This window comes from Hypanus sabinus, chromosome 5 (assembly GCF_030144855.1).
Source record: "Hypanus sabinus isolate sHypSab1 chromosome 5, sHypSab1.hap1, whole genome shotgun sequence".
Classification (NCBI taxonomy): domain Eukaryota; kingdom Metazoa; phylum Chordata; class Chondrichthyes; order Myliobatiformes; family Dasyatidae; genus Hypanus; species Hypanus sabinus.
This window is the reverse complement of record NC_082710.1, coordinates 181,520,590-181,664,768: the sequence shown is the minus strand read 5'-3', so window position 1 is coordinate 181,664,768 and position 144,179 is coordinate 181,520,590. Positions and strand designations below refer to the sequence as shown.

At 45.6% G+C, this 144,179-nt stretch overlaps 1 protein-coding gene across 1 annotated transcript; it reads left to right on the top strand.

Annotated features, from left to right (window-relative positions):
* The first annotated feature begins 29,547 nt into the window (after positions 1–29,547).
* LOC132393846 (proline-rich transmembrane protein 1-like) lies at positions 29,548–117,475 on the top strand. Its single transcript, XM_059969237.1, has 4 exons — positions 29,548–29,685; positions 108,828–109,126; positions 110,875–111,054; positions 116,984–117,475. Exons 1-4 carry the CDS (start codon positions 29,667–29,669, stop codon positions 117,158–117,160), a joined length of 675 nt encoding a protein of 224 aa, XP_059825220.1. The 5' UTR covers positions 29,548–29,666; the 3' UTR covers positions 117,161–117,475.
* Positions 117,476–144,179: the final 26,704 nt, after the last annotated feature.

The window sequence follows — 144,179 nt, the reverse complement described above, 5'->3', positions numbered from 1 at the left end:
AAGCGCTGAAGGGGGATGTGATAAGTGCAGGACGACGGTAAGGGTGGGCATGACGGTTTTTCCAGGGTCCTTTGTATCACACTCGCATGTAAACGAGAAATGTTATGACTACAACAAAAAGGAGGAGTATGTGGAAAGTTTAATCTAACCAACTGCTGCTTAAAGATAGATGACAACGGAAAGGTGGTTCAAAAAAATATCAGATAAAATAAGGAAACTGGCCCACGTGCCGGTACAGACCTGGAAGCCGCTGGGGTATTGGGACTGGCTGGACGGATGGTTGAAAGGAGGCTGGTGGCGAACCGCTTTAGGGGTTATAGGAGGGGGATTGATGGTCCTCCTTCTGCTACCATGTCTGATCCCCTGCTTGCGGGAGCTAGTAGCTCGGGTGGCAAGACAAGTCATGCAACCAAGGGCCCCAGCTGATCCTGTTCAGGTACTCCTACAAAGGGAAATAGAGCTAGAGGAAGAAGCCTATGTAAACCCGTGGCAAAAGCCCAACTGATAGCACATTCTAAAAAGAAAAAGGGTGGATTGAGAGAAATGATTCTTAAGAATGCATTTAGAATGTGCTGACACAGAAAGAACGTGCAAAGCAACTTGCAGGGCAACGTATAAACCAATTTGCAAAATCAGGATGAAACAATAGCTTGCTGATTAAAGAAGCGATACAGGTAACGGGAAGACATGCTTAACGGTTGAACAATAACGGTGTTAATGCGCTGAGGCTGATAAGTGGGCCAAAGGGGTAATCACATTTGTAATTTTGTAATGAGATTAAAGAAGAATGTAGGGTATAAAAAACTGTGCAAAGTGTAATTCGGCACTCAATCTAGCAGGAGCTGGTTGGGTCCGACTCTGCAGACTCGAAAAATAAAGTTTACCGTTCTGCAAATTGCTGAGACTCAGTGTGTTTCTGACAGTGGGGGAGAGGAGGGATGAAGTAAAGAGTTGAAAAGTTGATGCTGAAAGAGATACTGGGTTGGACAAACAGGAGTCTGATAGAAGAGGAATGAAAGCTATGTAAGAGAGTAAAAGGGGGAGGAACTCCAGAGGGCGTGAAGGGCAGGCAAGGAGGTGAGAGGAGGAAAAGGGAATGGGAAAAGGTGAAGGGGGGCATAACTGGAAGTTTGAGAAATCAATGTACATGCCATCAGGTTGGAGGCTACCCAGATGGAAAAGATCATAAGACCTTGGAGCAGAATTAGGCTATCAGGCCCATGGAGTCTGCTCTGCCATTCAATCATGGCTGATCCTTATTTTTATCTCTCCTCAAGCCCAGTTCCGGGTCTTTTCCCAGTAACCTTTGATGCCATGTCCAATCAAGAACTTATCAATCTGCCTTAAATACACCCAACAAACTGGCCTCCACATGTGGCAACAAATTCCACAAATTCACCACCCTTTAACATCGCTTCTGGAAAGGGGGAGGGGGCACGTTTGACAGCCGTTCACATTCACCTGCGTAGCCTCAACCTGATGCCATGAATGTTGATTGCACCACCTTCCAGTAAGCTGCTCCATCTCTCCTTCTGATCCACCCAATTCTGCTGACACTCTCTCTTGCCCCCATCTCGTGCTTTCAACCCCTCCTCCATCTGCCCATCAGCCATGCAGTTCTCCCACTGGTTACTCTCCCTCTACTGGTCTATTCTGCCGTTCCCCTCCCTTGACTGCAACTTTCTCTTCTACCAGGTTCCATTTTCAGCCCTTTGTCAAACCCAGTGATCACCTCCCTGCTCCTCTCCCACAACTGTGGGGAATGTACAAACTCCTTACTGACAGCAGCAGGAACTGAACCCAGATCTTAGTGTTTGGCTAACCGCTCTACTACTGTGCTGCCCCACGGACATGCAGAAACCCATCGGTGCCTACCAGTACTGAACCCAAAGGGGAAAGGTTTGTTGAAAGAGGGATGAATTTTTTTCCCAAATATAACCTTTCAATTATGATTTTGAAAGACAATAGAATCTTTTTTTCACCTTATTTGTCTAGTTTTCCTTGTGGGACTTCCTTAGACCACTTTTCACTGCATCTTCATTGCACCTGGGAGGAATCACTCCCTGCAAAAATTATTGCTCAGATTTGCTTTGTTTGAATTAACATGTCATAATTCGTACCAAATAATACTCCCCATTTTAATTTGGCCTGTATGAAACATCAGAAATTTCTCAACATTTAGTGGATGGAAAACTTCCTTGTTGCTTTTACAATGCTGAGTTATTTTAAACCTGACAGCATAGCTCGAATTCCTCACCCACACAGATTGATTAATGGTAAACAAGCAAATATCTGAGAGGAAAACTTCAATCTTTAATTCAGCAAATGTCCTTTCCGATCATTAATTTGCTTTTTCAATCCTTCCTAACAACCAATTCCAGACCAAGCACATAATGAGTGCAGCAGTGGGCAGACAGAACGCAGACAGTGACTGTATTTAGGAGTCTGGAGGCTGAATTCTATGCCACTGGTAACCTGTTCACTGTACAAGATTGTCGGCCTCAGGAAGATGGGTATCAGGCAGGTAAGAGTCCTTCAGGAGCCTAATCTCTCTGTACACTTCTGACAAAGACTGATTCCTGCCAAGCCCATATCCAGTTCATTTACACTCAATAGGCTCCTTTGACAGGCATGATCTTTGGTGTGCCTTTATTATCTGCTTATTCATAAGATTGTTGTAAACAAAATGCTTAGCACCTTTAATAATTGTTGCTATCCAACACAAAGGAGATTGTCAAACATTGCAGAATGCTGTCTTCCACACCCTTTTTGTGCCACTTTTGGCATTAAATCTCATAACAAATAACCTCATCAACTGTTTTGCCCACAGAAATGCCCCTCTTTGGATGGTTTTATTTTATTTTTCACACCATTCTGTTGGTCTAGAGAGCATTTCTGAGATACTCAACCCTCCCCTTCTGGCACCATTAATCATTCCAAAGTCAAAGTTAGATTACATCTCTTCCTCATTCCGATGTTTTATCCAAATAGCAACTGAACTTCTCGACCATGTCTGCAGACATTTATACACCGAGCTGCTATCATATGATTGGCTGATTAGTAATTTGCATCAATCACCAAGTGTGCAGATGTACCTAATACTGGAAGTGCCTGATTCCAATGTTGGTGATTGTGTTCAGAGATAGGGCGATGGTTTGGAGCAGTTCAGATTTATCATGCTCGATAGTCAATAATGTTAAAAATGTGAAGTGATTATCACGGAATGTGGGTGGGTGTGTCTGCTCTTGACTAGGCTTCACTCTCTGTCCCTTCTGCTGGTGGCGACAGATGCAGTCAGAAGGAAAACATTTAATGCTGGATCAAATCCAGATCCAGGATGATACATACCTAGATTAGAACCGGTTCCCATTACCTGAACCACTGAGCTGGTGACCCCGCATTTGGAACCAGTCCTGCAACCCCATTCTTTTATGGGTCCCACAGTGGAACAGGAGCAGATTGTCAATCGCTTGATTTCATCCCAAGTGCAGAAGAAAGGGTCAAGTTTCCCTGTGATTTTATTCCCAGTGAAGGTGTAGGTATGGAGCTTGGCATCCACACTGTAAAACGAAACCATTCTGGTTTTGTAACTGAGCTAAATTCCCAGCCTCCTAGGGAAAGGAATAAAAGAGAGACAGGATGGAGGGCAGATGCTTACATAACACCTGCCACCCTGTCTGCTGATGGTCTAGTCTCTGGGACCATCACAACACTTTCCATTCTCTCAACAGTTTCTGTGGCGACTTCCAAACTGCAGCCTTTATTCTCCACCACTTCCACCTCCCAGTAATGTCTTCCTGTTGCATGTCCCTCTGATCCCAGCATGCAAGTCCAGCAGGTTAATATTTTCCCTGTGTCTGGGAGAAACTGCATGGTCCGAGTCAGTCTCACGCTCTTGAGGTCCTCAAGACACCTCGAGCTCCATCTCCAGGGTGACAGTCTGGAGTGGGTGGAGAAGCAGAGATTTAGTCCCTGTCGATAGAAGGGAGGTTCAGGCAGCACCACACAGAGGCTGAGAAGAATTGCTACCCCTCCAGCCTCATGTACTGTTGGGAATTCAAAATAATCCCTTTATATCTGAATATTTAGAAGGGATTATTTTTCATCAGATGTTTTTGGAGATGGAATAAAATTCCAACAACACTAGCCAATTATTAAAAAACTTATTTGCTCCTAAGTGGTAATTAAGCATCTCTACTATAGCACTAAGTTCAAGCTGTTCCAATCCAATGTGAAGTTGGTTCTTCTGTATGGGGGATAGACTTGGAGGACAACAAACACGATCATCAGGTTAGTCCAAACATTTATCGACAGCAATCCAGGTAAAACAAAATCCTCTGATCCTCTGGGCAGAAGTAACCAGCAACACCAATCTATAGCAACAAATACAACTGCTTCCAGTGGAAGAAGGATTTAGGAAAATAATATGATAGGATAGTAAGCCAAGTACCTACATCACCAGGCAAGTGCTAACGTGGGAGCCCCAGGAAAAGCAGGAGAGACCGACCAAAGAACACCCGGTGATGTGACCTTGAAGCTGAAACCAAGATGAAGAGTGACACCTGGGGACAACTTGAAAGACTGGCCTGGACCAAGGACTCTGGTGAGCTGTGGGTGTGTGTGGGTGGCACAGCCTCAGTAGTGGTGATGGGCTTAACTGATATAGAAGAGCAAAGGTAGTTGTATAAGTTTTACCTTGCTTAATTGCAGTAAACATTTCTCTCAATACAGCATAGAGCAAGGGTTGATTGTAGACTTCATCTGCAACTATGAATATCAGGAGATCGTCGCTAAGTCTGCAAATATTAAGCAGGTGGTTTAAGTTGAAGATCAACATATTTTATGAATTATTTTATTATGTCGTGAAAAGCTTTAGTCATAAATGTTTCCTACTTCTTTTACCAAGTTTCCTCTGGAAGTATATATATGATTACCCTGCCTACAAATTATTGAGAGTGACGACAAGTTCTGCTAGGTGATGGATTGGTCAGATGACCAGAATGAAACGGAGAGCATTGATGCCTTCCTGGTGGGGGATGGAGTTGTACAGGGACTGGACATCCATAGTGAAAATAAGATGATGGGGGCTAGGGAACCTGAAATCCTTGGAAAGATCAAGAGTGTGTTAGGTGTTGATGGGAACAAGTTCACATACAGTAGAAATATCAACACAAAACAGACATTAAATGGCATCCAATATCAATGACAAACATGCAGAAACTAACTCTGGAATATTATTAAATCAATCTAAAGTAAACCCGATATTTATAATTCCACTTCCTATTCCTGTTCCGATACGTCCATCCATGGCCTCCTCCAGTGTCATGATGAGACCACACTTAGGTTGAAGGAACAACACTTTATATTCTGCTTGGGTAGCCTCCAACCTGATGGCATGAAAATTGATTTCTCAAACTTCCGGTGATGCTCCCTAACCCCCCACCCCTCCATTTCCCATCCCCTTTTATCTCTCTCACCTTATCTCTTTCTGGTGCTCCTTTCCCTCTCATGACCTTCTAAGTGAAGAAGTTTCCCCTCACGTTCCCCTTAAACTTTTCACTTTGAACCCTTAACCCATGACCCATGTAGTCCCACTGAATGTTCATGGAAAAGGCCTGCTGCACTTACCCTATCCGTACTCCTCATAATTTTACATACCTATATCAAATCCCCTCAATGTTTTACATTCCACAGAATAAAGTCCTAACCTATTCAATCTTTCCTCATAACCCAGCTCTTCCAGTTCCGGCAACATTCTTGTTAATTCTCTCTGCTCTCTCTTACATCTTCCCTGTAGGTAGGCAACCAAAGTTGCACTCAAACGCTCCAAATTAGGCCTCAATAACATCACAAATAATTTCACCATGTCTTGTACATTTTTTTATGAAAAATAATCCCTTCTAAATATTCAGATACAAAGGGATTATTTTGAAGGCAAAAATTATTTGTACATTCTTTGATGTATGAAGGCCAATGTAGCAAGAGGTTTCTTTACAACCCTCTCTGCCTGTGAAGCCACTTTCAATGAATTATGGACCTGTATTCCCAGATCCCTAAGTTCTACAACACTCCTCAGTGTCCTGTCGTTCACTGTGTAAGAGCTACAGTTGTTGGTCCCACCGAAGTCCAACACCTCTCATTTGTCTGCATTAACTGCCATCTGTCATTTTCCCAGGTGGTCCAGATCCTGCCTCAAGTTCTGATAATCTTCCTTGCTGTCTACTACACCCCCGGTATCATCTGCAAATTTGCTAATCCAGTTAACCACATTATCATCCAGATCATTGATATTGATGGCAACTAACAACAGTTCCAGCACCAGTCCCCGCAGCACTCCACTATTCAACGTCTCCAGTCAAGGAGATTCAATTTATTACCTTGCCTTGAATGGCGAGTGACTGAACCTTGCAGTCCCACCTCCCATGTGGGACCTTGTCAGATGCCTTGATAAAGTCCATGTAGGCAACATCCACTGCCTTCCCTTCATCCTCCTTGAAAAACTTTATCAGTTTGGTTAGAGAGGACTTGCCATGCCCAAAGACATTTTGACTATCCCTAATCAGTCCATGATTATCCAAATACTCATATTATCTGGTCCTTTTTCAATACCTTCCGATTATTTTGCCAATACTGAAGTCAGCCTCACCAGCCTATAATTTCCTGGTTCCTCTTTAGAGCCTTTCTTAAACAGTGGGACAACATTGGTTATCCTCCAATCCTCTGGTACTTCATCTGTCACTAAAGATGATTTAAATATCGCAGTTAGGGCCCCTGAAATTTCTGCACTTATCTCCCACAGACTCTGAAGGAGCACCTTGTCAGGCCCTGGAGATTCATTTACTCTAATTTATCTCAAGTCACCAAACACTTCCTTCTCTGCACAGGGTCCGTGACCTTGCTGAGCTTTGCCTCATTTCCATAGACTCTGTGTCCGGTTCCTGAGTAAATACAGATGTATTTATGATCTCTCCTATTTCCTTTGGCTCCATACATGGATTACCATTCTGATCTTCCTAAGGGCCAATTTTGTCCCTTGAAATTCTTTTGCCCTGAACATATTTGCAGATGTCTTCAGACTTCTCCTTCCCCTTGTCTGCAAGAGCAACTTCATTCCTTCCTTCATCCTTCCTGATCTCTTTTTTAAGCGTTCTCTTGCAGTTCTTGTATTCTATAAGTACCTCGTTTGTTTCTACCTGCCTACACGTACTATATATCTCCTGTTTTAATTTTTCTTAATCAGGGCCTCAATATCTCTTGGTTCTCTAAACCTCTTATTTTTACGTTTTATTCTGACATGCACATACAAGGTGTGTACTCTCAAAACTTAACTTTGAAGGCCTCCCACTTATCAAGCACTCCTTTGCCAGAGAACAACCTGTCTCAATCCACACTTGCCAGATCCTCTCTGCTACCAACAAAATTGGCCTTTCTCCAATATAGGTTCTCAACCCACGGACCAGCTCTATCCTTTTTCCATGTTTACTTTGAAACTAATGGTATTATGATCACTATGTATTTTGATGTTAAGTTGATGTTGAACTTTGAACTTGTGTATCCTTGTAGTTATCCACTGATCTGAAGTCTGTACCTTGGGAAACACTACTTCAGTACAGAAGAGAATGTTTGTGTTGGGGGGAGGCGGGGATATTATACATGGTTAGGGGAGGAGTGAGGTTAATGTCGAGACTGTGAGGCACAAGAAACTGCTGATCATATTTTTAAAAATGTTGCCTTGATCCTTGAATTCTGAAAGTTGCGTTCAATCAGATGCATCCGTTCCTCAAAATGTCGTCTCGGCGACGTTACGAAAATCTCGGGAGCCAAACACAGGTATAAGAGGAGTAAGATGGGAAATTAATGCCAGGCAACTATCCAGCTTTAGGTTTTCATCAATTCTTCAAATAGAATATTGGTTCAGGAAACTATATTCATAGAGTCATAGAGCCATATAAAAAGCACAGCACAGAAACGGACCCTTCGGCCCATCTAGTCCACGCCGAGCCATTTAAACTGCCTACTGCCATCGACCTGCAAGGGGACTATAGCCCTCCACACACACCATGTACTGTACCTATCCAAACTTCTCTTAAATGTTGAAATCGAGCTCGCATGCGCCTTTTGTGCTGACAGCTCTTTCCACACTCTCACTACCCTCTGAGTGAAGAAGTTTCCCCTTAAATCCCACTTAAACTTTTCACCTTTCACCCTTAACCTATTGCAGTTGTAGTCGCGCCCAACCTCAGTGGAAAAAGCCTGTATACATTTACCCTATCTCTACCCCTCATAATTTTGCTGGTTGATGATGACTAGATGGGCCGTACCGTTCGAGAAACCTATGGCTCTTTGGCAGTGGGTAGGAGTTAAACGATGCAATACACTTACTTACTGCCTGTTACGCCGCTGGCCTCTAGGTGGCAATGAAGGCCTTCATCCCTCTCCGTCCTTGGCCTTTTGGTCTTGGCGGTGTTCAGGACTGGTTTCATCGTGTCAGTAGCTTCCTCTCGGTTTTCATTGCTGTCAGTCATGCGATTCCCGGGCGGAGACTCAGGAATGCAGTCGCACACAGATGAAGAAGGGTTATTCTTCGCTGTTTCTGTAACAGTTTGTTTGACCCACCCCGGTTGTTAGCCGGGAGCTGAGCCCCCGAACCCAGAGGACCGGTGGATCACTCTTAGTCTGTCCTCTACCCTTTGAGTGCTTTCTGAGCCTCTGACGATGATCTTTGCACCATCAATGGGGACGGGAGAGGTTCCGGAGGATTGGAGGGTTGCAAATGTTGTTCCATTTTTCAAGAAAGGGAGTAGAAATAGCCCGGGAAATTATAGACCAGTGATTCTTACTTCAGTGGTTGGTAAGTTGATGGAGAAGATCCTGAGAAGCAGGATTTATGAACTTTTGGAGAGGCATAATATGATTAGGAACAGTCAGCATGTCTTTGTCAAGGGCAGCTCGTGCCTTACGAACCTGATTGAATTTTTTGAGGGTGTGACTAAACACATTGATGAAGGAAGAGCAGTAGATGTAGTGTATATAGATTTCAGCAAGGCATTTAATAAGGTACCCCATACAAGCTTTATTGAACAAGTAAGGAGGCATGGGATCCAAGGGGACATTGCTTTGTGGATGGAGAACTGGCTTGCCCAGAGAAGGCAAAGAGTGGCTGTAGACGGGTCATATTCTGCATGGAGGTCGGTGACCAGTGGTGTGCCTCAGAGATCTGTTCTGGGTCCCTTACTCTTTGTAAATTTTATAAATGACCTGTATGAGGAAGTGGAGGGATGGGTTAGTAAGTTTAGTGATGACACAAAGGTTGGGGATGTTGTGGTTAGTGTGGAGGGCTGTCAGAGGTTAAAGTGGGACATTGATAGGATGCAAAACTGGGCTGAGAAGTGGCAGACGAAGTTCAACCCAGATAAGTGTGAAGTGGTTCATTTTGGTAGGTCAAATATGATGGCAGAATATAGTATTAATGGTAAGACTCTTGGCAGTGTGGAGGATCAGAAGGATCTTGGGGTCCTAGCCCATAGAACGCTCAAAGCAGTTGCGCAGGTTGACTCTGTGATTAAGAAGGAATATGGTGTATTGACCTTCATCAATCGTGGGATTGAGTTTAGGAGCCGAGAGGTAATGTTGCAGCTATATGGGACTTGGAGTACTGTGCTCAGTTCTGGTCGCCTCACTATAGGAAGGATATGGAAACCATAGAAAGGGTGCAGAGGAGATTTACAAGGATGTTGCCTGGATTGGGGAGCATGCCTTATGAGAATTGGTTGAGTGAACTCGGCCTTTTCTCCTTGGAATGACGGAGGATGAAAGGTGACCTGATAGAGGTGTATAAGATGATGAGAGGATTGATTATGTGGATAGTCAGAGGCTTTTTCCCAGGGCTGAAATGGTTGCCACAAGAGGACACCGGTTTAAGGTGCTGGGGAGCAGGTACAAAGGAGGTGTCAAGGGTAAGTTTTTTATGCAGAGAGTGGTGAATGCGTGGAATGGGCTGCTGGCAACGGTGGTGGAGGTGGAAACAATAGGGTCTTTTAAGAGACTTTTGGATAGGTACATGGAACTTAGAAAATAGAGGGCTATAGGTAAGCCTAGTAATTTCTAAGGTTGGGACATGTTTGGCACGACTTTTAGGGCCGAAGGGCCTGTATTGTGCTGTAGGTTTTCCATGTTTCTGTGTTTCTATAAACACACGAGATTCTGCAGATGCTGAAATGCAGAGCAACGCTCATAAAATGCTGGAGGAACTCAGCAGGCCAGGCAGCATCTTTGGAGAGGAATAAACAGTCGACATTTCACTTTCTACAGGAGCACCATCGGGAGCCTGTCTGGCTGCATCGCTGTGTGGTACAGAACTGCAGGGCGTCCGACCGCAGGCCCCTATCGAGAATAGTAAAATCCGCCGACGGGATCACTGGAGCCTTACTCTCTCCTATTGTAGACGATGGGCCCGAAGCATTGTTGAAGATCTCTCCCACCCATCCCATAATTTCTTTGACCCACTTCCGTCAGGAAGGGGGTACAGGACCATCATGACTTGGACTGACAGTCTGGGTAACAGCTTCTTCCCTCAGGTTGTGAGGCTAATGACTACCCTGCCCCCGCCGAGGTCCCGTTTACTGTACTGTTTATAATTTACATGTATTTTGAATAATATTTTATGAACTTATTTGTGATAATATTTTGTCTTAGGGTCCACCGTGGTGCTGAGGGAAGTTCTTTCCAGTGAATGTATGCGCTTACAGTCAGATGACAACAAAACTTGAACCTGAACGCCAATAGGCTGGATAGCCTGTGATGTAGAACAGTGTGTAATTATGCACCAAATATGTCCTTGAACAAAAAAACAACAGACAGGGCTAATTACGCCAAAGTTAACCACAACAGATGTTCACACTGATGTAAGTGCCATGCTGTGAATTTAATGTTAGGTCCCGTTCACTGACAGAGCGCTGTTAACAAGCCTTCCATCAGACACAACACTACCGGGATTGAAGTGTCAGTGTTAGGGGAAACAGTTAACTTGGGACACAAGGAAGCAGCCACACAGTCCAGTGCAGGGTCACGGAACTCATTCCCGAGGAGGCTTCATGCACATCAATGTCTCTGCCGTAGAAAGAGTGGAGAGCACAAAATTCCTCGGTGTGTATACGACGGATGATGCAACCTGGACCCACGCCACTTCCTCACTAATCAAGAAGGCACAGTAGTGTCTACACTTTCCTGACGAGATTGCGGTATGCAAGACCCCCCCCCCCCCCCGCTCCCCAGGAGCACCATCTGGAGTGCCCTGTCTGGCTGCATCATTGTTTCAGTATGCACACGGCAAACCATCGGAACACAGGACCTTACACAGGATAGCAAAAGCAACCGAGAGGATCACAGACGCCTCCTCCCGACCCTCCTATTTGTGACATTTACCGCGATGTTGTGGATGAAGGGCCCAAAGCATTGTTGAGGATCCCTACCACAATCTCTTTCACCCTCTACCGTCAGGAAAGAGGTATCGGACTAGGACTAGGACTGCCGGAGAGGGTAACAGCTTCTTCCCTCAGGCTGTGAGACTAATGAATACCCTACCACCACTGAGGTCAGGTCACTAGGAGAACCAGCGGTTCACTGTTTACCTGTGCTGCACCCTACATGCACTTTGAACTATATTTTATTAATGTATTTGTGATAATACTTTGTTTTGGGTGCTGTGTGTGATATGTGTCATGTACCATGGCCCACAGGAACCTTGTTTCATTTGGTTTTGTATATGTGCAATCGGATGACAACAAACTTGAACTTCATTTTGTAATTGTGTCCGTTCAGCAAGCTCCGCTGTGCCCTTTCAGGGTGCAGAAGAGGTTTCCCAGGATGCCGGCTGGATGAGAGGGCATGTGCTCTAACGAGAACATGTGCTGTTTTCTGAGGGGAGATCTGACAGAGTTTTATACGATTACCAGGGGCATAGAAAGAGTAGACAGGCAGTGTCCTTATTCCTTGGCTGGAACGTCTATTACCAGAGGCATGTCTCTAAGGTGAAAGTGGAGAAAGGAGGTGTGAGAGCAAGCCTTTCACAAAGAGAGTGGTGGGTGTTTGGAATGTGTGGCCTGGGGTGGTGGGGGAGGTAGATACATTTGAGACTTTTACGAGTTGTTTAGGCAGGCAGATGAATTTGAAGGAATTGGAAGGATATGGGCATTGTGTCGGCAGAAAGTTTACCTGGCCATTTAATTGGTTCGGTACAACATTATGGGCCGAGTGGCCCATTCCTGAGCAGTACTGTTTTCTGCTCTGCTAAACAGAAACTCTCCCCTTCAGAAACATCAAACTGTCTTGTTGATCTACCACTTCCAGTAAGTTTGACATTTCCTCCTGAATAGAATTTAAATTCTCTTGAATCTCTCGAAGATTTTTCTCCATTGGATTCAGAATCCTCCCCTCTTCTTCCCTGAGATCCCGGAGGGACCTACAACACTTCCTCACTAGTCAAGAAGGGACAGCACTCTGACGCTCTTTCTCGGCATCATCATCAAAATCAGGTCTAATGTCACCGGCACACGTACTGGTGCAGTTTGGCAAATAAGGGTGTGACCTGGGACTGAAGGCTGCCTGACGATCCCTCTCAGATGAAGGAAGCCCACTATAAACTGCTAGAAAGGAAACAGACTTTCACAGGATGGCGGCTCGACCTAATCCCCCAAATCGGCTTTATTTAAAGCTTCTCTATTCCCTCGATCTCTGCTTTATTTTTCACGAAAGATTCTACACAAGATGTCATCTAAGCCTGGTAGTGGGGTTTTAAGAAAAAAATAATGGGAGTTGATTAATAAAATTTCGATTGTGTTTGTCTTTGAGGCCTTCCGTTGGTCGGAGTCAATCATAGATGTTACGTCTCTACAAGGTCTAGGTGTTCTTGTAAATCAGTCAATGAAAGCAAGCATGCAGGTACAACAGGCAGTGGAGAAAGCTAATGGCATGCTGGCTTTTATAACAAGAGGAATTGAGTATAGGAGTAAAGAGGTCCTTCTGCAGCTGTACAGGGCCCTAGTGAGACCCCACCTGGAGTATTGTGTGCAGTTTTGCTCTCCAAATTTGAGGAAGGACATTCTTGCTATTGAGGGAGTGCAGCGTAGGTTCACAAGGTTAATTCCCGGAACGGCGGGACTGTCATATGTCGAAAGATTGGAGCGACTGGGCTTGTATACACTGGAATTTAGAAGGATGAGAGGGGATCTGATTGAAACATATAAGATTATTAAGGGATTGGACACGCTGGAGGCAGGAAGCATGTTCCCGCTGATGGGAAAGTCCAGAACTAGAGGCCACAGTTTAAGAATAAGGGGTAGGCCATTTAGAACGGAGATGCGGAAAAACTTTTTCACCCAGAGAGTGGTGGATATGTGGAATGCTCTGCCCCAGAAGGCAATGGAGGCCAAGTCTCTAGATGCATTCAAGAGAGAGTTAGATAGAGGTCTTATAGATAGCGGGGTCAAGGGATATGGGGAGAGAGCAGGAACGGGGTATTGATTGTGTGTGATCAGCCATGATGCTGGCTAGAAGGGCCGAATGGCCTACTCCTGCACCTGTTGTCTACGTGATACACGTTTACTTCCCTTTGCTGTCCGGCCCAGCTTTAATCTTCGAGCTGTCTCGGAGTTTTGTTGGGACCAGACTAATCCTGAGGGTGGGGTTTGTAAATTCCTCTCTACCTTCCGGACCAGCTGTCTCCCCCCCCCCCCACTTCATTTCCCAAGAGTGTGCGATACTGAACCGGCAGGGGCGCGACCACAGTCCAATCGGTGAACAAATCCAGGCAGATGGGCAAATTAGTCCTTCAGTTAAACTCCCAGTTTTTTGCTGCTATATTTTCTTTCCTGTCACTTCCTGATACAAAATATACTCACTCTCGGCGAGCTGCAGTTCCGAGTCTTGCCGTGAAATTCGACAGCGGCCGCAGACGCACCACTGCTCCTTGGTATTAAAACCTGCTGGATAACCTGGTTGGAAGGGAAACATTTTAACAACCAAATGCAACCTTCTATCGGAATAAGTTCCTCGGATTCCTTGTCTTCATCACCAGATCACCCAAGACATGCTCCCATTAAGAGGATGTACAGGGGTCTGAAGGCACACACGCCCTCTGCCATTTGAACACTGAGTCCATAATCACTACCTTTGATGAAATGGGCTTGTCGGGTCCATTCTGGGGCAGCTCAAGCACCTTTGGGACCCACCGGACATTCACCTCTCAGCTGCGGCTTCAAGTTCCATTTGCTTGCAATAGCGGCCACACCCCGGCACACCGCTTCGACAGGCGGCCTGAACCAGCTGAGAGTAGCCGGCGGACCTCATAGTCCGGTCATGTCTGTCCTACCACGTGAGGTCAGCTCCAGCAGACTGGGCGGATGAGATAGCGGTGAGAGCCATCAAGGGCCGGTTGGTTCTGCAACCCCTGGTGGGGAGCGAAGGGACGGAGACATTACGCTCGTTCATTGCAACGAGCGAAGACCCCAGTTTTTGACAAATGCTCGCACTACTGGATTCCAAGATCGGGAGAGTGAAAGGACCTCGGTGTAGCGAGGTTTCCGCGTTAAAAACTTTCCAGCACAGATCTCCTGTGGATATGGATAGAGACGGTCAACCAACATAAAATTGAGTGATGTAAATGTGATCTACTTGAAGCCTCATCAGTGTCGGCAATTTACCGTGATTGTGCGAACACAATTACCTTGTGATTTAAGGATAAAAGAGCAACGCTGTTTGATTTGGCTGTATTCACTCATAGTTGATAATTAAACTAGAACTCGGTTTGCTCCTTAACCAGTTAAAACACTGATTGCCATTTAAGGTATTGATATATGGCCCCTGGAAGAGCTGTTCTGTTATTTCATGCCAGCATGTGCTACTACCACAATAAAATACGCTTCTGCAAATCAACTCGATGAATTAAAAATAATAGTTCATGTCCAAAAACAGAGAGCGACGCTCAGCTCATTGCACCTTCCACGACGTCCGCATGGGGGAGCGCTTGATCAGCGATTGAACGAGTCAGGACTGAAAGAGAAGGCTTACCGAAGAGAAGAACGGACTTCTCATTCTGCAAATTACCTCTAATCAGAATCAGGTTTAATACCTCCCGTATACATTGTTGTCTTTGCGGCAGCAGAGCAATGCAATGCATAATAATGAAAAAAAAAGGAGTTCTGAATAATAAAATAAAACGTCAAACTACCGGTCGAGCAGCGCCCATAGAGGGATATGAACTGACTTGGTTTTGCGCAGCGACCGATTGAAGGAGTAAGATTTGATACACTTTATTTGTCACATTGAAACGTACAGTGAGTGAAATGAATGGTTTGCCTCAAGACGATGTGCCACGAAGAGGCGCCAACATGCCCAAAACTCGCTAACCCTAAATTGTACGTATTTGTCATGTGGGAGGGAATCCGCACGGTCACGGGGAGAACGTTCAAAACACCTTACGGACGGCGGGGTGACTTAACCCGGTCATCCCTAATGCGCTGTAATAGCATTCCGTCCTGACGAAGGGTCTCGCCCGAAACGTCGACAGCGCTTCTCCCTATAGATGCTGCCTGGCCTGCTGTGTTCCACCAGCATTTTGTGTGAGTTGTTGATAGCATTCTGTTAACCGTTACACTACCTTTGCTAATTCGATATTAAGCGCTCCGCTACCGCGCTGTACCCTGTTAACCCTATGTTAACCGCTACGCTACCGTGCTGTACCTTGTTAACCCCATGTTAACCGCTACGCTACCGTGCTGTACCTTGTTAACCCTATCACGTACACGCTGCAAATGAACACACCTGGAGTCTGGTTTTGCTGTTAACAAAACACTATTTTATTAGTAACTACGTCAAATAGTAACTTAAACCAGGTAAATCACGAGTTAACGCTGTGTGTGTATATATAGGTGTAAAAATAAATCCCCAAACTTCTTCATGCTGGGGTGGTAAGTGATACAGTCTTACGATGCTGTGAAAGAAAAGGTCAGTTCAAATGCACAGGTTAATTAATGCGAGATGTTTTTAATCCAAAGGCGAATATTGTGAGAAGACAATTACATCGATATTCCACAGATTCCACGACAGCATTACAAAATAACAATAGCAGTAGGTTTTATCTCTGAAGTTGTTCCACTCCACACACGAAGTATCACCGACAGTGATCTTCAAGGAATATCCTTTCCACATCAGTGGTACCACACCCAAATCCAGCTACGGGACATCTCAAAGTGGTAGCCACAGGATAGTCAAACAGAATCCACGTATGGATTATCACCAACAGTCGCTCATCACAAAGGGAACCATCTTCAAGGGGACCACCACCCAGGCAAGGGTCGACACACCGGTAGATTCCACACGGTTACCCCAATCACACAACGTGATAGCAGCTTATCCAGTTCCACGACATACGAAATAACTCCAACAGTGATTTGCCACAGGGGTGCCTTTCTTCAGTGAACTACCACACCCAGACAAGGGTAAACATACATGTGGTATTCACAAAGGTTTTCCCCTCACCAGAGAACACACTCCTGTGGATTAACTAAGTGACAATCACACTTTCGTAGCCAAATGGCAACAAACTCACCCTCACAGGCTACTTAGAGAGAGAGAGTCCTTTATCAATACTGAGGATCGATCTTAACTCACCCCTTCTGGGCTACTGAAAGTTTAAACCAGCGACCGACTCACTGGTGTCTTCCATTGACTGAATCCATCTTGACTCTGACTGTGTGTCTGTGACTGTCCTTGTATATTCAAAACAAGCTGCAGAGAAACCATAACATCGATTGTCCATCAAATAACTCCACCTCTCTCTCTCGCTCTGGAGCAGCCAAAAGTCAGCCTCACTCTCTCAGCGTTTTAAAGTGACAGTCCACAGAAAAAAACTGAACCCTGGGGGTACATAACAACCCTATGTTAACTGCCACACTACTGTGCTGTACCTTGTTAACTCTATGTTAGCTGTTACACTACCATGGCATATCTTGTTAACTCTATGTTGACTGTTACACTACCATACTGTATCTTGTTAACTCTGTGTTGACCGTTACACTACCATGGCATATCTTGTTAACTCTATGTTGACCGTTACACTACCACGCTGTACCTTGTTAACTCTATGTTAACCGTTACACTACCGTGGTGAACCTTATTAATGCGATGTTGACCGCTACACTACCGTGGTTAAAATGAGACAAACACAAAATTGCAGCCCAACACGAATTCCCCATCTTAGTGATTTAAACTGGCAAAGATATCAGTCAGATATAACATAGAACACTACAACATTGAACAGACTCTCCAAACCAAGCTGTTAAAACCGACCTTTTAACTAACTCTAAGATCGGTCTAATTCTTCCCTCTCACACAGCCCTCCATTTTGTTCTATCATCAACGTGCCTATCTAAGAGCTTACAAACTGCCCTAATGATCTGCCTTTAGCACCGTCCCCGGTGGGGCGTTTCACGCATGCACCACTGTTTGTGTAAAAACAATACCTTCTCTGACATCCTCCCTATATTTCCCTCCAGTCACCTTAAAATGACATTTCTGCCCTGGGAGAAAGTTTCTGCTTCTCCACTCGATCTGTGCCTCTTATCACCTTGTACAACTTCATCACATCACCTTTCATCCTCCTTCGCTTCAAAAAGTCCTAGCTCACCCAACCTATCCTCATAAGACATGCTCTCCAATCCAGGCAGCACCTGGGTACATCCTTCACAAAGCTTCCTGTACCAAGGCAGGCAGAACTAAACACATACTACAGATACATAATACTGCGCTGACAGCAACAGCCCATCTCCTGAACCTCCCAAAGCATATCCGCTACAAGACACTGATCAAAAACGTGATGGAATGGTTTCCAACTGGATGAATAGCTTCAGGTCCAACAACGCTCAAGATCCCTGAAGCCATCCGGAACAGGGCAGGCTCCCTGAAAGGGATCCTAAACATTTACTGTAAACATTTACTTCCTTCACAACTGTCCCACTGTGTACAACCTCCAAAATATATTACATTTGCAAGCCCAGACTAGGCTGATGGTGCATCCCAGCTATGCAACCAGGAAGGACAAAAATAGTGAATGCGTTCCAAATGCAAGCCGAAGCCTGAACACATGGGAACACAAGATGTAGGAGCAGTATTAGGACATTCAACCCATCAAACCTCCTCTCCCATCCCATTATGGCTAATTTATTATCCTTCTCAACCTCATTCTCCTGCCTTCTGTCTGTAATGTTTGACATCCTTACTAATCATTCCTTGCTTCCCAGTGACTTGGCCTCCACAGCAATGAATTATGTGACCATGAATTCACCAAATTCACCACCTTCTGGTTAAAGAAGTTCCTTCTCATCTCTGCTGTAAAGATACATCCTATTCTGAGGCTGTGCCCTCTGGCCATAGACTTCCCAGCTATAGGACACACATTCACCACATCTATATAGGCATTTCAATTTTTATCAGGTTTCCACGAGTTTCCACTAAACTCCAGTGAGTACCAACACAGAGCAGTCACACACTCCTCATATGAAGTCCTTCTGAATTTCAGACCCATGATAGGCAAATTCTCAGCTTTAGGCCTAAAGGTCAAATCCATGGTCAGTGAGTCCTGAGGTCTAGGCCCAAAGGTCAAATCCATGGTCAGTGAGTCCCGAGGTCTAGGCCCAAAGGTCAAATCCATGGTCAGTGAGTCCCGAGATCTAGGCCCAAAGGTCAAATCCATGGTCAGTGAGTTCCGAGGTCTAGGCCCAAAGGTCAAATCCATGGTCAGTGAGTCCCGAGGTCCAGGCCCAAAGGTCAAATCCATGGTCAGTGAGTCCCGAGGCCTAGGCTCAAAGGTGATTGGCACATCCTGGGGTGATGTCCGAAGTTGGAGGCCTAACGTCTCTGAGTTTGAGATGCAGGGCACAAGGACTGGAGGCCCAATTACAGGCCTGTAGGTGTGTGAGGGCTGGAAATGGGCTTGTTTTGCTGTTGTTATCTTGTTGTTGCTGCTGTTTCTCTTGTTCTGATGAACATGGTGGCTGTGCTACGTGGGACCAGAATGTGTGGCAACAGTTGTGGGCTGTCCCCAGCACAACCATGGGTGTGCTGGTTGTTTACACAAATGACTCACTTCAATATGTGTTTTGGTGCACATATGATGAATAATTCTGTGTAGGAATCCTATCAACTACAGGATTATTTTCCAAGTCATTTTCCACCCTGGGTTGGAATTAATTGGCTTTGCGCTCATTGCTGGATTGAAATCCTACAGATTCCCAACAACAACTTGTTTCCTGAGGATGGATCTGCTTTCTTTAGAGTAAATGGGACTGAGGAGTTAGGGACCATCCCAGATGTTCCCTGATGTTTGGAAAGGGTAATGAACAATTTGGCTAGTTTAATAATTGATTTCTGATTAAAAGTTCCCAGAAAAGTTAAGATGATAATTGGTCTTTAAGTACCAGTAACCTATCTCTGCCCCTTCTCCTGTCAATAGAAATGGTTCCCCCAGGCTTAGTAGCTAAGCCACACATGAAGGCCAAGAGCTGGACCTGGTTGTCATAGAAACAGAAACATAGAAAACTGTGCCAGAACAATGCTGTGCCCAACATGTACTTACTTTAGAAATTACTTCGGATTACCCATAGCACTCTATTTTTCTAAGCTCCATGTACCTATCCAGGAGTCTTTTGAAAAACCCTATTATATCTGCCTCCACCACAGTCACTGGAAGCCCATTCCACACACTTACCACTCTCTGCGTAAAAAGCTTACCCCTGACTCCCCTCTGTACCTACTTCCAAGCACCTTAAAACTATACCCTCTTGTGCTTGCCATTTCAGCCTCTGACTATCCACACGATCAATGGCTCCCATCATCTTATACACCTCTATCAGGTCACCTCTCATCCTCCGTCGCTCCAAGGAGAGAAGGCCAAGTTCACTCAACTGTCAGAGGCATAAAATAAATTACATATATATATTTATATGAATATTTTTCATTATTTGTAAATTTATTAGTGATTATATTACTTTATGTGTTGAGTGTGTGAGTTATATGTACTGAGCTGTGTACCTTGGTCTGGTGGAACGGTATTTCATTTGGTGGTATACATGAACACAGTTGAATGAAAACAAAATGGAACTGGAACTTGAATTCAACCAAATTGGCTGAAGTTGAATCGAATGATAGACTAGATTAGGAAAAGCTGTAGGGAAACAGTGTCAGACATTTAAGAACATTCTGCAGTGAATGCCCAGTACAATTCTAAAGAAGGAATTAACCAGAGAAGTGAAGGGAGTGTTAAATTGAAAGGGGAAAATACCCAAAGACTGAGACAAATTAAAAATCTAACAAAGAGGACAATAGTTCAAAAACAAGGTACAATAATTATTTGAGGGTAGACGACCAATAAGTACAAGAATCGACAATATGACTTTATTTGGATATATAAAGAGGAGGAGAGAGTTGTAACTGTGCACTGGCCTCTGTGGTAATGGGGCTGAGGCAATGGTTATTAAGAATAAGAAAATGACATTGAATCAGTCTTTACTAGAATTGTTGAAAAATCCCATTGATACTGAATAATTATGGTCAGGGGTTAAGAACAATCACCATCTCTGGAGAATTTTTGTATAGTAAATTAGTGAGATGATCATCAGGGTCTCTCTTCCCGCCATCACGGACATTTACACTACACGCTGCATCTGCAAAGCAATCAGCATTGTGAAGGACCCCACGCACCCCCCATACAATCTCTTCTCCCTCCTGCCATCTGGAAAAAGGCATCAAAGCATTCGAGCTCTCACGACCAGACTATGTAACAGTTTCTTCCCCCAAGCTATCAGACCTCAATACCCAGAGCCTGGACTGACACCTTGCCCTACTGTCCTGTTTATTATTTATTGTAATGCCTGCACTGTTTTGTGCACTGTATGCGGTCCTGTGTAGGTCTGTAGTCTAGTGTAGTTATTGTGGTTTTTTTCCCTCTGTGTTGTTTTTTACATAGTTCAGTGTAGTTCATGTAACACCATGGTCCTGAAAAATGTTGTCTCATTTTTACTGTGTACTGTACCAGCAGTTATGGTCGAAATGACAATAAAAGTGATTAAAGATTCCTACATTAAACAAGCCTCATTAATGCTAATGTACAAGAAAATGGCATGGGTTAGACAGGGAATTGGCTACACGTAGGAAGCAGACAACGGAAAGCAAAGAGTGGGAATACAGGGATCCTATTCTGGTTGGTTGCCGGTTACTAGTGGTGTTCCGCAGGGGTTAGTGTTGGGGCCGCTTCGTTTTACACTGTATATCAACGATTTAGATTATGGATTAAATGGTTTTGAGGCTAAGTTTGCAGATGACACCAAGATAGGTGGAGGAGAAGGAAGTGTTGAGGAAACGGAAAGGTTGCGGAGAGACTTGGTCAGTTTAGGAGAGTGGGCAAAGAAATGGCAGATGAGATACAATGTTGAGAAATGTACGGTTGTACATTTTGGAAGAAGAAACAATCAGTCAGATTATTATTTAGATAGGGAGAAAATTCAAAAATCTGAAGTGCAAAGGGACTTGGGGGTCCTAGTGTAGGATACCCTAAAGGTTAACCACCAGGTTGGATCGGCAGTAAGGAAAGCGAATGCTATGTTGGCATTCATTTCAAGAGGAATAGTGTACAAGAGTAAGGAGGTGTTGATGAGGATCTATGGGGCATTGGTGAGACCTCATTTGGAATACTGTGTGCAGTTTTGGGCCCCCTATGTTAGAAAGGCTGTGCTGATGTTGGAGAGAATTCAGAGAAGATTCACTAGAACGCAGGGACTAACATATGAGGAGCGTTTGTCGGCTCTTGGATTGTATTCATTAGAGTATAGAAGAATGAGAGGGGATCTCATAGAAACATTTCGAATGTTGTAAGGGTTGGACAGAGTAGATGTGCAAAGGCTGTTTCCCTTGGTGGGTGAGTCCAGGACAAGAGGTCACAATCTTAGAATTAGAGGGTACCCATTTAAAACAGAGATGAGGAGAAATTTTTTTAGCCAGAGGGTCATGGATTTATGGAATTCATTGCTACATACAGCTGTGGAGGCCCAATCATTGAGGGTGTTTAAGAAAGAGATTGATAGGTATCTAATTAGTCAGGGTATCAAGCGATATGGGGAAAAAGCCAGAAATTGGAACTAGATGGGAGAATAGTTTAGCTCATGGTGGAGTGGCAGAGCAGACTCGATGGGCCGAATGGCCTACTTCTGCTCCTTTGTCTTGTGACCTTGTGAAAGCCGAGGCCCATGAACACAGCTACTTACAGCTAATGACATGGAAGCAGAAAATGGGAAACAAAGACCGGTGAACACGGATCAGTGCTGGACCACCACCTGTACAGTATATGACATGGAAGAGTGAAGCAAGTGTGCGGCAGGCAGATATGTGGCCGATGGAGATTTGTGCAGAAGATACAAGCAGTCTGTGGAGAGGATGTAGGATAGTCTAAGACCACAGGACACAGCCTCAGAATAGAAGGCCATTTCTTTAGAACAGAGTTGAGGTGGAATTTCTTTAGCCAGAGGGTGGCGAATCTGTGGAATTCATTGTCACAGACAGCTGTGGAGGCCAAGTCATTAGGTATATTTAAAGTTCAAAGTTAAAAAAAAAATTTAGTATCAGAGTCCATACATGTCACCACGTACAGCCCTGAGATTGTTTCTCTGTGGGCATACTTGGCAAATTTATAGAACAGTAACTGTAAAAAGGATCAATGAATAACAAACATAATATACAAACAATACATAAGAAACATGAAATAACTAGGTAAAGAGTCCTTAAAGTGAGAACACCAGAAATAGAATGAGTGTAGTTATCTCCTTTTGTTCAAAAGCCTGATGGCTTAGGGGTAGTAACTGTCCTTGACCCTGGTGGTATGAGCCCTACCTGGTAGCTGCTGCAGGGAAAGACCATGGCCTGGGTGGCAAGGATCTTTGATGGTGGATGCTGCTTTTCCATGGAAACATTTCATGTAGATATGCTCCATGGTTGGGAGGGTTTTACCTGTGATCTACTGGGCTGAATCTATTATCTTTTGTAGGACTTTCCACTCTAAGGCATGCTGTTTCCATATCAGGCTGTAACGTAGCCAGTCTGCACATTTTTTACCACGCATCTGTTGAAGTTTGCCAAGGTCAAGCCGAGGTTGACAGGTTTTTGATTAGGAAGGGCTTATGGGGAGAAGGCAGATTGGAGTTGAGAGGATAATAAATCAGCGATGATAGAATGTCGGAGGAGACTCAATGGACCGAATGGCTTAATTTTGCTCCGATGTCTAATGGTCTTATGGTCTAGTTTAAATGAGGATATTTATGATATCAGTCGGGAGTATAACATCGGCGTATCAAGTATAACGTGGGAAAATATTTATTTATTCATTTTGGAAGAGTGAAATGAGAGAGCTATGATTAATTGTACAGAAATTACTAAAGGATGTTTCAATGCACTTTTATGTGTAACACCAGAAAATGGCAGCTGGGGCAGCAGGTTCCAGGGAAGATACTGGGATATTGGCACTTCTTTCAAGGGGCCGAGGATATAAGCGTGAGGAATTTTGACGTAAAAGGTAGGTGAGGGAGAGGTATGTGTGTGAGGAAGGGGGGGAGCCTGCTTTCAGTTAAAAAAAAGTCAACATCGAATAATGTGAACAATTTTGGCTCCCTCCTAATTAAGGAAGCATATTATTTTCATGGAAGTGACTCATGGAAAGCTCATTAGAATCATTCTAGCAATCGAAGGATTGTCTTATAAAGAAAGCTTAAACAGCCTGGGTCTCTATTTACTGATATTCCAAAGAATGGGAAGCTCTATTTTAAAATACACTCATTGGCCACTTTATTAGGTGCACCTGTGTATGGGCTTGTTAATGCAAATGTCTAAATAGCCAATCCAATCAGCAGCAACCCACTCAATTACGACTGCAACATAAGGGCATGTTGATGGGGTCATGTGGTTCAATTGTTGTTGAGACCAAACCTCAGAATGGGGAAGAAATGTGAGAGAAACACAGAAAACCTACAGCACAATACAGGCCCTTTGGCCTACAATGCTGTGCCAAACATGTCCCTACCTTCAAAATTATTAGGCTTACCCATAGCCCTCTGTTTTTCTAACCTCCATGTACCTATCCAAAAGTCTCTTAAAAGACCCTATTGTATCTGCCTCCACCACCGTTGCCGGCAGCCCATTCCACACATTCACCACTCTCTGCATAAAAGACCTACCCCTGACATCTCCTCTGTACCTACTCCCCAGCACCTTAAACGTGTGTCCTATTGTGGCCACCATTTCAGCCCTGGGAAAAAGCCTCTGACTATCCACACGATCAATGCCTCTCATCATCTTAAACACCTCTATCAGGCCACCCATCATCCTCTGTTGCTCCAAGGAGAAAAGGCCAAGCTCACTCAACGTATTCTCATAAGGCATGCTCCCCAATCTAGGCAATGTCCTTGTAAATCTCCTCTGCGCCCTTTCTATGGCTTCCACATCCTTGCTGTAGTGAGGCGACCAGAACTGAGCACAGTCCTCCAAGTGATCTAAGTGACTTTGACCATTGAATGATTGCTGGTGCCAGATGGGGTGGTTTGAGTATCTCAGAAACAGCTGATCTCCAGGGATTTTCACACACAGCTGTCTCTAGAGTTTACAGAGAATGGTGTGAAAAACCATTTACTCCACTCAGGCCTCTCATGCTTCAAATAAAACACCAGACGTAAGTAACAGGTTCAGAAGGTTGTTATCAATCCTCGGAACCCCCTTCTAAAATCAAAAAGATTATGTTGATCCAATACTCGTCAAGTCCAGATCCATGCCCTTTTCCCATATCCTTTGATTTCTTGTGGCTATGCTATGTTGTTAGCAGAAGTGTGGCAGCTCTGCCATTTCCCGCACATCTACTCTCACCCCATCCACCCGCCACCCCACTAGGGATAGGGTTCCCCTTGTCCTCTCCTACCACCCCACCAGCCTCCAGGTCCAACACATAGTTCTCTGTAACTTCTGCCACCTCCAACAGGATCCCACCACCAAGCACATCTTTCCCTCCCCCGCCTTTCTGCTTTCCACAGGGATTGCTCCCTATGCAACTTCCTTGTCCATTCGTCCACCCCATCCCTTCCCACTTACCTTGCTGCTGGCACTTATCCTTGTAAACGGAACAAGTGATACACCTGCCCTTACACTTCCTCCCTCACCACCATTCAGGGCCCCAGACAGTCCCTCCAGGTGAGGCGACACTTCACCTGTGAGTCGGCTGGTGTGGTATACTGCGTCCGGTGCTCCCGGTGTGGCCTTTTATATATTGCTGAGACCTGACGAAGACTGGGAGACCATTTCACTCAACACCTACGCTCTGTCCACCAGAGAAAGCAAGATCTCCCAGTGACCACACATTTTAATTCCACATCCCATTCCCATTCTGATATGTCTGTCCATGGCCTCCTCTACTGTCAAGATGAAGCCACACTCAGGTTGGAGGAACAACACCTTATATTCCGTCTGGGTAGCCTCCAACCTGATGGCATGAACATTGATTTCTCTAACTTCCATTAATGCCCCCCTTCCCTTCTTACCCCATCCTTTATATAGTTTTACCCCCGCTTTTTTCTCTCTCTTTCTGCCCATCACTCTGCCTGTTCTACATCTCCTGCTGGTGCTCCCCTCCCCCTTTCTTTCTCCCTCGGCCTCCCATCCCATGATCCTTCCCTTCTCCAGCTCTGTATCCCTTTTGCCAATCATCTTTCCAGCTCTCAGCTTCGCCCCTCCCCCTCCTGTCTTCTCCTATCATTTCACCTTTCCCCTCCCCCTCCTACTTTCAAATCTCTTACTATCTTTCCTTTTGGTTAGTCCAGACAAAGGGTCTCGGCCCGAAACGTCGACAGTGCTTCTCCCTATAGATGCTGCCTGGCCTGATGCAATCCACCAGCATTTTGTGTGTGTTGCTAATTTTTATCTCTTTCTTTAAATAAAAGGCCTTTTTTCCTTGGAGCGATGAGGATGAGAGGTGACCTGATAGAGGTGTACAAGATAATGAGAGGCATTGATCGTGGAGGAGATGTCAGGGGTAAATTTTTTACGCAGAGGGTGGTGATTGCATGGAATGGGCTGCCGGCAGCGGTGGTGGAGGTGGATATGATAGGGTCTTTTAAGAGACTCCTGGATAGGTACATGGAGCTTAGAAAAATAGAGGGCTATGGGTAAGCCTAGGTAGTTTTAAGGTAAGGACATGTTCGGCACAGTTTTGTGGGCTGAAAGGCCTGTATTGTTCTGTAAGTTTTCTATGTTTCTATTAAAAAACACTAATTTCCTTGCTGGTTAGAAATTTTTTATGTCTTACCCTTAAATATTCCCAAGGACTCTGCCACCACAGCTCTATGTGGCAAGAAATTGCAAAGCAATAACATATGAAAACTGAAAATATTCCTCTTTTAAGTCTTCGGCTGTCACTTCCTCATTCTGAGACCATTCTGAAAACACATCCAGTTCTGTGGGTGAAAGCACTCTGTTAATGAAGGAGGTCAGAGGGGAATGGCCAGACTGGTTCAAGATAATAGGAGGGCAACAGTAACTCAAATAAATATGTGTTGCAACAGTGGTGTTCAGAAGAACATCTCTGAATGTACAACCCAATGAACCTTGAAGAGACTCTTGGAAGTCTTGATGAAGGGTCTTGGTCTGAAATATTTACTGTTTACTCTTTTCCATAGATGCTGCCTGGCCTGCTGAGTTCCTCCAGCATTTTGTGTTTATTATTTTATGCTCCAGCATCTCCAGATTGTCTCTTGTTTGTGAACCTTGAAGAGAATGGGCTACAGCAGTGGAGACAATACACTCAGTGGCCACTTTATTACGTACAAGCAATAAGCAGTTAGACATGCGGTAAGAGGGTATGTCATAGAACACAGAATAGTACAGCACATCACAGGTCCTTCGGCCCACAATGTTGTGCCGACCCTCAAACCCTGCCTCCCAAATAACCCCCCACCTTAAATTCCTCCATATACCTGTCTAGTAGTCTCTTAAACTTCACCAGTGAATCTGCCTCCACCACTGACTCAGGCAGTGCATTCCACACACCAAAAACTCCCTGAGTGAAAAACCTTCCTCTAATATCCCCCTTGAACTTCCCTTCTCTTACCTTAAAGCCATGTCCTCTTGTACTGAGCAGTGGTGCTCTGGGGGAGAGGCACTGGCTGTCCACTCTATCTATTATTGTTAATATCTTGTACACCTCTAACATGTCTCCTCTCATCCTCCTTCTCTCCAAAGAGTAAAGCCCTAGCTCCCTTAATCTCTGATCATAATCCATACTCTCTAAACCAGGCAGCATCCTGGTAAATCTCCTCGGTACCTTTTCCAATGCTTCCACATCCTTCCTATAGTGAGGCAACCAGCAATGGACACAGTACTCCAAGTGTGGCCTAACCAGAGTTTTATAGAGCTGCATCATTACATCGCGTCTCTTAAAATCTATCCCTCAACTTATGAAAACTAACACCCCGTAAGCTTTCTTAACTACCCTATCCTATCCTTTCTACCCTACCCTATCTACCTGTGAGGCAACTTTCAGGGATCTGTGGACATGTACCCCCAGATCCCTCTGCTCCTCCACACTACCAAGTATCATGCCATTTACTTTGTTCTCTGCCTTGGAGTCATCACTTGGCAAAGCCCAGAAACACAGGGCATGGTCTCAGAATGAGAAAGTGCTGACTGAAGACTTAATAAAGGAATATTTTTGGTTTTCATAGCATTGTCAGTCTTTGCAATTTCTTGCCACATAGAGCTGTGGTGGCAGAGTCCTTGGGGATATTTAAGGGTGAGGCATATAAAATTCTAACCAGTAAGGAAATCAGATATATTTTCATAAAAAGAGATAAATATTAACTTTATTTGTCAGACATACATTGAAACATAAAGTAAAATCTGTCTTCTGTATCAAATCAAATCAGCGAGGGAAGTGTATGGTAGCCTACAAGAGCAGCAACATAACATAGCCACAAGAAATCAAAAGATATGGGAAAAGGGCATGGATCTGGACTTGATGAATGTTGGATCAACATAATCATTTTGATTTTAGAAGGGGACTCCGAGGGTTAACAACTGTTTCTGGACCTTTTACTTATGTCTGGTGTTTTATTTGAGTTATGAGAGGCCTGGTGGAGTAAATGGCACAGAGATCAGTAGGCAAAACCAGGACCTGAAGTTAATCAGGTTTAGAAGAGAGTAGAAATAGAATTATTTAGCATGCCCTGATGAAGGGTCAGCTGTTAATTCCTCTCCTTAGATGCTCCCTGACCTGCCTGTTGAGTTCCTCCAGCATTTTGTGCTTGTTGCTCAGGATTTCCACTATCTGTAGAATTTATTGTGTTTATTCAATAAATTATGGGGCCTGAAACTCACTGCCCTAAAGAGTAGGGAAGATAAAGACACTCCCCAGATCCTGAATGAGTTTAGAACCTACAAGGTTAGGGCTCAGGTGTGGAGATTACTGTGAATACAAGCAACACACACAAAATGCTGGAGAAACTCAGCAGGCTGGGCAGCCTCCATGGAGAGGAATAAACAGTGGACGTTTCTGGACAAGACATTTCAGCAGATCTGGAAGTTCATATCGGCTTGTCTTGTACTGATGGGCTGTGAATTTCCTTCTGCACTGTGAATTTCTATGACTCTCAACTCAATGGCGATTGATTCCGGGAAAAAAAATCCAGCGTATTTCAAAAGAGACTCCTGAAGGAAACCCGAAGTCTGGTCGAAGTACAGTATTGCCGAGGATGCCTTCCGCCCGCCCCATAACCTGTTTGACCCACTACCGTCAGGAACATCCGGACTAGGAATGACAGACGAGGTAACAGTCTGTCCATCAGGCTGTGAGACTAATGAATACCCTATCACTACCGAGATCTCATCACTAGGACAGTGAGCTGTTTCCCTGTGCTGCGCACCACTTGTATTTTCAAATATATCTATTAACGTATTACGTTAATATTTTGTTTTATGTGAGGGAGGATCTCATAGAAGCATTACAAATGTTAAAAGGCCTGAACAGTCATTGGGTGTATTAAGGCAGGGATAGATAGGCCAGGATAGATTAGCCAGGGCAACAAAGGGTACGGGGTGAAGACAGGGGAGTGGGGATGACTGGAAGAATTGGATCAGTCCACGATTGAATGGTGGAGCAGACTTGATGGGCCAAATGGCCTACTTCTGTTCCTATATCTTATGCTCGTATCTTATGTTCTGTTTGTAGGAGACAGTGGTTCGCAAAAACATTCTTCCGTTTGGGTGAACTTGAACTTGAAGGGGTTAATCCCGACATGTCAAACTGCGCCCTCTGTCGCTTGATTGATTGTAGGTAATCGTTATCCATGGAGGCAAATGGATAAAACTCCCTATCAAGCGGCCACGTCTCGCAGTGATTCCGCTCTTTAGCTCTTCAAAGCGCCCTCTCACCCAACCCAGGTTAAGACCCACCCTCCCACTCCTTCCCCGAACACCATTTTATTCCTCTCTCGCCGCGGAATTGTTTTTTTTAAAGAAGGTCCCACAGTTTATTTTCCAAGGGACAACATCTGGATCACCTCTTGCGGCATCGCTCTCCATTCTCCCGCAAGATGTCGACAGAAAAACAAGGTATGTGATTTGGCATCTCTCCTCCGTGTGCGAACACATCTCAGGGTTAGTTATCAGTCAGTGTTCTGCTTTCTGTGATCTAGTGGAGATATCGCGGCTGTTTACTCCACTGCAGCAGACTGTCACCGTGCTGCCTTTTAACGGGCTGCGTGGTGCCGGTCAAGTGCACCGGGATGAACAGCGCTAAATCAAAGCGTATTTCCGCAGACTGCAATATTCTCTCCAACAGTCTGTGCCGAGCTTCAGCGAGGGGGTTGGGGCGGTTGCGGGGAATATCTTTTGGCGCCCCGATTTCAAAGATGGCATATGGATTCTGTAATTGCAACATTCGTCTGGCATGGAGGAATTGACAGTGCACGGGATTTCTTCGTGATGCTATCCCGATGACCATTTTACCGTTTGTTGTTCGTGACTGTTGTGGTGCGGGGTTGAAGCTCGAAACTGACAGAGGGTGGGAGCCGCACACTCGTTTTAGGGTCTTAGTTTCTGATTATAGCAATGTTAGGAATTCTAATCGCCTCGGCGTGACTAAATGTGCATCCTAGCGTGTAAGGGATTATCGTGGAGTGAAATTACATTGAAAGCAAAAGTCCATATTATTCGTCAGCAATATTTCATCTCCCGGAGTTCCTGCAATCCTCAGTTTGCTCGTTGTGAGCATTGCCTTTATGTCCCCTGATTTCTGAAGCCGAGCTTTCCTTCTCCCCTACCCCTCTCTTTCGCTCCCTTTCCCTCGTCTCTCTCTCTATCCACTATTCGTTATTTATGTGTGTATGAATCAATTAATCTATCTATTTATTTGTCTATCTTTCAGCCTATCTACCCTTCGAAGTCTTTTCTCTCTATCTATCTGTCTGGCTGTCTTTCAATCTATTCATCTGTCTGTCTGTCTCGATTCATCCTTTTGCCCTCTTAGTCTCTATCTGTCCCTATTCATCTGCTCTATCTGTCTATCTATCTCGCTATCTATCTGTATATCTATCTATCTATCTATCTATCTATCTATCTATCTATCTATCTATCTATCTATCTATCTATCTATCTATCTATCTATCTATCTATCTGAGAATTACTGGTGATGGGACTTGTACAGATAACGGGGGAGGGGCAGGGGTCTAATGTGGAATTACTGGTGACGGGAGTTGTACAGATAACGGGGGGGGTGGGGGGTAAAATGTGGATTTGCTGGTGACGGGAGTTGTACGGACAATGGGGGGGGGTAAAATGTGGATTTGCTGGTGACGGGAGTTGTACGGACAATGGGGGGGGGGTAAAATGTGGATTTACTGGTGACGGGAGTTGTACAAACAACGGGGGGGGTGGGGATAAAATGTGGATTTGCTGGTGACGGGAGTTGTACGGACAATGGGGGGGGGGGTAAAATGTGGATTTGCTGGTGACGGGAGTTGTACAAACAACGGGGGACGGACTAATGTGATCGGAAACTGCTGGAGGGAAAATAGTGAAGATCACAGAGGCCGCCCTACATTTACAGTATCGTCGAAGAGAACCGCACCTACACTGCCTAATTTTGACTCTGTGATAACAATCGAGTTTTATGCTCATAGTCTGTAAGGCCCAGGGGAGTCATTTGTCACAGGGCAGCCAACCTTTGAACTTCTCTTGGGTATCACAGTAGTCTATGCTGGCTTGGTCAATGCTTGCCCCCTCCAATGGTGGTAGAGTTAGTTTGTGGTGAGGTAAATGCTCAGAGATGGTCTTGTTGGAGATTGATTCAAATTCATTTATTCATCACATTTTCGTGGAAACATGGAGTGAAATGTGTCATTTGCCTTAACAACCAACACAACCCAAGGATGTGCTAGGGGCTGTCTACAAGTGCCACCATATACTCCAGTGCCAGCCCAACGTGGCAACAGAACCACACATGCAGCAACAACACCAACAAAACTGCAGTAAAACAAATCCCCTTCCCACCTTGCCACCCACCCACTCACTCACTCACTCACTCACTCACTCACTCACTCACTCACATACACACAGACAGGCCTCTGACCCCAGAGCGAACTGCCTCTGGGCCTCTGGCCCCAGGACCAACTACCTCTGGGCTTTCAACCCAGGACAATCTGCCTTTGGGCCTCAACCTCCAGGATAATTTGCCTCTGGGCCCCCAAGCCCAGGATGATCATTGTATGGCAGGTTTTTAGCATAAACAATTGTCTCAGGTCATCCCCTAGCTGACTGGTATCTAGATCATTCCATCTGCAGACATAAGTAACCTATTGCATATTGAAATGTCTCGATAGAGTGGACAAGGAGACAATGTCCATGGGGGAGTCCAGGACTAGAAGGCAAAGCCTCAGAATAGAAGGAAGTCAACTTTAGAACAGAGATGAGGAGGAATTTCTTTAGCCAGAATGTGGTGAATCTGTGGAATTCATTGCCATGGACAGCCATGGAGGCCGTCATTGTGTATATTCAAACTGGAAGTTGGTAGATTCTTGATTAGTCAGGGCATGAACGGTTACGGGGAGAAGGTTCAGAGGGGTAATAAATCAACCATGATGGAATGGCAGAGTACACTTGATGGGCCGAACAGCCTAATTCTGCTCCTATGTCTTATGGACGTGGGCTACTCTGATCACAAATGCAACTGAGCATTGTGCAATCATCCTCCATTCATTTTGGAAGCAGCCATGTTCATCAGAAATTCTGATGAGTCAGAAACTTTATGAATGGATAAATGGTGAACTACCATTGCTGTGTTGGCTGCAGAATCAGAAAACACTGAGGGGTGGGGGGGGGGGTTAGAGGGGAGATTTTCAGCACCGGCGACATTTTGCTTCTCCAGTCAGATTCTCAATCATGGTGGAGCCTCTGTTCAGAAGTGGCTGTGTTCACAGGCCATGGCTCTTCCACACTGGGTTTGCAATGCACAGCACAACAAAGCCGTCTCAAAGTCAGGTTTACTGTCATGTGTGCAAGTGCAGTAATGCACAGGCGCAATGAAAAGCTTACTTGAAGCAGCATCAGATAAGTGGCATTCACACAAAACACAACATAAATTATAGATAAGTTTTACAAGAAAGAACTCAAGTAGAATCAGAACAAAAAATCCATTTTGGTGCAAAGTCAAAATGGTGATAGTGTTGTCAAAACATGGTGATTAGAGTTCAAGAACCAAATGGTTGAAGGGAAGTCACTGTTCCTGAACCTGGCAGACTGGGTTTCAGGCTTCAGTACCTCCTGGCCGATGATAACTGCAAGAAGATGGCATGGCCCATGGATGGTTGGGATCTGTGATGATGGCTGCCCTTAACATGATTCAACGTTCAAAGTTCTTTGATTATGAAGTTCCCATTTGCTGCCTGCGCTGGATTCTGGAGTTTGAGTTAGTGTGGTGAGGAAGATAGTTACAACAGGCTATCAATCGAGCTCAAGACTGTAGAATGGAGAAATTTATCTGTTGTTCTGAGGCACCCTCACCGACACCAGCAGTTTTCTCCCTTTGCCAGTTACTAATCAATTGCAGAATCAATAATTGTTTTGTTGCAGATTCTGCAGTTACTGTGACCTGGATTGTGAAGATATACAGTCATGTGATATGGATTCTGGAAATCCACTCTTAGGAGAGATTAGACACTAGAGTTCCACAAGGTGAGACGGGGGTTCAAGGCCTAGTTCTCAGCGACTGGAGAGTCCAGAGATCATAGCTGAGGATCGGGGCCAAAGGGTCAGATCGATCCTCGGGTCCATTGGCTGGAGCCTCCAGATCTGTGAACCTCGGCAAGTCACTAGGGCAGTCAAAGGCACGTCCACATCCAAATGCAGGTCCGCTGGAGGTCAGAGAATATGGACTGTCTTGGATTAGAGGACTGTGTATGGCCGGCCGGCAGATTGCTTTTCTTTAAGTGGGGGCTTTGTTTTGCTTTTGTTTTATTGCTTGTTGTGTTCTGTATTGCTCTGTCGGGCAATGTGGGCATGCTGTGTTGGCACTAGATTGTGTGCCGACACTTGAGGTCTGCCCCCAGCACAACCGTGGGTGAGTTGTTAATGCAAATGACACATTTCACTGTGTGTTTCGATGTGGATGTGAGAACTAAACTTGAATCTCTCCATTGAGACCTGGATTAGATTTTTCCCGGTTCTGGAGCATTAACTGGAGCTTGCCAAATTTTGGAAACCTGAATGTTACGGGCCATGTTCAACAGTGCTGCAGGCTCAGTGAATATCCTGCCAAGTTCCAGCATGTGATACTGTGATTCCCATTCTGGAACACCACAGTATCAGTGTGCAGAAGGCTGAGCAAATTGCATTTGATTTCAGACCTGTTGTCAGAGTGTGGTAGGTTTGAGACACCGAAGCCTCTTCCTTAATGGTTTACTAGTCACTTAAAATCATTCAGAATGTATCTAAAATGTGGTATGCTTGTGGTTTATTTATGAGCAATATTACTGCAGGTCTTGTTGACAGATGTTAACTGGATGTAAACCAAAATATTCATAAGTGCAGTGATAATTGTGCTAGGTTCTTCTGCATATTCCTCCCCCCATTAGAAGTTAATTGGCTGCTGAGATTCATCAGGTTGGCACTGAGGAATTATTTAGTTCTAATTGGCCAGGAAGCAAGGCTATCAAAGTGCAGCGGGATCTGGGCCAGCAGACAAAAAAGGGCTGAAAAATGGCAAATGGAACTTGATGCAGACAAGCCTGAGGTGCTGCATTTTGAGAGGACAAACCGGGGCAGAACTTACACAATGAATGGTAGGGCACTGAGGAGTGTGGCAGAATAGAGGGATTTGGGATTACAGTTCCAGAATTCCTCAGAAGTGGCATCACAGGTAGGCAGGAACAAGATGAGAGCTTTTGGCCCATTGGCTTTATAGATCATACAACACTCACCCATATACTTATCCAGACTTCTCCAAATTGTTGTAACACAATCCACATTGCCAATTCTACTGGCAACCCATTCCACACTCACACCACCATCCTGTCCGGTTCCCCTTAAACATTTCACTTTTCAACCTTATCATATGACCGCTAGTTCTAGCCTTGCCCAACCTCAGTGGCAAAAACCTGCATTTACCCTAACTCTACTCCTCATAATTTTGTATACCTCCATCAAATCTTCCCTCATTCTCCTACTCTCCAGGGAATAAAGTAATGACCTATACAACTTTTCCCTATAACACGGGTTCTCAAGTCCCAGCAGCAGTATTGCAAATAGGAACAAAGCCATATTTCAAGGCTCACAATTGTATTTAAATCTGTAACCTTCTGACTCAGAGGTAGAAGACCAAGGTTCATAGAACATTACAGCTAAGAAAAGGGTCCATGTCTAGGCCTATCCTTCTGATCATGTAACCAGTGCCGTTTGCCTGTCTATTTTCAAGTGCCAGTTTAAACGACTCTTACATGTAGGTGATTGTATTTGATTCCACCACCTCCTCTGGCGATGCTCCAGATATCAAGCAGCCTCTGTTATGAAGGGTCTTGGCCCAAAATGTCAACTGTCTATTTCCCTAATATTGAGTACATTTACACAGAGCATTGCACAGGAAAGCAGCATCCATCATCAGAAAACCCCCTCCGGGGATTCCCCTTGTAAACTGAAGAAGAGAAGTCGTGCTCTCTTCTCACTGCTGTGTCAAGAAGATGGTATAAGAGCCTCAGGATTCATACCAACAGGTTCAGAAACAGTTATTACCCCTCAGCGATCAGGCTCCTGAACCAGAGGGGATAACTTCGCTCAACTTCACTCGTCCATCGCTGAACCGTTCCCACACTTTCAAGAACACGTCATTTCATGTTCTCGTATTTATTGCTTATTTATTTTTTATTCCTTTTTCTCCTTTTTGTATTTGCACAATTTATTGTCTTTTGCACCTAGGTTATCCACCCTGTTGGTGCTATTGATTCCATTATGATTATTGGATTTATTTAGTATGCCTGCAAGAAAATGAATCTCAGGATTGTATACAGTGATATATATGTACTTTGATAACAAATTTACTTTGAACTTTGAGCATAGACGCTGCTTTCACCTGTTAAGTCCCTCCAGCAGTTTGTTCAAGATTTGCGACATCTGCGGAATCTCTTGTGTTCACTCCTGTGTAAAAATTATTTTCACTCAAACCTTCTGCTTCTCACCTTAAACCGATGCCTTCCTGATCAACTTATTCAACTGATCTACTCAATTAAATTTCTTCCACCCAGATAACACCGTGATGAGTCTCCTCTGTACTTGGAAGTGCAAACATCCTCTTCCTGCAGTGTACAGCCCACACAAAATTCCTCAGTGAGGCGGCATCGTTTATTTATTTAGAGATACAGCGCAGAGTAGGCCATTCTGGCCCTTCAAGCTGCACTGCCCTGCAACCCTCGACAAACCTGACTTAACCGGAACCTAATCAGGTCAATTTACAATGACCAATGAACCTAACTGGTACATCTTTGGAGTGTAGAAGGAAACTGGAGCACTGGTGGAACTCAGCAGGTCAGGCAGCATCTATGGAGGGGAATAAATAATTCTTCAGGCTGCAACCTTTCATCAGGACTGGAAAGAAAGAGGCCAGAAGCAAGAATAAGAAGGTGGGCAGAGGAAAAGGCATACGAGTCGGCAGGTGATCAAACAATTGTAAAACTTGCTCTTCCACCTCCCACCTCCCGTCCTGATAAACGGACTCGGCCAAAAACTTCGGCTGTTTATTCCGCTCCGTAGATGCAGCCTGCTCAAGATTTCCAGCAGAATCTAAGGGATTTATGACTTTCTGCACTGTGGCAACCATAGCTGCACACAATACTTCAAGTGCAGTCAAACTAGGTCTTTGAAAAGTTGCAACATAACATCCTGACTCTAATATTCTGTGCTTGACCGATGAAAGCAAGTATGCCATATGCCTTCAGCACTACTATCTGTGTTGCCACATTCAGGGAACCATGGACTTAAGCACTATGGTACCTATATTCATCAACATTCTTGAGTGCCCTACGATTTACTGTGCATCACCATGCGCTTGTTGGGACTAAATTCCATTGGCTACTTATTGGTCCACTTGGACTGGGAATAATATTAGAATATAGAACATAGAACATTACAGCGTAGTACAGCCCTTCTGCCCATAATGCTGTGCCAACACTTTAATCTACCCTAAGATCAATCTAACATTTCTCTCCCATATAGCCCTCCATTCTTCTATCATCCTTGTGCCTACCTAAGAGTCTCTTAAATATCCCTATTGTATCTTCCTCTCCCACCACCCTGCCACACCCTTCCTTTAATGAGGTAACCAGAACCGACCCAGTAACCCAAGTGTGGTCTAACATGGGTTTTATAGAGATGCAACATTAATTCAATCCAACAGCTAATTCAATCCTACAGCCATAAGTCAACTCAATCGCCCGTCACCACGCTTTTCACAGAAGCATCAGTACGGTAATGATGGGGCAGTTTGGCAGAAAAAGCCTGGTCTAGCACTGGGTACCTTCCACCCAAAGGCACCCAAACAGTCCTTCTTGGCCAAGACACCACATACCTTCTTAATCACCCTATCAACTTGTGTGGCAAATCTGAGTGATCTATGGGTATGAACCTCAAGATCCCTTTCTTCCTCCATATGGCTAAAAATGCTGCCATTAACTTTGTATCCTGTTGTCAAATTCACAGTGATTCCACAGTGAACCACCTTATACTTCTCTGGATTGGACTCTATGTTGTACTCTGACCCATTCTCACCTTTACAGATCAAGAGGGGGCTTTTGGGGCCTGAGGGTTTTGTTTTTCCTTTATCAAGCTGGGGTTAGAGGGGGAGTTGATGTCTACTCCTATGGTCTTAGTTACAGCTATATAAGACCTTGGCCAGATCCCAGTTGGAGTACTGGTTGTGGATTGGAGGGCGTACCTTATGGGAATCGGTTGAGTGAACTTAGCCTTTTCTTCTTGGAGCAACAGAAGATGAGAGGTGACCTGATAGGGGTTTATAAGATTTTGAGGGGCATTGATTGTGTTGATAGTCAGAGGCATTTTCCCAGGGCTAAAATGGCTAACACAAGGAGTCATAGTTTTAAGATGCTTGGAAGTAGGTACCAAGGGGTAAATTTTTCACACAGGGAAAGGTGGGTGTGTGGAATGCACTGCTGGCAGTGGTGGATACAACAGGGTCTTTTAAGAGCCTTTTAGATACGTACATGGAGCTTAGAAAAATAGAGGACTATGCAGTAGGGAAATTCTAGGCAGCTTCTAGACTGCATTAAAAGGTCAGCACAACATTGTGGGCTGAAGGGCCTGTAATGCACTGCAGATTTCTATGTTCTGTATTTAACGGCTCTCTGGAAAAGACAGATATCAGAGTTGTATTGTACATGCATACTTTGACAATAAAATGATGCTCTGAACAAGGAGCTGTGTTATGTGCCTTGACCAAATCCATAAGTCAACTCAATCGCCCGTCGCCGTGCTTTTCACAGAAGCATCCGTACGGTAATGATGGGGCAGTTTGGCAGAAGCCTGGTCTATCTCTGGGTACCTTCCGCCCAAAGACACCCAAACAGTCCTTCTTGGCGAGGAGGTACTTTAGGTGCGAGTCCATTGGGGGTCACCTCTCCTACTGGTGCTCCTGGTGCGGTTTCCTCTACATTTGTGTGGCCTGTGCAGATTGGGAGGGGCTGCTTCATCGAGCACCTTCGCTCCGTCTGCCACAAAAGGTGGGATCTCCCGGTGGTCACCCATTTCAATTCAACTTCCAGTTCCTATTCTGACTTGTTGTTAGGTGGCCTGCTCTACTGCCAGAATAAGGCCAAACTCAGGATGTGGAAGCAACACCTCATATTCCGTTTGGGTAGCTGCCAACCTGATGACATGAACAGTGACTTGTCCAGCTTCTGGTGTTTCCTCACTCCTCGCCCTTCTCTCTTTTTCAATTCCCCACTGTGGTTCCTCTCTCATCTCCTTTTCTACTCTTCACCTGCCGATCTCCTTCTCTGGTGCCCCTCCTTCTTCTCTTTCTTCCATGGTCCACTCTCCTCACCTATTTGATTCCTCCTTCTGCTAATCCCCTCTGAGCTCCTTACTTCATACCCCCTTCCCGACCCACACACCTCCCCTCTCAATTGGTCTTGAATAGTCAGCTTGTACGCCTTACCCTCTCCCCATCTTCTTATTCTAGCTTCTGCCCCCTTACTTCCCAGCCCTGATGAAGGGTCTCATCCTAGAACATCAACTGTTTATTCCTCTCTGTAGATGCTGCCCAGCCTGCTGAGTTCCTCCAGCATTTTGTGTGTGTATGTGTGTGTTGCTCCAAGTGACTATTTCTGAATATAAGTAAATGTATCTTGCCTGTGGTTTAAAATAATAATTTAAGATGTAGTCAGAGTGCAGTTCAAAGCAAATAGAAAGTATACAGAAGGGGTTTATTCGAATATGGGATCACCTCCCAGCACTTTAGCAATGGAAATGGAGTCTTATGCTGATACAAACTGTGTGTCGCACACCTCACACTTTACCAGTCATGTGTGAATCTGCTTTTCTGGGAATAGATCCAGGGATGTGTATTCCTCGACAATATGCTTCATTTGTGCCTCTGTTGCTCGTGATCAAACTCCACAGATCACGTTTGTTTGTCCTGTGAGCCACGTTCCCCGGTCTATACTTTTCACAGACTGAGTTTCTCAGAGTGGAAGCTGTGGTCAAACCCACAGAGTATGGCAGGCAGCATCTGTGGGGCGGGCTGGGCTCCAAGGGTAGTCATAGCCGAAGGGTGGTGGTGGGCACTGCTAGACAAATGCTCTTCATGGCGTGTGTTTCAAACAGCCTCTGACAGCCAGGTCCAACTCCTGGCCTTCACGTGTGGCATAGTTCTCATGCCCGGTGGAGCTGTTCTCACTGACAGGAGGAGGGGCAAATGTGGGCCACTGGCGCCTTAAAACCAGTTGCTCTGGGCAGATGGGGCTCGTTAACCATGGAGGGTAGCTCATCTAGGAGAGGGAAACTCCGATTTCAAACCTCTGCTGCCTTGCGGCCATACCCGCTCACGGGAAAGGCGTTGGGAGTAAACCTCGAGGAAAAATCCGGAGTCGGAGTCCCGAAGGTGGCTGACTGCTGTACCCAGCACCGGCACGGAAACCCCTGCGAAGCTGCTGGCTCCAAACCGTATCGAGTTCCATCGTTCCTTTGGACCGGTCATCAGCTTGGAGAGTGGGTCTCACCATGCAGTGGGAAACATTGACTCTTTATTCCTCTGAATGGACCTTCTGGGTTCCTTCAGCAACTGGTCTGTGTTGCTTTGGATTTTCAGCATCTGCAAAACCTCATGCAAATGGACTTTTATCCTGCCACATCCATATATTCTCTTTGATAGTCTGCACCACATTATGGCCATGTCTTTCTAAGCATTACGTGTATAAGTTTAGGTTGTGAGGAGGTGCTTGTGCAGTATGAACACTGATGCTGAGCTGAACTGGTGAGCAGCCTTTCTCTGTACACGTTGCTAAAGAGTTCCAGCATCTGTAGAACATCTTGCGTTTGTGCCGTGGAATACACTCCCACTTTCTGTGCAGAGAGATGTCAGATGCATTTGCACTGAGACATTCAAAGTTCAAAGTAAGTTCCTTATCAATGAGCGTATATGTTGTCATATCCTGCCCTGGGATTCATTTTCTTGCAGGCATTTACAGGAAAAAAATAAAGAAATAGAATAAAAATCCATACATAAATAAGAGATGCTGGATGCAGATGCTGGAAATCCGAGCAACACACACAAAATTGCTGGAGTGACGCAGCAGACCAGGCAGCATCTATGGAAAAGAGTATTGTAAAGAAAGACTATGTCTTGAACCGAAGGGGGTAACAACCAATGGAGTCAATGATTCTTCATCTCATTCAACATTCATGTACATTTATTATCAAAGAATGTACAAATTATACAAACTTGAAATTTGTTTGCTCACAGGTAGCCACAAAGAAAGAAATCTGAAAGAACCCAATTAAAGAAAGAAAATAAAAATAAAAGTAAAAGATCAACAGTCAATGCACAAAAGAAAAAAAACACAAATTATGCAAACAACTGAAGTGAGCAACAGCATTCTGAACTGAAATAGAGTCCCCAGATCAGAACCCCCGAGAAGGCCCAAAGCCTTGCTTATCAGTTCTCAATATTCATTACTTATACATTTATTAGTATTATTATTACTTCTTTAATTTTGTACTTGGACAGTTTGTTGTCTTATTCACACTGGTTGAATGCTCAAGTTGGTGCAGTCCTTCATTGATTCAGTTATCATTATTATCCTATAGATTTATTGAGTATGGCCACCAGAAAATGTATCTCAGGGTTGTATATGGTGACGTGTAAGTACTTTGATAATAAATTTATTTTGAACTTTGAACATTGACTGACCAAGAGCAAACAACAACAACTAATGTGCAAAAGAAGACAAATTGTGCAAATAATGAAAAAGAAACAAAAATAAAGTTGTAAAAGAGATCGGAGTTGTGGTCAGTGAAAAGCGGTTCAGGAACCTGATGGTTCTATAGTATTAACTCTCCTCAAGTCTTATCTTATCTTCTTAAGATCTAGTGTTTTATAGATTGGGGATATCCCTGCTGGCAGAATGGGCTATAGGCTAGAGATGGAGTGATGGGGAAAGGGGAAGTTTGCAGTCTGAGGTCTGGAGACATGGAGTTTAGGAGACAGAGGGTGAGAAATCAGAGGTGTAAGTTGGAGGGATGAAAATTGGCAGATTTTGACGGGAAAGTACACTCATTGGAGGATTGGGAATGGAAGACTGGAGTAGGAGGGAAAGGATATGGAATGATGGAGACACAGCAGATGGAGGGATGCATTTGTAGGGAGATTGGAAATAGCACAGAAGCACTGCAGGTGAAGAGATGGAAACATTGCAGGGCACAAGAGAGAGGATAAGGGATAATGGGAAATTGTGGATGGAAGAATTGAAGTAGACAAATGGAAAGAAGCTGATGGAGAGATGAAGATTTTGGGGGACTGTAGAAGGGAGAAAAATGAGTGGGGGAGAGGGGGACTTGTTGAAACTACCAAACATTAAAAGGCCTAGCTAGAATAGACACAGAGAGGGTTTTTCCAAAAAATGGGAGAGTCTAGGATCAGAGGACACAACCTGAGAATATAATGATGTCCATTTAGAACAGATACGAAGAGGAGTATCTTAACCCAGGGGTGGTGAGTTTGTGGATTTAATTTCCACAGACAGCTGCAGAAACCAAGTTATTGGGTATTTAAAATGAAGGTGATTGCTTCTTGATTAGCAAGGATGTCAGAAGTTACAGTAGAAGGCAGGAGAATGGGGTTGAGAAGGAAAATAAATTAGCCATAATGGAATGGGGGATCAGAAGGGCTAAATGGTCTAATTCTGCTCCTATGTCTTATGGACTGATGGTTTTCATGTTTGGAGATGCTGGAGATGGGGATCTATATACAAGGAATGGAGTAATGAGGACAATGGCAAACAGAGATGGGAACGGAGTCATGTTAACATTGTAGATGAAGGGATGGTGATGCCAGAGAGAGGATGAGAGGAACGCAGGAGCAGGATGGTTGAAGGCACTGGGGGATTAAATTGTGGGGCAGAGATCCTAAAGGTGGAGGAAGAAGGATTGAGAGGGGGAATAGATGCAACTGAAATGGGGAGGGGTGAGCAATGAATAGGTGTGAAGAAGAATATGAGAAGGAAGTAAGTTGGTTGTAATTCGATGATAAGAGTGGTCATTGTGGTTGGGGATATTATCAACACATCTAATTGGCTATTGCTAATTCTCTTTACATTTGTCCTTTGCTCTTGAAATCTTTCATAGCCCCAAGCAATTGTCCACCTCAGCATGGAGAAGAGATCTAAACTACAAAGGTTTAGATATATCAACGTCACCTCAGGATAGGATCAGCATAATGCGTGACCTTCTGTTTTCCATTATATTTTGCAGGCAATATTTATATAATCTAGTTAGGAAGCTTGGATATCTCAACGTCTGAGCCATAATAAGTTTAGGCTTCATAAGTATAAACCAGCTTCAACTCCAATTACAACTTTAATGAACCTGATCGTTCTATATTCTATTTAAAATTAAATTACTGTAATTAGTGATATTTATATTTTTATCATTTTAATTTTTTCTGAAATAGGTTGTGCTTGCTTAGTGAAATGACTCTGTTGATATTCCCTGGTGTCCTGTGATCCTTGACCTATTGGGCTTCCAAAGAATGACCAGCGAGCCTTAAAAATCAGAAACAGAATCAGACTCAGGTTTAATATCACTGGCATATGTCATGAAATATGTTGTTCTTGTGGCAGCAGTACATTGCAACACTTAATAATAAAAACCTGTAAATTATGCATATATAAATCAAATTAAATTGGGGCCTTCCATTTCTCAGGGTTGGCCATGGATGTTACATCCCAGTTCTCTATGTGATATGCAAGCTAGAGCAGGATGATGTGGAGAACGAATTCTTGCCCGTCTAGCAGGCCCTCCCTCTTCATGAAGTTCATGAATCCAAAGGAATGGCAGAGACTGATACAGTTTGGCACCAACGGTGTCACAGGAGCTGACAGTAGCACTGAACTCAATGTCAGACTGTCTTAGAGACTCCAGCTTCAGGTTTTTCCTTGGGGTTTACTCCCGAAGCCCTCCCCATGAGTGGGTATAGCTGCAAGGCAGCAGAGGTTTGAAATCAAAGTTTTCCTTCTCCTCAGTGAGCTGCTAACCACCTCTGATGAGCCTCATTGGCTGAAGCAACAGGTTTAAGGCTACCAGTAATCCACTTTTGCCCCTTCTGTTAGTAGAAGTGGTTCCACAAGACCTAGTGGTTGAGCAACACATGAAGGCCTTGAGCTAGACTTGGTTGCCCGAGGGGATTTGTTACTCATGCCATCGGGAGCATTTAATAGGTAGTGGGAGCTTATCTCCACTATTTCTCCAGCTTCAACAACCTTTCATTGAATGGATTTAGTAAGTCCTACAAAAAGAGAGCAAAAGTAAATAATGAAGCAGTGTGTACATGGGTTCATTGTCCATTCAGAAATCTGAAGGTGGAGGGGAAGGAGTTGTTCCAAACACTGTGTGTGTGTGTGTGTGTGTGTGTGTCTTTACACTCCCAGACCTCCTTCTTGACAGTAACAATTGAGAAGAAGGCATGTCCTGGGTGATGGGAGACCTGAATAGCAGATGCCACCTTTACCTTTTGAAGGTGTCCAGGATGCTGGGGAGGCCAGTGCCCATGATGGAGCTGGTTGAGTTTGTAAGTTTCTGCAACCTTTTCTGATCCTGTGCAGTGGCCCTTCCATTCCAGATGTTGATGCAACCAGTTGGAACGCTATCCACTGTACATCTGAAGACATTTGTGAGAGTCTTTCCTAGTCTCCTCAAACTCCTAATGAAATCTTATGTATGTTGAGCACTGGATAGATCTGTAGAGATTTTGAGACCCAGGAACTTGAAACTGCTCATCCTTTCTATTGCCAATCCCTTGATGAGGACTGGTGTGCGTTTCCTCAACCTCCTCTTCCTGAAGTTCACAGTCTGAAGTGGAGTGCAAGGATGTTGTTGCTAGACCACTCAACCAGATGATCTACCCCACTCCTGTTTGCCTCTTCATCACCAACAATGGTTGTGTCATTGGCAAATTTACAGGTAGCTTTTGAGCTGTGCAGTTTTGCGTCTCGAGAGAGTGGAGCATTGGGCTGAGCACACATCCTTGTGGTGTGCCAGTGTTGATAGTCAGAGAGGAGGAGATATTACTTAAGATCTGCACTGACTGTTGCCTCCCGATGAGGAAGTCAAGGATCCAGTTGCAGAGGGAGGTACAGAGGCCAAGGCTTTGGAGATTGTAGATTTGAACTGAGGGTATGAAACACAAAGGACTTCGATATTTCATGGCCTTGAGATCCTAAAAGGTTTTATGGTAACATGAAGTATTTATAACAATGGTAAATCAAACAAAGGAAGTTCTCAAAAACTATCAAAATACTTATGATCAGAGGGATTGTTTGATTATGTGGATTGAAAGGGGAATGATAAGGGATAATAAGGAATCTGTTTCCCTCCACTCTTTCACAAGGGTGGGGAGGTGAGCGACCTTGATCTAGCTGGCTGAATTATATTAGTACGTGTGACAATTATAACCATTACTAATTAGCATTCTGCAAATTATGCTCTAAAATACCAGAATCTCTGATCCCAGAGCTGTGTAATATTTCACCACATAGCTAGCATGCTTCATTTTTTAAATATATATTCCCTGCCAAAATGGATGATTTTGCATTTTCACACTATATTCTATTTGTCAGATCTTTGCCCAATATTTAGTTTTCCTCTATTCCTCTGTAGCCTCCTTATGTCCTTTTCACCACTCACTTTCTGAACTGTTTCTGTGTCACCAGCAAATTTAGCAACTACTGACGCTTTCATCCAGGTCATTTATATAAACCGTCTCAAGCTGAGGCCCCAACACCAGTCCCCACGACACACCACTTCTTCCATCTCGCCAACTAAAAAAAAGACCCACTTACGCCTACTCTCTGCTTCCTGTTATCGGGCAATCTGCTGTCTGTGCCAAATGTTCCTTTCAACATCATGAGCTTTTACTTAGCATAATCAAAAAAACTTCAAATTTTAAAGTAAATTTATTATCAAAGTATCTATTTATCACCATATACTACCCTGAGGTTCGTTCTCTTGCAGGCATTCACAGTAGAACACAGAAATCCAATCGAATCAATGAGAAAACTACATACAGCCTGACAAGCATAATAACCTTTAACATGGCATATTTAAAATGCAAGCAGCTTATTCCGCAGAGCGCAGGGGAGATAAGAATTAGAGGTCATAGGCTACGGGTGATAGGTGAAATGTTTAAGGGGATCCTGAGGGAGGTGAGAATGAGGAACGAGCAGCTGGTGGACGTGAATTCATTCGAAGCACTTCAGAGAACACATGGATAAGCTCATGAATGGGACGGGTATGGCAGGCTCTGCTCCAGGTGCTTGCCAATGGGTCTTTGTAGAAAAACAGTTTGATAGGGTTTAGATGGGTGAAGGACCATTTCTGTGCGGTGTTCAATGGCACTCTGGGTCAAAGCCATCTGCAATACCAAATACTTTTTCCATTTTATCAATTTTAGTTTAACGAAGTCCAAAAAGTTCATCACCATTATTATGTGCCATGTCGTTTGACATCGGTGACCATGGGCTTTCCGTGACCACATTGTTCTGTGCAAATATTTCTACAAAAGTAGTTTGTCATTGCCTTCTACTGGGCACTGTCTTTACAAGACGGGTGACCCCAGGCATTATCAGTACTCTTCAGAGATTGTCTGCCTGGCGTCAGTGGTCACATAACCAGATCTTGTGATATGTAACATATGATGTGCTCCCATGGCTTCATGTTTCCACGATCGGGTGCTACACCTTACTCAAGGGTGACTTGCAGACTGGTGAAGTGAAGTGGCACCTTACACCTCCTTTGGTAGAGCACTCCAATAAGTTAATCAAATCTGATTTTCCTTTTTTCAAAAACATGATGCTTGATTACTTTGAGTTTATTCTAAGTGCTAATCTAATCTTCAGTCTTTCATCTGTTGCAATGCTTTTAATAATAGCTTTTAACTATTTCCCCATCATTGATATTAAGCTAACTGGGCTATAGTTTCCCTTCTAAAAGGGAATGGGAAGTACACGAACACTCCGTACCCCAGGCTCGGGCTGCAAACCAACCTACTTTTCTGACCCTTGGTGTTCTGAGACCAAACCCCAGAATCAGGCACACAGGTGATGCACAGTTCAGGCTGCCTGCTGCGTCTGTCTCCCCCCTCGCGCCCCCATATATATACAACACACACACACACACACACACACACACACACACACACACACACACACACACACACACACACACACACACACACACACACACACACACACACACACACACACACACACACACACTACTGTGGGCTTCCGGATCACGCTCTGAGGGAATAAGTGAGGCAGCTTCTGAGGACTTGGGCACCGGATAATCAGAATCCGGTTTATTATCACTGACAGATGTCAGGAAAAGTGTTGTTTTGCAGCAGCAGTATATTGCAATAAATAAAGAACCTACAAGTTACACCGAGAAATGTAGAAAATAAGTAAGTGGTACCAAAAAAAGAGCAAAAATAATGAGAAGAAGGTATGTTTTGGATGGTGAGGGCTCTTCCTGATGGATTATCAGCATTTTACTGTGCGCTTTTGGTAGCCTGTTCCAGCATGAACCTAATGTTTGACTGAAGTCTGCAGGGAATCTGGTGATTCACCCATCGCCTTCATGCTTGTTGGATGCTCATAAGAACTCCATGGGATGTGGAGTGGTAAGGTAACATAGCAGTTAGCACAAGCACTTTACAGTGCGAGTAATCACTGATCAGGGTTCCAATCGCCACTGCCTGTGAAGAGTTAGTACGTTCCTTCTTGACCTCGTGGGTATTCAGCTCTCAATGTTTCAATCTATATTTGCCACATATAAAGCTAATCTAAAGTTCTAAGTAAACTTATAATCGCTGTCACCATAGAACAGTCTGAGATTTATTTTCTTGCAGGCATTCTCAGTAAATCCAAGAAACAATGAAGGACCGCACATTAAGAAACAGCAAAGAGGAATCCATGGCCAACACTAGGGGGCGTAGTTTTAAGATGCTTGGAGGAATGCATTGGAGGATGTTGGACTTTGATTCTTTCACACACAGAATGGTGGGTGCGTGGAATGCGCTGCCCGGTAGAGGCAGATACATTAGGGGCATTTAAGGGACCTTTAGATAGGCAGATGGATGATAAAATGGAGGGCTATGTGGAGGAAAGGGTTAGATTGATCTTAGAGTTAATACAGCATTGTGGGCCGAAGAGCTTGTACTATGCTGTGTTCTATGTTCTCACTAGAGGACATAGATTCAGGATGAATGAGCAGAAATTTACTAGGAACCCGAGGGGCACTATTTTCACCCTGACTGTGGTCAGTGAGTGGAACATTTGAGGCAGGTACATTAATGGCATTTAAAGGGTGCTTGGACACGTATGTGCATAAGACAGGTTTAGAGAGACATGGTCAAGCGTAGGCAAATGGGACTAGCTTGGTCAGTATAACGAGGAGCCACAGTCATATAACAAAGGGTTGTGATATCTGAGTTAAGTAATTTACGCGGAGAGAGGTGGGTATGTGGAACGCCCTGCCAGTGATGGTGGTGGTACAGGCAGATATATTAGGGGCATTTAAGAGACTCTTAGAGAGACACATGGATGATAGAAGAATGAAGGGTTATGAAGGAGAAAAGGGTTAGATTGATCTTAGAGTGGTTTAAAAGGCTGGCACAACATCGAGGGCCGAATGGCCTGTACTGCGTTGTTTGTACGAATTCGGGTAGCAAGCTTCTGCTCAATCGTAATCACCAGGTCAGTGCTGTGACCACGTTGATCATTCATGCTGCAGAAGATTTGGCTCTACTCTGTTCTATTTATTCTCCTTGTATAATTTTGTGTATGTGCGTTTATTTCATATTTTTCTTGTGAATGTGCTCATGTGAGGCTGTGTGCCTGTGATGTTGCTGCAATACGTTGTTCTTCAGTGCATATTATTCATGTTTGCATTTGTCATGTCCCTGAGCGCATGATAATAAACTCGGCTTTTAACTTCCGATTTTCAATTTTTGAGAGAGAGAGAAAAGGAGAGAAGGGACGAGAGAAAGATAGGGAGAGTGAGTTAAAAAGCACATCAGCTGTAATCCTCTTTTTTCTGGTTGCTTCACTTCTGTAACAAAACTGCATCTCGATTCTTCAAAATGTTTAACTGGGTAGCACAGAGGGTGGGAATTAATTACACCCTTCAACTCGAGGATGTAAATTATATTGCCAACGCACGAGACAGCAGCAGGCAGCTAGCAGAGGTCGCTCTCTGACGAAGCAGCTGCCGATTGTCACAATATGTGACAAATTTGTGCCAGTTTCCCTGTGGCAGACGTGTACTGAGCTGTAATGGCCACAGCTGTACCGAGACGCTGAGGGGGAGAGGAAAAGGCGGGGGCACAGCGAACTTGGCCACAGCAGCAGCAGCTTTGTCGTTTCTACTGAGGGAAGACGGACCAACTGACCCAACAGATCATCTTTGAGAGAATAGCACATCTCCCCTTGCACGGTGCTGTATGGAGATGCACTGTGGCCATTTTACTAGATACCTCCTGTACCTTGTACAGGAGTACTAGATACACTGAGTGAACCTTGTACACTGAGTGGTCTCTGAGTGCGTACTCCTTATCTTCATCTGCTGTAGCCCGTCCACTTCAATGTTTTGTGTATTCAGAGATGCTCTGCTGCACACCACTGTTGTAAAGTGTGGCTATTTGAGTTCCTGTCCTCTTCCTGTCAGCTTGCACCAGTCTGGCCATTCTCCTCTGACCTCTCTCATAAACATTTTCATCCACACAGAACTACCATTCTTTCAACTTTGTTTGTGTGTTTCACACCATTTATGTAAACTTTAAGAATTGTTGTGCATGAAAATCTTGGGAGTTCAGAAGTTTCTGAGATACCCTGTCTGGCACCAACACTGTCAGTCACTTAGATCACATTTCTTCCCCATTCTGATGCTTGGTCTGAACACCAACTGAACCTCTGCATGCTTTTATGCACTGAGTTGCTGTCCCCTGATTGGCTGACTTGATCTTTGTACCCAATAAGATGGCCACTGTGTGTCTGTGACGTCAGAACGGAGTGGCTGCTGTTGGTTTCACAGTGGGCCGAAGGTTGAAAGAGGCGATAGAGGTGCTCCAAGATCGGGATTGGTTTATGGAACATAGATGGAGAGAGGTTGTCCTCATTAGTGGAAATGTCCATTAGGGGACATCACACAGATATGACGTGATGGGCAAACAGTACAGGGAAAAAGATGTGATTTTGGCCTTTGGTGTACAGAGTTGTGCCAACCTTTTAACTTACTCTGTTAAAATCTAACCCCTGATGTTGTATTGACCATTTAATCCATCGTAAAGTCTGACCCTTCCCTCCTGCGTAGGCCTCCATTTTTCTATTATCCGTGTGCCAATTTTAGAGTTCCTTAAGTGCCCCTAATGTATCTGCCCCTGGCAGCACATTCCACACATCCTCTGTCTCAATAACTACCTCTGACATTCCTCCAATTACCTTAAACTCATAGCCCCTCATATTAGCCATTTCTGTCCCAGGAAAAAGTCTTTGGCTATGCACTCTGATCTATGCCTCTTATCATCCTGTACACTTCACATCCTCCTTCACTCCAAAGAGAAAAACTCTAACTTTTCCCCATAAGACATTCTCTCTGCTCCAGGCAGCATTCTGATAAATCTCCTCTGCACCCTCTTTAAAACTACTACATCCTTCCTGTAATGAGGCTACTGGAACTGAACACAATATTGTGGTCTAACCAGGGTTTCAGAGAGCTGCATCATTATCTCACAGCTCTTAAGCTCAATCTAACGAAGGCCAACACAACATCTGCCTTCTTAACCACCTAATGAACTTGCACAGCAAGTCTGAGTGATCCTGCACCATCCTCCCCTTGCACTCGTTCCCCTTCATTGCCACTCACCCTACCCCTCACTCATTACACTCAGGTTAGCATCGACATCTACTCCGTGTTGATCTGCTATGGGTAGCCTCACAGCATAAAATTAGCCCTGTCCCAGGCCTGCACTCAGTCTGTAGGGGTGACTGTGATCTTTTTATTGCTTACCGCTTCGATACTCAGTCCCACCTCTATTCTGACCGGTCTGTCTGCACCACCAATATGAGGCCTTACATTCTACCCAGGCACTTCGCAACCTTCTGGAAGGAACATTGAATTTTCTAGCTTCAGGTAAACTCTGGTCAAAGTCAAATTCAAATTTATTGCCATGTGCTCCAGTGTAGTAGTGTACTGATAAACTACTTACAGCAGCATCACAGACGTGCAGCATCAGATGAACAGTAAGATCACAGGAAAATCAGCTGCCCCTCTATGGAGTCTATCTACCCTTCTCGTTGCTTCAATAAATCAGCCAGCGTCATCAAAGACCCCCCCCCCTCCCCACGCATCCTCTATTCTCCACTCTCTTCATCGGACAGAAGATACAAAAATCTGAAAGCACGTACCACGAGGCTGAAGGATAGTTTCTACCCCACCTGATGTCAGACTCTTGAAAGGGTCTCTTATAAGATAAGATGGACTCTTAACCTCATAATCTCCATGGTTACGATGTTACACTTTATCATTTACCTGCACTGCATCCTAACCATCTATCTGTCTATTGGACATTTTGTGCCTATGCTATTTAAATAAAGTACTTGAATAAACGTGACCCACTCTCCTCCCCTACCAGATGCCTTCTTCTTCAGCTCTTTACTTCTTCCACCTATCACCTCCCAGCTTCTTACATCATCTCAACTATCCACCCACTTCCTCTTTACCTGGTCTCACCTATCACCTGCCAGCCTGTACTCATTCCCATCCCCCACCTCCTTATCCTGGCTTCTACCCCCTTCCTTTCTGGTCCCGATGAAGGGTCACGGCCCAATAGATACAAAGGGGATGTCAGCAGTAAGTTTTTTACGCAGAGTGGTGAGTGTGTGGAATGGGCTGCCGGTGACTATGGTGGAGATGGATACGATAGGGTCTTTTAAGAGACTCCTGGACAGGTACATGGAGCTTGAAGAATGGAGGGCTGTGAGTAACCCTAGGTAATTTCTAAGGTAAAGACATGTTCGGCACAGCATTGTGGGCCGAACGGCCTGTAATGCTGTAGGTTTTCTATGTTTCTAATATTTCAACTGTTTATTCCTATCCATAGACGCCCTCTGACCTGCTGAATTCCTCCAGCATAACCCTCGTGTGTGTTGCTCACAATTTCCAGCATCTGCAGAATCTCTTGTGTTTAGGAATTTGCATCTCTGCTTTGCCTTTGGCGATGTTTCAGAGCGCGTTAAAGTTAATGAAACACAGCCACTGTTTTGATGAGATGGCCCATTTGCACACGCTGAGCTCCCATGCTGTCTTAATGGCCTGTTTTAATGATGCCCGTTGAGGACACCAGGGGAAATATCTCCCAACTCATCTACAGGCCGTGCCAGCGAGGCTAAGTCTCAGATCAGAAGTTTCTCCTCATTTCCATCTTTGATTGGTAGCCCCCTAAATTGAATCTGTGCACCTGTGTTCCAGATTTCCTCAGCAGCTGGAACGGTCTCTCACCATTTATTCTCCCATCTTCCTCACAATCACAGGCACAAGAGATTCTGCAGATGCTGGAAATCCAGAGCAACACACGCAAAATGCTGGGGGAGCTCAGCAGGCTGTAACTATAGTGGGGGATAAACGGTTGATGTTTTAGGCCAAGACCAAGGACTGTGAAGAAAGAAGACAGAGGCAAGAACAAAGGGGAAGGAGGAAGAGTTATGAGTGAGTTCAGATGGGGGGGTAAGATAAGTGGGTGGGGAGAGTTGTATGAAAGTGAATAATGTGAAAAGCCAGGAATTGATAGGTAAGACCAGGTGTGGGGAAGGTGGGTGGGAGAGGGAGGGGGTATGAAGTAAGGAGCTGTGACGTGATAGGTGGACGAGGCAAAGACTGAAGAAAAAGGAGTCTGATAGGAGGGGATAGTGGACCATGGAATAAAAGGAAGGAGGAGGCAAAACCAGAGGGAGGTAATGAGCAGGTCATGAGGGTAGAGGAATGCAAGAGAAAGTGGTTGCAGCACAACCTAATATTGAAACGCCAGTGTGATTGAATAGAAAATCATACAAAAATTAATGGATATGGCACTCCATCAAAGGTAAAGCCCATCCCACCACTGATCGCACCTACAAATAATACTGTCGCACGAAAGCAGCATACATTATCAGGGGCCCCTCCACCCAGGTCATGCACTCTTCTCGTTGTCACCATCAGGAAGAAGGTACAGGAGCCTCAGAACCCACATCACCAGGTTCAGGAACAGTGATCACCCCTCTTGAACCACAGGGTTAACTTCAGTCAACTTCACTTGCCCCCACCACTGACCTGTTCCCAAAACCTATGGACTCAGTTTCAAGGACTCTTCATCTCATGTTATCAATACTTATTGCTTATTCATTTATTTACTTATCCCTCTATTTATTTATTTATCTATCTATCTGTCCATCCCTCTATCTATCCTTTTATTATTTCTTTTTATGTTGCTATGGTTTGTTGTCTTTTCCACTCTGGTTGAACAGCCAAGTTGGTGTGGTCTTTCACTGAGTCTATTTTGTTAAATTGTATTTACTATGAATGCCTGCAAACAAGTGAATATCAGGTTGTATATGGCGACAACTATGCACTTTAATGAGAAATTTACATTGAACTTTGAACTTGAATTTGAGAAGTGTTGTGGGTGCTACAGGAATGATGGACAACAAAGTGGGTGGACTGTCCTGGGGCTGGAGGCCTGTCTATGTGTGTGGATGAGTGGGTGAGTGGGAGCGAGAAATGGGGCTCGATTTGCTGCTGTTGTTTTTCTTACATTTGTTTGGGGAGAAAAGTAGCATGGTTGGTGCCAGAATGTGCAGAGACGTTTGTGGGCTGCCCTCAGCACATCCATAGGCTGTACTGGATGATAATGTAAATGTACACTCAGTGGCCACTGTATTAGGTACACCTGTACGTTGATACAAATATCTAATCAGCCAGTCATGTAGCACCAACTCAGTGCATAGGGTCACGCTGACATGGTGTTGTTATTCAGACTAAACATCAGAATGGGGAAGAAATGTGATCTAAGTGACCTTGACCATGGAATGATTGTCTGTGCCAGATGGGTGTAGTTTGAGTACCTCAGGAACTGCTGATCTCCTGCAATTTTCACACACGACAGCCAAAGAGTTTACAGAGAATGGTGCAGGAAGCAAAATAAAATATATCCAGCGAGTGGCAGCTCTGTGGCAAAAACACCTTGTTAATGAGAGAGGTCACAGAAGAATGGCCAGACGGGTTGTAGCTGATGAGAAGGCAACTGTAACTGAAATAACCAGGCCTGTCGGTCTGAGCTCGGTGCGTGGAAAGATGATGGAGTTGATTGTTAAGCATGTGCTTTCAGGGGTCATACAATAAAATAGGTCGAATTGATGACCTACTTGAAACCTATTGAATGTAGAAAGGCTTCGACAGAGTGGATGCAAGGAGAATGTTTCCTATGATGGGCGTGTCTAGGACCAAAGGACAGCCTCAGAGTAGAGGGGTGTCCTTTTAGAACAGAGATGAGGAGGAATTTCTTTAGCCAGAGAGTGGTGAATCTGTGGAATTTGTTACCACAGATGAATGTGGAGGCCAAGTCATTGTGTATGTTTAAGGCAGAGGCTAATAGATTCTTGGTTGGTCAGGGCATGAAGGGATATGGGGAGAAGGCAGGAGAATGGGGCTGAGAGGAAAATTGGATCAACCATGATGAAATAGTGGAGCAGACTCGATGGGCTGAATGGCTAATTCTGCTCCTATATCTGATGGTCTAACGGCCTAACCACAAGTTAAAAGAGTGGTATGGAGAAGACAACACATCAAACTTTGAAGTGGATGGGCTACAGCAGCAGAAAACCATGAACATGCACTCAGTGGCCAATTTATTAGTACAGGAGGTAGTGAAAGAAATGGCCTTTGAGTGTATGTTTTGATGTACATGTGATAAATAAATAAATCTGAATGTGAAATGAAAGCAGAGGATGGTGATTAGCAGAAGTTAGTGAAGCTGCTGTGTATACAGGGATTTACATCTTCAAACTGACAGAGTATTTGCCTTGCCTGAGAGCTTGGCCCATAACAAACACATCCATGTGTCACTTGCCCCTGGTTTAGAGATTGTGTGATTATCATTAATCCACGGTCTCCACACTCAACAGAGTATTCCCTTTCTTGCCATCAGTGCAGAGTGACAGAGAGATTAAACTGGCTTGAAAGCACATCTTCGCAAGTAGCAGGAAATATAATTGGAGCATTTTCTATCTCATCAGTGTCAGGGTGGAGACTGACACATGAGTCAGCTGTAGGCACAGGTCAGAAGGAAGGTATTTACTTACTATTTCCAGCACTTGTCAGTTTTTTCATCCTCGATCTAGCCTTGCAGGCAAATGCACCATTATACCATTTTTATCGACGAACCATAGAAAACATCCTTGGCACAAGAGATTCTGCAGATGCTGGAAGCCTTGAGCTACACACAGAAAGTGCTGGAGGAACCCAGCAGGTCAGGGCTCAGACCCCATCAGGACTGGAAAGGAAGGAGGCAGAAAGCAGAATAAGAAGGTGTCGGGGGTTGGCGGTGGTATGGGGAGGAATACAAGCTGGCAGATGTTAGATGGAAGAGCTAAATTATCCCCCAAACACGAGGAAATCTGCAGATGCTGGAAATTGAAGCAACGCACACAAAATGCTGGTGGAACACAGCAGGCCAGGCAGCATCTATAGGGAGAAGCGCTGTCGACGTTTCGGGCCGAGACCCTTCGTCAGGACTAACCGAAAGGAAAGTTAGTAAGAGATTTGAAAGTGGGAGGGGGAGGGGGAAATCTGAAATGATAGGAGAAGACAGGAGGGGGAGAGATGAAGCTCTGGAAAGGTAATTGGCAAAAGGGATACAGAGCTGGAGAAGGGAAAGGATCATGGGACAGGAGGCCTCAGGAGAAAGAAAGTGTGAGGGAAGCCCCAGAGTGAGAGGGAGAGCAGGCAAGGAGAGAAAAAAGAGGGGCAGAGAGAGAAAAAAGAGAAAAGAAAAAAAGGGGAGGCACGCGCAGGGGAAAATAAATAAATAAATAAATATGGATGGGGTAAGAAGGGGAGGAGGGGCATTAATGGAAGTTAGAGAAATCAATGTTCATGCCATCAGGTTGGAGGCTACCCAGCCGGTATATAAGGTGTTGTTCATCCAACCTGAGTGTGGCTTCATCTTGACAGTAGAGGAGGCCATGGATAGAATATGCCATCAGGTTGGAGGCATTCTGATATGATTCCACATCCCATTCCCATTCTGATATGATTCCACATCCCACTCCCATTCTGATATGATTCCACGTCCCACTCCCATTCTGATATGATTCCACGTCCCACTCCCATTCTGATATGATTCCATGTCCCACTCCCATTCTGATATGATTCCACGTCCCACTCCCATTCTGATATGATTCCACGTCCCACTCCCATTCTGATATGATTCCACGTCCCACTCCCATTCTGATATGTCTATCCATGTCTGATATGTTCTCCCCTCCTGTCCAACAGCTCCCTCTGGTTCCCCTCCTCCTTTCCTTTCTTCCGTGGACCACTGTGATTTCCTTTCCGATTCCTTCCTCTTGAGTTCTTTGCCTCCTTCACTTCCCAGCTCCTTACTTCATTGCCCTCCCCCACCCATCTCACCTGGTCTCACCTGCTCCCTTGTACTCTGTCTCCCCCCTCCTACTATGGAGAGGAAGAAGCAGTCATGTTTGGGGCCTCGATCAGGACTGGATAGGGAGGGTGAAGAAGCAAACGTAAGAAAGTGGGAAGAGGGGAAGGAGCTGGCAGGTGATGGTGAAGTCAGGGATTTTGAGTGGGTGGGGGAAGGTGGATGAATTAAGAAGCTGGAAGGTGATAGGTGGAAAAGGTAAAGGGTTGAACAAGGTCTGATAGGACAGGACAATGGACCATGAGAAAAAGGGAAGCAATGTGAGAACCGATGGGAGGTTATGAGCAAGGGAGGAGAGGGGGAGAAGCAAAATGGGGAATGGAAAAAGAGAGAAAGGGGAAGGAGGAGACATTGCTGGAAGTTAGAGAAATCAATACCACAAGAAATTCTGCAGATGCTGGAAATCTAAAGAAACACACAGAAAATGCTGGAGGAGCTCAGCAGGTCAGGCAGCATCTATGGAAATGAATAAACAGTCAATGTTTTGGGTCAAACCCCTTCATCAGGACTGGAAAGGAAGGGGGAAGATGACAGAATAAAATGATTGGGGGAGGAGAAGGAGGATAGCTAGAAGGTGATAGGTGGGTGGGGAAGGAGATGAGGGAATCTGACAGAGGAGGAGAGTGGAACATAGGAGAAAGGGAAGGAAGAGGGTCACAGGGCGGGGGGGGGGGGTGTGGGGGCCGATAGGTAGGTGAGAAGAGGTGAAAGGCCAAAGTGGGGAATGCTCTGACTCATAGAACTCTGTCATCTTCTTGCTATAAAGACTAGCTTTATTTGTCACAGGTGCATCGAAACATAGTGCGTTGCTGTGTCACAGTCTGAGGTTTGTGCTGCGGGATGCCTGCAAGTGTTGCTACACTTCGGGAGCCAACGTCACTTGACCGTAACTCACTGACCTGTAAGCCAGAGGAAAGCAGATACCCAAAGGAAGCCCCGGTAAAGGGGAGAACGTATAAACTCCTTACAGACGGGTGGTGGGAACTGACCTCCAACTGCTTGCACTGTAAAGCGTTACACTAACATGATCCACCAATCACCTACCAGCCCCTATGCTCCCCCTCACCTCATGGCCACAGGCAATCTTTTCCATTCACTCTCTGTCTTGATAGAGGGCACTGACCACAAATTCGACTTGCTCACTCCACAGATGCTGCCTGACCCTGCGTTCTTCCAGCACCGTGGTTGTTGTTCTAGCAGCTCACTGTGATGACGTCTGACTCCGTTGGGCCAGTTTATCTCACACACATCCACTTACGGAAAACAATCCTCCCCCACATTTCCCTTCTGTTGAAAACCTGCTTGCATCTCTCCTTTGCCGGTGCTGATGAAGGTTCTCAGCCCAAAGCATTGACTAGTTATTCCTCTCCGTAGCTGCTGCCCGGCCTGCTGAGTTCTTCAGGCATTTGGAATGCTAGTGGAGGCTTGAACTAGGTAGCAAAAACATTAATCATATCCATACATTCAGCAAGAGGGTACTAGGCCCCCCTCTGCTCACTCTCGTTGTGTGTGTCTGCACGTACAGATGTGTGCATATGTAATTCCACACCTGTGTGCATGCACAGCATGTGTATGTCTGTGTGTGTATATGCCTGTACACGTGTATCTGTGTGTTTGTACCTGTGCAAATGCGTGTGCACACGTGGACGTGTATTTCTGGCCCTGGCTGCCTGTATGCCTTAGTGTGAGTGTGGAAGGCAGTGAGTGCAAGCACCACTGTGAGTGAGTGTGTAACAAGCTGCGTGAGTGCAAGGAAGATGTTTGCACGCCTCCAGTGGACTGGGTGAGTCATGGAGAAAGGGCAGCAGACCAGAGTCTGCACCGAGCATTTTCACATTAATAATGCAGTCAATCTATCAGGCTGCCTTGCAATTAATAGAAACTCCTCGGGTTCTTACTCATAGGCTGGTCTTCCAGTTCTCATAAATGGATTGTGCTGAAGCTTGAGGCTCAGTAATTCACTCCTCAATTGCAATGTGCATAATTGGGGTGTGTCCTGCAGACAAGACACTGTTTCTAAGTTAGATTTAGACCACAAGACCATAAAACATAGGAGCAGAATTAGGCCATTCAGCCCATCAACTCTGATCCACCATTTCATCATTTTACTTTTTCTCTCAACCCCATTGTCCTGCCCTCTCCCTGTAACCTTTAATGCCCTAACTAACTACAAACCTATCAGGCACTGCTTTAAATATACCCAGTAACGTGGTCTCCACAGCTGTCTGTGGCAACGAATTCCACAGATTCACCACCTTCTGTCTAAAGAAGTTCTTCGTCATCACTTTTCAAAAGGGATATCCTTGTATTCCGTTGTCCAAGAGATCCTGACTGAGGAAATATGCTCTCCACATCCACTCTATCTAAACCTTTCAATATTTGATAGGTTTCAATTAGATCTCCACTCATTCTTCTGAACTCCAGTGAGTATAGGCCCAGAGCCATTAACTGTTCCTCAAACCTTAACCCTTTCATTCCCAGGATCATTCTCATGAATCTCCTCTGAACCTTCTCCAACGTCAGCACATTCTCTCTTAGATAAGGGCCCAAAGCTGCTCGCACTGCTCCAAGTGCAGACTTTGCATTCACCTTCCCTGCCTTTGACTCGACCTGCAAGTGAACCTTTGGGGAATCCTGCACGAGGATTTCTTTGTCCATTTGCACCTCTGATTACTGAATTTGCTCCCTATTTAGAAAATGAATTTCTTTCACTTACACAGCCCCGACACAGGCCGTCGACCTGAAATGTCAGCAGCTGCTCTCTTCCCACAGCCGCTGTTCGAGCTGCTGCAAATTCCAGCATTCGCAGTGCCCTGTGTCGACTGAGCGGCTGGGTGACATAGTGGTTAGTGTTACAGTGCCAGTGTTTGGAAGATTGGGGCTCAGTTCCGGCCGCTGTCTGTAAAGAGTTTCTACATTCTCCCTGTGACTGCTCCGGTTTCCTCCCGCATTTTACACGTTATAACTACCGAAAAGGTAAAAGATCATCTTGGAGGCAGACAATTTAGATTTAGAAGACAAGAACGATTATAATAGAAGTAATGATTGAATCTACAGGTCACCACGCCATCTTGTTTGGAGTTCTTTGAAGGTGTTGATTTAAAGATAAAGAATAGAGATTAACTTTATTTGTCAGATGTGTATCGAAACATAGAGTGAGATGTGCTATTTGTGTCAACGACCAGCACAGTCCTAGGGTCACGCTGGGGCAGCCCACAAGTGTTGTTGCTTTCCATGTGCCAATATAGCATGCTGACAACTTACTAACCCTAACCTGTACTGCATCTCTGGACTGCTTGAGGAAACTGGAGAATCCAGCAGGTCACAGGCAGAATGTAGAAACTCCTTACATGTGGGCAGTGGGCATTGAACCCTGACCTTACAGCTTCTGTTGTCGAGTGATTGCACTAACAGCTACACAAAAATGCTGACCCTATTTGGTACATTTGGCCCGAAAGTGTCAGAGTACAAAGTAGAGAATGGCGATGCTGGTCGTGTTTGTGCCGACTTGCTCTCTCCATCTCCCCCATCTTGGTGATAATTGGTGATAATTGCCGTCCAAAAGCACGGGGGCCTGTGTATCGAATTCTCTGCAGTGTGTGTGAATGAAAGAACGTGTGCAAAGAGAATTCCTGATCTAGCAGTAAGACACTCAACAGGCAGATGCATTGTAATTGAGGAGTGAGCTATTGAGCCTCTGAAGGATTAAAGAGATTGACTTTCTTTGTCACACATACACCGAAACATACAGCGAGATGTGCCACGTGCGTCAACGACCAACACAGCCTGCACAATGCTGTGTCACAATGCTTCTGGCACTAACACCGCATGTCCACAACTCACTAACCCTGGAATGTGGGAGGTGACCAAGGGAAGCCCACACAGTCATGGGCAGAATGTACAAATTCCTTACAGACAGCAGCGGCAATTGAACCTAGGTCGCTAGCTCGGTAAAGCATTACTCTAAATGCTACACTATTATGCCGCAATGCTTTAGACAATACCCTTATCACAGAGCCTTTGTTTGATGTGAGGACTTGCAGATCAGGCTGTGAGTAAGAGCCACAGGAGTTTTTTTTAATTATAAGGCAGTTTGACAGATTGAACAGAGTGTGATTAGTTATTCTTAAGAGAAATTATTAATTAAGTGTCATTCAATTAAAAACCAGCTTTCAGGGAGTTTTTTTCTGTTTACATGGTTTGTGCAGGCAATTATTTGTATATCCTGAAGCAATCCTGAAGGATAATTTTATAAACATATGAAGGACTGATTGGCTTTGAGACTGCTGGATGAATAAGACCATAAGATATAGGAGCAGGATCACTCACGGCAGCTTCCCCCTACATTGTATTCCATGTGACACTTCCTTCTCCATGCACAGAACCCTGGGGTATAGTCCACCTGGTCCAGGTGACTTATCTACCTTCAGACCTCTCGGCTTCCCCAGCACCTTCGTGATTACCCTCACTTGTGTCCATTGAATTTCTGGCATGAGGCTTCCTAGCAAAGGGTTAGTATGAGAACTGCGTATGAGAAATGGAATTTGAATTGGAAAAAGTTTTCCCTCTCTTAGATGGACTGTCTTCCCAGGCTGACGAGCTCCATCCACCCGAAGCTCTGGTTTTAGGGCACCAGGATCCACCTTCACCCCTTCTGTCAGCAGAAACAGTTCTGCTGGGCTTAGGGGCTAAGCCACACGAGAAGGCCAGGAGTTGGACTTGGTTGTCAGAGGCTATTTGAGGCCAGGTACAGGAACAATTGTTACCCACCAACCATCAGGCATCACATCTGACTGGATGTGAATACAGTAACTTCAATCACCACTATCCTAAACTGGTACTATGACCCTACGAACTCTTTACAACTCGTTGTCAGTATTATTTTTTAATTTCACGTTTGAACCTTGGTTGTTGTCATTCTTTGTCTGCTAATGTATAGTTGTCTATAAATTTCTTTTATTTGTTCCTGTAAGTATCTGGAAAAGAAATGAATCTCAAGGTGGCAACATGTATGTAAGATCCTCTGTTGGTTCAGGTGAACCATGGAGGTTGTGCCTTAGCAAAGTCGACATGCGAGCCATGGCAGTGCGATGTAGAGAGTAAGCTGTTACCCATGGAGCAGGCTCCAGCACTCCATGCAACCGATGAATCCAAAGGAATGACAAAGTTCCTACATTTTGGCACCAGCGACATCACAGGACTTGTCAGTGAACGTTGAACTCAATGCAGGACTGCATTAGAGGTACCAGCTCCAGATTGTTCCTCGAGGTTTACCCCCAAAGATTTCCCCATGAGTGGCTATAGACACAAGGCAGCGGAGGTTTCAGATTAGAGTTTTCTTTTTCCTGAGGAGCTGATGAGCCTCGTCTGCCTGGAGCCACTGGTTTTAAGGTGTCAGTAACCCACCCTTGCCCCATCATAATAATCAGTAGAAACAGTTCCTCCAGGCTTAGTCACTAAGCCACATGTGAAGGCCAGGAGCAGAACTTGGTTGTCAGCGGCTATTTGAGGTGTACACCATTGGGAGCATTTAATAGGTAGCGGGAGCTTGTCTCCACTACCTCTCCCCTGCTAAAACAGCCTTATGGAACCAACTTATATGTACTGTGATAGTAAAACTTTGGACTTTGAAAATTCTGTAAACCTGTCAGGTAGAGCAGTGAAAGAGGAATAGATGCTTACAACTTGAGACATTCAATCTGTTTCACTTTTCACAGATACTGCCTGAGTGTTTTATTTCAGATTTGCCACGTCTGCATAACTAGATGATTGATTTCAGAGGAAGAATTAGCCTGTTTCAAAGTTAACTGTTTAATAACAACACGATGATGTAAGGTTACCATAACAACATTCTAGAAATATTACGACTCCATCTCATCAGATTAAAACCAGGAACGGAACAGAGGGAGGGCAGTATTGTTGGTGATGCTGTTTGAGGAGGGTATGTTAATAAGCCTTACTTGCATAAACAGGTGGGCTTGAAAGATCCCACCAATTAAAAATTAGAAATTAGAAATTAGGTGGAAGGATGTGGAGAATTTAGAGAAGGTGCAGAGGAAATTTACCAGGATGCTACCCAAATAAGAAAGCATGTCTTATGAGGAAAGGTTGAGTGAGCTAGGGTTTTTGTCTTTGGAAGGAAGGAGAATGGGAGGGGTCTTGATAGAGGTATACAAGATGTTAAGAGGCATAGTTAGAGTGGCCTGCCAGAGCCTTTTTCCTAGGGTGAAATGGCCAATACGAAGGGACATAACTTTAAGGTGATTAGAGGAAAGTATAGGTAGGATATTATGGGTATGCCCTGTAGGAACCGGGGTGTGGCCACTGTTGCATGCAATCAGCCACTTGGAATCAACTTGGTGAGAACTGAGTGTCCGGTAGGAACCAAAGGAGCTGCCCCAGAATGGACATAACAAGCCCCTTCACCAGACATTGTCACCCTCCCTGGACACCCCATACACGGCAGCATACACTGGATGATTTCCTCTGTCAATAATTATTAGGAACCCCTACACAGTTTATAGTACTGTAGTAGTATTGGTAGCATTCTAATTTGTTCTGTATTTCATTTAAATACACGTAATTGGTTAAACAGTAGTTTGTGTTTTTGTATACCTTAAACTATATCCACAAAATGTTGGCTAATTGACACTTTCGCTTAATTGGTCATAAAGTACTGATCCAAATGTGTCCCGATTAATCAGAATCCACTGTACATTCGAACAGAGATGTGGAGGGATTTCTTTAGCCAGAGGACGGTGAATCTGTGGAATTCATTGTTTCAGATGACTGTGGAGGGAAGTCATTAGGTACATCTAATGCAAACATTAGTCAGATCTTGATTTGTCAGGGCATCAGAGGTTAGGGGGAGAAGTCAGGAGAATGGAGTTGAGAGGGATAATAAATCAGCCATGATAGTTTGGCAGAGTGAACTCGAAGGCTCAAATGATCTAAATCTGCTCCTACATCTTATGGTCTTTTGAATGGTCTTTTCTTGTTTTCCATGTTGAAAGGAAGTGTGGGCTAATTGATCTGAAACATTCAGATGTAATTTAGCTTCCCATTGAAAACCTACACTCTCTCCTTGTTATGGCAAATTCCCATGTCCTGATTTCAATTGGCAAGAGCTTATGTAAATCTTTTGTGCTTAATACACCCTCTCACTAGTGAAACTGGTTTGCACAGTCATCGCCCATTATAAATAGGACTTTATTATGGGGGAACATTGACAGGAAGTACGTGTAGGTGTAAGACTTTTAATGTACTAAATTACTATAATATGCAGGAGGAGAGTAGACCAGTTTAGTGATCACATTTACTCAGTGCTCTGGGTCTGCGGGGAGTCAACTCAGACCTACAATTCCTTCTGATGCTGCTTTCCACAATCTTTTCAAAGATTAAAACAATTATTTTATAAAGTAAGAGGTCATACTATTTATTTATTTATTGAGATACAGCACGGGATGGGCTCTTCCAGTCCTTCAAGCTGTACTGCCCAGCAATCCACTGATTTAACCCCAGCCCAGTCACAGTACAATTTACAATGACCAAATAACTACCAATCGGTACGTCTTCGGACTGTGAGAGGAAACCTGAGCTCCCAGAGGAAAATCATGTGGTCATGGGAGGAATGGACAAACTCCTTACAGGTGTCAGCAGGATTTGAACCCGGATCACTGAGCTGCCATTGGGACAACATACTGGAAAAGGGCTAAAGGAGAGAGTATCACAGGCATAGTCACAGCCAGAGTCATAGAGACATAGCGCATTTACGGCACAGAAACAGGCCCTTTGGCCCATTTAGTCCATGGCCAACGATTACCAGTCCCATCCACCTGCAAATGCTCCCAGACCATAGCCCTCCATACCCCTCCCATCCCTGCACCTATATCTGTTGCTGTCAAACCCATAGCAACCACTTCCACTGGCAGCTCATTCCACACTCACACCATCCTTTCAGTAAAGTAGTTCCTCTTAAACATTTCAACTTTTCACCCTTATCCCATGACCTCTTGTCACCTTACCCAACCTCAGTGGAAAATCCAGCTTACACTTACTTTATCTATACCACTCATAATTTTGAATACTTCCATCAAATCTTCCCTCATTCTCCTACACTCTAGGAATAAAGTCCTAACCTATTTCACCTTTCTCTATAACTCAGATCAAGTTCCAGCAACATTCTTCTAAGTTGCTTTTCAGATCGGAAGATCAGCATTTGTGAGGTCTTAATTCATAACCCACAATAATAGAACAGAAAGGCAACACAAGTGAATCTGCAGATGCTGGAAATAAATAAAAACACAAAATGCTGGCAGAACTCAGCAGGCCAGACAGCATCTATGGGAGAGGGTAGTGACGACATCTCCGGCCGAAACCCTTCATCAGGAGTGAAGTAACATGGGATGGTCGAGGGGGGATAAGAAGTGGGGGGAGAGATGGAGTAGAGAGCTGGGAAGTGATAGGCTGAAGGGAAATGGGCTAGGGGGAAGGTGGAGACTTATGGGAAATAAAAAAGAAAGAAAGGTAGGGCTGGGGGGAAATTATAGTGAGGGGGGAAAGAGAGAGAAAGAGCACCAGACTAAAATTATAGATAGGGATGGGGTGGGGGGGAACAGGAGATCTGTGAGTTGGATGTTCATGCCGGCAGGTAAGAGGCTACCTAGGCGGGAGATAAGGTATTGCTCCATCAACCTGTGTGTGGCCTCATCTTGACGGTAGAGGAGGCCATGGACAGACACATCGGAATGGGAGTGGTTTGTGGAATTGAAGTGTGTGGCCACAGGGAGATCCCGTCACTGCTGGAGGACTGAGCGCCGGTGTTCGGCGAAACGGTCTCCAGTCTGCGGCGGGTCTCCCCAATATATAAATGGTCACATCGGGAGCACCGGATACAGTATATCACCACAGTTGACTCGCAGGTGAAGTGGTGCCTCACCTGAAAGGACTGTCTGGGGCCTGGGATGGTGGTGAGGGAAGAAGTGTGGGGGCAGGTATAGCACCTTCCGTTTGCAGGGATAAGTGCCTGGAGGGAGGTCGGTGGGGAGGGATGGGGGGGATGAATGGACAAGGGAGTCGCGTAGGGAGCGATCCCTGCGGAAAGCCAAGAGTGGGGGGGAGTGGAAGATGTGGCTGGTGGTGGGATCAAGTAGGAGGTGGCGGAAGTTGCGGAGGATTATACGTTGGATCTGTAGGCTGGTAGGGTGATAGCTGAGGACCTGGGGATTGTATCCCTGGTGGGCTGGCAGGGGGGATGGGGTGAGGGCAGAGGTGCGTGAAATACAGGAGACGCAATGGAGGGCAGAGTTGATAGTGGACGAAGGGAAGCCCCTTTCTTTAAAAAAGGAAGACACCTCCTTTGTCCTAGAATGAAAGGCCTCATCCTGAGAGCAGATGCGGCGGAGGCGGAGGAATTGAGAGAAAGGGATAGCATTTTTGCAGGAGACAGGGTGGGAGGAGGAATAGTCTAGGAGCTGTGAGAGTCTGTAGGTTTGTAGTAGACATCAGTGGATAGGCTGGCTCCAGAGATAGAAACAGAAAGATCTAGAAAGGGGAGGGAGGTGTCGGAAATAGACCAGGTGAATTTGAGGGCGGGGTGAAAGTTCAGATTCAGATTCAGTTTATTGTCATTTAGAAACCACAAATGCAATGCAGTTAAAAAATGAGACAACGTTCCCCCAGAATGATATCACAAAAGCATATGACAAAACAGACTACACCAGAAAATCCACATAACGTTTGGCAATCTCCAATCCAGAGTCCGGAAAGTCTACTGCGTATTAATATCGCACTACCGTCTAGCACGTTCCCTGGAAAGGAGCTCCAAATCCACCAGACAAACAAGACCAAAAACTAAAGCTACAAGACCTGCACAAAACCACATAGTTACAACAGTGCAAACAATAGCATATTTGATTAAAAAAACAGACTATGGGCACAGTAAAAAAATAGTCCATGATATTAAAGGACTGTAAGTTCAAAAGCTTTCACCACAGTTTCCACAAAGTTGGAGGCGAAGTTAATGAGGTCGTCGAGCTAAGCATTTGTGCAGGAAGCAGTGTCGATGCAGACGTCGATATAACACAAGAAAAGAGGAGGTATAGGCTTGGAACATAGATTGCTCCACATGGCCTACAAAAAGGCAGGCATAGCTAGGACCCATGCGGGTGCCCATGGCTACACCTTTAGTTTGGAGGAAGTGGGAGGAGCCAAAGGAGAAATTGTTAAGGGTGAGGACTAACTCCGCAAGGTGGAGAAGAGTGGTGGTAGAAGGTGACGGGCTGGGTCCGGAATCCAGGAAGAAACGGAGAGCTTGGCGACCTTCCTGGTGGGGGATAGAGGTATATAGGGACTGGACGTCCATGGTGAAAATAAGGCAGTGGGGGCCAGGGAACTTGAAATCTTTGAAGAGATGTGAAGCATGGGAAGTATCACGGACATAGGTGGGAATGGATTGAACAAGGGGAGATAAAACAGAGTCGAGATAGGCAGAAATGAGTTCAGTGGGGCAGGAGCAAGCAGAAAATGGGTCTGCCTGGACAGGCAGGTTTGTGAATCTTAGGTAGGAGGTAGAAACGGGAAGTGCAGGGTGTGGGAACTATAAGTTTGGTGGCCATGGATGGGAGATCTCCTGAGCTGATGAGATAGGAAATGGTTTGGGAGACAATGGACTGGTGCTCCCTAGTGGGGTCATGGTCCGGGGTAGATAAGAGGAGGTGTCAGCGAGTTGTCATCGTGCCTCCACTATGTACAGGTCGGTGCGCCAGATGACAACAGCACCCCCCTTGTCAGCGGGTTTGATGGTAAGGTTGGGAATGTTGTTGAGAGTGGGAGACCGTTTCCCATAATTCTCCACCTTCCCCCTAGCCCATTTCCCTCCAGCCTATCACTTCCCAGCTCTCTACTTCATCCTTCCCCCCACTTCTTATCCCCCCTCGACCATCCCATGTTACTTCATTCCTGATGAAGGGTTTCAGGCCGAAACATCGTCACTACCTCCTCCCATAGATGCTGTCTGGCCTGCTGAGTTCTGCCAGCATTTTGTGTTTTTATAATAGAACAGAACATTGAATAGCACAGCACAATGCAGGTCCTTCGGCCCACAATCTTCTGATGGCCTTTCATTGACCTTCATTAGTCAAGCAGATTTGAGTTCAAGAGCCACAAGGTAATGTAGCTGGACTGTGTACTGTGGTCAGCTCTGGTTGCCTTATTATAGGAAGGATGTAGAGAGGGTGTGGAGAAGATTTACCAGGATAGATTAGAGAGCAGGTTCTTATGAAGATAGGTTGAGTGAGCTAGGGCTTTTCTCTTTGGAGTGAAGGAGGATGAGAGGTGACTTGATAGAGGTGTACAAGATCAAAATCAGAATCAGGCTTAATATCACTGGCATATGTTGTGAAATTTTTTAACCTTGTGTCACCAGTACAATGCAATACATGATAATATGGAAATTCCTGTGAATTGCTGTAATCATCCTTTCCATGATCTCCAGAATCGTTGAGTATGTACCTTCAGGCTTCTGAGGCTCCTTCTTGAGGGTAACTAGTGAGACCAGAACAAGCAAGATTATACAGTTTAATATGTGACTAAGTGTTGGCGCGTGGCCCAGTGGGCAAGGCATCAGACTAGTAATCTGAAGGTCACCGGTTCGAGCCTCAGCTGAGGCAGCGTGTTTGTGACCTTGAGCAAGGCACTTAACAACACATTGCTCTGCAACGTCACCGGTGCCAAGCTGCATGGGTCCTAGTGCCCTTCCCTTGGACAACATCGGTGGCGTGGAGAGGGGAAGGCGTGCAGCTTGGACAACTGCCGGTCTCCCATACAACCCTGCCCAGGCCTGCGCCCTGGAAGCTCCAGGAGCAGATTTATGGTCTCTCGAGACCGACAGATGCCACCAATTATGTGACTAAGGAGTTGGTGTAGGAGAGAGGGCATAATATTTTGGATCACTGGGCTCCTTCCAGAGGAGACGCAACCTGCACAGAAGGCACAGTGTGCACCTGAACTGCAGCGGACTAATGTCGTAGCAGGAATGTTTGTTAATGCTGCACGGGGGGAGGAGGGGTTAAACTAGAGTTGCCAGGAGGGTGGGAACCAGAGTGTTAAATCAGTTAGTGGAGAGGTTGTGGAGGCAGATATTGGTATGACCTCAGACAAAGTTAGGAATTAAAATATCGAGCATGGTCCTGAGCTGCAAGAATTTCAATGCAAGAATATTGTACGAAAGGTGGATAATGGTGCTGAAGATGAGCTAGCTGGTTTACAAACAGAGTCAATGTGTAGTGAGGACAGGCTGTTGATAGGGCAAAATTGCTGTCAACCGAATGAGTTGCAACGTAAAAAGCAGACAAAATTGAGAACAGTGAATACAGGACTAGGATGTTACCTGGGTTTCAGCACTTAAGTTACAGAGAAAGGTTGAACAAGTTAGGTCTCTATTCATTGGAGCGTAGAAGGTTCAGGGGGGATTTGATCGAGGTATTTAAAATTTTGAGAGGGATAGATAGAGTTGACGTGAATAGGCTGTTTCCATTGAGAGTAGGGGAGATTCAAACGAGAGGACATGATTTGAGAGTTAGGGGGCAGAAGTTTAAGGGAAACACGAGGGGGTATTTCTTTACTCAGAGAGTGATAGCTGTGTGGAATGAGCTTCCTGTAGAAGTAGTAGAGGCCAGTTCAGTTGTGTCACTTAAGGTAAAATTGGATAGGTATATAGACAGGAAAGGAGTGGAGGGTTATGGGCTGAGTGCAGGTAGGTGGGACTAGATGAGATTAAGAGTTTGGCACGGACTAGAAGGGCCGAGATGGCCTGTTTCTGTGCTGTGATTGTTACATGGTTATATGGACTGAAGCTGTTATATTGGAATGTGTGCAGAATATGGAATAAGGTAGATGAACTTGCAGCACAGTTAGATTGGCATGTATGATGCATGTAGGCATCATTGAATCATGACTGAAAGAGGACTATAGCTGGGAGCTTAAAGTCCAAGAATACACATTGTATCTAAAGGACAGGCATGAAGGCAGAGGGCTTAGTTTTGCTCTTTTGGTAAAAAATTAAATCAAATCATTAGAAAGAGGTGACATAGGGTTGGAAAGTGCTGAAACATTGTGGTTAGAGCTAAGAATCTGCAAGGGTAAAACGACTCCGATGGGAGTTGTATACAGACTCCAAAAGGATGTAGCTTACAAATTACAATGGAGATAGAAAAAGCATGCCAAAGGGGCGATGTTACAATAGTCATGGGGGACTTCAATATGCAGGTAGATTGGGAAAATCAGGTTGGTGCTGGATTCCAGGAGGGTGAATTTCTAGAGTTCCGACGAGATGGCATTTTAGAGCAGCTCGTAGTTGAGCCTATTAGGGCATCAGCTATTCTGGTGCAATGAACCAGAACTGATTAGAGAGCTTAAGGTTAAAGAGTCCTTAGGAGCAAGTGATCATAAGATGATCAAATTCACCCTGTAATTTGAGAAGGAGAAGCTAAAGTCAGGTGGATCAGGATTACAGTGGGATTACAAATGCACGAGAGGGGAGTTGGCAGGAATTGATTGGAAGAGAACACTGGCAGGGATGATGGTAGAGAAGCAATATCTGGAATTTCTGGAAGCAATTCAGAAGGCACAGGATATATATATACATCCCAAACAGGAAGTGTTCTATAGGAAAGTTGACACAACCACAGCTAACAAGAGAGGTCAAATCCAACACAAAAGCCAAAATGAGGGCATATAATGGAGGAAACATTAGTGGTTAAATTGGGAAGATTTTAAAAAGCAACAGAAGGCAACTAAAAAAGTAATTAAGAAGTTAAAGATGGAATATGAAAGTAAGATAGCTAATAATTTTAAGTAGGTTGCCAAAAGTTTCTTCAGATACATAAAGAGTTAAAGAGAAGCGAGAGTGGATATTGGGCCACTGGAAAAAAGTGCTGAAGAGGTAGTAATGGGGGACAAGGAAAACGGAATAAGTAATTTGCATCAGTCTTCACTGTTGAAGACACTGGTAGTATGGTGGAAGTTCCAGGTGTCTGGGGTCATGAAGTGTGTGAAGTTACCTTTATTAGAGAGAAGGTTCTTGGGAAACTGAGAGGTCTGAAGGCAGATAAATGTACATCCCAGGTTTCTGAAAGAGCTAGCCAAAGAGGTCGTGGAGGCAGTAATAATGATCTTCCAAAAGTCACTAGATTCTGGGATGGTTCTGGAAGAACCATCTGACATTTGAAAACTGCAAATGTCACTCCACTCTTCAAGAAGGGAGAGAGACAGAAGAAAGGAAACAGTTAATTTAACCTCAGTGGTTGGGAAGATGTTGGAGTCAATTATTAAGGAGGAGGTCTCAAGGAACTTGGAGGCACATGATAAATGAGGTCGTAGTCAGCATGGTTTCCTCAGGGGAAAATCTTGCCTGACACATATGTTGGAATTCTTTGAAGTTATAAGAAGCAAGATAGCCAAAGGAGAATCAATTGATGTTGTGTACTTGGATTTTCAGGAGGCTTTTGACAAGGTGCCACACATGAGGCAGCTTAACACGCTACAAGCCCGTGGTATTACAGGAAAGATTCTAGCATGGAAAAAACAGTGGCTGATTGGCAGGAGGCAAACAGTGGGAATAAAGGGAGCCTTTCCAGTTGGCTGCTGGTGACTAGTGTTGGGGACTGCGTTGGGATCAATTCTTTTTACGTTACATGTCAATGATTTGGAAAATAGAATTGATGGCTTTGCTGTAAAGTTTGAAGATGATCTTATGATAGCTGGAGGGGCAGGATGTTTTGTGAAAGTAGAGAGGCTACATACGGACTTAGATTAGGAGAATGTCTAAAGAAATGGCAGATGGAATACAGCATCTGGAAATTTATGGTCATGCCTGTAGTAAAAGAAATGAAAGAGTTAATTATTTTCTAAATGGGGAGAAAATATTTTTAAAAACAGGTGCAAAGGGACTTGGGAGTCATACAGAATTCTCTAAAGGTTAATTTGCAAATTAAGTCAGTAGTGACGAAGGTAAATGTGATTTTAGGATTCATTTCAAGAGGACTAGAATATAAAAGCAAGGATGTAATGTTGAGACTTTATTAAGCACTGGTGAAGCCTCACTTGGAGTATTGTGAGCAGTTTTGGGCCCCATATCTTAGAAAGGATGTCCTGAAACTGGAGAGGATTCAAAGGAGATTCATGAAAATGATTCCAGGATTGAATGGCTTGTCACATGAAGAGCATTTAATGGCTCTGTGTCCATATTCACCGGAATTCAGAAGAATGAGGGGTGACCTCATTGAAACATATCAAATGGTGAAAGCTTTGATAGAGTGAATATGAAAATGATGTGTCCTTTGGTGGGAGTGTCTGAGACCAGAGGACACAGCCTCAGAATAGAAGGGTGTCCTTTTAGAACGGAGATGAGGAGGAATTTCTTCAGCCAGAAAGTGATGAACCTGTGGAATTCTTTGCCACAGGTAGCCGTGGAGGCCAAGTCTTTATGTATATTTATGGCAGAGTTTGATTGATTCTTGATTGGTCAAGGAATCAGTGGATGTGGGGGGGAAGACAGGAGATTGGGACTGAGAGGAAAATTGGATCAGCCATGATGAAATTGTGGAGTAGACTTGATGGGGTAAATGGGATAATTCTGCTCCTAGTTTTTTATGGTCTTATGGTAACAATGAGAAGAGGGCATGACCTGGGTGGTGGGGGCCTTAATGATGGATACCACCTTTGTGAGGCACCACTCCTTAAGGATGTTCGGATACCACACAGGCAAGCGCCCATGGTGGAGTTCACATATTTTACAGCTCTCTGCAGCTTACTTCGGTACTGTGCAATAATGCACCACCACCCCCATACCAGATGGCGATGCAGCCTGTCAGAATGCTCTCCATGGTACATCTGCAGGAATTTGTGAGTGTTTTAGGTGACAGACGAAATCTCCTCAAACTCCCGATGAAATATAACCACCATCTTGTTTCCTTTATAGCTGCATCGATATGTTGGGACCAGGTACGTTGCTCATTCTCTCCACTTCTGATCTCACTGTAAGGACTGGTCTGTGTTCCCTTGTCTTACCCTTTCTGAGGTCCACAATCAGCTCTATGCTTTACACCTGTGACTGTGTGGCTAAGCACAGCTCCAACACTGTACACAATTTTGCTGATGACACCACTGTTGTGGGCCGTATCAAAGGTGGTGATTAATCAGCATACAAGAGGGAGATTGAAAATTTGGCTGAGTGGTGTAATAACAATGATCTCTCACTCAACGTCAATAAGACCAAGGAACTGATTATAAATTCAGGAGAGGGAAACGAGAGGTCCATGAGCCATTAGTCATTGGAAGATCAGACATGGAGAGGATCAGAAACTAAATTCCTGGGTGTCACTATCTCAGAGGACCTGTCCTGAACACACCATATAAATGTAACAGCAAAGAAAGCATGACAACTCCTCAACTTCCTCGAGAGTCTGCGGAGATTCGGCATGTCACCATAAACCTTGACAAACTTCTATAGTTGTGTGGTGAAAAGTGTACTGACTGGCTGCATTACGGCCCAGTGTGAGAACAACAATGCCTTTGAGTGGAAAATCAATGGTGGTGGATTCGGCCCCATGCGTCAAGGGTAAAGCCCTCCCAATCACTGAGCACATCTATATGAAATATTGCTGTCGAAAAGCAGCATTCATCATCAAAGATCCTCACCACCCAGGCCATGGTCTTTCCTCGCTGCTGCCATCAGGTAGAAGGTACAAGTGCCTCAGGACTCAGGCCCTTGAACAAAAGGGGGTAACTACACTCATTCTATTTCTGGTGTTCCCACAAACGATGACCTCGCTTTAAGGACTCTTTATCTTGTTATTTCATGTTCTCATTGTTGATTACTATTTATTAATATTTCCATTTGCACAGTTTGTTGTTCATTGATCTTGTTTACAGTTACTGTTCTATAGATTTGCTAGGTATTCCCACAGGAAAGAGAATCTCAGGGTTGTATGTGGTAACACATGTGTACTCTGACAATAAACTTTACTTTGAACTTTGAATCTTGGTCGTACTGATGTCAAGTGCAAGCTTATTGCTGCGACACCTCTCAAATAGCTGGCATATCTCAGTCCTTTATGACCTCCGTCACCATCTGAAATTCAGCCAACAGTGATTGAACCTTCAGCAAATTTATAGATGGCACTGGAGCTGTGCCTAGCTACACAGTTGGCATTCCTGAGGTGTGCCAGTGTTGATTGTCAGTGAGGAGGAGATGTTATTTCCAATCTACACAGATTGAGGTCTTCCAGTTAGGAGGAGAAAATGGCGGCGTGACGCAGCATGCGCGTCCTCTCTGGTGAATGATATCTGTTGCTTGTTAAGTAGGGATCCGTGCACAATCCTGAATTTATGGAGGCAGATGTGAGAGCGCGGAGGAACTTCTGGAGAAACTTCTGAAATGCCCGCTTCGCTGCCACTGTTACTGTGCGGTCCGGAATCTCCGGAGGAGAAGGCCTCCGAGACCTCGGCTTTGCTTGTTTCGGCGGCCGGGACGAGATCGAAGACGCTCGGGAGGCTGTATCGGAGGGGCTGGACGGAGGCTCGAAGTTTTCGGACGGACTCAGAGTCTTCTGTGGTCGGGTGCTTCCAAGGCATCAGTTGTCGGTGCCTGGAAGTTTATGACAGGGAGAGTTTCTCCCTTTTTGCCGCCTGATATCGGGACGATTGGAGTCAATCGAGACTTTTTTTTACTGTGCCCATGGTCTGCTTTTATCAAATTACAGTATTGTTTTGCACTGCTGTAACTATATGTTATAATTACATGGTTTTGTCAGTGTGAGTCTTTGGTTTGTCCTTTTTTTTATTTTGTGATATCACTCAGGAGGAACATTGTACCATTTCTTAATGCACGCATGCATTTCTAAATGACAATAAACGAGAACTGAGTATCCTCATTATCCAATCTAATGAGGTACAGATCAAGTGGGTAATCAGAGACTTTTCCCAGGGTAGAAGTGGCTAATGCAAGGAGGCATAGATTTAAAGCGATTGGAGGAAAGTACAGGAGGCATATCAGAGGTAAAGTTTTGACACAGAGAGTAATGGATGCGTGCAATGTTCTGCCGAGCTGGTGGTAGAGGCAGATTTTTTTTTAAAAATCCTGAAATGATTGAAAAATGGAGGGCTATGTGGGAGGGAAGGAGTGGTTTAAGTAGCTAGCACAGCATCATGGGCCAAAGGGCCTGTAGTGTGCTGCAGATTTCAATGTTCAATTGTCAGACTCTTGAATGAACCAATACAATGGACTCTTGGCCTTACAGTCTATCTCGTTATGATGGTGCATGTGCTTGTTTTACTGCATGCACTATTTTGCTAGCTGTTACTCTTTATTCTGTATTCAGTTACTGTTTTGCCTTATTCCAGCTTGATGCACTGTGTAATTATTTATGTGAACATAAATTATTATGTGAACAGTATGCAAGACGACGGTAGTGTAGTGGTGAGGACAATGCTATTACTCCTTGGAATGATCTGGAGTTTGCAGTTAAAATCTAGGTCTTCCACATGGAAAGCTGGACGTCTCCCAGGTTCTCTGCGTCCCTCGCCCAGTCCAAGGACTGTGGGCTAATTGGTCACTGAGTGTTGTCCTGTGATTCGGTTTGGGTTAATTGGGGTTGTGGGCTTGGTGGCTCATCGGACTGGAACGGCCTTCTCGGGTTTGTATCACTAAATGAATAAACAAACAAACAAACAAGGCTGCACTGCGGTTTGGCACATATTACAATAATAATCCATAAAAAGAAAACTTTGATGATCATCTCAATAGTGGCCATGGAAACCGAGAGGCAACAGATTCCCAGTTTAGCGTCTTCTCCGGAAGATTTATTTACTTGGGTCTTTATTGAGATCCAGTGCAGAACAGGCCGTCCTGGCTCCTCAAGCTTTGCCACCAGTCCTAGCCTAATTATGGGGCAATTTCCAATGAACAATTAACCTAGTGACCGGTCCATTTTTGACTGTGGGAGGAACCCGGAGCAGCTGGAGGGAATACAGGAGCGTGTACAGACTCCTTATAGGCAGCAGCGGAAATGACACCTCTGACAACATAACCTCTGCACGGCTCCAAATTGATCCCTGTCCTCACTAATTTGAGTATGCACAGTGTGATTGCATACAAATTGGAAGCAATAAAGATGAATAAAACTCCTGGAGCCTGCTTAATTGTTCAATTATATCCTCGATTAGCTGCCCTCCATTTTTTGAGCATTTCCCATAATTGAATATATTTCTCATCTTCCTGTCAGTTCAATTTGTACAATTCCATCTGTTTTATATCCCATCACCAACTCACTGAGGCTGAAGGAGAGCTGGGAAGCACTCACTTCCATTCCTTTCTTCCACTTGCTATGTGTGAATTGCTCTATTTAGTACTATAAAAAAGTAAATTATCTCTTAATTTGTCTTTAGGAGCAGAAATGTCAACAAATTACTTTTATTTAGCACCTTTGACAAGGTAAAATATTCCAAGAGGCTTTGCAGAGGCTGTTTGAGGATAGCGAGCGTTGTGGTTATTGCAGCGCTAACAGCCCCCGTTCAACCCCCACCACCGTTTGTACATTCCCCCATTGACCGTGTCAATTTCCCCCCCCCCCACCACCCCGGGTGCACTGGTTTCCTCCCACAATCCAAAGGTGTACAGTTTAGTAGGTTAGTTAGTCATGTGGGTGGAGTAGATGCAGACTCGGTGAAGTGGAAGGCCCTGTTAGTGCACTGCACCTCAAAAGAAATTTTAAAAAATTTTAAAGTGAGCAGAGAGATTGGCAGAGGAATTCTAATGTTTAAAAACTCGACAGTTTTAAGATTAGCTCTATTTGTCACATGTATGTCGAAACAGGTAGTGCAATGTGCTGCAATATCATTGACCAACACTGCCTGAGGTTGTCCTGTCACCACGTTTCCAGCCCTAATGTAGCAGCCCACTTCCCAGCACCCTGTCAGGGGGTGTGCAAGGAAAATGGCGCATCAGAAAACACAAACTCGGTCACGTGAAAACATACAATAGACAATGGGTGCAGAAGTAGGCCATTCGGCCCTTCTAGCCAGAACCGCCATTCACTGTGATCATGGCTGATCATACACAATCAGTACCCCGTTCCTGCCCTCTCCCCATAACCCTTGACCCCGCTATCTATAAGAGCTCTATCTAACTCTCTCTTGAATGCATCCAGAGACTTGGGCTCCACTGCCTTCTGGGGCAGAACATTCCACATATCCACCACTCTCTGGGTGAAAAAGTTTTTCCGCATCTCAGTTCTAAATGGCCTACCCCTTATTCTTAAACTGTGGCCTCTAGTTCTGGACTCACCCATCAGCGGGAACATGCTTCCTGCCTCGCCAGCATGCCAGTAGCTTTCTTCACTGCCTGCTGTACCTGCATGCTTGCTTTCATTGACTGATGTACAAGAACACCTAGATCTCGTTGTGCTTCCCATTTCCTAACTTGACTCTATTTAGATAGTAATCTGCCTTCCTGTTCTTGCCACCAAAGTGGATAACCTCACATTTATCCACATTTATCTGCCATACATTTGCCCACTCACCCAACCTGTCCAAGTCACCCTGCATTCTCATAACATCCTCCTGACATTTCACACTGCCATCCAGCTTTGTGTCATCAGCAAATTTGCTAATGTTACTTTTAATCCCTTCATCTAAATCATTAATGTATATTGTAAACAGCTGCGCTCCCAGTACCTAACCTTGCGGTACCCCACTGGTCACAGCCTGCCATTCTGAAAGGGACCCATTAATCACTACTCTTTGTTTCCTGTCAGCCAGCCAATTTTCAATCCATGTCAGTACTCTACCCCCAATACCATGTGCCCTAATTTTGCCCACTAATCTCCTATGTGGGACTTTATCAAAAGCTTTCTGGAAGTCCAGGTCCAGCCTATGCTCTTCTGCCATCATCCCTGTGAGTGTATCCTTCCAGTCCGCTTTGGCCAGCTCTTTTCTCATGCCTCTGTAAATCCCTTTACTCCACTCTAATACAGATACATCTGATTTTAGCTTCTCCCTCTCAAACTTCAGGGTGCATTCTATCAGATTATTATCACTGTCTCCGAAGGGTTCCTTTACCTTAAGCTCCCGAATCAAATCAAGTTCAAGTTTTAAGTGCTTCAAGTTGAAGTTTAATTTATCATTCAACCATATATGAATATGGCCAAATGAAAGAGCGTTTCTCTGGGGCCAAGATGTAAACCACTTTTCCAACAGCATACAGCACAATGCAAATAGCTCGTTTGGTTATGATTTCAGAAAAACATACAGTCCCAAAGAAAAACAATAATATAGCCCAAGCCCCTGAGTGGCATGACTGTTGATCAGTGATTGTCAATGGGGGTAAGTGGCACTCAATCTTAAGGCACGAGACTTCGCTGACCATTAGTAGAGCAGGCACTTCCGAAAGAAAGGATGCGGCACTGGAACACGGGAAGATCCATCGCTCTGCAGGCGGTGAGCACGCGTCATCACAACAAGTTTAAAAGGCAGCAGTCTCATCCGAGCTTACCAACCAAACAGACATTATTGGGATAATAGACAATAGACAGTAGGTGCAGGAGTAGGCTGTTCGGCCCTTCTAGCCAGCACTGCCATTCACTGTGATCATGGCTGATCATACACAATCAGTACCCCGTTCCTGCCCTCTCCCCATATCCCTTGACCCCGCTATCTATAAGAACTCTATCTAACTCTCTCTTGAATGCATCCAGAGACTTGGCCTCCACTGCCTTCTGGGGCAGAGCATTCCACATAACCACCAATCTCTCGGTGAAAAAGTTTTACCGCATCTCTGTTCTAACTGGCCTACCCCTTATTCTAAAACTGTGGCCTCTAGTTCTGGACTCATCCATCAGCCGGAACATGCTTCCTGCCTCCAGTGTGTCTAATCCCTTAATAATCTTATATGTTTCAATCAGATCTCCTCTCATCCTTCTAAATTCTAGTGTATACAAGCCCAGTCGATCCAATCTTTCAACATATTTCAGTCCCGCCATTCCAGGAATTAACCTTGTTAACCTACGCTGCACTCCCTCAATAGCAAGAATGTCCTTCCTCAAATTTGGAGAGCAAAACTACACACAATACGCCAGGTGGAGTCTCACCAGGGCCTTGTAAAGCTGCAGAAGGACCTCTTTACTCCTATACTCAATTCCTCTTGTTATAAAAGCCAGCATGCCATTAGCTTTCTTCACTGCCTGCTGTACCTGCATGCTTGCTTTCATTGACTGATGTACAAGAACACCTAGATCTCATTGTACTTCCCTTTTTCCTAACTTGACTCCATTTAGATAGTAATCTGCCTTCCTGCTACTTATAACATTATAACCATATAACAATCGCAGCACGGAAACAGGCCATCTCGGCCCTCCTAGTCTGTGCCGAACTCTTAATCTCACCTAGTCCCACCTACCTGCACTCAGCCCGTAACCCTCCACTCCTTTCCTGTCCATATACCTATCCAATTTTACCTTAGATGACACAACTGAACTGGCCTCTACTACTTCTACCGGAAGCTCATTCCACACAGCTATCACTCTCTGAGGAAATGTCTTCCTGACATTTCACACTGCCACCCAGCTTTGTGTCATCAGCAAATTTGCTAATGTTACTTTTAATCCCTTCATCTAAATCATTAATGTATATTGTCAACAGCTGTGGTCCCAGCACCGAACCTTACGGTACCCCGCTGGTCACAGCCTGCCATTCCGAAAGGGACCTGTTAATCACTACTCTTTGGTTCCTGTCAGCCAGCCAATTTTCAATCCATGTCAGTACTCTGCCCCCAATACCAAGTGCCCTAATTTTGCCCACTAATCTCCTATGTGGGACTTCATTGAAAGCTTTCTGGAAGTCCAGGTACACTACATTCATTGGCTCTCCCTTGTCCATTTTCATAGTTACATCCTCAAAAAACTCCAGAAGATTAGTCAAGTATAATTTTCCCTTCATAAATCCATGCTGACTCGGACTGATCCTTCTACTGCTATCCAAATCTGTCATAATTTCCTCTTTTATAATTGACTCCAGCATCTTTCCCACCACTGACGTCAGGCTAACCGGTCTGTAATTCCCTGTTTTCTCTCTCCCTCCTTTCTTGAAAAGTGGGACAACATTAGCCACCCTCCAATCAGCAGGAACTGTTCCTGAATCTATAGAACATTGGAAAATGATTACCAATGCATCCACAATTTCTAGAGCCACTGCTTTAAGAACCCTGGGATGCAGACCATCAGGTCCCGGGGACTTATCAGCCTTCAGATTCAACAGTCTATCCAACACCGTATCTTGCCTAATATAAATTTCCTTCAGTTCATCCTTTACCCTAGTTCCTTTGGCCACTATTACATCTGGGAGATTGTTTGTGTCTTCCCTAGTGAAGACAGATCCAAAGTACCTGTTCAACTCATCTGCCATTTCCTTGTTCCCCATAATAAATTCACCTGTTTCTGTCTTCAATGGTCCAATTTTGGTATTAACTATTTTTTTGCTATTCAAATACCTAAAGAAGCTTTTACTATCCTCCTTTATATTCTTGGCTAGTTTACCTTCGTACCTCATTTTTTCTTGGCGTATTAACTTTTTTGTTATCTTCTGTTGCTCTTTAAAAGCTTCCCAGTCCTCTGGTTTCCCGCTCATCTTTGCTATATTATATTTCTTCTCTTTTATTTTTGTACTGCCCTTTACTTCCCTTGTCAGCCATGGCCACCCTTTACTCCCCTATTTCTTCCTCTTTGGAATGAACTGATCCTGCACCTTTTGCATTATTCCCAGAAATACCTGCCATTGTTGCTCCACTGTCTTCCCTGCTAGGGTATTGTTCCATTGAACTTTGGCCGGCTCCTCCCTCATAGCTCCATAGTTCCCTTTGTTCAACTGTAATTCTGACACATCCGATTTTCCCTTCTCCTCATATTGTAGGTTAAAACATATATTATGGTCACTACCTCCTAATGGTTCCTTTACCTCGAGGTCCCTGATCAAATCTGGTTCATTGCACAACACTAAATCTAGAATTGCCTTCTCCCTGGTAGGCTCCAGTACAAGCTGTTCTAAGAATCCATCTCGGAGGCACTCCACAAACTCCCTTTCTTGGGGTCCAGTACCATTCTGATTCTCCCAGTCTTCCTGCATGTTGAAATCCCCCGTGACAACTGTATCATTACCTTGGCAACATGCCAATTTTAACTCTTCATTCAGCTTACACCCTACATCCAGACTGCTGTTTGGGGGCCTGTAGATAACTCCCATTAGAGTCTTTCTACCTTTAGAATTTCTCAGTTCTATCCATACTGACTCTACATCCCCAGATTCTATGTCCCTCCTTGCAAGGGACTGAATATCATTCCTCACCAACAGAGCCACCCCACCCCCTCTGCCAGTCAGTCTGTCCTTTCGATAAGATATATATCCTTGAATATTCATTTCCCAGACCCTGTCCGCTTGAAGCCATGTCTCTGTTATTCCCAGAACATTGTACTTGCCAATTTCCAACTGAGCCTCAAGCTCATCTACTTCATTACTTATACTTCGTGCATTCATATATAATACTTTTAATTCGGTACTCCCCTCTCACTTCATATTAACTTCTATTTCACTTGGCCATACTGTATGATCTCTTCTTGAGCTTTCTACTCCATTGATTCTGTTGTCCTTTTTAACTTTTCTTATTTTCACTTTCCCTTTAACTCCATCCTTATATTTCCAGTTCATCCCCTCCCCCCACTACTTAGTTTAAACACATCTGTGTTGCAGTGGCAAACCTGTCTGCCAGAATGCTGGTCCCCCCGCCTATTAAGGTGCAACCCGTCCCTTTTGTAAAATTCATCCCTACCCCAAAACAGATCTCAGTGGTCCAAGAATGTAAATCCTTGCTTCCTGCACTAGTTCCTCAGCCACACATTCAGATCCATTATCTCCCTGTTCCTGCCCTCTCCAGCACAAGGAACTGGAAGCAAGCCAGAGAAAACCACCCTGGAAGTCCTGCTTTTCAGCCTTCTTCCGAGTTCTCTGAAGTCCCGCTGCAGTATGTCCTTCCTCTTCTTCCCGATGTTATTTGTGCCGACATGCACTACCACTTCCGGCTGTTCACCTTCACCCTTGAGGATTCCCTGCAATCGGTCCATGATGTCCTGGATCCTAGCACCAGGGAGGCAACTTACCACCCTTAAATCTTGCCTGTTGCCACAGAAACCCCTTTCCGTACCTCTCACTATGGAGTCCCCTACTACCACGGCTCTTCCTGATGTCTGACTCCTCGGCTCTGCTTCTGCACCAATTTTTGGCTCGCAAACCTGTCTACCTCTCAGACTGGCAGTATCGTCTGTCCTGACATCTTTGGTCAGGGCTGCTTACAAACTGCTTACAGATGGAAACGGGAAAGGAACAGCGGTGGTCATGCCTACTATAAAGCATTACACTGTCTGCAATGCTACACTGAACACTCTCTTATACTGAACAACTGTGTCACCCCAACACTGAACACTCTCTAATACTGAACATCCATGTCACCCTAACACAGAACACTCTCTATTACTGAACATCCGTGTCACCCCAACACTGAACAATGAGCCCTAATACTGAACAACCGTCACCCCAACACTTAACACTGACCCCTAATACTGAACAACTGTGTCACCCCAACACTGAACACTCACTAATACTGAACAACCGTGTCACCCCGACACTCAACACTCTCTATTACTGAACAACTGTGTCACCCCAACACTGAACACTCTCTAATACTGAACAACCGTGTCACCCCAACACTGAACACTCTCTAATACTGAACAACCGTGTCACCCCAACACTGAACACTCTCTAATACTGAACAACCGTGTCACCCCAACACTGAACACTAAGCCCTAATAATGAACAGCTGTCTCACCCCGACACTGAGCACTCTCTAATACTGAACATCCGAGTCACCCCGACACTGAGCACTCTCTAATACTGAACAACAGTGTCACCCCAACACAGAACACTCTCTAATACTGAACATCCGAGTCACCCAAACACTGAACACTCTCTAATACTGAACATCCGTGTCACCCCGACACTGAGCACTCTCTAATACTGAACAACTGTGTCACCCCAACACAGAACACTCTCTAATACTGAACAACCATGTCACCCCAACACTGAACACCCTTTAATACTGAACTAGAGTACTGTTGCGAAATACTGCAGTACCATGTCGCCCCTATTGCTGAGTTTTGTGATCCAATACTCTGGCAGCATGCTACCGCTAACTCTGAATACTGTGATATACTGCAGCATCATGCTGCCCCTAACACTGAATACTGTGATATAATACCATGACAGCATGCCACCCCTAACTCTGAATACTGTGATATACTGCAGCATCGTGCCACCCCTAACACTGAATACTGTGATATAATACTACGGTACCATGCTGCCTATTGTACTAAGAATGCTGCAGGTATGTGTGTTACTGTTGGAGTGATGAAATCAGGAATCCTGAATCAAGAATCATAGTGATAAATAGCATTTAATCCGGGGAGTTTCTAAACTCTTGGAATGAACATCAATTTCTCCAACTTGCAGTAATTATATCTCCTCCTCCTTTCTACATCTTCAATTCCCTATTCTGGCCCTGCTCTTACCTCTTCACCTCTCCTCACCTGTCCATTATCTGTCCCTGGTGGCCCCCTTCCCTTCTCCCGTGGTCCACTTTCCTCTACTATTAGGTTCCTTCTTCTCCAGCCCTCTACCTTTTCCACCTATCAGCTCATCCCCAAACACCTGGCTTCACCTGTCACCTGCCAGATTGTACTCCCTCCCTCACCCTGCCCCCACCTTTTTGTTCTGGTTTCTTCCCCCTTCATTTCCAGTCCTGATGAAGGTTCTCGATCTGAAATGCTGACTGTTTATTCCGATGCTGCCTGACCTGCTGAGTTCCTCCAGCACTTTGTGCGTGTTGTTTTCGATTTCCGACAAACGCAGACTCTCTGGTGTCGATGAAGTTAGAAGATTGGGGTGGTGCTGCTTGTTAGACAGGGAGGAGAGTCTGTCAAGGGATTGGAAAACAAAGATGAACTTTAAAATGTTGCTGCACCTTAACTCATAGTCTCTGAACAGCACGAGAGTGAGAGAGTTTGGGTCAGGCAGAGTTATGATTTGGTTCTCTAGTCTTTTAATGAGATGAAGATTACAAAGCCTATTGCAATGTGAACATTTCTGAACTAATTTTAGCCTGGGTCTCCTGGTGAGAATGGAAAGGAACAAGGTGACAATGCAAGTCCACAGGTAATGATTAAAATAAGACACATTGGGGTCAAGACACTGGAGATTAAATGCAGCGCATTTTCTTGAAATGATATCTCCAATTAAGTGGTGCACAATTATGTGAATACTGCACAGACACAGGGGAAAGAGAAAGTACTGAAGCTATAAACTCACGCATTGCAAGTACTGGGATTCAGAAATAAACCGGAAAGTGCTGAAGATACACAACAGATCACGCAGCATCTGTGGAGAGGGGAACAGATTTATGCTCAGCACAAACCTGAACCTTTCCCCTTCTCCCCTCTCCCGTTGGGCAGAAAATAACAAGAAGCATGTTACCACCAGGCTGGAGGCCGGCTTCTCTTCACCGCTCTAAGTCTCTTGTACAATAAGATGGAATTTTTGGCCTCAAAGTCTACTTCGTTATGATCTTGCATTTGATTGTTCATCTGCAATTCATTTTTTCAGTGGTTTCTGCAACTCATCATCAAGGACCACCACTTTGCAGGCCATGGTCTCTCTGATAGGAGGCATGCCCCAGAACACCAGGTTCAGGAACAGTTATTACCCTACAAACACCAGGCTCCTGAACCAGCATGGATAACTTTGTTCACCTTAACCCTTAACTGATTCCACAACCTACAGTCTCACTTTCAAGTTCTCATGCTCTCAGTATCATTCATTTTTTTGCATAATTTGTATTCTTTTGCACAGTGGTGGTGGGTCAGTCTTTGTTTATGTATAAACAAGAGAAAATCTGCAGATTCCCGAGCAACACACACACAAAATGCTGTTGGAACTCAGCAGGCCAGGCAGTATCTATGGAAAAGTGTACAGTCGACATTTGGTCCGGGACCCCTCATCAGGACATACATAAACTGCACATGTTTTTAATGCACTTTTTCATAAATTCTTTTGTATTTCTTCATAAATATATCCTGTGATGGATGAATTTCAAGGTAGTACATGGTGACACAGAGGTACTTCGATATTCAGAGGATATCCTCCATTGGCCGGGGTCGACCATGGATGTTGTGTCCCACAAACCAGTATGCCAGCCAGGGCAGTACAATATGGAGAGCAAGACAATGTATCAGGCTCCCCACCCCCACAGATCTGATGAATCTACAGGAACAGCAGCGATCGATACAGTTAGGTGCCAGCAGCATCACCAGAGTTGCCAGTCAGCATTGAACTCAATGCAAGTCCGCCTCAGGGAGCCCAGCGCTGGAATATTCCACGGGGTTTACTCCTGAAACCTTCTCTATGGTGGGTATAGCCACATGGCAGTGAAGGTTTGAGATCAGAGTTCTCCTGGATGAGCTGCCAACCATGGCTGGTGAGCCCCATCTGCCCGAAGTGACTGGTGTAAGATGCCAGTGACCTGCCTTTGCCCCTTCTGCTGTCAGTAGAAATGGTTCCGCCAGGCTTAGTAGCTACCTGCCCATGAAGGCCTGGAGCCAGACTTGAAGCACACCATTGGGAGCATTTAATAGGTCATGGGGACTTATCTCCTCTACCTTCCTCAGCCTTAAGGACCCACTTTGACTTTACTCTGCTTTGATACTGTGAGCTTAATGCACTCTGCAATGATTTGATCTGTATCAAGGCAAGCTTTTGACATAATTAATAAACCAATAGCAATACTGTCTCAATACCAGTGGATCTGATGAATGGTCACTGGGCTCTGTTTTTGTCTCTTTTCAATGCTGCCGACTTCCCCAGAGTTTTCGGGTTTGAGTTACTGTGCTGGGTAATAATGTACCATGGGAGCAGCATAGCTCAGCTGAGGCTGTGTGTGGTTACACTGGGGTCATAACTTAGTTCAGAACATTAAGCCCAGCACAGGACCCGGCCCTTTGGTTCTCACTGCTTGCCGCACCAATTCCGCATGATACCCAAATGGCATGAATTCCTGTGCACGGGGTTTCCATCCCTCAATTCTCTGCATCTTCACATGCCGATCTCAGAGACTCTTACATGCCTCTATTCTATCAGCCTCCACCACCACTCCTGGCACAGGCACAGACCCCTCCCTCTGTAAAAAAACATGTCCCACACATCTCTTTTCAACTTTCCTCTTCGGAAATGCACGCTCTCTGGTATTCAGACTCTTGAAACCCGGGAAAAAGATAATGTCTGTCTATGCTTCCCATAATCTTTATAAACATCTATTGGAAATCCCCCACCAGAAAAACCAGTCAGCCTTGACCAGCCTTCCCTTACGAAACGCAAGAGGTACTGCAGATGCTGGGAACCCTGAGCAGCACATTAAAATTAAAATGATAGTGAAGCTAGGCGAGGGGGAGTTAGCTGGGGGAGGGGGATGAAGTGAGAAGTAGGGAGGTGATAGAACATGCCCTTTAATCTAATGAGCATCCTAGAGAACCTTTCCTGCACCTTTTCGTTCCTATAATGGAGTGACCAGAACTGAAGGCAACACTCTTCACCAGTTTATATAGCTGCAAAATAACTTTCAGACTCTTGAACATTTGCAGTTTTCATTGAAAGCATATTCTGCTCCAGTGGAGGTGCTGCCACTCTGCACCACAGAAGTAACTGCAGCCAATTGTCTTCCTTAAGAATACCATGCTGACTTTGGCCTATTTTATCACCTGCCTCCAGATACTCTGAAACCTCATCCTTAATAATGGACTCTAACTTCTTGGCAAACGCTGAAGCCAGGCTAACTGCCTTTTGATATCCTCTTTGTATTATTGGCTAGCTTACCTTCATATCTATTCTCTCCTTGCTGCTTTTTTTGAGTTGCCTTGTGCATGTTTTTGAAAGCTTCTCGATCCTCTAGCTCCCCACTACCTTTTGCCAGGTTATGCAGTATGCCCTCTCTTTTGCTTTTTGCTGTCTTTGACTTTCCTTGTCGTACTCAATTGACTCATCTCCCCTTTTTGGTATGAACCAATCTGTGACTTTCAATTTGCTCCCAGAAATTCCAGCCTATGCTCTTCTGCCATCATCCCTGTGAGTGTATCCTTCCAGTCCGCTTTGGCCAGCTCTTTTCTCATGCCTCTGTAAATCCCTTTACTCCACTCTAATACAGATATATCTGATTTTAGCTTCTCCCTCTCAAACTTCAGGGTGCATCCTATCAAATTATTATCACTGTCTCCGAAGGGTTCCTTTACCTTAAGCTCCCGAATCAAATCAAGTTCAAGTTTTAAGTGCTTCAAGTTGAAGTTTAATTTATCATTCAACCATATATGAATATGGCCAAATGAAAGAGCGTTTCTCTGAGGCCAAGATGTAAACCACTTTGCCAACAGCACACAGCACAATGCAAATAGCTCGTTTGGTTATGATTTCAGAAAAACATACAGTCCCAAAGAAAAACAATAATATAGCCCAAGCCCCTGAGTGGCATGACTGTTGATCAGTGATTGTCAATGGGGGTAAGTGGCACTCAATCTTAAGGCACGAGACTTCGCTGACCATTAGTAGAGCAGGCACTTCTGAAAGAAAGGATGCGGCACTGGAACACGGGAAGATCCATCGCTCTGCAGGCAGTGAGCACGCGTCATCACAACAAGTTTAAAAGGCAGCAGTCTCATCCGAGCTTACCAACCAAACAGACATTATTGGGATAATAGACAATAGACAGTAGGTGCAGGAGTAGGCTGTTCGGCCCTTCTAGCCAGCACTGCCATTCACTGTGATCATGGCTGATCATACACAATCAGTACCCCGTTCCTGCCCTCTCCCCATATCCCTTGACCCCGCTATCTATAAGAACTCTATCTAACTCTCTCTTGAATGCATCCAGAGACTTGGCCACCACTGCCTTCTGGGGCAGAGCATTCCTCATATCCACCAATCTCTCGGTGAAAAAGTTTTACCGCATCTCTGTTCTAACTGGCTTACCCCTTATTCTAAAACTGTGGCCTCTAGTTCTGGACTCATCCATCAGCCGGAACATACTTCCTGCCTCCAGTGTGTCCAATCCCTTAATAATCTTATATGTTTCAATCAGATCCCCTCTCATCCTTCTAAATTCTAGTGTATACAAGCCCAGTCGCTCCAATCTTTCAACATATGACAGTCCCGCCATTCCAGGAATTAACCTTGTTAACCTACGCTGTACTCCCTCAATAGCAAGAATGTCCTTCCTCAAATTTGGAGAGCAAAACTGCACACAATACTCCAGGCGTGGTCTCATCAGGGCCCTGTAAAGCTGCAGATGGACCTCTTTACTCCTATACTCAATTCCTCTTGTTATAAAAGCCAGCATGCCATTAGCTTTCTTCACTGCCTGCTGTACCTGCATGCTTGCTTTCATTGACTGATGTACAAGAACACCTAGATCTCGTTGTACTTCCCCTTTTCCTAACTTGACTCCATTTAGATAGTAATCTGCCTTCCTGTTACTTATAACCATATAACCATATAACAATCACAGCACGGAAACAGGCCATCTCGGACCTCCTAGTCCGTGCCGAACTCTTAATCTCACCTAGTCCCACCTACCTGCACTCAGCCCGTAACCCTCCACTCCTTTCCTGTCCATATACCTATCCAATTTTACCTTAAATGACACAACTGAACTGGCCTCTACTACTTCTACCGGAAGCTCATTCCACACAGCTATCACTCTCTGAGGAAATGTCTTCCTGACATTTCACACTGCCACCCAGCTTTGTGTCATCAGCAAATTTGCTAATGTTACTTTTAATCCCTTCATCTAAATCATTAATGTATATTGTAAACAGCTGCGGTCCCAGCACCGAACCTTGTGGTACCCCACTGGTCACAGCCTGCCATTCCGAAAGGGACCTGTTAATCACTACTCTTTGTTTCCTGTCAGCCAGCCAATTTTCAATCCATGTCAGTACTCTGCCCCCAATACCAAGTGCCCTAATTTTGCCCACTAATCTCCTATGTGGGACTTTATCGAAAGCTTTCTGGAAGTCCAGGTACACTACATTCATTGGCTCTCCCTTGTCCATTTTCATAGTTACATCCTCAAAAAACTCCAGATGATTAGTCAAGCATAATTTTCCCTTCATAAATCCATGCTGACTCGGACTGATCCTTCTACTGCTATCCAAATCTGTCATAATTTCATCTTTTATAAGTGACTCCAGCATCTTTCCCACCACTGACATCAGGCTAACCGGTCTATAATTCCCTGTTTTCTCTCTCCCTCCTTTCTTGAAAAGTGGGACAACATTAGCCACCCTCCATTCAGCAGGAACTGTTCCTGAATCTATAGAACATTGGAAAATGATTACCAATGCATCCACAATTTCTAGAGCCACTGCTTTAAGAACCCTGGGATGCAGACCATCAGGTCCCGGGGACTTATCAGCCTTCAGATTCAACAGTCTATCCAACCGTTTCTTGCCTAATATAAATTTCCTTCAGTTCATCCTTTACCCTAGTTCCTTTGGCCACTATTACATCTGGGAGATTGCTTGTGTCTTCCCTAGTGAAGACAGATCCAAAGTACCTGTTCAACTCATCTGCCATTTCCTTGTTCCCCATAATAAATTCACCTGTTTGTCTTCAATGGCCCAATTTTGGTCTTAAATATTTTTTTGCTATTCACATACCTAAAGAAGCTTTTACTATCCTCCTTTGTATTCTCGGCTAGTTTACCTTCGTACCTCATTTTTTCTTGGCGTATTGCCTTTTTTGTTATCTTCTGTTGCTCTTTATAAGCTTCCCAGTCCTCTGGTTTCCCGCTCATCTTTGCTGTGTTATAGTTCTCTTTTATTTTTGTACTGCCCTTTACTTCCCTCGTCAGCCAAGGCCACCCTTTACTCCCCTTAGGATCTTTCTTCCTCTTTGGAATGAACCCATCCTGCACCTTTTGCATTATTCCCAGAAATACCTGCCATTGTTGTTCCACTGTCTTCCCTGGTAGGTTATTGTTCCATTGAACTTTGGCCGGCTCCTCCCTCATAGCTCCATAGTTCCCTTTGTTCAACTGTAATACTGACACATCCGATTTTCCCTTCTCCTCATATTGTAGGTTAAAACATATCATATTATGGTCACTACCTCCTAATGGTTCCTTTACCTCGAGGTCCCTGATCAAATCCGGTTCATTGCACAACACTAAATCTAGAATTGCCTTCTCCCTGGTAGGCTCCAGTACAAGCTGTTCTAAGAATCCATCTCGGAGGCACTCCACAAACTCCCTTTCTTGGGGTCCAGTACCAACCTGATTCTCCCAGTCTACCTGCATTTTGAAATCCCCCATGACAACTGTATCATTACCTTGGCAACATGCCAATTTTAACTCTTCATTCCACTTACACCCTACATCCAGACTGCTGTTTGGGGGCCTGTAGATAACTCCCATTAGGTTCTTTCTACCCTTAGAATTTCTCAGTTCTCTCCATACTAACTCTACATCCCCAGATTCTATGTCCCTCCTCGCAAGGGACTGAATTTCATTCCTCATCAACAGAGCCACCCCACCCCCTCTGCCAGTCAGTCTGTCCTTTCGATAAGATATATATCCTTGAATATTCATTTCCCAGTCCCTGTCCGCTTGAAGCCATGTCTCAGTTATTCCCACAACATCGTACTTGCCAATTTCCAACTGAGCCTCAAGCTCATCTACTTCATTACTTATACTTCGTGCATTCATATATAATACTTTCAATTCGGTACTCCCCTCTCATTTCATATCAACTTCTATTTCACTTGGCCATACTGTATGATCTCTTCTTGAGCTTTCTACTCCATTGATTCTGTTGTCCTTTTTAACTTTTCTTATTTTCACTTTCCCTTTAACTCCATCCTTATATTTCCAGTTCATCCCCTCCCCCCACTACTTAGTTTAAACACACCTGTCTGCCAGAATGCTGGTCCTCCGCCTATTAAGTTGCAACCCGTCCCTTTTGTACAATTCATCCCTACCCCAAAACAGATCTCAGTGGTCCAAGAATGTAAATCCTTGCTTCCTGCACCAGTTCCTCAGCCACACATTCAGATCCATTATCTCCCTGTTCCTGCCCTCTCCAGCACGAGGAACTGGAAGCAAACCGGAGATAACCACCCTGGAAGTCCTGCTTTTCAGCCTTCTTCCGAGTTCTCTGAAGTCCCGCTGCAGAATGTCCTTCCTCTTCTTCCCGAAGTCATTTGTGCCGACATGCACTACCACTTCCGGCTGTTCACCTTCACCCTTGAGGATTCCCTGCAATCGTTCCGTGATGTCCTGGATCCTTGCACCAGGGAGGCAACACACCATCCTTAAAACTCACCTGTTGCCGCAGAAACCCCTTTCTGTACCTCTTACTATGGAGTCCCCTACTACCATGGCTCTTCCTGATGTCTGACTCCTTGGCTTTGCTTCTTCACCAATTTTTGGCTCGCAGACCTGTCTGTCTCTCAGACTGGCAGTATCTTCTGTCCTGACAGCTTCCAAGAGGGTGAACTTGTTTACGAGAGGTACGTCCCCTGGGGTCTCCTGTACTTCAAGCATCCTTTCCTTCCTCATCGTCGCCCCCTTTCTCTCTTCCGGTATCCTCGGTGTAACGACCTCACTGTAGGTCCTGTCCAGAAAACTCATTTTTGCGGATAAACCTGAGGTCATCCAGTTCTTTCTTCAGTGCTGCAACATGCTCCTTCAGAAGCTGAATCTGGACACATTTTCCACAGCTTTAGCAGCCGGGGGCACCATCAGTGTCCTGACCTCCCACATCATGTACGTAGCACACTGAATCAGCTTAGCGGTCATGTCTTCACCCTCTCCAATTGTGCCTGGTGTAGTCTCCTCACCGAAGACTCTCGAGCCGAAGACTAGCACTTTTCACACCAGGCACTTCCCTCGACCAGGCCTCTTCCCGACAGGCTGCTATGTTACAGCTAGAGCTAGATGCAAACATTTGTAAAAAGTGTTACCACTCGAGTCATTTGACAGAAAGCTAAAAATGACCTTGATAGTGGTCTCATTGCTTCTTATAACATTTCCAAAACGATAGCAAAGTGTGGAAAATCTCATACAACTGGTCAAGGATTAATAATGCCTGCTGTATCAGAAGTGCTCCCCACTGTTCTCAAAATGGATACCAGTATTTTAAATTCTCACCAATGAACATACTTCCAGTATACATTACAAATGTCCAACAAAGTCTTGCTTCCAAGTACAGATGTCCAAGACAATCACTCACTCCATTTATTGGATCGTGCACCACCTTGGCAGAATGGTACCTAACAAGAGCAGGTGACATCACGATAATGTCCAGTTCCATCATTATCGAGCAAAACACTGATGGGATAGTCCTACAGTATTTGATGTTCTTAGTGTCCAGCAGCAACTTGCCATAAAAAAGAAAACACTTACAAAGTCACATTTTATTGGACCCTAAGCGGCCACCGTGGAGCCCTCCACCATCACACTGGAACGGGTTCATTGCACAACACCCAATCCAGAACTGAACGGCCACAAGCACAAGCTGTTTTTTAAAAAATTCTACCTTGCAGGCAATGTACAAATTCCTTCTCTCAGGATTTGGATTCAAACTGATATTCTTGATCTACTGGCATATTGAAATCCCCTACGACCAACATAATACTGTACGCCTTACATAACTTTTCTATCTCCCATTATAATTTGTACCCCACTCCCTGGCTATTTTCAGAGGCCGTACATAACTCCCATCAGGGTCCTCTTACCATTGTAGTCTCTCAGCTCTGCATGCAAGGAATCTACATCTTCTTTCTAAGCATTTGATTTTATTTTTTACTAACAAAGCCACCCCACCCCCTCAACCACCTACCGAGCCTTTCAATATGATGTGTATCCTTGGATGTTAAGCTCACATCTGTGATCTTCTTTCAACCATGATTCGGTGAAGCCCACAATGTCATATTTGTCAGTTTCTATTTGCGCTACAAGACCTTATTTCATTTTGGCTTTCACTTGGATGTAACACCTTCAGTCCTGTATTCACCACCTTCTTTTCAATTTTGTCTCCAGGTTGCCTGACGTTAAACTTTACCTCTTTCTAAACTTTCTGTCTTATTTAGTCATTAAATTCTCCTGCACTTGCCTTCCATTTTACTTACAAAATATACTTTGTTTAACCCCCCCCCCAGTTTGAAGCCCTATCCACAAGCGTCATTTATGTGACTCGCTGGGAGCCTGCAAATAATATATAACATTTGTTTGGTTGCTTATGTCTGATTGAAGGCAAAATTGTCTCAAGCTTATTTAAGGGCAAATTCATCAACCAGTAGAACGTAGAACACAGAGCTGTACTGCACAATGCAGACCCATCAGCCCACAATGCTGTAAACAACACACACAAAATGCTGGTGGGACACAGCAGGCCAGGCAGCATCTGTAAGGAGAAGCACCGTCGATGTTTCGGGCCGAGACCCTTCGTCAGGACTAACTGAAAAGAAAGATACTAAGAGATTTGAAAGTAGTGGGGGGAGGGGGAAATGTGAAATGATAGGAGAAGACCGGAGGGGGTGGGGTGAAGTTAAGAGCTGGAAAGGTGATTGGAGAAAGTGATACAGAGCTGGAGAAGGGAAAGGATCATGGGACGGGAGGCCTCGGGAGAAAGAAAGGAGGAGGGAAACACCAGAGGGAGATGGAGAACAGACAGAGTGATGGGCAGAGAGAGAGAAAGAAAACAACTAAATGTATCAGGGATGGGGTAAGAAGGGGAGGAGGGACATTAACAGAAGTTAGAGAAGTCAATTATTTAAAGGAGGTCCTAAATCTTATACAATTTTCTTGCCATAACTCTTGCTGAAAGTCCATGGAAAATTGACCTGGAAAACCAATTACGTAATTCTTTCAGGAATTTTAGCAGTCTAGCACCAGTCATGAAGACTTATGAGGAAAACGAACCTATTCCATGTGTACAGTAACTATAATCTGGACATACCTTTCTCTACATACATTGTACCATTAGTCAATAGATTCTCTTACAAGATTCAAAATTCAAAGATCAAAATAAGTTTATGTTCATTTAATTTTATTTTTTTGAGCTACAATGCGGAATAGGCCCTTCTGGCACTTTGAGTTGCGTGACCCAGCATTCCCTGATTTAACCCTACCCTAATCACAGGACGATGTACAATTACCAATTAACCACTAACCAGCACATTGAATTAGTATAAAGGAAAAGCAGCAACAGAATTGCTAGCTACCATGTGTGGCATGACAATGTAGCAGTCAATATAATGTTATTACAGTGCCAGTGTCCTGTGTTCGATTTCCATTGCTGTCTGCAAGGGGTTTGTATGTTTTGTCCGTGATTGTGTGCTCCACAGGCTTTGGTTTCTTCCTGCATTCCAAACACATACGAGCTAGAGGATGAATTGCTCGTATGGGTGTAATTGGGAGGTGCAGGCTTTTTGGTGCTACTGTGCTGTATCTCTAAATAATAACAATTAAAAATTTACAGTTTCATATTTACAACGGTGGCGCTTTTCAATTAGTAGAACATGTTGCAATAGGCGAGGGTCCAGAGGAGATTCAGACGAATGATCCCAGGAATGAAGGGTTAATGTATGAGGAGCTTTGGATGGCTCTAGGTCTTGTACTTGCTGGAGTTTAGAAGAATTAGGAGGGATCTCATTGAAATTTGAAAGGCCTGCATAGAGTGGATGCGGAGAGGAGGTTTCCCAAACTGGGAGAGTCTAGGACCACAGGGCACAACCTCAAAATTGAGAGATGCCCCATTTAGAACAGAGATGAGGAAAAATTTCTTTAGCCAGAGGGTGTTGAATCTGTGGAAACCATTGACACAGAGAGCCGTGCAGGTCAAGTCATTGGGTATATTTAAAGCAGAGAGTGATAGGGTCTTGATGAATCAAGGAATCAAAGTTTATAGGGAGAAGGCAGGAGAATGGGGTTGAGAGGGTTAATAGATGTAATGGTAGATCAGAACTAACGGGCCAAATAGCCTAATTGAGTTCTTATGTCTTACGGACTTATGGTCTAATGTTCAACAGCCTTTGAGAACTTATTGAGGGCCCTCCAAGAACCTGCTGTAATTCAGAATCAGAATCAGGTTTAACATCATTGGCATTTGTCATGACATTTGTTGTTATGCAGCAGCAGTTCAGTGCAGTACATAATAAAACCTGTAAGTTACACTAAGTATATCTATTTAAAAAATCAAATTACTTAAGTGGTACAAAAAGAGAGAAAAAAGTAGTGTTAAGGGTTTCGATGTCCATTCAGAAATTGGATGTCAGAGGGGAAGAAGCTTTTCCTGAATGTTTGAGTGTGTGCCTTTAGGCTTCTGTACCTCCCTCTTGATGGTAGCGATAAGAGGGCATGTCCTGGATGATGGGGATTCTTAATGAAGACTGCTGACTTTTTGAGACATCTTTCCTTGAAGATGTCCTGGATGCTGGGGAGGCTAGTGTTCGTGATGGAGCTGACCGAGTTTACAACTTTTTGCATCTTATTTTGATCCTGTGCAGTTTGGCAATAGTCAGACAATTTGTCTTTAAAATATTGGTTGAGGAATACAAAAAATGGTTACTCTCGAGTCTTGCACTGTTCTTTAAGCTGGGGTCATGAGTTCTTGCATGCTTCTTCAGAGAGGATTTTGCTTTGAATGAATCTTCAGTTAAAAGCACATTTGACACTTTGGCACTGCCTCACTCACTTGTCCAGAATCAGAATTAGAGCCTGGTTTATTATTACAGGCTTTTAAGGTGTGAAACGTTGTTTTGTGCAGCAGATAATTGCAAAGACATAAAATTGCCATCAATAATAAAATAAAACTTAAAGGTTTATCAGCCTTATTTGTCACATATACAGTCGGAGGCACATCTATATAGCTAGGGTGCCCATGAGCTTTGCACAGTACTGAAGTCATTCTATTTATTGCACTGTATTGCTGCAAAAAAAAAAATTCGCGACATCTGTGAGTGATGATAAACCTGATTGCGATATGGGTCTCTTTTGTGGACTGAGAGTGGAAGGGTACACGGAGAGGGGAGTCATGGTTGGGAAAAGGTGAAGGGACAGGGGAGGGAACAGGAAACACCAGAGAGACATTCTGCAATCCAATGACCTTGCCTGGTGTCTCAGGGCTGGTGTGTCTGTACCAGTGCCAATCCCACCCCCCACCCCCACCACTTCTCTGCCACTGTCACTCAACCCTTCCACAGTGCTCCACCCTCACCATTCCCAGCATCCTTTGCTCCTGCCAACTTTACAAACTCACTCTCCATTCCAAATTGACAAATACAGTACTCTGCAAAATTCTTAGGCACCCTAACTATATGTCTATACACAGTAGTGAACATCTAGATGCACAGTCAAGTGCATCAGTTTGCGTTTGTGTCAATGGCCAACACATGCCGAGGGTAATAACTTCAATATGACATCGCTGGGCTCTTTCAGCCTGTTCTCCAAAGATATGTACATGTGAACAATTAGGCTACTTGGGTGTCAAATCTATCCATATATCCTTTGGCCTTAACAGTCACAGACTTACAGATGAATTCTTACAGGTGAAGCATGAGGACAACACTCGGGTTTACCATTGAATCGTTACAATCAACATGTGTAAGTATGTGACTGTTAACGCCAGCATGGATAGATCTGATCATCAATCACAAAGCTTCCACAGTCAGTTACTAGCGTGTCAATTAGACTGAAGCATCTCTCCTTATACTTGGCATTTGACAATATAAATTTTCATCTGCTGTGTGCCTCCCCTTTCCACCAGCCCCACTACAATGTCTGGAAAAGAGATGGGTTTTTGTTTGTACATCGAAACATACAGTGAAATGCTTCATTTGCACCATGTGTCTCCACACTTCTGGTGCCAACGTAGCATGCCCACTACTGACTAATCCTACCTTGAAATGTGTGAGGAAACCGAGGCACCCAGAGGCAGCCCGCAGAGTCACGGGGAGAACCTTCAAACTCTTTACAGACAGTGTGGGGAAGCGAACCTGATCGGTGATGCTTGGTGAGGTAAAGCAATTGCAACAACCACTATGTTACTGTGCCTCCCCAAGTAAACAAATGGTACAACTAGAAGGGATTAATAGGCTCATAAATCTGAAGCAGCTGATCAGGCATCATTGTGTGTGGGTTTTCAAGCTCCTGTATCTGTGAAGTGTGCGTGTCCCATTAGTGAGGCTCCTTAATGATGGGTGCCCCTTCTTGAGTCGCTGTCTCTACAAGATCTCCGCAGTCTTAGAAAGGGTTGTGCCCGAATGGACCTGGCTAAGTCTGCAACCCTCCACAGCCTCTTGCAGTCCTCCACATTAGCTAGTAGGTCACATGGATATAATTGGGTGGCATGGTCTCACTGGGTCCGGAGGCCCTGTTACCATGCTGTATCTATAACATGCATCAAGTTATGATGCAAACAGTCAGAATGCTCTCCACTGTACATCAGTAGAAATGTGACAAACCAAATCTCCTCAAACTCAATCATCCTCTAGTCCCCAAGCCTCCAACCTTGTGGTTTAGGTATGAGATTGCTTCTCTCTGAGTTAAGGCTGCATCTTTTAATGTGCATTGTGCACAGCGCAGTCACCTTCTCTCCCAGGGATATGCACAATCAATAGGTGGTGCAGAGAAGGCAGACTGATTCTTTGAAGATGTTTATCCTTGTAGCTTGATAAGTGGAAGAACTGAGCATTAAGATGAAATTCTCTGGCAGCCGAATTATCTTTGAAATATGTGGCATATTCAGCATGGTGGTTTGTTCCATGAAGGTATGCATTGCCATACTCAGCAGGAAGCTAGACCGTGAACATTTCAATATGAAGACTGGAAATTATAGAAGCTATAATTTACAGTACATCAGGCTGTTCAGACAACTCCTGTCAGACACCTTTGCTGCAAATTATTCTTTGAGACTCCTTTCTTTTTTGAAGGTAAAAATTTATCTTGTTTACACCTACCCTAAAGACTCTGAGTTGCAAATCAAAACCAGAATGCACAAAGAAAATTTCCCTTTCCTCCTCTTCAACTGCCTATCTCCTCTCCTAGGTGTCCTTTCCTCTTGCCTTTCTCCCATGATCCACTCTCCTCTCGATTCTTCTCCAGCCCTACCTATCACCTCCCAGTTCCTCGCTGCACACCCCCCCCCCATGCTCCACATCACTCTAGATTCTCCAATCAACTTCTAGCTTGTCATCCTTCCACATTCTTATTGTAGCATCTTCCCCCTTCCTTTCTATTCCTGATGGTCTCTATTTGAAATGACGATTGTTTATTCATTTTCATCAATGTTGCCTGACTTGTTGATTTCCTCCAGCATTTTGTGTGTGTTGCTCTGCATATAGAAAAAAAATCTTGTCTTCTCTCATGTATCTTTAACTCAAAAATTATAAATCAGTGCTTCTTGTTCCTGAAATATCCACAATTAGGGTACTTTAACACAGGGTTTCAGTGTGAAACATTGACAATTCCTTTACCTCTCCACAGATGATCCTTTTGCCTTGCTTAATTCCTCCAGAAAGGGAGCTGGGAATAATTCTTTGAAAGTGCCATCACAGGTAGATAGGGTCATTACAAGAGTTTTTCAACATCAGTCTTCATAAATCTGAGCGTTGACTACAGCAGTTGGTTTCAAAGCTTTCAGAGGTACATTTAACGTCAGAGAAATGTATACAATATGCATCCTGAAATTCTTTTTCTTCACAACCATCCATGAAAACAGAGGAGTGCCCCAAAGAATGGATGACAGTTAAACATTAGAACCCCAAAGTATCCCCCCAGCTCCCCTCCCTCCTTTGCAAAAGCGGCAGCAAGCAACAATTCCCCTCTACCCCCATCGGCAAGAAAACTACTCAAGCGTGAGCAAAGCAACAGTAAAGACACAGACTGCTTGTTCACCTGGTATTTGACAAACCACAGGCTCTCCCTCTCCCTAATAAGGGGAAAAGAGGCGACTCCGTTTCACAGCGAGAGGGGAGACAGACAAACAACTCACTGGTTTACGATGTTAAAAGTCCATTGCGTTGCTTTTTCCGAGCTCTGTGCCCAAAGATCTTGTGTCTATGGGCACACAGCCGTAGATCTTCCATCTCCCACGACAAACTGGTCTTCTGCTCGGACACTGACCTCCGATCCCCCCGCCTCCAGAGCCACATAAGCTCAGTCCTCCGAAGACGAGTGAAGCTCTTAGGCTGAGGTTAGGCCATTTATGAAACCCGACAGCGGGTCCCATTCCCACAAAGATCCATAGTCAGCGTGTAACTCCAGGCCAGGATCTTCAAAAGAACCCTGAAAGGGGAAAACAGAGATATTAAAGGTGGAAATAGAGTTGTTTCCGAAGATGCAAGCAAAGGAGTCACCTTTGGGATGTTACGTTGAAGTTGTATAAGACATAGGTGAAGCCTAATTTGGAGTATTGCATACAATTCTGTTCAGCTACTGGAAAGATATCAATCAGATTGAAATAGCGCAGAAAAAATGTCAAAGGATTTTACCAGGACATGACCCAAGAGCTCCAAGAAAATCTGAATGAGTTTGAACTTTTTTCTCCGGCATGTAGGAGAATGAGGGGAGATCTGATAGAGGTGTGCAAAATTATGGGGGATGTAGATAGGCTTTTGCCACTGAGGTCGGTTGAGACTTGAACCAAAGGTGAAATATTTACGGGAACCTGAGGGGGAGCTTCTTCACTCAAAGGGTGGTGAGAGTGGGGAATGAGCTGCTACAATTGCAACATTTAAGAGAAGTGTGGTATGTACCTGGATGGGACGATATGGAGGGAAATGGTCCAGGTGCGAGTCAATGAGACTAGGCCAAGTGCCAGCTTGGCACGGACAAGATGGGCAGAAGGGCCTGTTTCTGTGCTTTAGCACTCTATGACTCTATGACTGCTTGTTGCTGCAAGTTCTAGCATCTGCAGTCTCTTGTGTCTCCACTAATGCCTCGAGGCCCTTAGTTGGCCATGGATACTTTGTCCTAGCTGTGGATGTAGTATGCATTGTAGTACGTAAGCCAGGGCATTATGCCCATGCATCAGGCTGGTAGAGACTGATGCAGTTTGGCATCAGTGGTGTGCAGGAGTTGTCAGCCATTGTTGAATTCAGTGTACGACTCCAGAACCTAATTTTTCATCACAGTTGATTTCCAAAACCTCCCCTATGAGTGGGTATAGCCGTAAGGCAACAGAGGTTTGAGATCAGAGTTTTCCTTCTCCTAGGTCAAGTCAAGTCAACTTTTATTGTCATTTTGACCATAACTGCTGGTACAGTGCATAGGAAAAATGAGACGACGTTTTTCAGGACCATGATTTACATGACGCAGTACAAAAAACTAGATTGAACTATGTAATTAAAAAAAACACAGAGAAAGCTATACTAGATTACAGACCTACACTGGACGGCATAAAGTGCACAAAACAGTATCGGCATTACAATAAATAATAAACAGGACAGTAGGGCAAGGTGTCAGTCCAGGTTTCGGGTATTGCACTGCCAACCGTGGCTGATGAACACCATCTGCCTGAAGCGACTGGTTTTAAGGCACGGTTACCCGCATTTGCTCTTTCTCCTGTCAGTAGAAACATTTCATCTGGGCTTGGTAGCTGAGCCAGAAGTGAAGTCCTGGAGCTGGATTTGGTTGTCAGAGGCTGTTTGAGATGTACGCAGTTGGGAGCCTTTAGCAGATAGTGTGAGCTTATCCCCATTACCTGCCCCGGCTGTGACAACCTTAAAGAACCTATCCCACTCCTGAAGTTATTAGATCATCAAATTGACTATTGCCTTTGGAGCTGCACGCAGAAAATTGCTCCTCTCCTGCTCATGAACACAACTTCATTATTCCAGTTTTATGCACTATTTAATTATTTTGTCGTTTATAGTAATTTTTATGTCTTTGCATTGTACAGCTCCCAAACACAAAAGAATTCACAACATTTAAGTCAGTGAATACATACTATGGTGTGGGGGTTTTCTGAAGATAATGGTTAGGTTTATTTGTCACAAGTACATAGAAACATCAAAACACCTCGTTGGTTATAGAACATAGACCAGTACCGCACAGGTACAGTCCCTTCAGCCCATAGTGTTATGCCAAGCCAATTCAATTAGTCATCAAATGGCCAACTAAACTAATCCCTTCTGCCTACACAATGTCCAAATGCTTCCATTTTCCTCACATTCTTGTGCCTTCTTAAACACCTCTTAGAGGTCTCTAACATAGCTGCCTCTACCACCACCCCAGACACCCTCCACTCACAAAGTCTGCCCCTCACATCCCTTTCAAAATCATCCCCCCTCACCTTACATGTATGCACTCTAGTTTTAGACATTTCAAACCTGGGAAAAAGACACTGTCTGCCTTTCTGTGCCTCCCTTAATCTTAAAAACCTCCATCAGATCTCCCCTTCAGCCTCTGCCACTCCAGAGAAAACAACCCAAGCTTGTCCAGCCTCTCATGACAGCACATGCCCTCTAAACCAGGCAGCATCCTGGGAAACCTCTTCTGCACCCTCTCCAAATCTCGACATCTTCCTGTAGTGGGGTGACCAGAACTGTATGCAATATTCCAGATCTGGCCCCGCGAGAGTTTTATAAAGCTGCAACATAATTTCCTGACTTTTGAAATTGACTAATAAAGGCAAGGGTGCCATATGCCTTCTGAACCACCCTGTCAACCTGTGGAACCACCTTCAGGGAGCTAAGAACTTGGACCCTAAGATCCCTCTATTAATTAACATTGTTAGGGGTTCTTGACCCTTTCAACTTGAAATCTAATCAGCGAGAAATGTACGAGGGTAACCCACAGAGTTGCTCCACAACTCAGTAACCCTCACTGTAAGTCTCTGAAATAGGGGAGAGTACAGGAGCACCCTGAGGAAACCCACATGGTCATGCGTACAGACAGCAGTGGGAATTGAAACCCGATTGCTGATGGTGGCAATCTAAAGCGATTGTGCTAACCGTTATGCTACCATGCTACACTGGACTTACTAGACTCAGAACCCTCCAGGATCTGGAGTCAGCATATTATTACATGGAATAAACTAGTTAGAAGATGATACTGATACCTTAGGAAATGCATGTGCGCGAGAATTAGGAAGTGTAGGAGGAGGAATGTTAAGGAATTTAATCTGGAGTACTGAAAATGAGAACATTGTAATAAACCATGAGAAATGTTAGGATATTAAATTGGAACGTTATAGGTTGTGGAATGATATATCAGGAACTTGCAGCTGGAATATTAGGAAGTGCTCAGGTAAGAGAATTATAACGGTTAGAGAGTTAGATCTGGAAGATTGTGAGGAGTAAGGACTTGGATGGGAAGTTTTTTCTGGAGAGATGCCGAAGGACTTGACAATTATAGGCTGGTGAGTCTGACATCAGTTGTGGGTAAGTTATTGCAATGTATTCTAAGGGACTGGATATATAAGTATCTGGATAGACGTGGTCTGACTAAGGATAGTCGGTATTGCTTTGTGTGGTTGCAGGTCATGTCTAACCAATATGATCGAGCTTTTTGAGGAAGTTACCAGGAAAGTGGATGAAGGCAAGGCGGTGGATGTTGTCTACATGGATTTTAGTAAGGCATTTGACAAGGTCCCACATGGGAGGCAGATCGAGAAGGTTCGGTTGCTCGGGATTCAGGATGAGGTGGTAGATTGGATTAAATGCTAGCTTTGTGGGAGAAGCTAGAGAGTGGTAGTAGATGATTGCATCCCTGACTGGAGGCCTGTGACTAGTGGTTTGCCACAGGGATCCATGCTGGGTCCTTTGATGTTTGTCACCTATATCAACATTCTAGATGATAAGGTTAATCGGATCTTCAAATTTGTGGGTGATACCAAGACTGGGGGTGTAGTGGACAGTGAGGAAGACTATCATGGCTTGCAGGGGATCTGCATCAGCTGGAAAAAATGTGTTGAAAGTAGCAGATGGAATTTAATGCAGACAAGTGAAAGACTTTGCACTGTGGTAGGACCAACCAGGGCAGGTCTTTAATCAGAGAATGGTAAGGCACTGAGGAGGGTGATAAAACAAAGGGATATGGGAATACAGGTCCATAATTTATTGTAAGTGGCTTCACAGGCAGACAGGGTTGTGAAGAGAGTTTTTGTTACATTGGCCTTCATAAATCAGAGAATTGAGTACAGGACATGGGAAGTTATGGTGAAGTTGTACAAGATGTTGGTGAGGCCTGTTTTGGTTTACTGTATGCAGTTTTGGTCAGCCATCTACAGGAAAGGTGCAAACGGATGAAAGATGAAAGAGTGAAGAGAAAATTTACAAGGATTTTGCTGGGTCCGAAGGACATGAGTTGCAAGAACAGATGTCTTAAGAGATCATGAAAGGAGAGGAGGTGGGCATGGTTAATAAGAACCTTAAGGCTGAGTCTTTGCTTCTCTGGGGGATCTGTTGCATGTTAGTGACCACAGGATGACAGACTTGACCAAGGACACTGACAGAAGAATCTTGGATGGTGGTCAAGTTCAGTTTCAAAGATTATTTTTACTCGTCTCATGTACATGGAAGCACTAACATGCAGTGAAATGTCTATGTGCTGGTGGCGCACTTACGGCACTCACCCTAACCTGTACATCCTTGGAATGTGGGAGGAAACCAGAGCACCTGGAGGAAACGCACACAGTTACAGCGAGAGTGTACAGACTCATTATTGACAGCAGCAGGAACCGAAACCAGGTCACTGACACTGTAAAGATGATGCTGACTGCAACACTACCCTGCCACCCATCCAGAGGGAGAGTGATGAACGGTTCCAGTTCAATGTTCAGAATTTTGTTCTGGATAAGATCAAATGAGAGCATAGAGTGTCGGAGAGTGAGGTTGTTATAAAAACATCTTAGTAAGTGTGGGAAGAGGGCAAGTAGAGATAAAGAGATTGTTTAAAAAGTTGATCAACCTTATCATATGTACAATAAAACATCAAAACTTACACTAAAGCAATGCAACACATACAAAATGCTGGAGGAACTCAGCAGGCCAGGCAGCATCTATGGAAAAGAGTACAGTCAACATTGCAGGCTCCTTTAAAACTTTAAAAGAACAAAACCTTATATTCCACCTGGGTAGTCTCCAGCCTGATGGCATGAACATCGATTTCTCGAACTTCCAGAAATGGCCCTCCTGCTGGCTACTTCACCATTCCCCATCCCCTTTTCTCTCTCTCTCCTGATCATCACCTCCCTCTGGTGCTGCTCCCCCTTTTCTTTCTTCCATGGCCTTCTGTCCCCTTCTATCAGACACCCCCTTCTCCAGCCCTGTATCTCTTTCACTGATCAACTTCCCAGCTCTTTACTTCATCCCTCCCCCTTCAGGTTTCACCTATCACCCTGTGTTTCTCTCTCCCTTCCCCCACTTTTAAATCTACTCCTCAGATTTTCCCCTCCAGCCCTGCCGAAGGGTCTCTGCCCGAAATGGTGACTGTTCATTTTTCCATGGATGCTGCCTGGCTTGCTGAGTTCCTCCAGCACTTTGTGTGTGCTGCTCAGGTTTCCAGCATCTGTGGATTTTCTCTTGTTAGTGGAAAGTATTGTTTGTGTTAATGACCAACACAGTCAAGGGTTGTGCTTGGGGCAGCCCACAAGTGTCAGTATGCTTCCGTCGCCAACATAGCATGCCCACAGTTTACTAACCTGTATACCTCTGGGATCTGGGACCACCTGGAATAAACCCACACGGCCACAGGGAGAACAAGCAAACCCCTTACAGACAGCGCTGGGAATTGAATGCAGGTCGTACTAACCGCTCTGTTAATGTGCCGCCGGGACAGAGGGAATATAAGGCTCATTGTTAAGAAGTTTATTCTGGATAACATCATTCAAAACCATGGAGCTAGAATATTAGGAAGCGTGGGAAAGTGAGGTGGTTACAGAGGAATTTTAGGGAGTCTGGGTAGAGGTCAATACGCTCAGTTGGTCATGTGTTTGCATTGCACCAAAGCATTCTGGGCTCAAGACTTGAGGTGATACATCTGATCCAAACTGGCACGTCAGGACAGTGCAGAGAGTCTTTCAGATCCAGTATGAAAACTTATTGGGCTGGAGGGCAAAAATACTCCCGTCCTTTCACAAGAAGAACTGGTGCCTGGCCGTGGTTTACCCTCAAGGAATTCTGCCAAAAGCCAATGAATTGAGCATTCAAATCCTGATTGCTTTTGGAAGCTTGCTGTGTGCAAACAAAGACGGCACTTCACAAAAATAGTTTGCTGGCTGTGAAGCACTTTGGAACAGTCTTGGATGTGAAAAGCACTGTATGCAAGCAAGTTTTGCTTTAATGGCACATTCACCCATCCCTCTGTGTGTCTTCAAATGCCTGTGTAGGTGTGCATCTGTTTATCCATGTTGTACATTTGTATAAACATCACCCATCCTTCTACCTCCATTTGTCTCTTTATTTACATGTGTTGTCAATATATGTCTCAGCCAGCATATCCATTTCTTTCCTATTACATTCGTCTGCGTGTGTGCGCAGAAAAATAGAACAAAGCCTTCAGTTCCACGTTCTTTCATCAGGACAGACGACACCCTGAAATATTAACTCTTTTCCTCTCTTTAAACTACTGACTGACTTGCTGGTTTTCTTGCTTGTAATTCATGTTTAATAATAATAATAATAATAATAATAAAGTCTTCTCTGCCAATACATCATGACTGATCCATTTCTCCCTCAGCTCCAGTCTTCTGCCTGAACCCTTCATGCCCTGACCATCAAGAATCTATCAATCTCTGCCTTAAATATACCCAATAACTTCGGCTCCACAGCCAACCGCGGCAATGAATTTTCACCATTTTCTGGCTAAAGAAATTGCTCCTCATCTCTGTACTAAATGGAGGTTTCACTCTGTCCTCTGGTCCTAGACTCCTCCACCACAGGAAACATCCTCTCCATGCCTACTCTATCGAGGTCCTTCAGCACTTAATAGTTTTCACTGAGATCTCTTGCTCATTCTTTTGAATTCCAATGGGTACAGGCCCCATGCCACCATGTGCTCCTCATATGATAAGCCTTTCAATCCTGAGATCATTTTGCTGAACCTCCCTTGAACCCTCTCTAATGTCAGCACATCCTTTCTTAGACGAGGGGCCCAAAACAGCTCACAATACTCCAAGTGAGGCCTCACCAGTGCCTCAAAAAAGCTTCAGCATTACATCCTTGCTTTTATATTCAAGTCCTCACAAAATAAATGCTAACATTGATTTTGCCTTCCTCACCACCGGCTCAACCGGCAAGCTAACCTTTAGGGAATCCTGCACGAGGACTCTCAAGCCCCTTTGCAGAGGGTGGTGAATCTGTGGAATTCATTGCGTCAGACGGCTGTGCAGGCCAGGTCATTGCATAGACTTAAAGCTGATGTTCATAGGTTTTTGATTAGTCAAGGCATCAAAGGTTATGGGGGGGGGGGGAAGGCTGGAGAATGGGGTTGTGAGGGATATCAACCAGAATGCTGGAGAAGAGTCAATGGGCTGAATGGCCTAATTCTGCTCCTATGTTTTATGGTCTTATGGCCAAACGCAGAGAGGTGGGACTAGCGGGCTACCTTGCTGAACAACACAGTCAGCATGGGCAAGTTGCATCAAAGAGCCTGCTTCAATGTTCTATGACACTATGAGATCACCCCTCGAGAAAGCAGGGCTGGTTGTTCAATCTCTCTTCATTGAATAAATCTGTCATCCCGCGAACCAGTGAATCATAGTTGCACTCTCTCTACGGCGAGTACACCTTTAAGTACGGGACCAAAACGTGGAGTGTGCATGCTGGTAGGGTGGAGCTAGCACAGCACTTTACAGCACCTCCAGCGCAATTGGGGTTCAGTTCCTGCTGCAGCCTGTAGGGAATTTGTATGTTCTCCCTCTACCCTGTGGATTTCCCCCCCCCCCTGCTGCTCCAGTTTCCCAAGAATTGCGGGATAGAGTTAGCGAGTCGTTGGCCTGCTATCTCAGCATCGGAAGTGTGTTGACTTTTGTGGGCTGCCCAGCACAATTCTTGCAGATTTGATTTGACGCATATGAAACATTCAGTGTACATTTGGCAAATAAAGGCACATAGACTAAATATTTCATCTCTTTCTCGGCATCTCCAGTGTTTATTTTGTTGTATTTATGTCAAGAGGGCCTGATCACTGTCTTTGACTCCTTTCTGGTGTGACTTCCCTGTAGTTCATAAAAATTATTATCTACTGCAGGAGGCCATTTGTCCCATTGAGTCCAGACTTCCTTCCAGCATCAGATCCAGTATTTATTATTACTGGCGTGTCACATGTTGTTTTAAGACCATAAGACAAAGGAGCAGAAGTCAGCCATTTGGCCCATCAAGTCTCCTCCTCCATTTCATCATGAGCTGATCCAATCTCCCCTTTAGTCCCACTCCCCCGCCTTCTCACAATAACCTTTGATGCCCTGACTACTCAGATACCTATCAATCTCTGCCTTAAATACACCCAATGACTTGGCCTCCACTGATGCCTGTGGCAACAAATTCCATAGATTCACCACCCTCTGGCTAAAAAAATCTTTTCGCATCTCTGTTCCGAATGGGTGCCCTGCAATCCCCAAGTCATGTCCTCTCATACTAGACTCCCCCACCATGGGAAACAACTTTGCCACATCCACTCTGCCCATGCCTTTCAACATTCGAAATGTTTCTATGAGGTCCCCCCTCATTCTTCTAAACTCCAAGGAGTACAGTCCAAGAGTGGTTCAACGTTCCTCAAATGTTAACCCTCTCATTCCCGGAATCATTCTAGTGAATCTTCTCTGAACCCTCTCCAATGTCAGCACATCCTTTCTTAAATAAGGAGCCTGAAACTGGACACAGTATTCCAGGTGAGGCCTTCCCAGTGCCTTATAGAGCCTCAACATCACATCCCTGCTCCTATACTCTATTCCTCTAGAAATAAATGCCAACATTGCATTTGCCTTCTTCACCACCTGGAGGTTAATCTTAAGGGTATCCTGCACGAGGACTCCCAAGTCCCGTTGCATCTCAGAACTTTGGATTCTCTCCCCATTTAGATAACTGTCTGCCCGTTTATTTCTTCTACCAAAAAAGGCTTTTTCGGCAGTGGTACAATGCAAAAATATAAAAATTTACAAATTACAAAATTAAGTAAATAGTGCAAAATAAAAACAAGCAGTGAGGTAGTGTTATGAGTTCCTAACCTGTTCAAAAATCTGGTGGTGGAGAAGAAGCTGTTCGGAATCATTGCATTTGGGTCTTCAGGCTCCTGTACTGATGGTAGTAATGAGAATTGGGCACGAGCCAAATGGTTCTTGGAGATGGGTGCCACTTTCTTAATATCTTCAAGATGTCCTAAATGGTGGGGCAGGTTATACTTGTGAAGGTGGTGGCTGTATCTGCACCCTGCTGTAATCCTGTTCACAGCAAGCTCTCTGCAAGGGGGTTTGCAACCAGTCAGAATGCTGTCCGCTGTACACCTATAGAAATATGCAAGAGCCTTTGATGACACACCAAATCCCTCAAACTCCGAATGAACTTCAGCCGCTGCCGTGCTTTCTTCATTATGGTTGGGTACAGTGAAGTCAGATATTCAGAGAAGTTGATACCCAGGAACTTGAAGCTGCTTTTCCTTTCCACCTCTGATTGGTCGATGAGGAGTGGGTATGCACGCCAGACTTCCCCTTCCTGAAATCCACAATTCCTTCCTCCAACTGACACTAAGTGCAAGGATGTTGTGTGTTGTTTGAATTTCCAGCATCTACAGATTTTCTCAGGTGTCTTACCATTAATACTATGCTCTGCAATATTTAAAAAGTATTCAGATATCTATCCAGAAAGACTAAATCATCTTTCACCACGCCACTGCCCTCCTCTCCAACAGGCTAGTATGGTAAGAGGATGATGGTTTGCTCTGTTAGAAGCAAGGATGGACTGAATGGGCCCAATGTCCATGATTCTGTGAGCTGGATAGAGTTCAACTGCAGATAAGACATGTTTTGATTCAATGGGAGATACTGTGGGTTAGGCAGGTGGAAATGCTCTGCTGTTAAACAGATGGTTATATTTGAGGTTAAAAGGTTGGCACCTCATTGTACTGAGCTGTACGTTTCCACGTTCTATATGCCCCAGCCCGCTCACCTTATCCTAATAAGACGTGCTCTCCAAACTTGATGGAGGTCTATAAGATGATGAGAGGCATAGTTAGAACGCACAGTCAGTGTTTTGCTGTTTTGTTTTATCCAGGATAGAAAGGCATAATGTTAAGGTGCCTGGTGGAATTTATGGGGGGGGATGATTTGTGGGAGGTCAGAGGCAGGTTTTTTTTGCACCGACCGTGGTGGGTGTGTGAGACACGCTGCCAGGGTGGTGGTAGAGGCAGATACATTAAGATATTTAAGAGACTCTTAGTTGGGCATGCAGCTGAAAGAAAAATGGAGGACTATGTGGGAGGGAAGGCTTAGATTCATCTTGGGATAGGTTAAAAGGCTGGCACAACATCATGGGCTGTAGTGTTCTTGCTGTATATTCTATATAGCGCACCCTGGCTTTAACTGTATTCTCATCTCCTCTTCAGCCTTACAGGATGGAGGGCATCAAGCACCCATGTCACCTCCGCCTTACCCAGTGCAAGAGGCTTCGGTGAATGGCACGTCACAGGGCTACTCGATGCCAATGCACCCTGCCGCGATGGCAGTCGGCACTGAGGGCTTCATCCAGGAGACTCAGTTCAGCAGCAGTGTGCCCCAGGGATACAGCATGCCCGTAAACCACCCTGCTGGGCCAATGGGGTTGGCGGGCTATGCGCCCCAAGGCTACGCTGTGCAGTACCAGCCCTGCGCTGGGGCCTATGTGCCAGTCTATCCAATGGCAAACGTGAGTAAAGCTCTTGCATAAAAAGGTAACGTGGTGTGATGGGGGAAAGATACGGCATTCTCTCTCAGAAGAGATCCTGCAGATGCTGGAAATCACGAGCAACACACATAGAATGCTCACAGTGGGTTCCCCAGAACTCAGCAGATCAGGCAGCATCTATCGAGAGGAATAACCAGTCAATGCTTTGAGCTGAGAAGCTTCATCAGGACTGGAAAGGGTGGAAGGAAGCCAGAGTCATGGAAGGGGAAGCAGTACAAGTTGGAAGTTACAGGTGGCACTAGGTGAGGGGGATATTTTGTCGGGGGAGGAGGAGGCAGGAAGTAAGAAACCTGGAAATGATCATTGGAAGAGAAGAAGGGCTGAATAGAAGGAGTCAATCGAGTGAAGAATGGGAGAAAGGGAAGGAGGAGGTGGAGAACCAAAGGGAGGTGATAGGCAAGTGAGGAGAAGAAAAAAAGTGAGAGGGGAAGCAGAGTGGGGAATGGAAATAGAGAGAAGGAGGAGGGGAAGAAATTACTTGAAGTTGGAGAAATCACCAGAAAAGGAAATGTAAAAAGAGAGAAGGGGGAACCGGAACGGGGATTCATCTTCCATGGTAACATCTCTCTGGTTTCCCTCCTCCTTCCCTTGAGAACACTAGAAATAGGAGCAGGAGTAGGCCAGCAGGCCCATCGAGCCTGCTCCACCACTTGGTCCCCACTTCCTCTGTGGCCCAGTACCCTCACCAGTACTTTTTCTTCATTCATTTACTTCTTCCACCCATCACTGCCCAACTTTGTACTGCATTTTCCCCCTTCCCCACTCATTCACTTCCCCACCCTCTTTACCTGGCCTCCCCTCCAGCATTTTGTGTGTGCTGCATTTTTCCTGTTGGCTTATGCTGTGTTATCGAAGTCTTCACAACTTCTCGTGGGAATACCAATTGGGAGGAAGGAATGGTAGGTTTTGCCAATGGTCTCACCAGCCACAGTTGAGCATAAAACTAATGGAGGTGCTGTGAGTAGAAAGGAGGGTGATAGTTAGCTGCAACATAACACTAATCTGTTGGTCACCTACCTAAAGAAAAGGTGTCAACAAGATTGAAGGAGGATGAAGGAAATTTACAAGAATTTTGCCAAGACATGAGGACCTAAGTTATAGGGAAAGGCTGAATAAGTTAGAACTTTATTCCCTGGAGCTCAGGAGAGATTTATAAAGGGTATAGATAAGATAAAGTCAAGCTGAGGTTGGGGACCAGAATTAGAGGACATAGGATAAGGATGAAAGGTGAAATGTTTGAGAGGGAACTGGGTGGAAACTCCTTCACTCAGAGGATGGCATAAGTGCGGAATGACCTGCCAGTGGAAGTGGTGGATGCGGATTTGATTAAGAGGATAAGGATAGATGGGAAGAGTATGGAGGGTTATGATCCAGGTGTTGGTCAATGGGACTAGGCAGAATAACAGTTCAGCATGGAGTAAGTGGCCTGTTTCTATACTCTAGCTTGCTGTGACTCAATGATTCTGTATACTGATAAATACACATTTGGAGTGAGAAAGCATATGCATTTTGGACCTCCTATCGAGAGAGTGATCTGATCTCGCTGGGGAAGAGAAGCAGGAAACTTGGGATTTACATCCATAGAGTAGTTAAAGGGATTCTGGACCTGTTGATGATCCCTGTAAGAGTGGGGCCAGGAACTTTGCTGCTTGCTACATCCTAGGCTGACGTTCTTCATTAACAATCTGAACCTGTTGTCTCTCCCTCAGAATGTGGGGCCATATCTCCCTGGAAACAATGGGCTGACATCGGGTGCTCAGCAGGTGCCCCCTTCTGTCGGGATGATGAACCCACCACGGCCTCCTCATGACTACCTTCCCATTGCAGTGCTGACCACCGTCTGCTGTTTCTGGCCAACCGGGATATTTGCCATATTCAAGGCAGTACAGGTGAGTGTCCAATGTGGCTTGCAGACTACTCTGGCATGGAGATCCTCACAACCGGCACACAAATATTCCATCAGTGTGTATGTACACGTGTATGTATTATCTAACAGCATAGAACAGGCCCTTCGGCCCAACGAGCTGCCCCACCTTGCAGCCCGAGCCTATCACGGGACAATAATTGGCTACAAGTGCAGACAGAGCAAAGAGTTAAATTGTACCACAGAGGCAAATTCAAAAGGGCAAAGAATTCAGGGCTAAAGATCTGTAGCTAAAGTGCGTAGCATTTGATATAAAGTGGACAAATTCGTGGCACAATTAGAGATTGGCTGGTATGACATTGTGGGCATCACTGTGTCATGGCTGAAGGAAGGCCACAGTGGGAGCTGAACATCAAATGATATACTTTGTGTCGAAAGGACAGGCAGGAAGACATAGGCTGTGGTGCAGCACTGTTGGTGAGATGGAATTATACCTTTAGAAAGAGGAGACTTAGGGTCAGAAAATGTTGAATCTTTGTGGGTGGAGCTAAGAAATTGCAAGGGTTAAAAAACCATTATGGGAATCATATATAGGCCTCCAAATCATAGCCAGATGTCGGGTTAACATTGCAAAAGGAGCTGGTAAAGTCAAATCAAGTCAAGTCACTTTTTATTGTCATTTCAAACATAACTGCTGGTACGGTACATAGTAAAAATGAGACAACATTTTTCAGGACCATGGTGCTACATGAAAGAATACATAACTACACTGAACTGTATAAAAACAACACAGAAAAAAACCTACACTAGACTACAGATCTACCCAAGACTGCATAAAGTGCACAAAACAGTGCAGGCATTACAATAAATAATAAAACAAGACAATAGGCACAGTAGAGGGCAGTAAGTTGGTTTCAGTCCAGACCCTGGATATTGAGGAGTCATATAGTAAAAGTAATGACATGATTGTAATGGGGGACTTCAATATGCAAGGGAATTGGGAAAATCATGTTGGTGTTGGATCGCAAGAGAGGAAGTTTATTGAATGCATATGGGGTCCTTTTAAGAGCAGCTTATGCTTCAGCCGACTTGGGGAAATGCTATTTTAGACTGAGTGTTGTGTAATAATCCAGATCTTATTAGGGAGCTTAGTGTAAAGGAACCCTTAAGAGGCAGTGATCATAATATGATTGAATTCATACTGCAATTTGAGAGGGAGAAACACAGTTCACATGTATCAGTATTGTAATGGAATAAAGGGAATTACAGAGGCATGAGAGAGGAGCTTGCCCAGGTGGATTGGAGGAGGATACTGGCTGGGATGACAGCAGCGCAAAGATGGCTTAAGCTTCTGGGGAAAATTCACAAGGCATGGAATAGACATGTCCCACAGAGGAAGAAGCCCTCAAATGGCAGGGGTAGGGAACAAGGGCTGACAAGGGAAGTTAAGGACTGTATAAAATCCAAGGAAAGGGCTTATAAGGTAGCAAAAGTAACTGGAAATTTGGATGATTGGGAAGCTTTTAAAATCCAACATAAGGCAACTAAAAAACTATAAGGGAAAAGATGAAATATGAGGAAGACTAGCCAATAAAATAAAGTTGGATACAAAAAAAATGTCAATTATATAAAGAGTAAAAGGGAGATGAGAGTTGATATTGGACCAGTGGAAAATGATGCAGCAGATAGTAATGGGGGACAAAGAAATGGCTGATGAACTTAGTAGGTACGTTGCATCCGTCTTCACTGTAGAAGACACTAGTAGTGTGCCAGAGGTCTGTGAGTGTTGGAGCAGGAGTGAGTGCCATTGCTATTACAAAGGAATAAGTGCTAGGCAAACTCAAACGTCTTAAGGTGAATAAGTCACCTGGACCAGATGAACTACATCCCAGAGTCCTGACAGAGGCTGCTGAAGAGATATTGGGTACATTGGTCATGATCCTTCAAGAATCTCCTGATTCTGGCATGGTCCCAGAGGACTGGAAGATTGCAAACGTTACTCCACTCTTTTGGAAGGGAGGATGGCAAAAGAAAGGAAATTGTAGGCTAGTTAACCTAAACTCAATGGTTGGGAAAGTGTTGGAGTCATTATTAAGGATGAGGTTTCAGGACACTTGGAGACTAATGATAAAATAAGTCAAAGTCAGCATAGTTTCTGTAAAGGGAAATCTTGCTGGACAAATCTGTTAGAGTTCTTTGAGAAAGTAACAAGCAAGATGGACAAAGGAGAGGCGGTGAATGTCATTTACTTGGATTTTCAGAAGATGTTTGATAAGGTGCCAGGGATGAGGTTGCTTAACAGGATAAAATCCATGGCCTTACAAATACTGGTATAGATAGCTGAATGGCTGGCAGGCAGGAGGCAGTGAGTGGGAATAAAGCAGGCCTTTTCAGGTTGGTTGCCGGTGAATACTACTGTTCCTCAGGGTACTAGGACCACTACTTTTCACATTGTTTGTCATTGATTTAGATAAATGAATTAATGGCTCTGTGGAAAAGTTTGCAGATGATACGAAGGTAAGTGGAAGGTAGTGTTGCGGAAGCAATGCGACTGCAGCAGGACTGAGACAAATTGGAAGAATGGGCCAAAAAGTATCAGATGGGAAAGGTACACTAATGCATTTTGGTGAAAGGAAAAATAATGTGGACTAATAATGTGGAAAAATAATGGGGAGACGGTTCAATCATCAGAGGTGCAGAGGGATGTAGGAGTCCTTGTGCAAAGCTCCCAGAAGGTTCGTTTACAGGTTGAATCTGAGGTAAAGAAAGGAAATGCAATGTTGGCATTTATGTAAGGGGAATCAAATATGAAAGCAAGGAGATAATGTTGAGCTTTATAAGACACTAGTCAGGCTTCACTTGGAGTAATGTCAATTGTTTTGTGTCCTATATCTCAGAAAGAATGTGTTGTCATTGGAGAGAGACCAGAGGAGATTCATGAGGATGATTCCGGGAATGAAGGGGTTAACATATAAGGAGAGTCTGGCAGCTTTGGGCTCACTGGAATTTAGAGGAATGCTAGGGGATCTCACTGAAACCTACCAAAGTTTGAAAGGACTAGATTAGGTGGATACGGAAAGGATGTTTCCTTTGGTAGAGGTATCTGGAACTAGAGGGCACAGCCTGAAAAATGAGGGGTGACCGTTTAAAACAGAGGTACGGAGGAATTCTTTTTTAGCCAGGGAAAATGCTCTGCCAAAGTCTAAAGTGGAGGCAAAGTCCGTGCATAAATTTAAGGTGGAAGTTGACAGCTTCCTGATCGGTCAGGGCATCAATGGATATGGCAAGAAGACAGGTGTATGGGGTTGAGTTGGATCCAGGATCAGCCATCGTGGCATGGCAGTGCAGACTGATGGGCTGAATGGCCTAATTCTGCTCCTATGTCTCATGGCCTTATAGACAGTTCCCATGTGACCAATTTACCAACTAACTGGCACATCTTTGTAATGTGGGAGGAAACCAGAACACTCAGATGAAACCAACATGTTTCACAGCGAGTTTCACAACCTCCTTCTGAGTGATGTTCAAACTGAACTTCAAACTGAGACACCCCAAGTTGTACTAGCACTGCGCTAACTGCTACCTTACCATGATGCCTACCCTCTCCCAATAAAATGAATAAAGCTGATCCCTCACAACTCCAATCAACCTGGTTCAATCCTAGTCAGACCACACTGGGCACTTTGTATTCAGTTGTGGTCACCTCATTATAGGAAGATCATGAAAGCTTTAGAGAGGTGACAGGATTGCTGCCTGGATTGGAGAGCATGCCTCATGGGGATAGGTTGATTGATCTAGGGCTTTTCTCTTTTGAGAGAAGGAGGTGATTTGATTGAGGTGTACAAGATGATAGAGAGCGCAGACAGCCAGAGACTTTTAAAAAAGAGTACAAATGGCTAATATGAGAGAACATAATTTCAAGGTGATTGGAGAAATGTATAGAGAGGCTACCAGGGGTATTTTTTTTTAACAGGGTGTGGTAGGCCAGGTATGGTGGTGGAGGCAGATACATCAGGGATCTTTAAGAGATAGGTATATGGATAAAAGAGAAATGGAGAGTATGTGAGTGGGAAGGTTAGACTAATCCTGGAATAGGATAAAAGAGTTGGCACAACACTACAGGCTGAAGGACCTATACTGTGCTTTATTGTAATAGGTTTTATGTTCTGATCTTCAGTACTGTCTATGCGGAGTTTGCCTGCTCTCTTTGTGGCCACAGGGTGGGCTGGGGTTCTTCTGGAAGCTCCAGTTTCCTCCAAACACCCATCCACTGTACACCCAGTACAGGTGGGTGATGGAATTGGTGGGATGTGAAGGGACTGGGCTATACGGGAAATCCGAACGTCAGTGGAATTGGTGGAATGCGAAGGGACTGGGCTATACGGGAAATCCGAGTGTCAGTGGAATTGGTGGGATGTGAAGGGACTGGGCTATACGGGAAATCCGAGCGTCAGTGGAATTGGTGGGATGTGAAGGCAATGGGCTATACGGGAAATCCGAGTGTCAGTGGAATTGGTGGGATGTGAAGGGAATGGGCTATACGGGAAATCCGAGCGTCAGTGGAATTGGTGGAAAGTGAAGGGACTGGGCTATACGGGAAATCCGAGCGTCAATGGAATTGGTGGGATGTGAAGGGAATGGGCTATACGGGAAATCCGAGCGTCAGTGGAATTGGTGGGATGTGAAGGGAATGGGATATGTGGGAAATCCGAGCGTCAGTGGAATTGGTGGGATGTGAAGGGAATGGGATATGTGGGAAATCCGAGCGTCAGTGGAATTGGTGGAATGTAAAGGGAATGGGCTATACGGAAAATCTGAGCGTTAACGGTTTGGTGGGATGTGAAGGGAATGGGCTATACTGGAAATCCGAGCGTCAGTGGAATTGGTGGGATGTGAAGGGAATGGGCTATACGGGAAATCCGAGCGTCAGTGGAATTGGTGGAATGTGAAGGGAATGGGCTATACGGGAAATCCGAGCGTCAATGGAATTGTTCGAAGGGTCGGCATTGACTCACTGGGCTGGACTACCTTTTTTTTCATAAAGGAATCTATAGTGAAAATCCCGTCACGGGTAGACAGGGCGTTGAAGAAGACATGAAGGCATGCTGGACCTTCGTCATTCAGGGCGTTGAGTATTAGCATTTGGCGCATTGTGTCATTTGGACAAGACATTGTCGAGGCCGCACTTGGATTGTTGTGCAAGAGTTGCCCCTCCCTCTGTTATCGGAAAGAAAGATGTCCATATGCTGGAAATAATGCAAAGAAGGCTTACAAGAATAATCCCGGGACTCGAGGCTCAGAGTTGTAAAATCACGAGGAACACAGCTAAGGTGAATGCACGCGGTCTTTTATTACAATGAAAGAGAACAAAGAACTAGAGGGCATTAGATTAAAATAAGATGGGGAAGGACTGGAGATGGTAACCTCTTCACCCAGAAGGTGGTCCGTATATGGAATGAGCTGCCAGAGGAAGTTGAGGCATGCTCATGGATAGGAAAGGTTTAGAGGGAAATGGGGGCGGGTGCAACCAGCTTAGATGGACATCTTGACCGGCATGGTCCAGTTGGGCCGAGAGATGCATGATCCGATGTCTCCGATACATCGGATGCATTAGGCAAATGGACGAAAGAAAAATGCACAACGATGCGGGAGGGAAAGGTTAGATTGTTTTGGAGAACAAGTTCAAGTTTATTGTCTGTAAATACAACAGCCAAACGAAGCAATGCTCCTCCACGGTGCACCCACAACATTAATCACATACAGCATAAAAGCCAAAATATCACCATAAATTCGTTAATAAGATATAACTCGAAAAGCATGTGGTGCGCGGGACGGGTAAGCAGTCGTTTGTAAGGCGTTGCACCCTGGGTCAAGGGGCCTCCACTATGCTGTACCGCTCGAAGTTGTACAAAACGGGGAAAATAACTAACGCCCTCTGTTTCTCCGAACAACAGGTGCGGACCGCCATCGCGCGGGGGGACATGGTGTCGGCGGAGATCGCTTCCCGCGAGGCGCGGAACTTCTCCTTCATCAGCCTGGCGGTGGGCATCGCCTCCATGGTTCTGTGCGCCATCCTGACCGTGGTGGTGGTCATCGCAGCTCAGCACCACGACGAGGAGTGGGACCCCTAGCGCGGCGTCCCGCCGCCCAGCAACTTTCCCGCACCCCGCACCCGGGCGCCGCTGCGCAGGAATTCCGTGACAAAACTTCACCGCAACACTCTCCCTCCCCACCCTCCCTCACTCCCTTCCACTGGTTCCAGACCCCACCCCACTCCTGGTCTGTATGTAACCAACCATCCGCGCGACATCGGCCTCATCCTCATCGGCCTTGCCAAAAATATTAGCCATCTATTTAACTCGGCTGGCTATGGCGACGGGATGGAAAACCTTTTACCCCTCTGTTCAACTGATTACACATGTTTAGTTTCAATGCAGACAGATACTATAAACCCCAAATCTACTGGCTCAAGGGCGGGAGGGTGGGTGGACGGGTGGCGATGTGGCTACGGAGAGAGATACCCTTTGGGTGGGTCGGGGACTGGTGGTTAGGGTTGGGGGTAGTTGCTTTGCGGCATCACTGTTCATACGTGATGGGACCTATCCGGACGATAGGGTCATGTCGAAGCCTCGTCCCGCTGAAGGAACTTAGCGAGCGGCTGTGGCTGCGCAAAACACGACTGTCATCGCTGTTCCAATCTCTAGGAGGAAGCTCAAACTCGCCTTTTCATCTGGATGACCTGTTTTGTAACCATCTCGGGACCTTAGCAAGAAAACCGCTGCTTACAATAGTACGGTTGGGTCTTCTCACGCTCGGACGGACACTCTGGCCGAGGTTGACCCGCCCCCCACCCCCCATCAAAGGCTGAGTGGAACCCATTCTGACGGACAGTCAGACATATTACACCTGGCTGGGTTGTCTGCACGTTGCAGGAGTGGGTGAAAGAGAGAGAAACCGGAGAGCGCGCATGACCGAACTCCAATGAACATCAGCTGGTGTCAATCTCTGGAAATGGTTCTTTTAATGAATGCGCTCCTCTGAGCGGTTTCTTTGAAGTTTTTGAAGATAGTTTTGAGAGAACTCTGATGCTAATACGGGGACTCCGTTGCTTTGGTCGACAGCTCTGTTGCCTTTCTTAAGATTTGAAGATCTCTGCTCCTGATCAAATGACACCATTTATCTCCCCGCTCAGCAGAGGCTGAAAGGTTGGCAGGTCTTGCGTCCGGCGTTCTTGTCTTTATTAGGCGAGGCATTTAGTTCACGAGTCGGGAAGCTGTGGCGCAGCTTCATAACTTCCGGTTAGACCGAATCAGGAATACTGCATACTGTTTTAACAACCCCCTAGAACACTTTGGAATGGGTGCAAAGAGGTTGACCAGGATGCGAACTGTATTAAAGTGTACGGGATATAGGGAGAGGTTCGGCAAATTTGAATGGCTTTCTCTGGGCATCGAGTCTGAGGGGAGACCTGGGAAATTCATAAAAGGTGTAGATTATTAATATCGCCAGTATCTTTTTCTCTGGATCAAAGTGTCTGTTTTCGCATTGAAGTAGAGGGGTGTAAAGTGGTTCATTGCTCTGAGCCCACACTCGCTGGAGTTTAGAAGAATGGAGGAGGGGTGTGTGGAATGTAAATCTCATTGAATCCGACCAAATATTGAAATAGCTAAAAGGAGTGGACATGGAGAGGATGTTTTCAATAGTGGGAGAGGGAAAGGCAAAAGGAAACGTCATCAGAATTTCTGGTCCTCTTAGAACAGAAATGAGAGAGTCTCCGAAATTCATTGCCACAGGCAGCTGTGGAGTCAGTGGGTATATTTAAAGCAGAGGATTAAAATGGGGATCAAAGGCTATGTGAAGAAGACAGGAGAATTGGGTTAAGTGAGAAAACAAATCAACAATGCTCAAATGTTGGAAATGTTTAATGGGCCAAATGGTCCAGTTTTGTGTCTTATGGACTTATGGAGATGTGTGGGACAAAATTTTTACACTGCATGTCTTTTTTTCCTAGAATATGTTGCCAGGGGTGGTACAGCAGGGGATGCCCACTGGGGTCCATGGGCCCCTCAGTTAAAGGCAGGGGTCTACAGCATAAAAATGGTCAGGGACCCCTGTGGCAGAGGCTGTCAGATGAGTATATGAATAAGAAGAGAATGGAGGAATACGAACCGTGATCAGAGATAAGGGTCATCAGCTTAATGGGTTCAGCACAACATCATGGACTGAAGGTCCTTTTCCTGTGCTGTTCTGTGTTATAGGGAATCAAAGGCTGAGGCAGGGGGGATAGTTCTGGGTGCAGGACAAGTGATCAGCCATGGAGGACTGAGATAAGGGGAAATTTCTTCACCCTAACTGTCGTGGGTGTTTGGAGTATACCACCGCCTAGAAGACTGAATGCTCAATATGTTTGAATGTTGAAAATTTATGGAGTTTAAGGTGTTCAGATCTGGCACTGTTTTATTGAATGGTGAAGTCTGGCTTGATAGACCAAATGGCCTCTGAAACTGGTTCTGATTCCAGGGCTAAAAACAATAGGTCACCAGATGATGGCAATCATCAGTAAGAAACGAAAACAAAAGCCTGAACCATTGCTTGGAAACACACAAGATGAGAGATTCTGAAATCAGATCAAAGCACAGCCTGCCAGATGAACCCAGTGGTAGAACAGCATCTGGGGGAGCAAAGGCGTTGTTGAGTTTTTGGGTCAAAACCCTGGACCAGTCCTTTCCCCCATGGATGCTGCCTTATCCGCTGTCCTTCCAGCAGATTGTTGGTGCTTGTTGCGAGGATATACCTTTTGTGTGCAATGATTGTCTCAAGAACCCAGTGGAAGCAATTCCACTAAGAACTTTCTGCAGACTTGGATCATTTCATGCATAAGAAGTGACAGGCATCATGGCTGGCACAGATAACGTGGGCCTAAGAGCAGTATGTGTAGCTAAAGGTTTGACTAACAATATTTCCTGAAGGAGCATTTTGATTAACTTCCATGTGCACTGCATTTAGAGTGTCATAGAGCCACTGAGTGCTATAGCGCTGGTACAGGCCCTATGGCCCTTCTAGTCCTTGCTAAATTGTTATACTGCCAAGCCCCAAGAAACTGGTGATCTGACATAAAAGTCAGGCAGAATCTCTGGAGAGGGTAAATGTTTCAGGGCAATGATCTTTAATCAGAACTGGGAAAAGTTTAAGATGAAACAAATTTTAAGTTGAAGGAGAAGAATCAGTGGGAGGAAAGAATGAGAGGTGGAAGGGAGGAGGAACTGAATGATGGAAGGAATTACAATGAAAGAGTAGAGAAATGTGATATCCATGAAACAGAACATAATCTGAGCACTAGTGAGACCACCAGCTGGAAGATCAGGTGCTGAGGCGTAATGTTGGACATTACTGAACAAGTGCGGGAAGCCAGACGCAGTGGTCAGAGAAAGGTAGGATGGAGTGACAGGAACCTTGAGGGTGAAGGCTCAACCTTGGAGACTGAATGACGATTGTTGTCTGTATCAATGATCTGGATGATAATGTGGTTAAGTGTCACAAGCAGTGACAGTATTTGGATGTCAGACAGTAAAGGAGCAAGGTTTTTTTGCCATTTGTTGAAAAGTGGGATCTAAGCATTTCTTGCCCTTGAGAAAGTGTTGGCGAGCTTCCTCTTGAGGGTCTCTAGTCCATCTGGAGCAGGAGTCAATGATGAGAAAAGAACGACAATGTATTCTGAGTCAACGTGGTGTTGCGATTTGAAGCAAAAATTGGAAGTTTACAACTCTTCTGCTCTCACAAGCAAGACCCCCGGTAATTGGCAGAGTGTAATGATGACTGAAAGTTTGGTGGTGTTGTATATAATGTAGAACATTTTCAAGGGTTGCAACGGGACATTGATAGGATGCAGAGATGGGCTGAGAAGTACCAAATTTGCAGGCACAATGCAGGGGTAATGGTAAGATTCTTCACAGTGTAGAGGAACAGAGGGATCTTGGGTCCATGTCCCTAGATTCGTCAAAGTAGATATTAGTCAGGGGATTGAATTCAAGAGCTGTGAGGTAATGTTGAAACTCTATAAAACCCTGGTTAGATTACTCTTGTAATGCTATGTTCAGTTATGGTCGCCTCAATATAGGAAGGAGCGAAAATTTTAGGGGGGGTGCAGAGGAGATTTACCTGGCTTAGAAAGCATGTCTTATGAGGGTAGGTTGAGCAGGCTGGGGCTTTGCTCTTTGGAGCCAAGGAGGATGAGAGGTGACTTGATGGAGATGTACAAGATAATAAGAGACATAGTTCGAGTGGACAGCCAGAGACATCTTCGCAGGGTGGAAATAGGAAATGGAGGGGGTATAATTTTAAAGTGATTGGATGAACCTATATGGGGGATGTCAGAGGTAAGCTATTTATTTGCAATGAATGGTGGGTGTGTGGAACGTGCTGACAGGGTTGATGATGGTGGAGGAGGATACGTTAAGGATATTTAAGAGACTCTTAGATTGACACATATGGTAGAAAAATGGAGGGGACAATTAGATTAAATTTAGAGTAGGTTAAAAGTTTGGCATATCTTTGTGGGCCCTGAACTATGCTGTAATGTTCTGTAAAAGCGTCGACCATGGTGTCCTGCATGGAGAAATCCTCTCAGAATATTGCAATTGAATGGGAAATCCAGTGTTCGTGAGTAGCAAAGCTGTAAAGTTTCATGTGCAAGATTGTGGTATTGGCACATGGTATAAATGCCATGAAATCATGTTTTTTGTTGCAGCAGCGGAGTGCATTACAAAGTGCCAGGACAGTACATTGGGAATTAAATTAAGGATTCCTATGATGGGCTTTCAGAGATCAATATTAAAAGTTGCGTAAGCAAGAACTCATGTCGGGGAAGAGACAACAGGGCCAAAGCCACCCTTCACTTCTAAAATGCCACTCTGACTCGGCTTCTAATAATGGTTCTGTCTGTATTTGGTATTTCCCAATAAGTTATTAATAATATTCTTATTGTGTTGTCTTTTTAAGTGATCATGCATGTCTGGTTGACCTAGTGCCTTGTAAGTGCTCAGATCTGATGTCAGTGAGCAGGTGGGCTCCTGTCCGTCACTGAGCAAAGCCAGGTGGTAAAGGGAGGTGTGTAACCTGCCCCTGTCCATGCACAAAAGACACTGGCCTGGGCCAGCTGTGAAACCAATGTTCCAAGATTTGAGTGCCCAATAAGGAAGATGCCTCAACAGGCTACAAAAAGCTGTCCTTAAATAAGCAGAGAATAATCTTCCCATTCCAAGTGATTCTCCCAGTTTCTTCATTCCCCATGCCTGGGGATATAAGAGTTAATGGATCAGTGGCCAGAGAACTGATCCAAAGGCATCTGTTTGAATCTGACCACATCAGCTGGCGATCTGTCAATCTTGGCGATGTTAGCCTTGTGAATACCAGGTTGTTGTAAAAGCCACAAGGTTCACTCACTGAAGGAAATCTGCTGATCTTGTCCAGTCTAGTCTATTTATGACTCTAGACTCACCAACTTGTTTGGCTCCCAACTGCGCTTCAGTCCAAGGATAAGTAAAGAAAGACAACAGATGCCAGCAACATCCACACATGTGAACAACTTAAGCAATTTGCCAGAACGTTCTATGATGTTGCAGCTCTATAAATTTTGGTTAGACCATACTTGTAGTGTTGTGTTCATTTCTGGCCACCCCATTGTAGGAAGTAAAATCTTTAGAGAAGGTGCAGAGGCTATTTATCAGGATGCTGCCTGATCAGAGAACAAGTCTTAGGAGGGTTAGTTGAATGATCTAGAACTTTTCTCTTTGGAGCAAAGGAGAATGATAGGAGACTTGACAGAGGTATATAAGATAATAAGAGGCTAGTGCCCATAATGGAATTAGCTGAGTCTACAGCCCTCTGCAGCCTTTCTCTATCCTGCACATTGGCAACTCCATACCAGTCAAAAAGCTCTACACGCACATCTGTAGGAACTCTGCTGGAGTCTTTGAGTCAGTTTTCATTATTCTGTTGTATGTAGTGAGGTGAGGTATGGTTGGGAGGGCAGCGAGTGTGATATCACATTTCAGGCTGATCCTAGTCTGGGCAACTCAGAGTGTTACCAGGTTGCTATCGGGAGGGGCTGACCCCTATTGCTTTGTCTCCTGCTTTCAGGGGACAATAGCAGTGCCTTCGTTACCGGGGAATTTACAATGAGAGCTGAAGACTGTAAGGACTCAGCCTTTACAAACCTGATCTGACAGCACTGGTTAACTCTGTTTTGGAAAAGTCACCTCTTTTGGGACTGAGTGCAGAACGAGCAGTGGACACAGCATAAACAAACCACGAAAACAATACAGACGAACTCCAAACACAGTTCAAATTTCAAATTTATTATCAATGTATGTATATAACTTACAACTTTGAGATTCATCTCCTTTCAGGCACTCATAAAGCAAAGAAACAATAAAGAATCCATGATAAAAACCACAATAAGACCAACACCCTACAATAAGACTGCCAAATATCCATTTTGCAAAGGAGGACAAATCGCACTAATAATAAACAAAGACATGTGGAACATGAAACTGCAGAGTCACTGAAAGTGAGTCCACAATTGTAGTTCAGCACTGAGGCAAATGAAGTCTGCCCTGGAGCCCAATGTTTACAGGCAGCATAAGAACATAAGAAATAGGAGCAGGAGTCGGCCATCTGGCCCATCGAGTCTGCCCCGCCATTCAATAAGATCATGGCTGATCTGTCCGTAAGCTCAGCTCCATCCACCTGCCTTTTCCCCATAACCCTTAATTCCCCTACTATGTAAAAATCTATCTAACTGTATCTTAAATATATTTTTATTTAACCAGCATGGTACCCAAGATTCCTGTACCTCCGGCCTGATGTAGTAACGAGAAAAGAGGGAGACTGCTCAAACTCAGGCTGAACACCTTTTGTTTTCGGTTCTTGTCCTTGACAATTTTAATCTTGCTTGGCCCTTCAATTGCACAGAGGAATGGAGCCAATCAGACCACAAGAGGTTCTGCAGGTGCTCTAAATTCTATTCCAGAACAACTCAAACAAAATGCTGGAGGAACTCAGCAGGTCAGGCTGCATCTATGGAGAAGAATATATAAATGTCTTTTCAGGCCAAGACCCTTCATCAGGACTGAAAAGGAAGGGGAAGATGTCAAATATAAAGGGGGAGAGGGGAAGCAGAACTAGCTAGAAAATGATAGCGAAAGCCAGGAGGATGGGAAAGGTAAAGGGCTGGAGAAGAAGGTGTCTGAGAGGAGAGGACAGTGGGTGATAGGAGACAGGTAATAACTTGGAGCACCAGGGGAGATGATAGGTAGATAAGAAGAAGAGGTAAGAGGCCAGAGAGAAGGGAATTAGGAAAAGAAAAACAGAAAATGATAATTACTGGAAGGAGAAGTTGCTGTTCATGCCATCAGGTTGGAGGCTACCTAGACAGAACGTGAGGTGTTACTCCTCCACCCTGAGAGTGGCCTCATCATGGCAGAAGAGGAGGTCATGGACTGACATGTTGCAAGGAGAATGGGAATAGGAATTAAAATTGTCAGCCAAGGGGAAATTCCACTTTTGGTGGATGGAACGGTCAAACTATGTTGAGCATCTTAATTCCATCCACTGCAGGCAGGCTTTCCCGGTGGTCAGCCATTTTAATTCCACTCCCCATTCCCGTTTCAATATGTTGGTCTCCTCTCGTCAATTTGGTGGAGCATCAATCTCATTTCCATCTGGGTTGCTTCCAACCTGGTGATATAAACATTTATTTCTCTAACTTCTGGTAATTTCTTCCCTTCCCTCTTTTCTCTTTTCCCATTCTGCATTCTGATTTCCCTCTCATCCTTTTTCTTCTCCTCACCTGCTTGTCACCTGCCTCTGGTCCTTCGCTTTCTTCCATGGTCCACTCTCCTCTCCTATCAGATCTCTTCTTCTCCAGACCTTTACATCTTCCACCTGTCCTTGTCCAGCTTCTCACTTCATCCCCCATTTCCTGCTCTCCATCTCACCTGGCAACTATCATCTGCCAGCTTGTGCTCCTTCCCCACCTTCTGATTCTGGCTTCTTCACCCTTCTTTTCCAGGCCTGATGAAGGATCTTGGCGCGGGATGTCAACTGTTTACCTATTTCCGCAGATGCTGCCTGACCAGCTGAGTACCTCCTGCATTTTGTGTGTGTTACTCTGGGCTTCCTGCATCTGCAAAATCTCTTGTATCTGTGACAAGCCACATCAGGTGGATTTGCTATTTCTCCAGTCAGGCTGCTTCTGGTAGAAGGCAAGAAACAGGAGGAAGACTGGAGAGCGAGTTCAGGTTAAGTGCTTGTGAAGAAGTTTGGAATCATAGTGAAAACCTAAGTTTTCTACAGCCATTTTGAGACAGTGAACCAACTGAAGGTGACTCTGCAATTGGGTTAAGGCTTCCAGAGATTTAAAAATACAGCAAGATGGGGACTGGGGATTAATTTTCATTGAAACTCAAAACTGTGCTGAGGGCAGCCCGCAAGTGTCGCCACATCTTCTGGCACCAACATATCATGCCCACGTCACGAATGTGAAGGGTTGGGTGGCTTCTCTTCCCTCTTTGCCATATAAGCCCACGACTGGATGAGAGATACAGAGAAGGCACTGCCTTACCATATGCTGGAACAGACTCATGGGGCCAGGTGGCTCCCTCAGATTCCAGTCTCCCAGTTACCCTGTGGGACAAAGTAAAATTCCCACTGCTATCCACTATCCTGCTCTGAATGAGCTTGGACATTGATTCACTTTCTGCTCAAAACTCTTGAAAAGTCAGCATTGAAGGAAGTTTGGAACCCCACCCTTGAGCCATTCTATCATTGAATGAAGTCATGGCTGATCTGTGCATTAATTCCATCTATCATCTCTGTCAACAGCTTGGATTACAAAAAATCCCCCTCTCTCAGATGTAAGTGTACCAATTCATGATGCCAATTATACTTTCCAAGAGTGCCAAATTTCTCTGGGCATTAAAGGACTTCCTAATTTCTATCCGCAAGCCTCTTCTACAATTTTTTCACTCTGTTCCCTAGTCCCAGACTCTCTGACAAGCACCAAGTCAGTTTCCATTCATGATCATCATTATGTGCCATATCATATGACATGGGCGATCACGGTCTATTTTCCTACAGAAATGGTTTGCCATTGCCTTCTTCTGGGCAGTGTCTTTGCAAGATTGTTGACCCCAGCCATTACCAATACTCTTCAGAGATTGTCTGCCTGGTGTCAGTGGTCACATAACCAGGACTTGTGATATGCACCGGCTGTTCATGTGACCATCCACCGCCTGCTCCTATGGCTTCACGTGACCCTGATCGGGAGCTAAGCAGATGCTACACCTTGCCCAAGGGTGACCTGCAGGCTAGTGGAGGGAAGGAGTGTCTTGCACCTCCTTTGGTAGAGACATAGCTCCACCCCACCACCCTCCTGTTTTCATTAGCTATATATTAGATTGCAAATATTCAATCTATTTGAATTAAATTCTTTCAGGTAATGGAGGCGTTCACTTCACTAAATCAAGAATTATGAGTGTTTTCAAAAATAGATAAGGTTTTATCATTGGATAAAAGATTAGCTTTATTTGTCACATGTCCATTGAAAACATGGAGTGAAATGTGTCTGCACCAAACCAAATCAAATCAGCAAGGGGCGTGCAGGGCAGCCTGCAAGTGTTCTCATGTTTCTGGCACCAACATAGCATGCCCACAACTCACTAAACCTCACTGTATGTCTTTGCCCACAACTCACTAAACCTCACTACATAGCATCCCCACAACTCACTAAACCTCACTGTATGTCTTTGCCCACAACTCACTAAACCTCACTACATAGCATCCCCACAACTCACTAAACCTCACTGTATGTCTTTGCCCACAACTCACTAAACCTCACTGTATGTCTTTTGACAAGTGTTCTAATGTTTCTAGCACCAACATAGCATGCCCACAACTCACTAAACCTCACTGTATGTCTTTTGACAAGTGTTCTAATGTTTCTAGCACCAACATAGCATGCCCACAACTCACTAAACCTCACTGTATGTCTTTTGCATGCAGGAGGAAACCAGAACACCTGGAGGAAACCCAAGTATACCTGTGGCCAAGGGGCCACTTCACAACATCCAAGGGTAGACTCCAATCTACTGCTCGGAGTAAATTGACAATCAGGTGTCTGCACTGGGACAGGGTTGCAGACAGGAGGCAAAGGGACAAGCCAGGCTTCCAATTTTAATTTATCCTTCAGTGATTCTTGCAAGATATTTGGTCTGAGGGGAGAAACTCATTTCTTGTTACCAATGCTTACCTTGCAATTTTGCGGTGTTTGTATGACTTCTGAAAATTTGGTCATAGAAGAGAAGCCCGTTTCTCATTGCCAGAGCTAATCTTCCATTTTCACATTCTTTAATACGGCTTCTGATACTGGCAGCAGAGAGAGCTAATTGTGCAGGGTGTTTAGCCGGTTATCACTAACATGGAATGGTTGATGGCTGTGACCATGTTGATTGTGGCTGTGTGATATGTCACTTACCCGGAGAGTTCCCGTTGACCTATCCAAAATCAAAAGCCTCAGGGTGAGGTCTTGAAGTGGGAAGAAAAGACAGAAGGCTAGGAATACCTGGAGACCCGTCTGAGGGGGCTGTCACTGCCTCACTGTGAACATTGGCTCAATGGTTCAGCATCTGAAGGTTTGCTGGCTCGATCTCCCTCATACCTCTGTGCTTGAGTATCAAGTATGGCCGATGATTCTGCCCGAGTGGTGCAGGGTGATTTTCCTTGTTATTTGGGAGTTTTGGATTGCCTGGGAATGAGTTAGTACTGAGTGGGTGACAGTCTTGCTGGGAAATTGGTCAACTACTGAGTATCCACCTGAATCTTCACAGTTCCCAAGTGATCCAATAAGTGCCAGTACGTACCCAAGGAGAAGCTCGCCCTATATTATACTCCGTTGAGAAAAGAGGTCCAGTAATAGCAAAGCCACCATTACAGTACCCCCTGCGCATGTCCATCTGTGTGTGTGCGCGCGCGTGAGTGTGTGTGAGAGAGAGTGAGATATGAATGATTGAATCTGATACTCAGAATGAGATGTGACAAACAGTGAAAAGGGAAACAAACTCATGTAAAGACACAGTGTTGAATTTCAGTAGTTCTAAATTCAGGAACTGTCAAAAATAAAATTTGCAATTTTTACCATTTAGCTCATTGTTGTCCTTCTCATTTTGTCAGCTTTAGCTGCAAATGCAAAGTGAATCAGTGATCTCAGAGCACTTAACACCCACTCTTCCCGTGGCCTTGGTCAGATTCGGATTCATTTACTTATCACATGTACGTCGAAATATACAGTGAAATGTGTCGTTTCCATCAAAACCAACACAAGGATGTGCTGGGAGCAGCCTGCAAGAGGGCAATAATAATTCACAAACACATGGAAAGTAATTTTGGTATTTTCTCCATTCAACCCACCCACACAACGGGCAGTCCTCCAAGTCTTTGAGCTCCCAGGTCTTCTTCTGCCGGTCTCTTAAATTTAAAAAATCTCCCTCAAAAGATAATTGACACGCCAGCTTTTTTTTTAACTATGCTCCTGAACGGAGTCGCACTGCAATCTTGTTGCTGTCAGCAATGACAATAAAGCTCTAACTAACTAACCAACCGTGGAGTTCCGTCTCTTAAACTACGAGATGCAGATGCAGTTGATACTTTGAAACATCACAAACAAGAGAAAATCTACAGATGCTGGAAATCTGATGAAGGGTCTCAACCTGAAATGTCGACTGCTCACTCTTTTCCATAGATGCTACCTGGCTTGCTGAGTTCCTCCAGCATTTTGTGTGTATTGTTCTTAAACACCAGCTCAAACCCTATTTATTTAACCTTGCTTTTAACTAACATCTTTTTATCTTTTATTTTCATGATTATTTTCATTTTTTATTTCATTTTCATGTTTGTACTTTTATCCCAATGTAAAGCACTTTGAACTCCAACATCATGAAAAATGTTCTTTAAATAAAGTCATGAATATTATTGTCAAATAAAAAGTTGACTTTATTGTCATATGCACAGCACAAGAATGATAGAACAATGAAAGGCTGTGTAGGATGGAAGGGTTAGGTTGACCCTGGAATAGGTTAAAAGGTTGGCCCAACATTGTGGGCTGAAGGTCTGTATTGTGCTGTACTGTTCTGTGTAACATAATTAGTATCAGATAAACAGCATTCACAAGAAAATACATAAATTAATCACAAATTATTCACACGTTTTGTAAGAGAGCAGATATACTACAAAGTGGTCATAGTGTTGCCAGACTGTAGTGAGCAGGGTTGTGCCAGTTGGTTCAAGAAGCAAATGGTGGAGGGGAAGTAGTTGTTCTTGACGCTGGATGAAGATGGTATGGCTGGATGTTGGGGACCTTTGATGATGTACGATGCCATCCTGAGGCAGTGGTTCCTGTAGATACCACCGATGTTGGGGATGGATACGCCTGTGGTGTCCTCCACTATCTAAATATTGGCATGAGATTACCAAAAAGGCTAGCTTGTAATCAACCTAGTTTTTAGCATTATAAAGAATTTGAATTTGGTGGTAATGGTAGACGTCTATGTTGCGAATGGCATCTCACTGGCCGCTAACCAGGCAAACACAGCAGTAGCTTTCAATAAAAGAAGACTAGAATAGAAAAACAAGGATGGTCCTGCTGAAGCTTGAAAGTTGTTAGCCAGACCACATTTGGAAAATTCTCAGCAATTTTCAGCTCTGGACCTAAGGAAAGATATGCTGGCCCTGGAGACGATCCTGGGGCTCACAGGAACTATCCTGGAATGGAAGATTTAATGTATGAGGTGTATCCTGGGTCTGTGCTCGATGGAGTTCAGAACGCTAAGGTGGCAGCACGTCTCATTTTCAGCAGAATCAGAATCAGGTTTAATATTACTGGCATATGTCATGAAATGTGTTGTTAAGCAGCAGCAGTACATTGCAATACTTAATAATAAAAATATAAATTACAGTAAGAAGTCTATATAGAAAAAAATAGTGAGGTAGTGTTAATGAGTTCAATGTCCATTCAGAAATCTGACCACAGAGGGGAAGAAACTTTCTTCTGGATCATTGAATGCATGCGTTCAGGCTCCTGTACCTTCTCTCTGATGATAGAAATGAGAAGAGGACATGTCCTGGGCAATGGAGGCCCTTAAAGATGGATGGCACCTCTTTGAGATATTGTTCCTTGCAGGTGTTCTGGATGCTGGGCAAGCTCTTGCTGATGATGGAACTGAAGGAGTTTACAACTTTCTGCAGCTTATTTTGATCCTGTGCAGTGATTATGCACCCCAACCCCATCCCTTACAAGACATTGGTGCAGCCAGTGAGAATGCCCTCTATGGCACGTCTGTAGACATTTATGAGTGTCTTTGGTGACATAACAAATCTGCTCAAACTCCTCATGAAATATCGTGCGTTCTTGGTAACTGCATCAAAAAGTTGGGTTCAGGATGGATCCTCAGAAATGTTGATGCCCAGGAGCCAGAAATTGCTCACTTCTGATCCCTTGAAAAGGGCTGGCGTGTGTCCCCCTGACTTCCCCTTCCTGAAGTCCAGAGACAATTCCAACAGGAAATGCTGGAAAATCTCAGCAGGTTAGTTAGCGACAGTGAAAGAAGAATAAGAAGGGATCTTACAGAAAAATGTTAAGTTATGGAAGGGATAGATAAGATAGAAGCAGAAAAGTGGTTTTCACTGTTAAGTGAGACTAGGACTAGATTTAGGATGGAGTTGAGGAGAAACTGCTTTTCGCAAGGGGAAGTGAATTTCTGGAATTGTCTCCCCAGGGAGGCAGTAGAGGCTACCTCATTAAATGTATTTAAGATACAGATAGATACTTGCAGAGCAGGAGGAAAAAGGGTTACAGGGAAAAGACAGGTTGGTGGTAGAGCTGAGTCCGTGGACAGAGCTGTCATAATCATATTGAAAGGCAGAGCAGGTTCAATAGGACAGATGGTCAACTCCTGCCTCAGCAAGGACATGGACCCAGTGCAATTTGACTAATGCCACAATAGGCCGAGAGCAGAGACAATCTCAATGGCTCGTCACATGGCCATAGACCACCTGGATAATACAAACATCTATGTCAGGATGTTGTTCACTGACCACAGCTCAGCATCTAACACCATCATTCCCAAAATCCTGATTGAGATATTATAAAACCTGGGCCTCTGTACCTTCCTCTGCAATTGGATCCTCGACTTCCTAACCAGAAGACCACAATCTGTGAAGGTTGGTGATAACATCTCCCCCTTGCTGACAATCAACACTGGTGCAAGTCAGGGGTGTGTGCTTAGCCCACTGCTCTATTATCTCCATACCCATGAGTGTGTGGCTAGGCGTAGCTCAAACACCATCTATAAACTTGTTGATGATATAACCAATTCCTAAATGGACATTGAACCCGTCAACATTGCCTCACTTTTTAATTATATATTATTTCTGTTTTTGGATGATTTTTAATCTATTCAGTACACGTATACTGTAACTGATTTATTTATTTACTTTGTATATATATATGTATAGTTCTTCTATATTATGTATTGCGTTGAACTGCTGCTGTAAGTTAACAAGTTTCACGATACATGCTGGTGATAATAAACCTGATTCTGATTCTCCTCCTCCTTGATAGAGAAACAGAGATAACATGTCTAACAAAAATACTCTTTGCAAAATTCTAGATTCAAGATTGCTTAATGTCATTGTCAGTACATATTCGTAAAGGTTAATGAAATAATTGCTACTGCAGATCCAGTGCAGCACAAAAACACAATAAGATACAGTACATCGATTGTATATTAAGAAAGAAATAATAACAACAAATAAATAAACAATAAACATCAAGAACATGGGATGAAGAGTCCGTAAGTTGCTGGAACAGTTCACTGAAGCTAGGAGGTTGTTCCCCCTGGTTCAAGAGCTTGATGGTTGAAGGGTAATAACTGTTCCTGACTCTGGTGGTGTGAGCCCTGAAGCTTCTGTACCTTTTACCTGGTGGTCACAGCCGGAAGAGAGCATGACCTGGATGTTGGGTCCTTGATGGTGGATGCTGCTTCCCTGTGAGAGCTCTCCATGTCGATGTGCTCACCGGTTGGGAGGGTTTTATCCATGATGGTCTGAGCCATATCTTCTACCTCAAGGGCATTGGTGTTTCCATACCAGGCTGAAATGCAAACAGTCAATATTTTCTCCAGTAAACATCTATAGATGTTTGTCAAAGTTTCAGATGTCATGCTGAATCTTCACAAACTTCTAAGGAAGTAGAAGTGCTGCTGTGTTTCTTTAATATCTTCTGAAATAATTACAATGAGAAATTAAATTTGCTTTCCACCTCTGATCCCCCAGTGAAGACTGACTCATGGACTTACGGTTGCCTCCTCCTTTTGAAGTCAATAATCAGCTCCTTGGTCTTACTGACATTGATTGAGATATTGTTTTTATGACACCACTCAGCCAGATTTTCAATCTCCCTCCTGTATTCATCACTACCTACCAACAGCAATTGTGTCGTCAGCAAAATTAAATCTGGCGTTGGACCTGGTGTGTTTAGTCTCACAGCTAACTGAAGCTATAAAGTGTAAAACAAGCAGAGCAGGGGGCTAAGCACACAGCCTTGTGGTGCAACTGAGCTGATGGAAACTGTGGAGGAGAATCTGAATTAACTGGGGTCTGCAAGCGAAGAAATCAAGGAAATGCTTGCATGAAAATGAATCTCAGGGTAGGTGACATAAAGTATTTTGATAATAAATTTGCTTTGAACTACTTGAACTGTGTCTGCTCCTTAAATGCCGACATTCAGTGACCACCTTATTATGTACACCTGCACAACTGCTTATTAATGCAAATATCTAATCAGCCAATCACATGGTAGCAACTCAATGCATAAAAGTATGGAGATGTGGTCACGAGGTTCAGTTATTATTCAGACCAAATATCAGAATGGGAAAAAAAATTGTGATCTCAGTGACTTTGATCATGGAATGATTGTGCCAGAAGGAGCAGTCTGAGTATCTCAGAAACTGCTTATCTCCTGCAATCCTCACACACAACAGTCTCTAGAGTTATCAGGGAATGGTGTGAAAAACAAAAAAAAATACAGTGAGTGGGCAAAAATTATTTGTCATTGAGGGAGGTCAGAGGAGAAAGGCCAGACTGGTTCTGGCTGACGGGAAGACAAATAACCACGCGTTAGATCAGTGATGTACAGAAGAGCATCTTTAATTACACAACACGTTCAACATTGAAGTGGATGTGTTACAGCAGCAGAAGACAATGAACATGCACTCACTAGAGGAGGTACCCAATAACGTGGCCACTGAATGTATATCTCGACCCAATGTTGCTGCTCGTGGCCCACTGCTAACACATGGAACAAATGACACGCACACAATGCTGGAGGAACTCAGCAGGCCAGGCAGCGTCCATAGCAAAAGTTCAGTCAACGATTTGAGCCAAGATCCTTCGGCAGAAGATCGTCCAGGATTTTGTGTGTGTGACATGGAGAAATGGGCTTGGATGAGCAAGAAAACAGCAATGAGAAGACCTCTGGACTAGATGGAGGATGAGAGTGGCCATCGAGTAATTGGCAAGCATGGTAGAGAATGCTTTTAAAACTGAGGCATGTGATTAATAGATGGAACTTGGAGATAACACATTAGCAAAGTTCCTCAATTGAGCTGATGACTCCCTGTAACATGTGAACTCACCATTTTGGAAAACGTACATTGAAACCCAAACTCCTCAGTCATTCCCACATTCATCATCCCTTCTGTATGCTGACCTAACTTAGAACAAAATATACCAGGCCTATTTTAAATCTGTTTCTTCATGTTCTGGAGTCAGGCTAACCTTAACTTTATATTCTGGTCAACATGAACTCTATCATCTAATATTTGACTCCTCTGACTCAGATTACTGAGGGGTGTATTTGTGCTCAAGTTAGTTTCCTTTGTTGTCTCTGAGAGTTTGGGTGAGAGTTACAGATGATACTATGACCATAAGATACAGGAGCAGAATTAGATCATTTGGCCCATCGAGTCTAGTCTCCCATTTCATCAAGGCTGATCCGTTTTTCCACCCAGCTCCAATCTCCTGGCTTTGCCCCATATCCTTTCATACCCTGATCAATCAGGAATCTATCAGTGTCGGCCTTAAATATACATACAGACATGGGCTCCACAGCTACCTGTGATAACGAATTCCACAGATTCACTGCTCTATGCCTAAAGAAATTCCTCCTTACTTCAATTCTAAAACGACGCCCCTCGATTCAGAGGATCTGTCTTCGGGTTTTAGACTCTCCCACCATAGCAAACATCCTCTCCACATTCACGCTATCAATGTGAATTAAATTAGCAGGGCTTTCCCACCATTCCCCCCACCCCCATCACCGATCACACCACCTTCCAACACCCGGGATTTCACTGCATTCCCCCCACACCCATCACCGATCACATCACCTTCCACCACCCGGGATTTCACTGCGTTCCCCCCACCACCATCACCGATCACATCACCTTCCACCACCCGGGATTTCACTGCGTTCCCCCCACCACCATCACTGATCACACCACCTTCCACCACCCGGGATTTCACTGCATTCCCCCAACACCCATCACCGATCACATCACCTTCCACCACCCGGGATTTCACTGCATTCCCCCCACCCCCATCACTGATCACATCACCTTCCACCACCCGGGATTTCACTGCATTCCCCCCACCCCCATCACCGAGCACATCACCTTCCACCACCCGGGATTTCACTGCGTTCCCCCCACCGCCATCACCGATCACATCACCTTCCACCACCCGGGATTTCACTGCGTTCCCCCCACCCCCATCACAGATCACATCACCTTCCACCACCCGGGATTTCACTGCGTTCCCCCCACCCACATCAACGATCACATCACCTTCCACCACCCGGGATTTCACTGCATTCCCCCCACCCCCATCACCGATCACATCACCTTCCACCACCCGGGATTTCACTGCGTTCCCCCCACCCCCATCACCGATCACATCACCTTCCAACACCCGGGATTTCACTGCATTCCCCCCACCCCCATCACCGATCACATCACCTTCCACCACCCGGGATTTCACTGCGTTCCCCCCACCCCCATCACCGATCACATCACCTTCCAACACCCGGGATTTCACTGCGTTCCCCCCACCCCCATCACCGATCACATCACCTTCCACCACCCGGGATTTCACTGCGTTCCCCCCACCCCCATCACCGATCACATCACCTTCCAACACCCGGGATTTCACTGCGTTCCCCCCACCCCCATCACCGATCACATCACCTTCCACCACCCGGGATTTCACTGCGTTCCCCCCACCCCCATCACCGATCACATCACCTTCCACCACCCGGGATTTCACTGGATTCCCCCCCCCCCCATCACAGATCACATCACCTGCCACCACCCGGGATTTCACTGGATTCCCCCCACCCCCATCACCGATCACATCACCTTCCCCCACCCGGGATTTCACTGCGTTCCCCCCACCCCCATCACCGATCACATCACCTTCCATCACCCGGGATTTCACTGCGTTCCCCCCACCCCCATCACCGATCACATCACCTTCCACCACCCGGGATTTCACTGCGTTCCCCCCACCCTCATCACCGATCACATCACCTTCCACCACCCGGGATTTCACTGCGTTCCCCCCACCCCCATCACCGATCACATCACCTTCCACCACCCGGGATTTCACTGCGTTCCCCCCACCCCCATCACCGATCACATCACCTTCCACCACCCGGGATTTCACAGTGTTCCCCCCACCCCCATCACCGATCACATCACCTTCCAACACCCGGGATTTCACTGCGTTCCCCCCACCACCATCACCAATCACATCACCTTCCACCACCCGGGATTTCACTGCATTCTCCCCACCCCCATCACCGATCACATCACCTTCCACCACCCGAGATTTCACTGCATTCCCCCCACCCCCATCACCGATCACATCACCTTCCACCACCCGGGATTTCACTGCATTGCCCCCACCCCCATCACCGATCACATCACCTTCCACCACCCGGGATTTCACTGCATTCCTCCCACCCCCATCACCGATCACAACACCTTCCACCACCCGGGATTTCACTGCATTCCCCCCACCCCGTTCACCGATCACATCACCTTCCAGCACCCGGGATTTCACTGCGTTCCCTCCACCCCCATCACCGATCACATCACCTTCCACCACCCGGGATTTCACTGCATTCCCCCCACCCCCATCAACGATCACATCACCTTCCAGCACCCGGGATTTCACTGCGTTCCCCCCACCCCCATCACCGATCACATCACCTTCCACCACCCGGGATTTCACTGCATTCCCCCCACCCCCATCACCGATCACATCACCTTCCACCACCCGGGATTTCACTGCTTTCCCCCCACCCCGTTCACCGATCACATCACCTTCCAGCACCCGGGATTTCACTGCGTTCCCCCCACCCCCATCACTGATCACATCACCTTCCACCACCCGGGATTTCAATGCATTCCCCCCACCCCCATAAACGATCACATCACCTTCCAGCACCCGGGATTTCACTGCGTTCCCCCCACCCCCATTACCGATCACATCACCTTCCACCACCCGGGATTTCACTGCATTCCCCACACCCCCATCACCGATCACATCACCTTCCAACACCCGGGATTTCACTGCATTCCCCCCACCCCCATCACCGATCACATCACCTTCCACCACCCGGGATTTCACTGGATTCCCCCCACCCCCGTCACCGATCACATCACTTTCCACCACCCGGGATTTCACTGCATTCCCCGCACCCCCATCACCGATCACATCACCTTCCACCACTTGGGATTTCACTGCGTTCCCCCCACCCCCATCACCGATCACATCACCTTCCCCCACCCGGGATTTCACTGCGTTCCCCCCACCCCCATCACCGATCACATCACCTTCCACCACCCGGGATTTCACTGCGTTCCCCACACCCCCATCAACGATCACATCACCTTCCACCACCTGGGATTTCACTGCGTTCCCCCCACCCCCATCACCGATCACATCACCTTCCACCACCCGGGATTTCACTGGATTCCACCCACCCCCATCACCGATCACATCACCCTCCACCACCCGGGATTTCACCGTTCCCCCCACCCCCATCACCGATCACATCACCTTCCACCACCCGGGATTTCACTGCGTTCCCCCCACCCCCATCACCGATCACATCACCTTCCACCACCAGGGATTTCACTGCGTTCCCCCCACCCCCAAACCGATCAGATCACCTTCCACCACCCGGGATTTCACTGCATTCCCCCGACCCCCATCACCGATCACATCACCTTCCACCACCCGGGATTTCAGTGCATTCCCCCCACCCCCATCACCGATCACATCACCTTCCACTACCCGGGATTTCACTGCATTCCCCACTCCCCATCACCGATCACATCACCTTCCACCACCCGGGATTTCACTGCATTCCCCCCACCCCCATCAACGATCACATCACCTTCCACCACCCGGGATTTCACTGCATTCCCCCCATCCCCATCACAGATCACATCACCTTCCACCACCCGGGATTTCACTGCGTTCCCCCCACCCCCATCACCGATCACATCACCTTCAACCACCCGGGATTTCACTGCGTTCCCCCCACCCCATCACCGATCACATCACCTTCCACCACCCGGGATTTCACTGCGTTCCCCCCACCCCCATCACCGATCACATCCCCTTCCAACACCCGGGATTTCACTGCATTCCCCCCACCCCCATCACCGATCACATCACCTTCCAGCACCCGGGATTTCACTGCATTCCCCCCACCCTGATCACCGATCACATCACCTTCCGCCACCCGGGATTTCACTGCGTTCCCCCCACCCCCAAACCGATCAGATCACCTTCCACCACCCGGGATTTCACTGCGTTCCCCCCACCCCCATCACCGATCACATCACCTTCCCCCACCCGGGATTTCACTGCATTCCCCCACCCCCATCACCGATCACATCACCTTCCACCACCCGGGATTTCAATGGATTCCCCCCACCCCCATCACCGATCACATCACCTTCCACCACCCGGGATTTCACTGCATTCCCCCCACCCCCATCACCGATCACATCACCTTCCCCCACCCGGGATTTCACTGCATTCCCCCCACCCCCATCACCGATCACATCACCTTCCGCCACCCGGGATTTCACTGCGTTCCCCCCACCCCCATCACCGATCACATCACCTTCCACCACCCGGGATTTCACTGGATTCCCCCCACCCCCATCACCGATCACATCACCTTCCACTACCCGGGATTTCACTGCATTCCCCCCACCCCCATCACCGATCACATCACCTTCCCCCACCCGGGATTTCACTGCGTTCCCCCAACCCCCATCACCGATCACATCACCTTCCACCACCCGGGATTTACACTGCATTCCCCCCACCCACATCACCGATCACACCACCTTCCACCACCCGGGATTTCACTGCATTCCCCCCACCCCGTTCACCGATGACACCACCTTCCACCACCCGGGATTTCACTGCATTCCCCCCACCCCCATCACCGATCACATCACCTTCCACCACCCGGGATTTCACTGCATTCCCCCCACCCCCATCACTGATCACATCACCTTCCACCACCCGGGATTTCACTGCATTCCCCCCACCCCCATCACTGATCACATCACTTTCCACCACCCGGGATTTCACTGCATTCCCCCCACCCTCATCACTGATCACATCACCTTCAACCACCCGGGATTTCACTGCGTTCCCCCTACACCGATCACCGATCACATCACCTTCCGCCACCCGGGATTTCACTACGTTCCCCCCACCCCCATCACCGATCACATCACCTTCCGCCACCCGGGATTTCACTGCGTTCCCCCCACCCCGATCACCGAACACATCACCTTCCACCACCCGGGATTTCACTGCGTTCCCCCCACCCCCATCACCGATCACATCACCTTCCACCACCCGGGATTTCACTGCATTCCCCCCACCCCCATCACCGATCACATCACCTTCCCCCACCCGGGATTTCACTGCGTTCCCCCCACCCCCATCACCGATCACATCACCTTCCACCACCCGGGATTTCACTGCGTTCCCCCCACCCCATCACCGATCACATCACCTTCCACCACCCGGGATTTCACTGCGTTCCCCCCACCCCCATCACCGATCACATCACCTTCCACCACCCGGGATTTCATTGGATTCCCCCCACCCCCATCACCGATCACATCACCTTCCCCCACCCGGGATTTCACTGCGTTCCCCCCACCCCCATCACCGATCAGATCACCTTCCACCACCCAGGATTTCACTGCGTTCCCCCCACCACCATCACCGATCACATCACCTTCCACCACCCGGGATTTCACTGCGTTCCCCCCACCCCAGCACCGATCACATCACCTTCCACCACCCGGGATTTCACTGCGTTCCCCCCACCCCCAAACCGATCAGATCACCTTCCACCACCCGGGATTTCACTGCATTTCCCCCACCCCCATCACAGATCACATCACCTTCCACCACCCGGGATTTCACTGCATTTCCCCCCACCCCCATCACCGATCACATCACCTTCCACCACCCGGGATTTCACTGGATTCCCCCAACCCCGATCACCGATCACATCACCTCCCACCACGCGGGATTTCACTGGATTCCCCCCACCCCCATCACCGATCACATCACCTTCCCCCACCCGGGATTTCACTGGATTCCCCCCACCCCCATCACCGATCACATCACCTTCCACGACCCGGAATTTCACTACGTTCCCCCCACCCCCATCACCGATCACATCACCTTCCACCACCCGGGATTTCACTGCGTTCCCCCCACCCCCATCACCGATCACATCACCTTCCACAACCCGGGATTTCACTGCGTTCCCCCCACCCCCATCACCGATCACATCACCTTCCACCACCCGGGATTTCACTGCGTTCCCCCCACCCCCATCACCGATCACATCACCATCCACCCCCCGGGATTTCACTGCGTTCCCCCCACCCCCATCACCGATCACATCACCTTCCCCCACCCGGGATTTCACTGCGTTACCCCCACCCCCATCACCGATCACATCACCTTCCACCACCCGGGATTTCACTACGTTCCCCCCACCACCATCACCGATCACATCACCTTCCACCACCCGGGATTTCACTGCGTTCCCCCCACCCCCATCACCGATCACATCACCATCCACCACCCGGGATTTCACTGCGTTCCCCCCACCCCCATCACCGATCACATCACCTTCCCCCACCCGGGATTTCACTGCGTTCCCCCCACCCCCATCACCGATCACATCACCATCCACCACCCGGGATTTCACTGCGTTCCCCCCACCCCCATCACCGATCACATCACCTTCCACCACCCGGGATTTCATTGGATTCCCCCCACCCCCATCACCGATCACATCACCTTCCCCCACCCGGGATTTCACTGCGTTCCCCCCACCCCCATCACCGATCACATCACCTTCCATCACCCGGGATTTCACTGCGTTCCCCCCACCCCCATCACCGATCACATCACCTTCCACCACCCGGGATTTCACTGCGTTCCCCCCACCCTCATCACCGATCACATCACCTTCCACCACCCGGGATTTCACTGCGTTCCCCCCACCCCCATCACCGATCACATCACCTTCCACCACCTGGGATTTCACTGCATTCCCCCCACCCCCATCACCGATCACATCACCTTCCACCACCCGGGATTTCACTGCGTTCCCCCCACCCCCATCACCGATCACATCACCTTCCACCACCCGGGATTTCACAGTGTTCCCCCCACCCCCATCACCGATCACATCACCTTCCAACACCCGGGATTTCACTGCGTTCCCCCCACCACCATCACCAATCACATCACCTTCCACCACCCGGGATTTCACTGCATTCTCCCCACCCCCATCACCGATCACATCACCTTCCACCACCCGAGATTTCACTGCATTCCCCCCACCCCCATCACCGATCACATCACCTTCCACCACCCGGGATTTCACTGCATTGCCCCCACCCCCATCACCGATCACATCACCTTCCACCACCCGGGATTTCACTGCATTCCTCCCACCCCCATCACCGATCACATCACCTTCCACCACCCGGGATTTCACTGCATTCCCCCCACCCCGTTCACCGATCACATCACCTTCCAGCACCCGGGATTTCACTGCGTTCCCCCCACCCCCATCACCGATCACATCACCTTCCACCACCCGGGATTTCACTGCATTCCACCCACCCCCATCAACGATCACATCACCTTCCAGCACCCGGGATTTCACTGCGTTCCCCCCACCCCCATCACCGATCACATCACCTTCCACCACCCGGGATTTCACTGCATTCCCCCCACCCCCATCACCGATCACATCACCTTCCACCACCCGGGATTTCACTGCTTTCCCCCCACCCCGTTCACCGATCACATCACCTTCCAGCACCCGGGATTTCACTGCGTTCCCCCCACCCCCATCACTGATCACATCACCTTCCACCACCCGGGATTTCAATGCATTCCCCCCACCCCCATAAACGATCACATCACCTTCCAGCACCCGGGATTTCACTGCGTTCCCCCCACCCCCATTACCGATCACATCACCTTCCAACACCCGGGATTTCACTGCATTCCCCCCACCCCCATCACCGATCACATCTCCTTCCACCACCCGGGATTTCACTGGATTCCCCCCACCCCCGTCACCAATCACATCACTTTCCACCACCCGGGATTTCACTGCGTTCCCCCCACCCCCATTACCGATCACATCACCTTCCAACACCCGGGATTTCACTGCATTCCCCCCACCCCCATCACCGATCACATTACCTTCCACCACCCGGGATTTCACTGGATTCCCCCCACCCCCGTCACCGATCACATCACTTTCCACCACCCGGGATTTCACTGCATTCCCCGCACCCCCATCACCGATCACATCACCTTCCACCACTTGGGATTTCACTGCGTTCCCCCCACCCCCATCACCGATCACATCACCTTCCCCCACCCGGGATTTCACTGCGTTCCCCCCACCCCCATCACCGATCACATCACCTTCCACCACCCGGGATTTCACTGCGTTCCCCACACCCCCATCAACGATCACATCACCTTCCACCACCTGGGATTTCACTGCGTTCCCCCCACCCCCATCACCGATCACATCACCTTCCACCACCCGGGATTTCACTGGATTCCCCCCACCCCCATCACCGATCACATCACCCTCCACCACCCGGGATTTCACTGCGTTCCCCCCACCCCCATCACCGATCACATCACCTTCCACCACCCGGGATTTCACTGCGTTCCCCCCACCCCCATCACCGATCACATCACCTTCCACCACCAGGGATTTCACTGCGTTCCCCCCACCCCCAAACCGATCAGATCACCTTCCACCACCCGGGATTTCACTGCATTCCCCCCACCCCCATCACCGATCACATCACCTTCCACCACCCGGGATTTCAGTGCATTCCCCCCACCCCCATCACCGATCACATCACCTTCCACTACCCGGGATTTCACTGCATTCCCCACTCCCCCATCACCGATCACATCACCTTCCACCACCCGGGATTTCACTGCATTCCCCCCACCCCCATCAACGATCACATCACCTTCCACCACCCGGGATTTCACTGCATTCCCCCCATCCCCATCACAGATCACATCACCTTCCACCACCCGGGATTTCACTGCGTTCCCCCCACCCCATCACCGATCACATCACCTTCCACCACCCGGGATTTCACTGCGTTCCCCCCACCCCCATCACCGATCACATCCCCTTCCAACACCCGGGATTTCACTGCATTCCCCCCACCCCCATCACCGATCACATCACCTTCCAGCACCCGGGATTTCACTGCATTCCCCCCACCCTGATCACCGATCACATCACCTTCCGCCACCCGGGATTTCACTGCGTTCCCCCCACCCCCAAACCGATCAGATCACCTTCCACCACCCGGGATTTCACTGCATTCCCCCCACCCCCATCACCAATCACATCACCTTCCATCACCCGGGATTTCACTGCATTCCCCCCACCCCCATCAACGATCACATCACCTTCCACCACCCGGGATTTCACTGCATTCCCCCCACCCCAATCAACGATCACATCACCTTCCACCACCCGGGATTTCACTGCATTCCCCACACCCCGATCACCGATCACATCACCTCCCACCACCCGGGATTTCACTGCATTCCCCCCACCCCGATCACCGATCACATCACCTCCCACCACGCGGGATTTCACTGGATTCCCCCCACCCCCATCACCGATCACATCACCTTCCACCACCCGGGATTTCACTGCATTCCCCCCACCCCCCATCACCGAACGCATCACCTTCCAACACCCGGGATTTCACTGCGTTCCCCCCACCCCCATCACCGATCACATCACCTTCCACCACCCGGGATTTCACTGCGTTCCCCCCACCCCCATCACCGATCACATCACCTTCCCCCACCCGGGATTTCACTGCATTCCCCCCACCCCCATCACCGATCACATCACCTTCCACCACCCGGGATTTCAATGGATTCCCCCCACCCCCATCACCGATCACATCACCTTCCACCACCCGGGATTTCACTGCATTCCCCCCACCCCCATCACCGATCACATCACCTTCCCCCACCCGGGATTTCACTGCATTCCCCCCACCCCCATCACCGATCACATCACCTTCCCCCACCCGGGATTTCACTGCGTTCCCCCCACCCCCATCACCGATCACATCACCTTCCACCACCCGGGATTTCACTGGATTCCCCCCACCCCCATCACCGATCACATCACCTTCCACTACCCGGGATTTCACTGCATTCCCCCCACCCCCATCACCGATCACATCACCTTCCCCCACCCGGGATTTCACTGCGTTCCCCCAACCCCCATCACCGATCACATCACCTTCCACCACCCGGGATTTCACTGCATTCCCCCCACCCACATCACCGATCACATCACCTTCCACCACCCGGGATTTCACTGCG

What these genes read in the sequence shown, in the direction of transcription:
- LOC132393846 (XM_059969237.1), top strand. An exon ending in CAGTCTATCCAATGGCAAAC is followed by an intron (nt 109,127 to 110,874) that starts GTGAGTAAAGCT and finishes TCTCTCCCTCAG; the next exon opens with AATGTGGGGCCATATCTCCC. An exon ending in CCATATTCAAGGCAGTACAG is followed by an intron (nt 111,055 to 116,983) that starts GTGAGTGTCCAA and finishes TCCGAACAACAG; the next exon opens with GTGCGGACCGCCATCGCGCG.